Source organism: Octopus sinensis, linkage group LG14 (assembly GCF_006345805.1).
Source record: "Octopus sinensis linkage group LG14, ASM634580v1, whole genome shotgun sequence".
Lineage (NCBI taxonomy): Eukaryota > Metazoa > Mollusca > Cephalopoda > Octopoda > Octopodidae > Octopus > Octopus sinensis.
This window is the reverse complement of record NC_043010.1, coordinates 52,124,516-52,257,105: the sequence shown is the minus strand read 5'-3', so window position 1 is coordinate 52,257,105 and position 132,590 is coordinate 52,124,516. Positions and strand designations below refer to the sequence as shown.

Below are 132,590 nucleotides of genomic sequence, written 5' to 3'. Positions count from 1 at the left end.
GCTCAAGTATGTGCTGAAACTGGGGGGGGTGCATCTAATATAGCCATGTGTCTTAGCTGCTATTTCTAGAAGTTCGAGTAACCACATAGGGCTTCCACCACTACCACTACCACCACCTCGTTGGCATGACGTCACATGGTATATTGCTGATGTTGCTTCATTGATTGCTTGATGGTGACTGCTAGCATCTTTAATGCTGTGATGTTTCGTTGCTTTGTTATGCTCGATTGAGCAATGTTACTCATGGATCAATTCATATCAGTATTTTATGATTGAGAGTATTGGCTAAGATGCCAAGCAGTAGCAGTTCTGGCTGTCTGCAACCTAAAGTTCAAATTCTGCCCAAATCAACATTGTCTCACACACACACACACACAGTGGACGCATGGTCATAGGATCATGGTTTCAATTCCCAAACTGGGGGTTGTGAGTGTTTATTGAGCAAAAACACCTAAAGCTCCATGAGGCTCCAGCCTGTTGTACTCTACCACCACCACTTTCTCTCACTCTTTCTTCCACGACTACGATTTCATTTGGCTTGATGAGTCTTCTCATGCACAGTATATCGCCAAAGGTCTCAGTGACTTGTCATTGCCTCATATGTATATATATATATAAAACTTATAAAATAAGCCATTGGTATGAGTAAGTATTTCATTTATGTCTTACATATTTATCGCTGAGGAGGGGAAAATTCTTATGAATTAACCCCAAAATTGGGACCAATACGGTAATAACGGATTTTTTAGAAATTTCTATCGGCTTGTTTCGAGACGCATAAATTATAATGGTTATTGACAATTTTGTCATTTTTTCGGCATATTTGGCATTAGAATCTTTCTTTTGCCCTTATTTTATAAGTTATTTATAAATTTAACCTTTAAAGGTATTTTTTGATATGTTGATTAAATTTTTTTTCGAAAAAAAATTTTATCCTACATTAGTTATATATATATATATATATATATATATATATAAGGTGGGTGGGATTAAACTGGTATTTTTAACAGGACACATGACTGCATGGAAGCTTTCTTTGTTGGATCAGCTTTATCAGTCTTCTTTCTTAGTTACCTCCACAACCACCACCATCATCAATATAATTCATCCAAGTTAATATCATAAATTAAAGCCCAAAATTCAAACTCCATAAATGTTTTTCTACTCAACAGAAAAATAATGAAGAATAATGAATCTCTCTCTCTCTTTCTAACAAATGTGTGTATCTGTATTTGTGAACGCTTGCATGCAATGTTTGTGTAAAGACGTTCCTTTGTGTGTGATTTTTGGATGACTATAAGAATGCCTACCCTGAATAAAATAGATTGATAGTAACATTTTCCTTTTATGGCAAAATATGTACCTAATTCAATAAAATTATGATGGTTACTCTGATTACTATGCATAACAAGCAAAATATTTTCATTTTTTGTAGATTAGGTAGGTATAATTCGCCCCTGCCTTTAAATCTCAGTATTAAAGCTACGCATAGTACTGCTGTAGTACACATGCTGCGTACATTCCTACAACAACGTTTTCTTTACGTGCTATAAAGGCAGAAGTAATTCTGCCACCAACTCAGTCACACGCCTGTGTTTCGCTTATTTTTTTGCATGCTTTACTACATAAACGTTACCAACTGCCTACCCTGAGTAATTACTGACGGCATGTGCCTGGTATACATATGTTTTTTGTGTTAAATGTAGCATGCGTGTGCATTATTTGGTGCCCGTGTGTGTATATATAAATGTATTATTTTGATATCCTATTAATTTCTGTACTGCATCCAATGAAGATTGAAATGAAAAAAACAGCTAGAAAGTAGAGGTAGATAAGTTGAGGGGAGAAAGTAAGAAAAATAATAACAATAATAATAATAAACAAAGAAAACTTATAATTGTTCTTCAAATTCTGCTTGACATTTGACTCAACATGTTCATCTTTAAGGGGCCATTTCAAACTGACTAGATCTGGCCTCTCATACGTACCCTACAAAGTCACTCTAAAAATAAACAATAATATCATCGAAATCTCATATCTATGAGATAATGCATGATTAATTCAAAACAATGTCAACAAACAAGGATTACATTTAACAGAGTAATCTGAATGCAAACAATTCTACCAGCTCACCGCCCATATGCATATATTACACACATACATATACCTGTGTGCATGTGTGTGTCTTTGTTCCCACCACACTGTTTCACAACTGATGTTCATTTGTTTACATTACCATAACTTTGCAGTTCAGCAAAAGAGATTGATAGAATACCAGACTTAAAAAGAAAAAAAATAAGCACAAGGGTGAACTTGTTCAACTAAAACCCATCAAGACAGGGCCCCAGTTTGGTCACAGACCAATGACTGAAAAACTAGTAAAAGATAAAAGGCGGATGGGGTGACTAGTCAATTACATTGACCCCACCAATGCTCAACTGGTGGTTATTTTATCAACCCCAAAGGGATGAAAGGCAGAGTCAACCCCGGTGGGATCTGAACTCAAAATGGAAAGTAGAAAGAAATGCCACTAAGCATTTTGCCCTGCTCACCGCCTTTAATAATAATAATAATAATAATAATAATAATAAAGGTTTTCGGAAGGCAAAATTTAAAGATTTTTCTAGATACCAAAAAAAAAAAACAGATACACAAAACAAAAAATAATTTAAAACAAAATAAAACAAAACAAAATTACAAAAATGTCAAAATTTTAATTTAAAAACAAACAAATAAAGCAAAACATACAAATTTAAAAAGAAATAAAAATAAACAAGCTTTGGGTTTTTTTCTTTCATACACACAAATATACACATATATACATACATTAACATTGTGATTATATATATACATATATATATATATATGTATAATTTATATATACATACATAATTTATTTATATATATATGTATATACACACACACACACACCATTATGATCACAAGGAATACTGAATCGCTGTAAAATTGTTCATTCATTCATTCAACTAACAATCTAACCAACATAACTATATAAATGTGTGTATATACACACACGCTCTTCCCATCAAGCCAGTTCCCTTAAAACAGAGATTAATTCAATAATTGCCATCATTACTATCATCATCATGATAATCATAATTATCACCATATTTCTCTTCCCCACCTCCGTCCTTCATATAATTGACTAATAGAGACAACTTAGCAAAGTAAGTGGTTTGGCGTTGATTATTGTTGGCTTGAATAAAGAGAATCTATAAGGAAGAAAAGAGAAAGATCTAGACCATCCCGTTTTACATTGGCTGCTAAGATATCTAAAAGACAGCTGACAGGTTCTACAATAATCCCAGGCTAGCTAAGGACTTGTGAGTGAATTTGATAGACTGAAACTGAAAGAAGCCCATCAGTGTGTGTGATTTACTGCCTCCTTGCTTTGACAATGTGTTGTGTGATAGCTGTAAACAAATGTCACGGACACACAAGCAGTGTCCTTTGTTTCCTATCTTCCATGAAAACATGTCTGGCCACGGGGGAAATATTACCTTACTTGGAGACAAGTGAGGGTTGGTGACAGGAAGGGCATCCAGGTGTAGAAAATCTGTCTCAAGTAATTACTCTGACCCATACAACCATGGCAAAGTAGCTGTTAAATAATGATGATATCATCATCATCATCATCATTTAACGTCTGCTTTCCATGCTAGCATGGGTTGGACAATTTGATTGAGGATTGGCAAACCAGATGGCTGCACCAGGCTCCAATCTGATCTGGCAGAGTTTCTACAGCTGGATGCCCTTCCTAACGCCAACCACTCTGAGTGTAGTGAGTGCTTTTACGTTCCACCGGCATGAGGGACTATATATATATATATATATATATATATACACACACTCATACACATATTGAAAGAAATGTGTGAGTGTATTATATACATATAAATATTTCATTTTATGTCTGTTACTCCATGATAACATGATTAGGCAGAGAGCTATCTGAGGCAGGATTTTATGACTGGATGCTCTTCTTCTCACCAGACCTTATCTTTTTTACAAGTTATTATTCAAATGTGTGTGTGTGTGTGTGTTTTAAGGAAAGGCTTTGAACTCAGAATGTAATGATGGGTGAAATACCACTAATTCTGCTAGTTTACCGCTTTAATAATAATAATAATAATGGCTTCAAAATTTGCCACAAGGGCAGCCATCATAGGGGAGAGGGTAAGTCGATTGCATTGATCCCCAGTGTTTCACTGGTACTTCTTTTATTGACCCTGAAAGTGTAAATCAACCTTAGCGGAATTTGAACTCAGAACATAGAGATGGACGAAATGCCACTTAGCATTTTGTCCAATGTACTGAATCTGCCAGCTTGCCATCTTAATAATAATAATAATTTCTAACATCAGCCCAAAACTTGAAGTAATAATTTTAAGAAATCATGTGTGCCAGACTTCATAACAGGGGTGTGTGTGTATATATATAAACAGCAAAACAACCCCAATTACTAATACCAATATATCTTTTCTACTGTTGTTGTTAATGTGTTGGGGGCTGATTTTATATTGTTCTGTTGGGTCTTTTTTTATATATATATATATATATATATATATATATTAATGGTGAATTGAAGAAATTATCCGCACCAGCGCACGGTTGCAACACCATATGGTTGTACCTCCAACCGTGCTGTCTTCTGCTGTGATTTTTGCTACCAAGGTATCGGTTAAACTTTTGATTAATCTGCTACAAGATTATTCATCTTTCTATTTCACATAATATATATATATATATATATATATATATATATATAATATATATATATATACTGACGAAAGCAGAGCTTATTTGAAGCAAAGCTAGAAATCCAGGATCTTGAATTATGCAGTAATATCTTTTTGCTAGTTTATTTTGTCTCTCTGTCTTATCTCATGGTGCGATATGAACATTTTAGGTGGTTTTTAGACTGCTATTTCGGCATGGTGGTGTCTCTCAGACAGCCTTATTTATAGTTGTAAAAAATTATTACCTTTGTATATTTATTCCCATGCTGGCCACTTGATAATATCGATATTATCCTTATTTATAAATTTATATATATATAGTCTTTTCAAATTCTATTATTATTATCCTCATAACAGAGCTTCTCATATTGGCACAAGATCTCAAACATAGGATGAGGAAAAAAAATGGACTAAGTCAATCCAATCAACCCAGTACCTATTTTATATACTTTAGCAACCCCCCCTCCTTATACACACACACACAAAACCTCTCCCTGCCCAAGGATTAAATTGACAAATTTCAATTGTGGCAGGATTTGAACTCAAAACAAAGAGAGAAGAAACAAAGCCAAGTATGCCCAGGCATTTCAGTCAAACATACTTCTAGTTCGGCCTTCTTTCTATCTTAACCCTTTAGTGTTCAGAATACTTTGTTAAATGTAATACTTTTTCACTCAAATTGTTTTGAATTAATCCTGCATTATCTTATAGCTTTGAGGTTTCAATGATGTGATTGTTTATTTTTAGCATGACATTGTAGGTTAGGAGTGAGAGGCTAGATATCACCAGTTTGAATATAAAACATATAGAATATATTGGGCCGGATTTGGCCGGTTTAAACACTAAAGGGTTAATTACAGACTAACAACGACAAGGTTACATTTGTAGAGAAAAATTACAGTGACCACTTTACAAGACTGCCTTTCATCTTTCCAAGATCATTAACCTTTTTGTTCTCACATTTCTGTTGAAACATACAGCTTTTGCTTCAATTTTGAAAAGAATGGAGAATTTAGTAAAAGAGCCCATTTTTAAACTAGTATTTGAAAGGGCCGACCGAAGCCTTGTGAGTGGATTTGGTAGACGGAAACTGAAAGAAGCCAGTCGTATATATATATATATATATATATATATATATATGTGTGTGTGTGTGTGTGTGTGTGTGTATCTGTGTTTGTCCCCCTAGCATTGCTTGACAACCGATGCTGGTGTGTTTATGTCCCCGTTACTTAGCGGTTCGGCAAAAGAGACCGATAGAATAAGTACTGGGCTTACAAAAAATAAGTCCCGGGGTTGAGTTGCTCGATTAAAGGCTGTGCTCCGGCATGGCCGCAGTCAAATGACTGAAACAAGTAAAAGAGTAAAAGAGAGAGTAAAGAGTATGGAAATTTTGATGGAAGGTTTTTATATAAATTACTTTTAAACAGTAACTTTTTCACATAGAACCAGAGATGGTCTCGCGCAGGTTGCTATCAAAAGGGTTTTAAATACTGAAGTGAATCCTGACAAGACTTGAACCCACAATAACAGGAGCAAAACTGCATCCATTCAGCTGTTTTCCACGCATTGATGAATAAAGCTTCAGCATGCTGTTGCCAGCTTATCTCCACTGGTTGTAGGCCTACATGTCGATGATGATCAATTACAAGCTGACAGGATGTGTAGTCTCATGGTGTGGTGATAAGCTCTGGCCATTGACACCCATCAGCTTATCTACACTGGTTGTATGTCTACTTGTTCATGATAGCCAATTGCAGGTCAACAGGATGGATGTGCCCTCATAATTTAGCAATTAGCTCGGACCGCTGACATCTAAGTGAAATCTGAATTCAGAATGCAAAGTGCCAGAACAGATACTGTAATGCATCTTATTTGATGTTCTAACAACGCTACTAATCTATCACCCCTGGACTGACATTTTATAGACCCAGAAAGGAATGAAAAAGGAAACATGATCTCAGTAAAATTTGAACTCACAGCACCAAGAGCCAGAATGAATACCACAACATATTCCATTGAACATTCAAATGTCTCTGCCCAAACTATTTCTAACATTCTAGCACTTGGATTGACAATTCTTAAGAGAGAGGGTGTAAAGAGTGAGAGTTGAACTTTCATTGCCCTCCCCTTTAAAACTAATGCTATTCTTTATACTTTGGCTTTCGATATTCCATGTTGTGTGTGTTTTTCTTATTGCTGTATAATACTGAGTATATTTATGATCTAAAGAATTCAACCATGATCATTATGTCCATTATATGTACACACACACATTTAGATATGCAAATGAGATAAAAGAAAAAAGCACTTTATATAATAGAAACTCATAGCTGTCCCATTTTCTGTCTCATTTGAAACTCATAGGTGTCCCATTTTCTGTACATTTCCTCAGTAACAACAGACTGAGGTCTCAGCTTCCAGAATGAATATATAATATGCTAGTTAAGGCATGGAAACCTCCAATTTGGTGAACAATGAGATGTGTTTGCTCCTTACACTACCATTGCTGCTACTACTACTATTACTACAACAACTACCACCACCGGCCCTGACTACTCAATTATCTTGTGGAGACAACAAGAGAACCTCTACGCAGTTGGTTGAGTTATTTAGAAACCACAATAAAACATCTCACGATCACACTGTACTGTTTAAAAGAACACATTGAATAATGTAATCCTAGGTACACTATATCAGGAGGGTTTTAAAAAAAAAAGTGACAGAATGGCCAATACTTGAGCATGTTTGATCATATGTTCTCAGGATAAAAGATGATCTAGGCTTTGAGTTTCTCATAGATCTAGTGCTTCTTGTGAAAAGAAGTGGGGGAAAATTGCCGTTCGTGGTGAAATCAAGTGGTTGCCAGTGATTGAACCACTGACCTAGACAAATAAACAACAGCAACAACAACAATAATTGTATTTTCTTGTAATTATCATTGTTGCTTATTAAAATTTTTTTTTAAATCATGTCCCGAGTATAACTGAACTGAACTACGTCCAGTAGTGGAGGCTCTGGTTGGGGAGTTCCAGGGTCTCGAGGAGAGCAGAACCACATCTTAACCACTATAGCTCCCAAGTGTACTTTAATCCAGAGTACCAACACTTGTTGGGGTACCCTCTGTAGGTTAATTAGCATATTAGGGCTTGCCTGTCTATGCATGTGAAGACAGAATCTAGTGGACTCCACAATAGAAACCTTTGTGATTCAACAGAGTGAAAGGTGGCAGCAGCAATGCACTATGATGTGCAGAGAACAAGAAGAGGCAAGTAAGACATCTTGGTCAGCCACTGCATTTGTCTCCATCTCCAGCCATCTTGACCTGGTCTTACCACTGGATGGTCACAGAAGACAATGAGGGTGACAGTATACAAATCTTCTTCACTTTAAACTTTAGTCCTTACACTTCAAACTTTAATCCTTAAACTTCAAACTTTAGTCCTTAAACTTCAAACTTTAGTCCTTAAACTTCAAACTTTAGTCCTTAAACTTCAAACTTTAGTCCTTAAACTTCAAACTTTAGTCCTTAAACTTTAAACTTTAGTCCTTAAACTTTAAACTTTAGTCCTTAAAGATGACTAGCAGGTCCTTGTCACTCCAACAGACAAATACGGGGTTAAAATTTTCACTGGATTTTTTTTCCTTCCTCATCCCTATACTCATCTTTTATCTCTCCTACCTCTGCTAAAATATAAGTAGTTCAGAATGTTTGTTTTTCTTTTTTTTTTCTTTCAACAAAATCTAAGTTTCTTGTGCCTATATTTCCCTTCCTCTTAATTAAATTCATATCCAGCCTGACTTTCATTTGTATCTCTCTTATTAGTGTTGCTTGTATCTTCATCTTTAAAATTTCTTTTCTGTTCAGATTTCTTTGAGGTTTGCTTATTTCATAAATGGTAAAAAAAAAAGAAAAGAATTGCTTCTCTTACTTATTGGTTTTGCTGTATTTTGTTTGTAATAGAAAGAATATGAGCAATTATGAGTTTGTCTCACATAACACACACATATTAACTCCCTCCCAACTAAGACTACTAAGCCATCTTCTTTACCATCTCCAGCTTCTAAATTGATTATGGCCTACTCACACAACCAGATACATACTCACACATACAAGTATGAATGTGTATGTATGTATTTAAAAATGAAACTGAAACTTCGTTAATACAAACTACTCACTGATGAATTTTGCAACACACACATACACACACTTAAAATACTGCTGCCACATATAAAACACTTACAGAGATTTTAGCTTAGAATTTTTGGGGATTTTTTTTGCTGCTTTTAACACTTATATGCAATTATGTGTAGACAATACATACAAAACTTTCAAATATAGATTATTTATATAGATTTACTAAAACATACATACACATTAACACACACACACACACACACACAATCTACACAAATATACAAAATTCAATTTTCACACACAAAAAAAAAAACACCAAATGCTTTTAACTCTAATTTTGTCTCCTTTCAGACAGTTAAAAATTATGCTGGTGTTGTTTTTGCTATTGTTAAGTGAAGCACTGTGATGATGATGATAATGATGATGATGGTGGTGGTGGTGATTATGAAGATGATGATAATGATGATGGCAATGATGGTGATGATGATGAAGATAATGTTTTGTTTTTTTTTAATAATCAAAATCATTTTTGATTGTAATAACTGGAATGGCAAAATTCCAAAATCTGATCACTGATTTGTTTGCTTCACATCTGTGTTGTAATGTAGCATTGTTGCTATGGCAGCAGTAGAGCATTGTTGCTATGGCAACTGCAGAGCATTGTTGCTATGGCTGCAGCAGAGCATTGTTGCTATGGCAGCAACGGAGCATTGTTGCTATGGCAGCAACAGAGCATTGTTGCTATGGCAGCAACAGAGTATTGTTGCTATGGCAGCAACATAGCATTGTTGCTATGGCAGCAACAGAGCATTGTTGCTATGGCAGCAACAGAGTATTGTTGCTATGGCAGCAACAGAGTATTGTTGCTATGGCAGCTGTAGAGCTTTGTTGCTATGGCAGCTGCAGAGCATTGTTGCTATGGCACCAGCAGAGCATTGTTGCTATGGCACCAGCAGAGCATTGTTGCTATGGCACCAGCAGAGCATTGTTGCTATGGCAGCAGCAGAGCACTGTTGCTATGGCAGCAACAGAGCATTGTTGCTATGGCAGCAGTAGGTCATTGTTGCTATGGCAGCAGCAGAGCACTGTTGCTATGGCAGCAGCAGAGCATTGTTGCTATGGCAGCAGCAGAGCGCAGAGTACTGTTGCTATGGCAGCAACATATCTTTGTTACTATGGCAGCAGCAGAGCATTGTTGCTATAGCAGCGGCAGAGCACTGTTGCTATGGCAGCAGCAGAGCATCGTTGCTATGGCAGCAGTAAAGCATTGTTACTGGGGTAGTGGTTGTTGTAAGAATGGCATAGTGTTGCAGCTACTGTTGTGGCTATAATTGTGATGGTGCAATATTATTACAGACATTGTGGTCATAGTATCGTACACCCTGTTATGGGAGGCACTCCCAGCATTGCAGTGTTACTGATATTACAATTATGCACTTTCGTTACTGCATTGCTGCACTCCTGGTGCTACAATGCAGTGCTCCTAGTGTTGCATTTCAGTACTCTTGACGTTGCATTGCTGCACTCCTCATGATGCAATACTGTCCTGGATTGCTTTTATTATATTAAATTATTGTAATACTGTGATGTAACATTGGGTGGCCATGTGGTAGGAAGTTTGCTCCCCAACCACATAGTTTTGGGTTCAGTCCTACTGCACGGCACCTTGGACAAGTTTCTTCTATTATAGCTCCAGGCTAACCAAAGCCTTGCGAATGGATTTGGTAGAGAGAAACTGAAAGAAGCCTGTCATATATATGCATATAAATATATGTATGTATACTTGTGTAGTTGTGTGTGTGTAGTTTTGTGTATGTCTGCATGTGTAATTTTGTGTGTGCATGTGTAGTTTGTGTGTGTGTGCATGTGTAGTTTTGTGTGTGTATTACTGTTTCCTTGCCATGTCAATGTGTGATAACTGTTAGCATGTGTTTACCATTACACAAGCATGTCCTTTGTTTCCAATCTTCCGAGATATCTCGTCATTGGGATATATTACTTTACTTGGAAACACATGAAGACTGGTGAGAGAAAAGGGTGTCCAGCCATAGAAAATTCATCAAAGCAAATTCCATCCTACCCATGTCAGCAAGGAAAAGTAGATTCTAAGAAAAACAATGAACAATGGTCTTCTCAAAGCTGCAGTTGCTAATAATCTTGCTATTGCTGTTAGTGATGATCTTGTATTATTGTTGTTTAATTCCAGGTCAGCCTTTAATCCAGCAGACCTTAGATCAAAAGTAATCCAGCTGTGATCCTCTCGTTCCGTTTTTTAATTTTTTTTATTTTGGTTCCCCACCTTCAAACACAATGTAATCCAAAACAACATTATCCAATGTATCCTGCCATTTTTCAAAGATGACAAGCTGTGAAATGAGGGGTGGGTTCGGCTACTGTTTATAGCAGGTCGTACAACCACATACAGACTCCTTAATTAGCTCTGTTGCTGTTGTTGTTGTTGTGTGTAGCTGTGACGAAACTGACCATGACACCTGGGTAATAATAGATGAACTGACTAGGTACAACTCACTGTTCCAGTGCTGTTGATACACCATGTGATAATGCCTGCCTGAGGACCCACACTGCGCACTTTAGCACACAAAAGTTCCGTCGTATGCAGTACAAAGTGCATTCTGCATTCTTCTCCATTGTCCAGTCTGTGCCCATATGTCTTTGAGGTTAGCCACAGCAAAAGCAGGCAAATTCAACTGAACTCATTTAAAATTTAACGACCGGCGACCGGCTGCTACTTTTACACTTTATTACAGGTGGTATGCATCCCACCATAGTGTTTAACGGGTGTAGCTAATGAGGGTATCAATGCCGTGCTGCTGTTTTGTCTGTTCTGTAAATGTTGGGGCTTTGTCTTGATTGAGTGCTAAGGAGGGAATGACGTTCTCAGGATGGTGTCGTAACAGAATTCAGAGGAAGAGAAAAAAAAAGAGAGAGAGAGAGTGAGATTAAATGATGACTGTCTTGATGTTTGAACATGTAGAGGCAGTGATGATCGATGCAAGATTGGAGCTTACTGCAGTAGCAAAACAAACAAACAAGCCGCGTCCCTCACATGTCCAGGTAAGTTTTGCATTTTCAGCATTTGGTTCAGTGGATACAGGATGTGGTCTGCATACCGTCTGTGATACGCTATGAAGTGATTTGTTTTGAATTCTTTGCAGTCTGTTGTGGAGAAATCTGGCTGGGGGGTCGGGATGTTTTATAGAGTTTGGGCATTAACGATGTTACTATTGTGGCTCTGGCGGTAGTGTGGCTGCTGTAAGGGTTTTACTATCAATTGGATTGTTATTGTGGATGATCTTACAGTCAGTATTATTGCATCATTATTGCAGTTTACAGGAGATATGTAAACATGGGCAGGGCAATAGGTTATGATAGTAACAAGCCAGGGAGAGTGTGTACATGTGAGAGAGAGAAAGTGTGTACATGTGTACCTGTGTGTGAGAAAGCATGACCATGTATGCTTCTCTGTGTGTGTGTTGTAATGAGTGTGGCTGAGTATGTAATGGGCAAGAGAGGGTAACGATTGCGTGGGATGAGGTAACGGAATGCTTATGAAGAAATCAGGTGGTGCCTGAAAGGTGTAGTGTGATGTTATGTGGTGTGAAAGTTCAATCAACATCAGCAGTACTTTTAAACATCAGGATACTGTTGAAGATCTTCAGTGCCGGTCCCAATTTGCAGTTTAAGATCTTCACAATGTCAGTCTGGTTAAGCATGAGAAAAGCTTCACCATCAATGTGCTGCAAGGATAGAAAAAAGAATGAGAGGTTCGGTGAGTGAGTGGAAGTATGTGGGGAAGTGAGGGAAATGAAATGGAAAGAGATATAGAGGGATGGGGAAATGAGATAAGGAGTGAAATAAAGATGGACAGAATAAGCAAAGGGGGAGAGAAAGAGAGAAAGAGAGAGAGAGAGAGAGAGAGAGAACATGCAAAAGGAGGGTTAAAAAAGAGATGAAGACAGCAACAAAGAGGAAGAGAGAGAAAGTATATAAGAGAAAAAGGGTGATACATATAAACAGAGATGAGGGATGAGTAAAACAAGAGACAGACATGGAATGAAAGGGAGTGAGAGACACATAACACAGAAGTGGGAGAGAGAGAGACAAAGAGAATTAGACAGAAAGAGAGAAAAAGAGACAGAGACAAAGCAAGAGAGAGAGAGACAGAGAGACAAAGAGAATTAGACAGAAAGAGAGAAAAAGACAAAGGAAGAGAGAGAGAGAGAGAGAGAGAGACAGAGAGACAAAAAGGGAGAAATAAAAAAAACAAAGAACATTTTAAAGTCATGGAAACAGAAAGAGAAAATAAAGTAGAAAGAATAAAGTCAAAGTTGAAAGTGAAAGAAAGAGAAACAGAGAGAGGGGGAGGGTTGAGAGAGAAAAGTAGAGGAAGGCTGTCAGAGAAAGAAAAAAAGGATTCAAGACGAGGAACTCACTTCATCCCTGAATATTTTGGACAGGTCAATACAGCCAGGAAGAGTTTTGATAAAATTGGCAACATCATCGACCTTCCACTCAGCCACATGGTCACCTCGGATTTTGTCGACGCCAGGCAACAGCTTGGAGTGCTGCTCCCAACACAATGGAAGATCTTTGGAAGGGTTTGGCGCAAGGGCAGACATGAATACCGACCGGTGCACCCCGTGGTGAAGCTGACTATTCATACTGCCGTTGTTGTTGTGGCACTCATCTACATTGGTTTCAACTGAAAAATAAAATAATAATAATAATAATAATAATAATTTCTTTATTGCCCACAAGGGGCTAAACATAGAGGGGACAAACAGGACAGACAAAGGGATTAAGTCGATTTCATCGACCCCAGTGCGTAACCGGTATTTTATTTATCGACCCCGAAAGGACAAAAGGCAAAGTTGACCTCGGCGGAATTTGAACTCAGAACGTGACAGCAGACGAAATACCACTAAGCATTTCGCGCAGCGTGCTAACGATTCTGCCTATGGGACAGCCGGACAAGTTGTTTTGAGAAAATTTGGTTTAAATGTTTGACAACTCAGCACCAGCCGTTTTGCTCGCTCGTATATGTATGTATGTATGTATGTATATATATATATATATAATATATATATATATATATATAGTCAAAGGAGAGGCAGGCTCTTCCCCTACCTTGATACAGGGCTTTCATAATTAGTAAGATAAAGGGAGAAGAAGATCTTAATCTCAGGCACAGATAAGGGTCTGAATAGTTACAACAGAATGGGCTTCACTGATCACCTCCAATACCTGGATGGAGATGTTAAACATTCTAAAATAAAAGACTAACAGAATGAATATAGCGAGTAACAAGAAGATGAGAAAAGATGCAAATACTCACAACTTTTGTCTTCTTTTTCTTCTTTCACTTTATTCGGAAAAAGATATTTAAATCTGAAGAGGAAAAAACAAACTTCGATGAACAAGAAGTTACCATTTACACACACATTATATATATATATATATATATATATATACACACACACACACACAGATAGATATGGTGATGCAAACAGCAAAAATAAAACTCAAAAATTGAGTATTTTATTTTATCTAGTTTCAGCTCACAAGCTGTGGCCATGCTGGGGCACCGCCATTTAAATATAAAATCCCTGTGCATCGGCCAGGAATTTGTATATTTTTATTAATATTTAGCTCAAGTAACAGAATGACTCAAGGGCCAAGAGTTCTATACATTGGCACTTGTACCAACGCACCTTGAGTCAATCTGTTGCTTCTGCTAAATGTTAATAAAAATATTATTGTGAATAACAGAATGCATCTAATATTAATAATATTAGTAATAACTGAATATTATATATGCTTATAGATGTAGATATGTATGTATATTTCAGTATATATATAAGTATTTATGTATATCTATATACGTATGTATATTTATATTTATATATATAAATATTCAAATGTGTGTATTTCATTTATTTTATATTTATATTTATTATAACTTAACATTATGTACTTTATAATCTCTCACGAAGCCTAGAAACATATACAAGTACCTCATGTTCATCTACCGATTATTTCAATCCACTTGAGTAATGAAGGTAGAATGAGGTATTTTTATCTATTGGCTGAAACAGCTGTAAGTTATTTTCCCAATTTATATTCATGTTTTTTATAATAATTACTGGTATCCTTATATATTACTATGTTTTATATCTTAAAACATATATGTAAAGAATACTATGTTACATGTATGTATATTATTGTAATTATCAGTTTAGTAAATAAATAAATAAGTTAACATAATATAATGTCTAAAAGTTGATGAACCACCTATTCTCCTCCATTTTCTTATTGCCATATATATATATATATATATATATATATTATATATATATATATATATATTATACACACACATATATATATATATAGAGAGAGAGAGAGATACAAGATGAAGTAATATGATGACTATGTATGGCTACATGTTCTGTACTTTCAAGTATACCAGTCAAAATTGTTCAGACAAATTTTACAGACTGAAAATATAAGTCAACTTATACACCATGATGACATTGGAAGACCAAAAATTCCACGTGAAATACAGAAGGATTTGGAAAGATAGTGACAATGCTTAAATGCTTACATAGTATACATTAATTTCTCTGCCAGAAAATTAAAACCTCCATGGTTCCTAAAATTTGCCAACACAAAAGCTGATATCTACTCCCTCCATACGCATGCACACATATATGTCATGACTCATACACTGTTCACTTTTGCACATAATTCTATATACTGTACATGCAGCCTTGATGAGTTGTAGTGCAACTGAGCACTATTCACAATAATTTTATTATTATTATTATTATTTAAAATATGGTAAGTTTCAAATCATAGAGCATAGAAAAAAGTAATGGATGTACCGTCTTTCTATACAAATCGCTCAACAGAAAATTAAGTATATGAGGGGAGGAGATCACATGTGCACAACTATGAAAAGATGAAAAAATTGAAAATGTGGCAGACTCACACACACACACACACACACACACAATGGTTGCAAACAAGTTCACCTCCTCATTTGCAGTTGACCAAATATCATGATTTTGACATCACTAAGCTCAAATGGTTACATATACAAACTAAACACACAGGTGCTGAACTAGAAAGTAGGAGGAAAAATAGAAATCAACAAAGATATGGTATGGCTATGTGGTTAAGAAGTTCATTTCACAACCACATGGTCTTGGGTTCAATCCAACTGCATAAACCAAAAACAAGAATAAACTCCTGATAACATATACCTAACAGTAAAAAATACACACCAAAAGAGCTTCGACCCTAAGATAACACTATGAAGAACAAAAAATTGTGATGGATTTGGGAACTTTAATGTTCCAAACAGAATGTGTACTAAACTTAAACATTTGAAAACTATTTTGGGCAACCAATATCTTGTATTAAAAAAAATGTGGAAAATATAAAAGTAGAGCAGAAATATATTATTAATAACACAACTGATCCCTGGATAGACACCCTGATCTTGGGAGGAAGGAAGAGACAGATAGACAGAGACAGAATCAGAAAAAGACAGAGAATGGCAGGCAGACATAACAAGGTTAAGGGAAAGTAACCATTAAAAAAGAGACCGGACACAGAATGTGATACTCTTTCTCACTCCCTTCTAAGAAACAATTCTAGCTCTATGTAGAAGCTTCTGGGTAGTGACTTAATTACAAAAGCTGACATATAGCCTCACCTCCTGTCATCAGAAGACTGGAACTCTTGCTGTTCAGTACTCTGAGTAGTACCAGCAGATGCTTTGGCACTTCCGTCCTTAGCTGGTTGGAATTCTTGTGATTCAGTAGGTTCAGGGGAATGACTCTCATCCGTTAATACACAATTCTTTTCGCGTTGATTTCTCTCAGATTTTTTCCTAAATTGGAGAAATCCACAAAGTATGGGAAGAAAGTAAATATAAATTTTTTGCTTAAATATTAAAAGAAAATAAGAGCCTTACTAATTCAAACAATGTGTGTGTGTGTGTGTGTGTGTGTGTGTGTGTCGCTTACTGCTATTAATGTTACTGTTGCTATCAATTATTTAGATTTGTCACTGATAAGATCTTTATGACTATTCATTTGAATATTCACTCCATTATATATATATATATCATCATCATCATATATATATATATATATATATATATATATATATATATATATATATATACATATATATATGTATGTATGTATGTACACACACGCACACACACACATTACATATATTCATACATATCTATATACATATGCATATATGTGCACATATCATCATATTAATGTCTACCTCTCTAAGTTTGCAAGCCAGATGCCTTTCCTGTCACCAACCCTCACTGGTTTCAAAGTAAGGCACCGCTTGTATGATGGTGACACTTGTCTGCAATAATCACATGACAAGACAAGGACACACACACACACACACACACACACAGAGGCTTCTTTCAGTTTCAGTCTACCATAACAGCTCACAAAGTGTTGGTTAGCCCAGGGCTATAGTAGAAGACATATGCCCAAGGAGCTACACAGTAGGACTGAACCTGGAACCAAATCGTTGGAAAACAAGCTTCTTAACCACACAGCCACACCAATGCCTGTCCACACCTGCAACTTTATACACATGTGGTTCTTTATGGTTCAACATAGAAACAAATTTAATATTCACTAAGACACACACACACACTCGTGAATAGTTTCTGTCTATCAAATTCCACTTACAAAACATAGGCCAGGCAAAAGCTACAGCAGGAAACATTTACATGTGCACATATCATCATCATCATTCCAATGTCTACCTTTCTATGTTTGCCAGATGCCTTTCCTGTCCCCAACCCTCAGTTTCAAAGTTAGGCACCGCTTGTATGTGTGACATTGCAGTGGGATTGAACCCAGAACTGCGCAGTTGCAAAAGCAAACCTCTTCACCCCGCACAGCCATGCCTGCACCACCCACACATTTAATGTTTGGCTGACTTGATAACAGATTAGATATCCAATCTCTACTTCTTTCCAATCATATATCAGAGACACCCAATGAGGCAACCTACATGTGACCATTTGATCCCAGAATTCTATCTTACTCATGCATATCATATCTATCTGTAACATCAACTGTCAAGAAACATTAGTTTTAAGAAGTACAGGAGTAAATACTGCTTGTAATTAAATCACTCGAATTCACACCACCATCTCTTTCTCTCACTCACACAGTCCTAATAATAGCCATTTTGACATTCAGATTATTCAAATGTGATACTTATAAATTCACATTGTTTGCAGTTAATTAAGCATTATTTCGAAGCTTCAAAATTTCAATGTCAGAATGACATTGTAAGGTTGAATTGGGAAACCCACAATCTAGTCATTGTGAGTGCGACACCCTAACCTCTAGGCCATGCACCTTCACATAATGTGTGTGTGTGTGTGTATACAATCATCATCATTTAGTGTCTGTTTTTGATGCTAGCATGGGTTAAGTCTAACTAGAACAGGTAAGATGTACTAAGCTTCAGTTTGGTTTGGCTTAGCTTGGCTTCTTTGGCTGGATGCCTTTCCTAATACCAACCACTCCGAGAGTGCAGAGGGTGCCTTTTACTTGTCACCAGCGCTATATCCTACTTTATCTGTACATGGTGGAGGCACACACTTTGGAAGCTCTAAGAGAGATGTAGGACAAAAATGTGCTGAGAAACACTGCATTAAACTATTATTAATCTCAATGAGATTTTGAAACTGAAAAATTAAAAATTTTTAATTGTTTTTGTTTTTTCAAAAACCAATCAGAGAGAAACAAGCGCATATGCACGCACACACACACACGCACACACACACACACACACAAACACTATACATCATCATCATCGTCAAACATCCACTTTTTCATGCTTGCACGAGCGAGTGACAATTCATTGAGGCAGATTTTCTTTGAGCCAGATGCTCTTTAGGTCACCAACCTTCACCTGTTTCCAAGCAAGGTAATATTTCCTCATGGCCAGACATGTTTTTCCATGGAAGACTGGAAATGAACAACATCACTTGAGTGACAAAGTTGTTCATTTATAACCATTATATGATATCGAGCGCAGGGTACAAACACACACACACATACATAAATGTCAAATGTTCTTTTATAGGTGCAGATGTGACTATGTGGTTAGAAGCTTGCTTCCCAACCACATGGTTCTGGGTTCAGTCCCACTGTGTGGAATTGTGGGTAAAGTGGCTTCTACTATAACTTTAGACCAACCAAAAGCCTTGTGAGTGGATTTGGTAGATGGTAACTGAAAGAAGCCTGTTGTATGTGTGTGTGTGCGTGTGTGTGTGTGTGTATATATATATATATATATATATATATATAGACACACTCACACACACATGTATGTATGTGTATTTTTGTGTGTATGTACATGAGGGTGTGTTTACAACCCTGTAACTTAACGGTTTAGCAAAAAAGACTGATAGAATAAGCACCAAGCTTTAAAAAAAATATTTTTTTAAATATTACACTGGGGTTAATTCATTCAAGTAGAATTCTATAAGGCAGTGCTCCAGCATGGCTGCAGTCTAATAACTGAAACAAGTAAAAGAATAAAAGAACAAAAAAAAAATATGATGGGCTTCTTTCAGTTTCTGTCAACCAAATACACTCGCAGGGCTTTGGTCTGCCAATAGCTACAATACAAGAGAAATTTCTCAAAGTATTGTGCAACAGGACTCAATTGAAGGAGACTACATGGCTGGGGAACATGCTTTTTCACCACAAAACCATGTATGCATGCATGCAGTGAGACAGACAGGTACGTAGATATAATACATCAGATAAATTATCTTCAAATTCACATAGTTTTGTGTCAGTATGTTTATTTCGTATATACCATAAATCCTTACGTATAGTCCGCCCTTGAATATAATATGCAGGGCATTTTGGGGGGGCTGTACTTCTGAAAAACCTAAACCTTGTGTATAATACGCACCCCTTCTCTAACTTGAGTCATGTGTAATTAATCCAGCAGCACCTAGTCGAACAAACACTTCCACGTATGCATAATACAATAATGGTGATGTTCTTAACTGTTATATGGGAATGCAAATATGTTTGCAAATTGTTTTTGCTACATGTTATTCTGTGTTTTGAATATTTTTATTTTAATAAATGTTGCTTACTGCAAGTTATGGATGATTCTTTTATGACTTCATTGCTTTCAGGCTTAGCTTAAGGTATTTTCGCGCCCGACATCACAAAATGCGTCTGAATAAACATAGCCAGACAGCAAATAGAGACTTGGACATTGCTTAGAAGATATTTTTCATTTTTAACCTCGTATATAGTATGCACTAGGGATTTTGACCTTTAAATTTTGGGAATAAAATGCGGATTATACTCAAGGATTTATGGTATTCCATGTGTGTCTAGTTGTATTTATTTGTGTAAACAGGATGTCTGTATGCATATATACATATATTTGTGCAAGTGCATACATATATTTTTACATACACATACTGGTTTTAATACAAATACACATGCACATCTTAGTTCATTCATTATGATCCCATCGTCATCATCACCACCACACATACCAAACCTTCTTAGTTAAATTCAATATGTGTGTGTGTGTGTGTGCATCAAACACATGGTGTCCTCTAGTGAGTAGTTAACACAAGGGAGATAATCGTTTCTTCATACCACCAGGCAGGATTAGAAGTTTAAATTTGAAATTAACCCTTTTGATATCAACCCGCTTCAGACGGCCCCTGGTGTCATGATAGAAGCTTCCTGTTTTTAAGTGATTTAAACTTAAAACCTCTCTTCAAAATTTCGTATTAATTTGTGTCCTAAATACCAGTTTAATAAGGACAAAATTATTTCACTATCTTCTTTATTTTTAAAATCAATTGAAACAAAGCCAGGCTATTTCAAAAGAAATATGGTAACAAAAAGATTCAGTAATAAAGAAAAAGATGCATAAAAAACATTTGAGCCTTTAGCATTCAAATTATTCTGTTGAATGTAATACTTATTTAATCACATTGTTTTGAATTGCATTATCTTGTAGCTTCAAGATTTTTAATGATGCACTTATTATTTTGAACAACATTGTAGGGTAGGTGTGAGAGGCTGGATCTGGTCAGTTTGAACATCAAAGAAGTAGAATGTCTGGGCCAGAAATGGCTGGTTTAACCTTTTAGCATTCACACTGTTTATTCACGTAGTTTTGGATTAAGCATAAGTTATTTTGTAGCTTTGAGATTTTGATGAGGTTACTGCTAATTTTTAGAATGATATTGTAGGGTTAGTGTGAGAGGCCAGATCTGGTCAGTTTGAACATAAAACTTGTAAAATATTTTGACCAGATATGGGCGATTTAAATGCTAAAAAAAATTTTTTTTTTAAGGCTTGTATTTCCAATATCACAATTATTATCATCATAATCATCTTCAATGCCCTTAAGTACATATTCAGTCAGAGGGTGTAAGTTGATGAAAAGACTACACTGTATGAGAAGGAGAGGGGATATTGTTTATAGCAAACAATAAAACCAGCAACAAAAGTTCTCCATCAACATTTCTGACTCAACAGCATGTGTCAGGTCAGTTGTGAGGTCTCTCACGAATGCCACTGGTAACACGGATTCCAGTAAAACATGTTGGACAGTCAAGTTGACAGCAACTAAAATGCCCCCAAACATCCAAGCTTGCCCGGTGAAGAGGGTTGTTAGAAACCCAGCAGGACTAAAAACAAGACCTGTCAAAAGGATGGATGAAACTAGTGTAGGTTTGATGACTGTTTAGCAATAGCATGCATGGGCTCTCAGAAATTCCAGATTGGTGTCTGACATGCTGGCAGACCAGAGGGAGTGAGACACTCCTTAGCTTTTGTTAAAGCATGTCTCTAGAACCAACTTCAAACCCAGGTTATGTCTGCTCTGATAATCAGTAGTGACTTGGTCAGTAAATCCTCTCCAACAACCGACGGCAAGATGAGCTGCTATGGATTACACTATCCCAAAATGTGTATGCATGTGGTCAGGAACCACATGTGAACTTGTTTCCCCACTGAAAATTCCAAACATGACGCTGGCTTGAGTTGGCTCAACCCACCCTGGGTAAATGCCATTGCAAGTACAAATAAGTATAAATTAGGAGGTCCCTGAAATGTTGCTGCCATAAGAAAATGCACCAGGTTACACTTTGTAAAGTGGTTGTCAATAAGGAAGGGAACCCAACCATAGACATCAAGCCAAAGGAGCACCTAGACCTTATAAACAGTAGCAACTCAGAGAGTGATGGAAATTAGACACAAAAGGGTGAGTGTGATGATGATGATATGTGTGTCTGTGTTTGTGCATGTGGCCAGGGATCATATGTGAACTTGTTTCCCCACGAAACACCGAACACTCATTGGCTAGAGTCAGCTCAATCCACCCCAGGTGAATGCCACCACATATACAAGTAAGTAGAGGGGATATGGCACAAATTTACAAACCCATGCAACCCATACATAACACATGAAGTAAATATACATCACAGGTTCTGATAGTCAAAATGAAATTCTAAGTCTGGATCAATACAAGACTCCATACTTTCAACCCAACCAGTTCCAAAGTTCACTGGAGCAAAGAATACAATTAACAGAAGTCCAGAGAGGAAGAGGGGCAGGGGAGAGACGAAATAGGGTCAAAGAGTAAGTGGTTTGTTTGATGAACAAGTAAAATGGTCAGTAGTTTTAATATAATGATGATGATGGTGATAGTGGCAGTGTGGTGGTGGTGGTGATAATGATGATGATGGTGGTGATGACGATGACAGTAACTGTAATGATGACAATGACAATGTGGGTTACAGCAATCATAACAAACAACAATGAGAGCAATAATGATAACAATTAGTGGCCATGATCATGATGACGATGATGATGATGGTGGTGACAATAATGCCAGCAATAACAGCAATGGTACCTCAGCCATCCACAGCCTCAATAACGAACAGAATGTGAGAGTGGGAAAGAAGTTGTATCTTAATTTAAAATCTAAATTTTCTAGAGGACGACTAGTTTACTTCTAAAATAGGATTTTCCTGAAAATACCATAGCTAGTGACCAATGTAAAAGACTTTACATCAATGATCCTCAACTGGGATCCATACGACCCCTGAGAGTGCATATAAGATTTTTTAGTGGTCCGAGCAAGCAAAATAGTAAACTGGGGGCCCGTGGTAATATTTTAAGGATCCAAGAAAAATTTTTTGCTTTAGATGTATGTATTGCAAGAAACAGCTCAGGTTCTTTTTCAAATGTTTTACATAGTTTAAACGACACAGGTGAATGTGTGATAACAAACACAGGAACTTTTGAAAGAAGTGTCTATGATGATGATGATGATGATGATGATGATGATGATGATGATAAGAACAGCCGGCTGCCAACACTTATTTGTGCAAAATAGGGGTAGCTTATCCTGTTCGGGCTATATTATTAGCATTATCCTGCGATTGAGAATTTAAAATCACTTCTTTAACTTTCTAAGACATCTCAACGCTTCTAAAGCAAACTTCGTTTGTTTGTTTACATTCATCGTTATTTGAATTTAATGTACGATAGCGTCTCACAAAGCTATTGCAGGAAATAGAACCAAATCTCCCTCATATCACGCCCTACCATCTTAAAAAAAAACTACTAAGGATGATATTGCCCCAGGTTCTCTCAACATATGAAAAAGACTAGATGGTCAGAGTTGGAATGTCTCTCGTGATAGGTCTGCTCAATCAAAGCTGACTTAGAACCAAACAACAACAGAAAAACAACCACAACCAGCCACTAACTATTCTATGGAGTCAATGAAGAAGCTCACTATGTGGTCAGTTATTCTGCTAGAAATAGCAGTCAAGTCACACCCTACTATTTTTTAAAAAGGACACTTTGGATATGTACTACAAGATAGACTGTGCCTAAAACTAAATTATCGGATGAACATGGCTGGAATGCATTTGAGCAAAGGTTTGCTCATCGACCTGGAGCTAAACATCAGCAACAACCACAAATCCGACAACTAGCAATTCTGGTTCTAATCCGATTGCAGCTTAGCCACCTCATCCTCGTCGCCACTATTATTATCATCATCATCAACAACATCATTGGATAATGGAAGTTCTCCATCACTGCTGCAAAAACCATTACAAAATATCACTAAGATTAAGAAAGCTATCTAATTTTGGTTATCATGTGAACAAACCAACCAACAAACAAAACCAACAAACAAAACAGAAAGCATGCAAACATGCAAGCACATAAAAACACCATTCACACACATATTCTAAAACTAATAGGATATTAATATAAAATTCTATAAATATATTTTTTATTTAAATTTGTATTTCTAGGTTTAAAAAAAAAAAAAAAAAAAGCTTTAAAAAATTACACTTATGTATTTGTTGTTCAAGATTCTTGATGTGAAACCGTGTATTGAAGCAGATATTGCTACACTTGGGGATGGATATATTTTGCCAATTAAACACATGCTCTATATGTTTGGTATTCTCTTCAGCTTTAAAAGGAGAAAGGGGCTCTCTACCCCCACCTTTTGACCAGGCTCCTGTGGCTTTTATGTGTTTTTCCACGAGTAACCTTTCGAAGCATCTCCCCCTATTGGGAGTTCTATTTGTTACATATTTTCATAGTTATTGCACATTTTTTTACACGGGCTTTTTTCCAAACGGACAAAACCCTTTGTAACTTTCGTCCTGTGTTTTACACCTTTATGTTTTAATTAATTTTTGTCAGCCCTTGTGGCCAATAAAACGAATTAATTAATTATTATTATTATTATTATTATTGAATGAGAGAGCAGTGCATGCCGTCAAAGTGACACCGGGGTAAAATATACGAAGCCCAGTATACCCATCATGACTACCCGTCTGATAAGGGTACACCAGGCACATGCATCACAACCATATGTGCGCGACATGGTGATCTCATATCATGATAAACAGCACATGACCTTGCAGGTGGAGCCCAATTAGAATTTTCTTCTGATTGAGTAACCCATCCTGCTCAAAAGGTCCCTGAATAAAGGTTGTTTAAGGATGTTGAACGAAACACCCATATTTCCAGAGGTGAATTATTCAAACCCCAAAGATAAGAGATGCACATATCATCAGCCACTAAGGGACATGCTCGACTGGTTACAGTCAAACAACTGACAAGCAAATCTGTGGTATTGAGCAGAATATTTGCTGTAGCCCATTATTATTATTATTATTATTATTATTATTTTAGTGTCTTTGGCTAAGCTTTTTTATCACACATCCTGTGACTTCAACAGTGACTCTCTATCCCATGATAAGTCACAGGATACATGATGAAAGAGCTTAGACAAAAACACTAAAATAATAATAATAATAAAAATGAAGAGAGGCATGCAGTGCATGTGTTTAATTGGCAAAATATGACCATCCCCAAGAATAACAATACTTTTTAAAAAAAGCGTTTTAAGATAAACAAGAACAAGGTTAACCCCTCTACGTTCATAACCAGGTCATTACAACTATAACTGACAAAAGCTCAGGTAGATAGATAGATCTTTTATCTTTTACTTGTTTCAGTCATTGGATTGTGGCTTCTTGGGGTACCACCTTGAAGGGTTTAGTTAAACTAATCAACCCCAGTATTTATTTTTAAGTCGAGTGCTCAGTCTATCAGTCTCTTTTTGCAAAACTACTAAGTTTGCGGAACCAATACCAAATGTCAAGTAGTGATGGGAGATGTGTGAACATACATATGTACGTGGATATATATATAACGGGTTTCTTTCAGTTTCTGCCTACCAATTCCACCCACAAGGCACTGGTTGATCTGTGGCTATATAAGACAATTGTCCATGAAGCTATGCACAGAGGGACTGAACCTGAAACCATGCAGTTGGGAAACAAGCTTCTTAACCACACTGCCATATATATGATTGGATCATTGCAAGTGAAACTGACCAACTATTTATCTTGGTAAATAAACGACCAGGCCAACACAGCTGAAAATCTGGCCATCCATCCATCTTCTCCATGCAACTATTCCTCGGAAGGTTATGGATAGAGTCCTCAAGCACCTCCTCTACAGGGTTCTATCAGAAGCAACCATCATTAGACTTTCTAGCTGGATTTCCAAGAGTGACCAACCAAGACTATGGATATCATTTAAATACTTCATTTTCAGTCTATCCCTAGGTGGCATTTGGTCCTCAGCAGAAGAGAGGTTGATAAAAAAGCCAAACTTGCCATCTTCAATTCTGTTTCCATGCTTATCCTCATCTATGGTCTCAAATCTCGGGTAATGACCAAAAGAGTACAATTGCAAATAAAAAGGGTAAAGACCCTATTCGGTCATGGATGACCATGAGATTGCATCTAGAAAGTTACCCTTTGAGGTACAAGTCTGGGCAAGGTTGTTTATGGAAGACCAGCTGTTATCTAGCCCCCTCTCTCCACACCACCAATGTTGTCAAAGAGAAAAACAAAAGCTGATAGAGCTTGGCACCGATGGCATTGCAACTCATTCCTGCCATTGAGTGAACTGAAGCAACGTGAAATAAAGTGTCTTGCTCAAGAACACAACACACAACCCAGTCCACTAATTGAACTCACTACCTCATGATTGTGAGCCTGACACTAACTGCTGCAAAACCGGGATCTTCCAAAGGATTTCTGGAGTAATAATACTCAACAGGGGGCGTAGCTCAAAGCTCAGGAAGTCTCCCCAGGTTGAGTCACTACTCCTTCTCCACATTTAGAAATCACAGGTCCAGAACTAGGGTATGTGATTAGAATATCACAGGTCAGAATCACAAGACAGACTCTTCAAGCCAAGCTAACCAGCAGGAGTTCTGGGAATAAACCAGCTGGAAATGACCTGGTAGGTTCGGCTAAGTCAAATAAATGGCCAAGATGCCACAGCTGAGACTGTAACTGACCACAAGTCACAACCACAAACTGGTTTAACAATCAGCTGATCACTACAGAAAATGTAACTGCTGAGATATTCAGAGTAACTGGCTCTAGCTATAACATAAATATCGACTATAACATAATTATAAGTGACCAGGTCATCAGAATTGAAAGTAGCTACATAGATAATTTTCTGATTTTATAACAACTTAATGACCAGGCTATATATAATATAACATGCAAATGATCGAGTTACAACCAAAAAGAACCCACAGCCATGCTGAGTCAATGATTAGGTTGATGCATATGGAAGATGAATTTGTTATCAAAGCTACAAATGACCATAAATGTGATTACAATAATATCAAGTAAATAGACAGATTATTTACTGGACATCGACAGTGGTCAACTAGTTACATCAGATAAATAAATAAGGTGACCTTAGCTGACCATAACTGAAAATGACCTGGTCATTACAATTATGCTAAATATATTACCAGGCCTTCACAGCTTGAAATAGCTTGGTCATTACAGCTGAATCAAATATATGACTATCCTTTATTTAGAGTTATATCCCAACAACAGCCCTTCTACAGGGCCAGAAGATAATCCAGCCCTGAACATTTGATATTCTACAAATTTCAGGCAAGGCCCTACAATGGAGTTTTGCTCTCTGGGACAGTGCTGCTGCAACACACACTCACCCATGCCACTACTCAGACATTCCTCCACTTCACCCTTATAACCAATACCTCAGGCCCTGCACAAATGCCTATGCCTGGTCCTGTTTTCACAGACTGTCGGCCCTTGAGAATTCCTACCCTGCTTATGCCTTAGCTGCGGTGATTTGCAATGGACCAAGAAAATATTGATTTCACTGGTCTAGGAGAACCTATGACAACCATGCATAAAGCCCCTTCCTCCAAACCCAGCAAGTAATAAAAAAAAAAAAAAAAAAAAGGACCAAGCCAACAAGCTAATAATGATCTCAGCTACAATAACTGAAAAAGAACTAGTCACTAGAACTATGGCAGAGAAATGACAGTGCCACCAAAAGTGAAGAAAGATCTGATCACTACGGCTATGAGCAAATACTTAAACTATTGTAGCTGATATCAACTTGTTCACTACATCCATAAGCAAATAACTGCTACAGTTGATATTGACTTGGTCGTTATAGCGATACTGACCTCATCACTACAGCTTTGAGCAAATGCCTATACTACTACTACAGCTGATACTCTAACTGCCGCAAAACAGGGATCTTCCAAAGGATTTCTGGAGTAATAATACTCAACAGGTGCATAGCTCAAAGCTCAGGGAGTCTCTCAAGGTTGAGCCACTGCTTCTTCTCCACACTTAGAAATCACAGGTCCGGAACTAGGGTATGTGATTAGAATATCACAGGTCAGAATCACAAGACAGACTCTTCAAACCAAGCTAACCAGCAGGAATTCTGGTCATTACAGCTATGAACAAATAAATGACCAAACCACCATAGCTGAAAACTGGTTTCAAATTTTGGCACAAGGCCAGCAATTTCAAGGGCGGGACTAAGTCAATTAAATCAACCCCAGTGCTCAGCTGGTACTTACTTTATTGATCCCGGAAGGATGGAAGGTAAAGTTGACCCCAGTGGCATTTGAACTAAGATGGATGAAATGCTGCTAAGCATTTTGCCCAGAATGCTAATGAACCATAGCCGAAAATGACCATCTCAACAGATGGTTAATTTCAACAGCTAAATAAATGAGCAGGCCATCACAGCTGCAAATGACCTGGTCATTATAGCTATGACAAATAATGACCATACTAACACAGCTTAAAATGACTTCATCATGATAGCTAAGCTAAATAAATAAGGCTAATGAGGCTATCTCAGTTGAAGATTATCTGGTCATAGTTATGTCTAATAAATGACCAAACGAGCATAGCTCAAGAATGACCCAGTCATAGTAACAGCTAAGCCAAATAAAATGAGAAGCTATCTGGTCATCACAGCTAAAATAACAAATATGTAACTAGGCCACAACCACTATAACTTAGCATGTAAACAAGCAGGTTGATAATTAAAAGAAAAAAAAAAATCAATTAATTAAATTTAAATAAAAATTAAAAACTAAACAGAAACTAAGATATTATATATATACATATATTTATATACATATATACAAAGTGCATACTTCTTCCGTCCAGGGCCAGAGACAACAGCAGGCAACGATGACTTGGTATCTGAAGAATCTGTGCTGGCATCCGGTTCCTCTTTCACTTTGCTTGCCATCTTCAGAAAGTTCTTCTCAGCCAAGGGACAGCCAGACAGCTTGTGGTGGGCAGAGTATTTACCTGTCACATGACCAACCCCATCGCATCCAGGAGTTGGGCACTTCCTCCTGAAACACCAGCAGACCAAATTTATTTATGCTGCAGCTGGACGGTGACGTTTGATGTTTTTTTTTTGATGTTGTTGTTGTACAATCTGTTCTCTAATAAGTCAGCCTCTCTCTCTCTCTCTTTCATTATCATACGTCTTATTTTTTTATATCATTCATTTTCTCGGAAGCACACACACAAACAGGTATACACACATATGCATGCACACATACAGACACATACAAACAGGGATACACACATATGCATACACACACTCGCGCACAAACAGGTATACGCACATATACATGCACACACACACAAATAGGGATGCATGCATGCACACACACACACACACAAACAGGTATACACACATGCATGCACACACATACAAACAGGCATACACAAACACACACACAGAGGCACAGACACACAAACAGGCATACACACATGCATGCAAGTGCAAACACACACACACATAAACAGGTGTACACAAATATGCATGCACACACACACACATACAAACAAGCATACACACACACACAGGCACAGACACACAAACAGGCATACACACATGCATGCATGCACATACACACACACATGTGAATAGGGGTTTCAATGTGATAGCTTTTACACCGTCTATGCAGCAGCCGAATTTCTCTGAACGACAGGCACCGATACCTTGATATCTTGAGAATCTAATAAAGACCAATTTTATAACACTTCAAATAGCATATATCTACCCTCTTTCATTTGTTTTACTTGTTTGAGCTATTAGATTGTGGCCATGCTGGGGCACTGCCTCGAAGAATTTTTAGTCAAATGAATTGACCCAGGTACTAATTTTTTTTTTAAAGCCTGGTATTTGTCCCTATTGGTTCCCTTTGCTGAACCACTAACTGATGGGGATGTAAACACACCAACAATGGTTGTCAAGTAGTGATAGGGAACAAACACACACACAACTACATAACCAGTACCTGAAAACTTAAACTCAAAACATATAACCCCCTAACTTCAATAATATCTTGGCCATAACTATTGAACCTGAAATGTGTGTGTGTGTGTGTGTGTGTGTGTGAGTCAGTGAGTAAATGAGTGAGTGCACACACACACAACAGACTTCTTTCAGTTTTCATCTACCAAATCCGCTCGAGGATTTGGCAGGCCCAAGACTATAATAGAAGACACTTGCCCAAGGTGCCACGCAGTGGGACTGAACCTGGAACCATGTGGTCTTACCACACAGCTATGCCAGCGCCTGCACAGACAGGATGGAAATAGATGGTGATATAGAGGACTTCATTTGTCATGGATGATACATGAGGATTCTACAAATTCTTGCTGAAAACCCTGCATAGATGATTTGTTTGTAATAAGAACTAGGCTTTAAAAAAAAAATAAGTACTGAGGTTGATTTGTTCGACCAAACCCTTCAAAGTGGTACCCCAGTCCATCTATTTTCAACTATGCACCTTTATTCAAGTTCTGTCCACTGTGTTCATTGTAATAGTCATACACACATACTCACACACACATCATCATCATCATCATTTAACGTCCAGTGTCCATGCTGGCATGGGTTGGAAGATTTGACCAGAACTGACAAGCTGAGGAGCTGCACCAGACTCCAGCCTGATCTGGCATGGTTTCTACAGCTGGATGCCCTTCCTAATGCCAACCACATTACAGAGTGTGCTGGGTGCTTTTACATGACACTACATGGGTGCTTTCATGTGGTTCCACACAGGTGCTTTTACAAGCGCTGCACGCACACTTTTACATGGCGCTTTCACATGGGGTTACAAAGGTGCTTTTATGTGAGGTCACACAGCTGCTTTTACTTGTTGTACAAGCCAGCTTCTCTATTAAGAGCTTATATTCATTATAAGGTGGATGGATCAATGGATTAATGGATGAATATACACAAACGCACATACACACACACAGGTTGGACGGTTTGACCAGAACTGGCAAGCTGTAGTAGACTCCAGTCTGATCTGGCATGCTTTCTACAGCTGAATGTTCTTCCTAACACCAACCACTTTACAGAGCATGCTGGCTGCTTTTACGTGGCACTGCACGGGTGCTTTTACATGGTGCCACACAGACACCACTTTTACAGAATCTATATGCCCTAATTTAAGAATGACAAAGACAGACAGATAATACTAGCAAGCAAGCAAGCCCTGAAGAACAGGAGAAAAGACAGTTTGTAAACCAAGTGAGAGCAGCATAGTAGATCCATAAAGTTAAGGGCTGGAACATTCACTGAAGATTTTCTACTATTTACACTTGGTCACCTACCTATATTATTAGCGCACATTTAACTCCTTGTCAAAAGCATGTTAAATTGAACTGCAATTATAATCAAGATCAACTAATAATGGAGGGACAATAGTTCTAGGAAGAAGAGAAGGAGGTAGAAAGGGAACCGAGTTAATGAAGGAGTGGCTGTGGAGTTACTCAATTTGCTAGAAATAACAGTGAAATCTCCCTCAATTTACACCCTACCATCTTAAAGGACACATTGGATAATGAAATCCATAAGACACAAGAATATTGGTATGGTTGGTCATAGCTAAAACACCTATGAACACATCTGCTCTATCAAGACTGACCAGAAGATAAGAGAAAAAGACAGAAGGAAAAAAACACAAAAAACCAAGAGGAACAGACTAATATTGGTTCCAAATTTTGGCACAAGGCCAGCAATTTCAGGGGAGGGGATAAGTCAATTACATTGACTCCAGTGTTCAACTGGTGCTTATTTTATCAACCCTAAAAGGATAAAAGGCAAAGTTGACCTCGGCAGAATTTGAGTTCAGAACACAAAGACAGATGAAATACCGGTGTGCTAACAATTCTGCCAGCTTGCAACCTTTAACCCTTTCATTACCGTATTTTTTTCTTTTGAGATGCTGTGTTTCTTTCAATTATTTTAAATAAACAAAAATTCAGTAAAATAACTTAGTTATCATTAAGCTAGTGTTAGGAATTGTGACTAAGGTTTGGTGGAAGATTTTAATTCAAAACTTATGAAAACAAGCCATTTGTACTTAGAACCAGAGCAGGTTTCAGAAGGGTTGGTCACAAATGGGTTAACGGTAAAGAAAATTCCAGCAAGGTTTTGAACAATGAATCTGTCAAACTAATGTCTCAATGGTAAATAAATATTTAAAAGAAAAACATGAAATTAGGAAGGTGAAAAGTTCTGAGAATTGAAAACTTATGAAAACAGGACATTTGTACTCAGAGCCAGAGCCGGTTTCAGCCAGGTTGGTAACGAAAGGGTTAAGGAACAGACTAACATAAAGAACAGGTAAGGAACTTCAATAACCCTTCACAAACAGCGGGAAATCAAGAGAAAAGAGTAAAGAGCACCATTCTAGCAGTTAGAAATCAGAGATGAGGAAGGCTCAACAGTTTATTACAATATGAGGCTGATGATGATGGTGATGAAGGTGGTGATGCGGGTAATTGTGATATTAATGAGTGTGGTGACATTAACAGGGATGAAAGCAATAACGGTCAAAATGATGGCAATAAGACGATGGTATTTACTCATCTCTAGTGACTACCTAGCTGAAAAGAAAAAGTAGTGACCACCACCACAACTATCATTGCCATCACCATCACCACTCCAGAGCTGATTGGCTAGCCAGTTGGTTGGTTTGTTTACTGGTTTGATAGTGTGGTTGGGTGTTATTAGCTTAAGGTAGAGCAGGCCATCCAGCTGTAAAAAAAAAAAAGGTTTTCCAACATTCCATGCAAAAGGCTTGCTTTTTCATACCCATCCAACCCATACTGACAGAGAAGTAGATGTAAAATGTACAGTAAGAGATCGGAGAGACGAAGAGACTGAAGTTGAGTATGAAAGTCAGGAGGAGGAGGAGGGAGTGCGTGAAGGTAGAGGACAAGGTAGGAGTGGATGTACGAGACATGGGAGGCAGAGGCAAGACAGGAGGCAGATGCACTAGAAGAGGAAGACAGACAAGTGGCTGACGGCTGATATGAGGGAGCGTATGGAAGAGTCATATGGACAGAGAGAAGATAGAAGAGACTGATATGAGGAGAAAGAAGTAAAAATAGAATGGGAGACTTGACTGAAGCCTTCCTGGTAGAAGACATAATATTAGTAGGAAGAAGAAGAAAAAAAAATCGCTGTAAAGCATATCATACACATATAGACAAATATTCAGAACTAAACCCATCACACAACCATAAATATATCAGCACTTCCAGAAACACAGGAAAACATAAAACATCCACACTTGTAAATACGAATGCTCACACACATACACACAGAGTGTTCAGCTACATGGGATACCCTATTAACATATGAGATCCCCAGGCACTGATGACAACAGTTACATAAATAATTATATAATAAAAAAATGATTAACCCTTTCATTACTGAATTTATTTTGTGATGCTCTGTGTTTCTTTCAATTATTTTAAATATAATGAATAATTTAGTAAAATGACTTTATCATTAAGCTAGTTTTAGGAGCATAAATTGTGGCTAAGGTTTGGTGGAAGATTTTAATTCAAAACTTATGAAAACAAGACATGTATATTAAAGAGCCAGAGCTGGTTTCAGCTGGGTTTGTAATGAAAGGGTTAAAGCATAAAAAAATTATTAAGGCATAAAAAAAAATTAATTCAAAATGGGTGCAAGCATGACTGTGGTTAGGAAATTTGCTTTCCAACCACATGATTTCAGGTTCAGTCCCATTCTACAGCATGTTGGGCAAGTGTCTTCTACCTTAGTCAACCAAAGCTTTGAGTTGATTTGGTAGAATCTGGGAGATGGAAACTCAAAAAAGTCCATCATGTGTGTGTCATCATCATCATCATCATTTAACATCTGTTTTCCATGCTAGCATGGGTTGGACGGAGCATTTCTAAGCTTTACAGGCACATATTTTCACTCGCCTATATTCTTCATAGTATCTTGTCTACTTCTTTCCTATTTGTTTCAAATTTTACTAGTGTTATCTGAATTTTACTTGTATATATCTTTATGCTGACAGAATTATCTGCCACTATTTTGTGAATTCACTATAAAAACTATACACACACACACAGATACATACCACACACACAGATATGTGTGTGTATGTATATATATATATATATATATATATACACCACACATATATATACCACACATACACATAGACAGGCTAGGTGGTGGGTAGCGATTTTCTTTACTACTTCAGGAAGTGACAACCCTGCCTGACACGAGTCCCGGGCTCAGCTGGCTCCGGCTGACAGTACCCGGTATGGGCCCCTATCCAGGAGACAACCTTCAAAGAAATCCAGAGTGGAGCCAGGGGGGCAGTTTAGTGTTCGACTGGACACTCTTCTGGCAGCTCCTGCAGCCAAGCTGGTGCCAAAAGTAATGCTCTGCACTCCTTTGGACTATGTCAGCAAGGTCGAGAGAGGAATCCTGATGATTGGGCTACCCAGGATTTTCTTACATCTAGCCCAGGCCTGCGCAAAACTGGAGACGAAACTGGAGAGGACATGAAATGTAAAAACCAGACTGGATTAGTTTATGCGCAACTCCATTGTCTCCCGAGACAAAAGGATGCCAACAACACATAGACATACAGTACAATAAAATAACAGGTGGAGAGGAGTTGTTAATGGCATCGATGTATTTATAAAATAGTTATGCACGAACAAGTATAAAAATATACATATATTTTAGCAAAAAAAAAACCCAGGAAAATCAAGAAAGTGAGAATTCGTATGTAATCCTACATGGATAGGTATCTACCACTGGTTCCCAACATTTTCACTACCAAAGACCCCTTTAATTTAAATGAGTTTTCCCATGAACCCCAGGATATTATTGAAAGGTCTGTTAATTTAACATGCTCACGGACCTCCAGGGGTCCGCAGACCAAACGTTGGGAACAACTGATATATATCCTGAAAGTTCATGCTCTAATATCAGAGATATCAATTATATGCCTTTTCTGACATATTTTATCCACTACACACACACTTACATATACACACATATACATACATGAATACATACACAAATATATACATGTAAATATATATATATATATATATATATATATATATATATATATACACATACATACACATATATACAAATATGTATGTATATACAAGGTGATATCAAATAGTTCCTGGACTAGTTCTGTAGCACACCAACAGATGGCAGCACATGGTTGCATGTGCAGTGAGAGCTAGCAGTGACCTTCATGAGGCAGTGTGCTGAACAACACTGCTGTGTTTACTTTGCAAGTTGTGAAATTTGTGTTTTTGTGATGAATGTGTATGCTGTAGTCTATGATTTTTGTCATGGACAGGAACAAAGAACCAATGTGAAATTTTGCGTTAAACTTGGGAAGTCTACTACAGAGACATTGAGCATGCTTCAGCAAGATTACCACAACAAGGCAATGGGTCATACACAATGTTTCGAATGGCACGGGCACTCCAAAAATCAGAAGAACATCCCTAGAAGATGACAAGCAATCTGGAAAACCTGCCACAAGCATCACCCCCAGAAATGTGGTATTGTGCGTCCCCAGGGCCAGACCGTCAATCGAAAGTCTTACTGTTACATTTTGAAGCATTTGAGGAAGGAAACTTAGTGAAGCAACCGGATTTGTGGAGTGCAAAGAATTAGATTCTTCATGATGATGATGCCCCAACACCGAGTTCTCCTTACTTGTAAGTTCCTCACCAAAAACAAAATGGTATCATTGAACACCCACCCTACATGGACGTATCTACATATAGACCATTTAACATCCACTTTTCCATGTTTCATATAGTTAGAAGCAATCTTAACTTCACAAACATGCCTATAACCATGCTATGCATATATTTCGTATGTGTGTGTGTGTGTATAACAAAAATATGTAAAGAGAAAATTACATCATTAATTGCAGAATTCACCTTACAAAGCCGACAATTGTTTCTATTGTATTAACATGTTTAGATAAAGAAAATATCATTGAAATTAATATTCCTGAAAATACATGTTAACACAAGGTTTTCGAGGTGATCTAAAATTAGTTACATTGAAAGTGAACTAAGGAAATATTTCCAGTACATGAACGCCTTCAAAAAGAACACTACAAAGAAATATAATCTAAGAAATTTTTGTATTCTACTATTGGTGATGTGAGAAAGGGACAGACAGAGATGTGTGTGTGTAACCATATATATATATATATATTCATCTGGCTTCTTTCAATTTCTGTCTATCAAATTTATACACAAGGCTTTGTTTGTACCAAACCAATCATACAGTTGATGGTACTTGTCCATCTGAACCCAAAACACATGTGGTTGGAAAATAAACTTTTGAATCATACAGCCATGCCTGCACTACATGAGCATAATAATTCCATGACCAAGCTCTACTCCACTTACCAATTACTGTTCTCACATACCCTTATTTTCCCAAATGACATTCACGAACGACTACCATCATACATGACCACTATCACCTAAACTTACTCTAAATCTGGCCATTACCCATGATCAGATATTTTTACCACCATAGACTGCATAGTTTTCAATCAAATCACCACATTCAATTAACCAGCGTCCACTCTGGTTGTCATCCACTACGCTGGGTATCATTCACAACCTCACAGTAGGTTGCCCCAAGTCTAGATGCCTTCAATCGTCACATCAAACTGTTATCCCAAATTCACATCTCCACATCCTGAAATTCTCTTATTTCATGATTGCTGGTGACTGTAAAGAATTCTAACTCCTCTTCTAAAAGCTATTTCTCTCAAAAAATATAGTTCACTAATATTTCATAAACCGTGGAGGCACAATGGCCCAGTGGTTAGGGCAGCGGACTCGCGGTCGTAGGATCGCGGTTTCGATTCCCAGACCAGGCGTTGTGAGTGTTTATTGAGCGAAAACACCTAAAGCTCCACGAGGCTCCGGCAGGGATGGTGGTGATCCCTGCTGTACTCTTTCACCACAACTTTCTCTCACTCTTACTTCCTGTTTCTGTTGTACCTGTATTTCAAAGGGCCGGCCTTGTCACTCTCTGTGTCATGCTGAATATCCCCGAGAACTGCGTTAAGGGTACATGTGTCTGTGGAGTGCTCAGCCACTTACACGTTAATTTCACAAGCAGGCTGTTCCGTTGATCTGATCGGATCAACCGGAACCCTCGTCGTCGTAACCGACGGAGTGCTTGAAAAAAAAAAAAAAATTTCATAAACCACCTAAAACCCAACACACACACACATACAAGTCCACTAAACAAAACTGTATTCATAAAAAATTGCAAGCAATCGAAACAAGGACTCACATATTTCACAACAAACCACCATTGACTGACAGTGGTTGCTCCTCTCTAATGAACCTACAAACAGTCCTCACTCACATTCACTACAATTACTATACACCAAATTTACGAGAAAGGAAATGAGATGAATGACAAAGGAACATAGGTGAGGGAAAAGAACAAAGGCAGACGGAGAAAATAAAACCACAGGTTCAACTCACGACATTTCCAAAGTCACCGTTGATGGTTCTATAGCTCTGGCTGGTCGCTGTCCAATAGGGGTGCTAGTTCCTTCTTCAACTCGAGTTGAACCTAACCGGTCCTGTAACGTTGTCTCTTTGTTCATATTCAGATGGGAATAGGAACAACCAGATGCACTGAAGAGAGAGAGAGAAAAATAATCCATCTCAAAATCAAAGTCAGTATATATATATATATATTTCTTTACTACCCACAAGGGGCTAAACATAGAGGGGACAAACAAGGACAGACAAAGGGATTAAGTCGATTACATCGACCCCAGTGCGAAACTGGTACTTTATTTATCGACCCCGGAAGGATGAAAGGCAAAGTCGACCTCGGCGGAATTCGAACTCAGAACGTAACGACAGACGAAATACCGCTAAGCATTTCACCCTGCGCGCTAACGTTTCTGCCAGCTCGCCGCCTTATATATATAAGTCAGTATATATATAAGTTATCATCATCATTCATCATTTTTTAACATCTGTTTTCCATGCTGGTAGGGGTTGGACTGTTTGACGGGCTCTCAAGAGTCACAGGGTTGCATCATCCAACATGTCATCTCTGGCATGGTTTCTACAACTGGATGCCCTTCCTAATACCAACCACTCGACAAATGTGTAGTGTGTGCTCCTTTCATATCACAGGCACTAGTGGGGTTGCCAAGAACTTGCAAGACAGGAAAAGAACAAGTTGTATAACCCTTTATATACATATATATATTATTTTACTTGTTTCGGTCATTAGACTGTGGCCATGCTGAAGCACCATCTTGAATTTTTTTTTTTTTAAGTCAAACAAATAGACACCAGTACTTATTTTTTAAGCCAGGTACATATTCTATTGGTCTCTTTTACCAAACTGCTAAGTTATAGGGACATAAACACACCAACAGCAGTTGTCAAACAGTGGGAGTAGGGAACAAACACAGGCACAAAGACACACACACACACACACCGGGCTTCTTTCAGTTTCCATCTACTAAACCCACTCACAAGCTATAGTAGAAGACACTTGCCCAAAGTGCCATGTAGTGGAACTGAACCCAGAACCATTTGGTTGGGAAACAAGCTTCTTACACACAGCCACAGATGTGTGTGGGTGTGTGTGGGTGTGTGGGTGGGTGTGGGTGTGTGTATGGGTGTGTGAGTGTGTATACATACACACACGGTTTTTTTTCAGGCTATAAAAGAAGACACTTGCCCAAGGTGTTACACAGTGGGACTGAACTCAAGACCATATGGTTGGGAAGCAAACTTCTTAACCACACAACCACATTTGTGCCTGTATTTTATCAAATCCAGAATGATTTAACCCTTTCATTACTGTATTTCTTTTAAGATGCTGTGTTTCTTTCAGTTAATTTTAAATATAACAAAGAATTTAGTAAAATAACTTAGTTATCATTAAGCTAGTATTTGGAACATAAATTGTGACTAAGGTTTGGTGGAAGATTTTAATTCAAAACTTATGAAAACAGGACATTTGTACTTAGAACCAGAGCCGGTTTCAGCCGGGTTGGTCACACATGGGTTAAAGGTAAAGAAAATTTCAGCAAGGTTTTGAACAATGAATCTGTTAAACTAATGTCTCAATAGTAAATAAATATTTAAAGGAGAAACATGAAATTAGGAAGAGGAAAAGTGCCGAGAATTGAACCACACTTACCTATGATGTCCAGCATATTTAGCACCTTTAATGTGACCAATACCTTTGCACCCAGGTGTGGGACATCCACCTTGGCCTTGTACAGGAGTCAAGTCTCCGGGACCTAAACAACAGAGAGAAAGAAATCAGGAGTTCAGTTTTGATGTACACTAACTGTATGGGTTCAGGTGTGTGTGTGTGTGTGATTGTGTGTGTGTGTGTGTGTGTAGATGTGTTTGTTTGTGTGTATGTGTGGGTGTGAGTGTTTTGTGTGTTTGTGTGTCTGTGTGTGTGAGTGTGTGTTTTTGTGAGTGTGTGAGAGTGTGCTTGTGGGTGTGCTCGTGGGTGTGCTCGTGCGTGTGTCTGTGGGTGCATTTGCAAGTGCGTTTATGAGTGCATTTGCGAGTGTGTTTCCAGGTGTGTTTGCAAGTTTGTTTGTATGTTTGTGAGTATGTTTGTGAGTGTGTGTGTGTGGATATGTATATGTGTGTCAGTGTGTGTCAGTTTGTGTTTGTGTGTGTGTGCACACATATGTGAATGTGAAAATGTGTGTGTGCGCGTACATGTGGCCTAGTGGTTAGGGCAGTGTTTCTCAACACTTTTACCCTTGCGTAACACTTAAAATAAATTACGTGTCAAGGAACCCCTGCTTGAAAAACATTATATACCATATCTTTCTCATATTTTAACATTGTAGTTCACGTGATAAATATCACACACACACATATAAATATATATATATATATATAATGATCATGAAATTAACATTAGCTTATCTCATTCTTTCTCGCAGATCCCCTAGGACCCTTTTGCAGAACTCTAGTGTTCCAGGGAACCCCAGTTGAGAAACGCTCGGTTAGGGCGTTGCACTCAAAATCATAAGGTAGTAGTTTCAATTGTGTGTTGTGCTCGTGTAAAGCACTTCATTACACACTAATACATATACACGGACGCATTCAAATACACACACAAATACATACACACATCAAACACACACACACACACACACACACAGATACACACACAAATATATACTCATACACTCATACAAATACACACACACATCAAACACACACACACACAGATACACTTGCACAAATATACACACAAATATATACTCATACACTCATACAAATACACACACAAAGGAAGAGATAAAGCAACATCAGTCAAAGTGAAATAAAAAAATGCAACATTTACCAATAGGAGGCTGTAAAATATGTCCAGTTCTGTTACACCAGCCAGGTGGATGTATGTCTGGACTATCATCGTCCAACCAGTAGTCATAGATATCCAACCAGCCGTCAAAGTGAATCTTCACTCGATGCTTTGACATTGAGGCTATCGTAGCAACACGTATAAGAATAGGATTGCGCTTGTCGACCACTTCAATTTTCATACCTTCCTCAAAGCTTACAGGGGCACGCTGTATCAGGGTGGAAAATATATAAATATCAAAAAGGGATTTTAAAAATAGGGATACAAAAACAACATTGAATCAATTACCATATTTGATGACATGTAAGATGCAACATTTCCCCAAAAAATGTTTCAAAAATAAAAAAAAATAAAATATTACCCAGCATAGAAGTGGCTATGAGGTAAGTAGTAGCTTGCTTACGAACCACATGGTTCCGGGTTCATTCCTACTGCATGGCACCTTGGGCAAGTGTCTTCTACTATAGCCTCGGGCCAACCAAAGCCTTGTGAGTGGAATTGGTAGACGGAAACTGAAAGAAGCCAGTCACATATATGTATATATATGTGTGTCTATTTTTGTCCCCCCAACATCGCTTGACAACTGATGCTGGTGTGTTTACATCCCCGTAACTTAGTGGTTCTGCAAAAGAGACCAATAGAATAAATACTAGGCTTACAAAGAATAATTCCTGGGGTCGATTTGCTCGACTAAAGGCAGTACTCCAGCATGGCCACAGTCGAATGACTGAAACAAGTAAAATAGAGTAAAAGAGAATATCCTATATGTGAAGTTGAGCCTCCCATAAGTTAATTTTGTCCCTGACACCGACTATAGGCTGATTTCAATCCAGATGGTCTTTTCTACCAAGCCTGACTTCTTGCTTTCTGTTCAGCTGTACTGCTAACTCACTTTTTAGATAAAGTAATGTTTTCTGCTATAACTAAAGTGCTTTTGCAACCTTTAAATAATGTACTGCCAGATTGCTTTAAATAGTGCATTAACCCTTCAGTATTCAGATTACTCAGCCAAATGTAATAGTTATTTACAGTGGTTTGAAGTAATCATGTATTACCTCATAGCTTTGGGATTTCGATGATGCTGTAGCTTACTTTTCGAATGACATTGCAGGGTAGGTGTGAGAGGCTGGATCTGGCCATTTTCAACAGAAAACAAGTAGAATATTTGGGCTGGATATGACCGGTTTGAATGTTAAAGGGTTAATACACAAAAAAAAATGTCTTTTCCTGAATATGTGTTGCCGAAACTGAGGTACATCTGTGCATCTTTTATGCCATCAAATACAATAATTATGCCAAATTTTCATACAACTAATCAAATATCATGAATTAATAAAATTGTGGGTGTGTTTGTGAGTGTATTTCCAGGTGTGTTTGCAGGTGTGTTTGCAGGGTGTGCTTGCGGGTGTGCTTGCGGGTGTGCTTGCGGGTGTGCTTGTGAGTGTGCCATGGCTGTGTAGATAAGGTTGCTTTGCAACAACATGGTTCAGATTTTGTGTCACTGCATGGTACCTTGGGCAAGTGTCTAGTCCCAGGATGACCAAACCATGTGAGTGAATTTGATAGTGGGAAATTGTGTGGAAGTCCACCATATGTGTGTGTGTGTGGAGAGAGATAGACAGACAGACAGACAGATATGACTCTTCCCTCATTAGACAACATAGGGGGATTTGGCAATTTCTTGCCGAACAACCACACAGATGATTTGTTTATAGTGATCAAATGTTTGTATACAAATAAGCTCACTCCCTCCATCAAATTGACATTACCTGTACAGGTGCACCGTGTGCCACATGTCATATGACAAAATGATCACAAAGCAGTGTGAAATAAAGTGTTTTGCTCAAGAACACAACGCAATGCCCGGTCTGGGAATTGAAACCCTGATTTTGCAATCATGAGTGCAACACCCTAACCATTAAGCCATGCGCCTTCATATATATTATGTATGTGCGTGTGTCTTTGTTCCCCGCCACTACTTGACAACCAGCGTTGGTTTGTCTATGTTCCTGTAACTTAACACTTCAGCAAAAGAGACCTCTAGAATAAATACCAGACTTAAAAAATACATACTGGGGGTTGATTTGGTAGCAAAATAAATACAGATCAAAGTACTTACAGGTCGAAAGGCTCGAGCAGGTACAGCTGTCGCATTTTTCTCTGAAAGATAACGTTCCCAACTAAAGTTTAATGGATCTTTCCAATCTGGAAAATGAAAATGCAGAAAAAAAAAACCCATCAAGCGAAACAAAGATGTGTGTGTGTGTGTGTGTGAGATTAAGTGTTTTTGTGTGTGCACTTGAGTTGATATTATGCGATGATTGTAGGTAAGCATCACCATCATAACAAGCGATGGATGTTGCTGTTTCCGGTCTTTTGTGGAAAGCATAGCTGGTCATGGGGCTTGGAAATATGAGGGTTGCGGACAGGAAAAGCATCCAGCTACAGAAAATCTGTCCCAACAAATTTTATTTGATTCACACATGTATGAAAAAGTGAATGTTAAATGATGATTATATATATATATATATATAAACACACACACACAGCCAAAATTGCGAGTATGATCCGGTTCTTGACTGAAGATTAAAGGCTTCAAATGACCCGTGCATGTTTTTTTGTATCATCTATCTGGATGTTTTGCGTTCTTGTCCCATTTTGTATTTTTATATATATATATGTATGTATATCATCCCAAAACTAGCCTCACCTGTGCTGGTGTTACGTAAAAAGCACCAAGTCCACTCTGCAGAGTGGTTGGTGTTAGGAAGGGCATCAATTTGTAAAAACCCTGCCAAATCAGAGTAGCATAGGGTAGTTTTTCTACCTGGTCAGCTCCTGTGAGCCATCCTACACATGCATGCATGGAAGGTGGATGTTAAACGATGATGATTATATATATTACACACACACACATAGATATATATGTGTGTGTATACATACATACATACATGCACATTAAGTCCAGTCCTATAACTCTCCATTTACATTCACCTTGTACTTGAGAGTACACCCAGCACATTTCCACATCAGTCCCTCACTTTCTCTCTCTCCAGCTGGGTTAACCATGTATGTCCTCTACAGTAAGACATCTATTTATTTTTGTGTATCATGGTTTAACCTCTCATCACCATGTATAAAGCCACCTTGCTCAATTGCTCAACACCACTTTCCACCTCAGCTGAGGGATCTTTGTCTTCCAAGTTACTTGGTGACCTCAATGGTGCCAGTGCCACAAAAAAAAGCACTCAATACACTGTCAAGAGGTTGGTGTGAGGAAGGGCATCCAGCCATAGAAACCATGCTAAAACACTCAGTAGAGCTCTGGGGTCAATTAGTCCAACTAAAATTCCTCAAGGCAGTGCCCCAGCATGGCCGCAGTCTATTGACTGAAACAAGTAAGACATGAAAGATAGTCATGCATTTAATACACACACACACACTCATCTCGTATTTCAAAAAATACACTTGCATACATAAATGTAAAAACAAAGATCAAAAAAGCATTTTGAGAAAAAGAGGAATGGAAGAATACTTACCACATGGAGGGGAGAGTATTTCGTTGTTCTCCTTACACCAGCCAACTGCATGGATATAAGGTGAAGTGGGGTCGCACCAGTAGTCGTACGCATCCTCCCAGCCATCAAAGTGTATCAAGATGCGGTCGCCCAATACGTCAGCCACTGTTGCCACACATATCAAGCTTGTGTTTTTCTTGTCGACTGCCTCCAGTTTCATCCCTACACGGAAGAGGTTCGGCACAATGGGCTGGAAGGAATCAAATGGTAACAGTCAGGTTCAGGAACAATTACGGAATTATTACAGATGTATAAAGCAAGAAGAGTTGGATAGAAGTGTGTGTGTGTGTGTATGGATCACATCAATATAAAGTATGTGATACTTAATACGCTCATGTCTTGAGATGAAAATGTAGGTGTATGTGATTATATATGTCATATGTAACATTATTATCACATGTGTATTCTATGCATCATTTTCCTTATAATTCTTTAATTTCAAAATTCAGACTTCTCATCCCACCTAATATTATGAAGAAATGATTATCTCCCTTTTATTAACTGTTTACTACGTATAAGTCAGCAAAAACTGTTGCCCCAAGTTTGCCAGGCAAACTGCTAAGTGGCATTTCATCCATCCTTACGATCTGAGTTCAAATTCCACCAAGGTTGACTTTGCCTTTTGTCCTTTTGGGGTTGATGAAGTAAGTACCAGTAGAGCACAGGGGTCAATGCAATCAATTAACCCCTCCCCCTAAATTTCAGGCCTTGTGCCTATAGTAGAAAGGATTATTAGGAGATTGTAGGATAGGTGCGGAGAGATCAGATCAGGCCATTTTGAATATAAATCAGGTAGAAAACTGGTTTCAAATTTTGGCACAAGGCCCAGCAGTTTCATGGAAGATGATAAACTAATTACATCGACCCCAGTGCTCAGCTGGTACTTATTTTACAGACCACCACCACCTCCCACTCCACAAAAAAAAAAGAAGAATGAAAGGAAAAGTCAACCTTGGCAGTATCTGAACCCAGAATGTAAAAACGGACAAAATGCCGCTAAGCATTTTGCCTAGCATGCTCATGATTCTGTCAGCTTTAGGGTTAGGTTTCACCTAACCCTAACCCTCACTTGACAAGTCTTCTCAAGCACAGCATACCACCAAGGTCTCAATCACTTGTCATCGCCTCTGTGAATCTCAACATTCGAAGATCATGTTTCACAACCTCTTCCCTCACCTCCATGAGTCCCAACATTCGAAGATCATGTGTGTGTGTATGTGGGTGGGTGTGTTACTGTCACCTTGCCAGGGTTTCAGATGATAGTTGTAAATGAATGTCAGTCATGCACGCTGTGTCCTTTGTTTCCAATCTCCCATGAAAACATGGGTAAATATTCCCTTACTTGAGAACAAGGGCATCCAGCTGTAGAAAAAATCTGCCTCAACAGCTACGATTACAACAGCAACGGCCACAACTATGATTTCACTTGGTTTGACAAGTCTTCTCAAGCGGAGCACATTGTCAACAGTCTCTGTTACTACCATGACTATTGCTAATAATATCAGGACTGAAATAATTAAACCTTTCGTTACCAACCCGGCCAAAACCGGCTCTGGCTCGATAGTACAAATGTCTTGTTTTCATAAGTTCTGAATTAAAATCTTCCACCAAACCTTAGTCGCAATTTATGTTCCTAACACTAGCTGAATGATAATTAAGTTATTTTCCTAAATTCTTTGTTATATTTGAAGTAATTGAAAGAAACACAGAGCATCTCAAAATAAATACAGTCACAAAAGGGTTAATGCATACATACTCTCAAACACTATTTCGTTGAAGTGGTTTTTAACAAAGCCCTCCTCCTGCCTCAGCCCCACTTACCTGTGTATGAAGATTTACAAACAAGTGTTTTGGTGCCGCAAAGGCTTTGGCATGTTTCAGGTAACCGGACCAAACAAATGACTCAGAACTGAAACCTGAAATATAAAAGAAATGACGAGGAATATACACAAAAATCTATGCAGAGTGAAATTTGTTGTCGACTGAACACATACATTAATTAAGGTTTCCATTAATGAAAACTTCTGCTCTTCACTGCAGCCTGACAAACATAATTCTTAAATTTCTTTAATCATTACAGGTATGGCTTTGTGGTAAGAAACTTGCTTCCTAACTGCATGGTCTTGGGTTCAGTCCTACTGCATGGCACCTTGGTAGAGGTGTTCTACTATAGCCACAGGCTGATCAAAGCTTTGTGAGTAGATTTGGTAGACAGAATCTGAAAGAAGCCTCTTATGTGTGTGTGTGTGTGTGTGTGTGTGTGTGTGTGTGTGTGAGAGAGAGAGAGAGACAGTCTCCTTGGGTAAGTATCTTCTATATAGCTCTGGGTTGAACAAAACCTTGAGAGTGGATTTGATAGACAGAAACTGAAAGACACCTATTGTGTGTGTGTGTGAGCATGAGTGCATGGGTGTGTCTGTGTCTCTGCATGGGTGTGTGTGTGTGTGTGCCTGTGTGTCAGTCTGCTTGGGTGTGTGTGCACACATCCCAGTATATGTATGCATGTGCAAGTGTCTGTGTGTGTGAGTGTGAATGTGTAAGTGTTTGTGAGTGAGTGTGTGTGCGCATATGTGCATGTATGTGCATGCGTATGCCAGTGCGCATGAGTGTCTGTGTTTGTGCATGTGTTTGCATGTGTGTGTGCTTCACTTTGATACCATGTGATAGTTTTAAACGTGCATCACCATCACACAAACAGTGTCATTCCTTTCCAATCTTCTGACAAAAAAAATGATAGCCAGGTATAAAGGTGGTTGACAGGAAGTGCATCCAACCATAAAAAATATGCTGGAATAAATTGCATCTGACTTATGCAAGCATGGAAAAAGCGGATGTTGAAAACAATGATAATGGTTAACTGCAATTTGAAAGATTTGGCTGCTATTTTCAGCAGATCACTTGATCATATGGAAGCTCTCTTCATCGACTTAAAACAAAGAGTTAAAAAGACAAAGTGTATACAGAAAGATATCGCATGTAAGAGAAATGGATGCAAGTTAAAAATAATAAATATGGAATTACTTTGTAAGACAAACCTTTTGGGGGTTGCAAAACACGGCCATTCTTTTCACACCAACCAACGGGGAAGATGAACGATGAATCAGCGTTGACCCAGAAGTCATAACATTCTGAATAACCATCAAAGTGTAACCGAATTCGGAACCCTCTTACCTCAGCAACACTGAGAACACAATAAAGAGACTGATGTTTTGGATCTATGCCTTCTAACTTCATACCAATTTTGAAACCATTCTTCAATGCAGGGAAGGGCTGGAATGCAAACAAAAAGGAATTAATAGACAGTTAACGAATAATAAAACTGGAGCAAAATTAATTCTATAATCAATAGGTGCAAGTGTGGCTAAGCAGTTAAAAAGTTTGCTTCCCAACCACATGGTCTTGGGTTCAGTCACAACACGCAGCACCTTGGGTACAAATGTCTTATACTACAGTTACAAGGGCGAAATGCTTAGCGGTAATTCATCTGTCATTACGTTCTGAGTTCAAATTCCGCCGAGGTCCACTTTGCCTTTCATCCTTTCAGGGTCGATAAATAAAGTACCAGTTTTGCACTGGGGTCGATGTAATCTTTTCAATCCCTTTGTCTGTCCTTGTTTGTGCCCTCTATGTTTAGCCCCTTGTGGGTAGTAAAGAAATATATACTACAGTTCCAGGCAAACCAAAGGTTTGTGAGGGGATTGGTGGATGAAAATTCTAAGAAGCCAGTCGTGTGTGTGTGTATGCATGTATGTACAGGGTGGCCCAAAAGTAGGTTTACAGTTATCACGTAGGCACTTTAAATTTCTTTTAAGACATTTTGTTACATTTAAATTTCTATCGTCCCATCATATTGCTTATGTACATCAGAAACAGACAATGTTCAATCTCTCAGATGCTCAAAATGTCCTTCAACATTCTTCAAACCTCTTCAGAACACTGACACACAGTGCAGCACAAATTCCGATATCCATCTAGACAAGATAAAAATTTCTAAAAATCTTATCACCCTTCAGCAAGAAAGTCAACTCCTGTTATCATAAGGCCACTGATTTAGAAGCAAGAGGTTTACTTAATTGAATCAAATTTCAAGTACATGACTAGCATTTCTGTTAAGAAAGATCCACAGTTCAAACTTAACCAAATGATATGTAGCAGGTGAATAAAATTTGATAGTTGAAGACATTCAGAGAGAGACTAATGGAAACAGAATAGAGACAGAAATATAACAGGAGACGAAGTTAATAACCTAGATTGTCAAAAGAATTGCGTCTTGACATGGTGATAAGGTGGTTCCATAAATATGAAGAAGAGTATTAACACTTCAGCATTCTGATTATTCTATCAAATGTAATGCTTATTTATTCATATTGTTTCAAATTATTAATTATGCGTTATCTCATAGCTTCAAGATTTTGATATGACTGTTTATTTTTAAAATGACATTGTAGGGTAGATTTAACCCTTTCGTTACCGTATTTATTTTGAGATGCTCTGTGTTTCTTCTAATTATTTTAAATATAACAAAGAATTTAGTAAAATAACATCGTTATCATTAAGCTAGTGTTAGGAACATAAATTGTGACTCAGATTTGGTGGAAGATTTGAATTCAAAACTTATGAAAACAAAACATTTATACTAAAGAGCCAGAGCCAGTTTCAGCTAGGTTGGTAACAAAAGGGTTAAAAGGCTGGGTTTGGCTGGTTAGAACATAAAATAGGAAGTTATTTGAACTTGATATGGTTGGTTTAAATGCTACAGGATTGAAGTACATCAAAAGCTTACCTCTTTAAAAAGTTTGGTCGGTGCCCCTACAGCATTCTCTTGATCCAAATACTGAGCCCAGGTAAAAACTTTTGATTTCTTTCCAGCTAAAAACAAGAAGAAAAAAATGTAGATGAAATATTACACTTTCTCTCGTACTTTACACTTCTCTACTCCTCATTCCCCTAACATAAAGCTCTTACTCTTCACATGGGGATCACAGTCTTGCAAGCTGCATGGCAACTCTACTAGTGTTGGTGAAATGAAAAAAAGCACCCAGTATACTCTGTAAAGTGACTGGTATTAGAAAGGGCTTCTGAATGTATAAATCATATCAAATAAACAATGGAGCCTGGTGCAGTCCTTTAATCTATCAGATCCTGTCAAACCGTCCAACCCATGCCAGCATGGAACACAGATGTAAAATGATGAAGATACACACTCAATTATGATGACAGCCTGCTCATGAAATTAATGTGCAAGTTGCTGAGCACTCAACAGACACATGAACCCTTAACATAGTTCTGAGGGAGATTCATCATGACACAGAACGTGACAAGATTGGCGTTTGAAATACAGGTACTACTCATTTTTGCCAGCTGAGTGGAATGGAGCAATGTGAAATAAAGTGTCTTGCTCAAGGACACAACACACCACCGGGAATTAAACTCATGGTCGCAAGCCAAATAGCTATGTTTTTATCTTGCCACTATTGTGGTCACCATACATCTTACAAGATTGCAAAACCCGAAGGGAGGGGATATATAATTTATCATTCTATTATTAGTGGGATAAAGAAAAAAAAATGTACTCCATCCAGTGAGAGATAATAATCATTTGATACACATAGGATTTGAATATGAGCTACTATTAGTTTCATGCGGTAAAAAAATGAGATAAACTGGCTAGGCCTTATATATTAATGCATATATTTGAGTCTGCAAGATTGTGCATGGAGAGACCTATTGAGTCAAGTACATCAACATCAAAACAAAAATCAAATGGAAATTGTAGTTGTGATACCTGTGCCGGTGGCATGTAAAAAGCACCATCTAAACGTGGCCGATGCCAGCATTGCCTTGGAAACACAAAGTTTGATATATCAGATTGCCAGTTTATTAGGTTTCCACAGCATGAAACTAGTAATAGCTTGTATTTAAATACTGTAGATATTGGTTTCAAATTTTGAAATAAGGCCAGCAAGTTCAAGAGAGATTAAATCGCCCACATCAACCCAATTTTAAGGCGGCAAATGGGCAGAATCGTTAGCACGCTGGCCAAAATGCTTAGTGGTATTTTGTCTGCCGCTACGTTCTGAGTTCAAATTCTGCCGAGGTCGACTTTGCCTTTCATCCTTTTGGGGTTGATTAAATAAGTACTAGTTTACACACTGGGGTTGATATAATCGACTTAATCCGTTTGTCTGTCCTTGTTTGTCCTAGTAAAGAAATAGGTATTTCGTCTGCTGTTACATTCTGAGTTCAAATTCTGCTGAGGTCGACTTTGCCTTTCATCCTTTCGGGGTGGATTAAATAAGTACTAGTTACACACTGGGGTCAATGTAATCGACTTAATCCGTTTGTCTGTCCTTGTTTGTCCTCTCTGTGTTTAGCCCCTTGTGTGTAGTAAAGAAATAGGTACTTATTTTATCAACCCCAAAAGGATGAAAGGCAAAGTCAACCATGGCAGAATTTGAACTCAAAAGCAAAGATGGACAAAATACACCCAGCATGCTAACGATTCTACCAGCTCACGGCTTCAAATACTTTTATACCCAAAACCAAGTTGCTGTGAAGCAGACTTCTTACCACACAACCAAACCTATGTGTATTATTAATAAAATATATATAAAAATCAATATCAATGCTTTAAAACATACCAGCTATGGCAGTAATAGGCTTCTTCACCTCTTCCTCTACTTTCTCTTGTTTGACAACAACAGGCTGTTTGCAGTTACTGTCACACTTTATGACAGCTTGCTTATTATTATTATCGCATGCGTTGCCCTGACTTAGAACCAGCTTTCGTTTCTTCTTCCTCTCTAAACATTCATCCTTTTCTGATATGGAGCGTTTGAGTTTGCTGTTAAAAGAAAATAAAAAATAAAAACAAGCATTTAGAAAAACTTTTTTTTTTAATATTTTGAAAATACATATATGGTTTTGTTTTTGTTGCATATTTACTTAATTTTTCCAGTTTCATCATCGTTTGAATGTCCACTTTTTCTATGCTCGCATGGGCCAAACAACAGGCACACCACCACCAACATCATCATTTTAACATCCGTCTTCCATGCTGGCAAGCCAGGGAAACTGTATCAAGCACTACTGTCTGTTTTAGCTTGGCTTTTACAGATGGATGCCCTTCCGAACACCAACTATAAAACAACGGGATTTTTTCTTCCATCTATCAAATATACTCACGAAGCTTTGGTCAGTCCAGGGGTAAGTAGATATGTGCTCAAAGTTCCAGACAGTGGGACTGAACCCAAAACAATATAGTTGGGAACCAAAGTTCTTCATCACACAACCACGCCTACACCTCTGTGTGTATATGTATGTGTGTATGTGTGAGTGTGTATCTCCCATCACTGCTTGACAACCAGTGTTGGTTTGTTTATGTCCCATAACAGTGGTTCGGCAAAAGAGACTAAAAGAATAACTACCAGGTTTTAAAAAAATAAGTACTGGTGTCAATTCATTAAACTAAAATTCAAGGCGATGCCCCTACATGGCCACAGTCTCATGACTGAAACAAGGTATATGTGTGTGTGTGTGTAGGCCAATCACAGATGGGAAAAGGATACTATTTTGACTTGATTCAAATCCAAACTTTCCCGGACTACTTCTAACCATGGAGGATATATACTTTTTTTTTCCTCCATGGCATTTTGTAAGAAAGCACAAAATGGTCATAAGGTTTGTTTTATGTAATACTTACTATTTACAATTTGAACACTGGCAATTCTCACTGCCATCTTTCCTTGAGCATTTACTCAAATCTGGAGAGAATAAAGAGAACAGTCTTAAAACTTAATACAATTTGTGATTAATAACATGGATGTGCCAAAACTACTACTACCAAAATTACTACAGGACCAAAAATCATCATAAATTATCATAAAACTGTATCACTGTACTCAGTTTAAGTCCAGTTTTCAAATACATAATATATTAAGCTCATGGTTTTATTACCCAAATATAAGCCTTATCATAGCAGTTGGACTGACCCCAAAGTTACATAACAGAAGACTAAAAGAAACTCATAGAATGAACTTCAAAATGTTACAGATTTGTTTGGTCAACCACCTCTGCTGCTGATACAAATATGTTACTTAACCATTGTAGACTTCATTATACTTCACTAAAATACTACATGACTACTAAATTATTCTCTACTATATGTAATAGGAAAAAAGGCATGAGTGGTTAAGAAGTAAGCTTTATAACCACATGGTTTTGAGTTCAGTTCCATAGGACAGTATCTTGGGCAAGTGTCTTTTGTTATAGTCCTGAGTCAACCAATGCCTTGTGAATGAATTCAGTAGATAGAAACTGTATGGAAGCTTGTCATGTGTGTGTGTGCTTACATGTCTGTATGTTTACATGTGTTTACGCATGTGTATGTCTTCAAGCATGTGTGTGTGCGTTTATGTGTATGCGTGCTTTTGCGTGCATTGTGTGCATTTATGTGCATGTTTGTGTTTATGTGCATGTATGTGTATATGCATTGCATGTTCATTCATGTGTGCATTCATGCTTATGTGCATGTGTTTGTGTCCGTGTGTGTCTGAGTGCGTGTTTGTTTATGTGTGTGTGCTTGTGAGTGTTTATATGTGCACGTGCACTTGTGTGTGCATGCACTTGTGTGTGGGCACTTGTGTGCGCAGACACTTGTGGGTGTGTGTGTGTGTGTACATGTGCTTGTGTGTGTGTGTGTTTGTGTGTGTGTTCGTGTTTATATGTGTGTGTGTACGTGTGTCCGCCAAGGTTTGACAACCAGTGTTGGCATGTTTTCATCACCTGTAATTTAGTGGTCAATAAGAAACTGATAAAATAAATACCAAATTTTAAGATAAATGCTAGAGTTAATTTGTTCCACTAAATCTTTTGAGGTAGTTCCATGACATAACTGCAGTCCAATAACAAGACAGATAAAAAATTTTTAAATTCAAGATATGGAACATTACATACCGTTACATTCAGGGTTCGTTGTACTGGAATCTGGTTTGCTGCTAGTGTCTGTATAGGCACTGTCAGCACTACCTGGGTCACTGCTAGTCTCCATCGTCTCAACACACTCGAGATCACTGTCTTTTACAATTTCCATTATGCCGAATTCATTCCATTGAAACTATTACATACAAAAAAAAAAGAGACATTTAATATATGTATATATATATCATCCTCATAATTTAACATGTGTTTTCCATGCTGGCATGGGTTGGACGGTTTGACAGGAGCTGACCAGCTGAAGGGCAGTTCAGGTTCCTTGTATGTTTTGGCACGGTCTCTACGGCTGGATGCCCTTCCTAACACCAACCACTTTACAGAGTGTATTGGGTGCCTTTTACACAGCACCGGTACAGGTGCTTTTGACATGGCACCAGCACTTACGAGCCTGCAAGATTAGGGACACTCAGCTGGAGAGGGTTGCAAGGGATAAGCCTGTATACCAGGTCAACCACATTTTTACTTAGCATTGTGATGTGTCTTTTCCACCACAGCAAACCACTAGGCATCTCAGTCCCCTGACATCCTGTAGAATTCGATGAGGATGTCCTGCAAACCGTGGTGGAACAAAATTCCATCATAACTGTTGAGGAACTAGAAGAGAAGCTTGGATTTGGTCATTCAACCACTCATCAACACCTGCATGACATTGGAAAAATCAGCACATTGGATCAATGGGTTCCTCACAAACTTTCCGAGTCTAATCACTTGCAGAGAGTGAATGTGTGTTCTTTGCTGTTACGTCTCACAAATGAGCCATTTTTGGACCAAATAGTGACTGGTGATGAGAAATGGGTTCTCAAAAAACATTAAGCACTGAAGACAGTGGATAGGGAAAGGAGAAACACTGGCAACCCAGGCTAAAGGAGGTCTTCACCCACGTAAGGTATGTTATCTGTTTCGTGGAATATGAACGGTTTAGTCCATTTGAACTTTTAAGCCCAAACCAAACGATAACAAAGGAGATCTACTGCGAGCAAATTGAGGAACTTCAGAAAAACAATCACCTTTGGTTTCAAGACAAAAGGTGTTTTTCTATCAGGATAGTTTTCGGCCACATACAGCAAGGATGAAATTCCGAAGACTGGAGCTGTTTGAATGGGAAACGCTGCCCCACCCACAATATTCACCAGTCATTGGTCTATCTGATTTTCATTTATTCCACAGTCTTCAAAATGATTTGGACAGGAAAAATAAGAATTCTATAGATGAGGTCAGAAAAGTACTGGAGAAGTATTTTTCGTCACAGACAAGTGAATTTTGGAAGAGAGGCCTTGCAAGTCAACCAGATAGATGGAAGAGCAGTGCAGAAAGTAAAGGGGAGTATATTTCAGATTAAGAAAAGAACTTTGTTTATCTTCATTTTGAAAACTAAAAGAAGTATAAAAAAACCACATTATTTATGGGAAAAACAATATATATACTCTTTTACTCTTTTTTACTCTTTTACTTGTTTCAGTCATTTGACTGCGGCCATGCTGGAGCACCACCTTTTAGTACTTATTCTATCGGTCTCTTTTTGCCGAACCGCTAAGTGACGGGGACGTAAACACACCATATATTGTCATAATCATCATTAAATCTCCACATACGGATGAAATACTGCTAAGCATTTTGCCCAGCATGATAACGATTCTGTCAGTTCACCCCCTTAATAACAACAACAACAACAATAACCATAACAACAAATATAATAATAATAATCATAACAACAATAATAATCATAATAACAGCAAGTGATAATCAAAGGTTTCTGATTTGCCTCACCTTTATATTGCTACCTGGAAGCGTGGCTATACCATTTTCCCAGTCAAGGCTGTTGACTGGGTCATTGTCAGGTTCAATCTTTATTTTGGGACCAGGAGTGAGCTCTTCCACTTTGTCAGCTACACTCCCGCCAGTGTCAGCAGCTTTGGGTGGTATGTCCGTCGTGGTATCTGGCTGGGCCTGAGTCTGAGATTGAGGAGGCTGGACTTGGACTGGGTTCTGGGATTGGACCTGAACAGAAGTTTGGATTTGGGTTTGGGCCTGTGGATGTAGCTGGACTTGAGCTGGTGGTGGAGGTGGTGGTGGTGGTGGCGGGGGCGGCTGGAGTTGGAGTTGGGGCTGTTGGGGCTGGGACTGAGGTTGAGCCTGCAGCTGAGGCTGTGGTTGTGGCTGTTGTTGTTGTTGCTGCTGCTGCTGTTGCTGTTGTTGTTGCTGTTGGGACGGCTGGGACATTGTTGCAATGATGGGGTTGGAGAGCGAGGTAACTATTTGCATAGGAACAGAAGCAGATCCTGGATGAACCATTTGAAGTGGGGTGGCAGCAGAGCTGCTGTTGACTGCTCCCTGCAGCGACGGAATGGTGGACAACTTCTTGGTGTTGGCAGAAGTGGAAGCGATCGAAGAAGCCACCCTCATTACAGGGGCCGTCGTTGTTAGCGTGGTCACAACGTGAATGGGTGTCGTAGCAGCCGGGCCAATCATTCTTATGGAGGGGGCAGTTGAATTGTTCAGCGCAAAAGTAGTGGTACTACTTACAGGAACCATATGGATGGATGGGTGGTTTGTGGTGGGGACATTAGGAAGCATGTGAACATGAGTTGCCGTCGTGGAGGGCTTTTTGTGTCCGGTTGCCAAAGTGCAACTGGGAACCATATGAGCAGTAGCTGTGTTTGCATTGGCCAGCTTATGGACAGGTAAACTGTTGCTACTGGTGACAAGATGCTTGGAGGTCATCTGTATCGGAACAGACGTAACTGTGATCGGAAGCGTGTGTGCAGTTACAGACGACGATATCGAGACCTTTGACATTTCCTGCAGTTTGTCCTTACTCTCGTTGTTGGCCTGTTTCATAGTAGCCGGCACAGCTTGAACAAGGTTGGCGGTCATCGTTGACTGAGAAGTGGAATTCACGGTCTGCATGATGGCGGGAACCAGTGTGTGACTAACATGGGTCACTCCAGACATGTCTGGCTGAATCCGAATCGGCTGTGGTCCATGCTGGGCTGCAGCAACAGCGTGACGGTTTGGTGCCATGCCAACTGTCACAGCCTGCCCCTGCTTCACAGTAAGCGAGTTTTGCATAGCAGCATTGGATGACATAATGCTAGGAGCACGGAACTGAAGAGCTTGCGCATTGGATATCTTCAGTGGCAGAGTGACACCTGGTGGCAAGGTGGCAACTTGGGACGTTCCAACTGGACTGATTAGATTTCCTATGTTACCAATATGACCTGCCGAGAAGAAAAATAAAGAAAAGAAAAATTAGGCTTCAGTTTTATTACATAAGAGGGAATTTTTTGTTTCTTCAGTTCTCATATAGTATTATTAGAATTTTGTAAATATTCAATTTTGGTGCCGGCAAGGAAGTGTAGTTAAGAAGGTGGTCTTGGGTTCAGTCCCACTATGCAACACTTAGGATATGTATCTTCTACTATATCCCTGAGTCGACCAAAGCCTTAACCCTTTCGTTACCAACCCAGCTGAAACAGGCTCTGGTTCTGAGTACAAATGTTTTGTTTTCATAAGTTTTGAATTAGAATCTTCCACAAAATCTTAGTCACAATTTATGTTCCTAACACTAGCTTAATGATAACGATGTTAATTTACTTACTTAATTCGATGTTATATTTAAAGTGATTGAAAGAAACACAGAGCATCTCAAAATAAATACAGTAACGAAAGGGTTAAGGGGCAGAAACTGAAAGAAGTGTGTTATACATGCACACATGTGTGTGTGTGTGTGTGTGTGTGTGTGTGTGTGTGTGTGTGTGTGTGTGTGTGTGTGTCCTTGTCTAGGCATCACACATGTGATGGTTGTAAATAAACATCATTCATCATCATCATAATACAGCAAGGTTGTTTGTTTCCAGTCTTCCATGAAAAATCCATCTGGCAATTGGGAAATATTACCTTGCTTAGAAACAAGTCAGAGTTGATGACAGGTAAGGCATCTGGCCATAGAAAATCTGGTTCAACACATTCTAACTGACCCATGCAAGCATAGAAAATTAGATGCTAAATGATGATGATGATAAGAATGGCTGCTTTTCAATTGTTTCTTTCTACTCCTATACCCTCAAACCAACAAGGAAGGCTCAGCTAGAGCTAGCTGTTATTTCTAGTAAGCCTGATACCTATTCCATCAGTCTTCTTTTGCCAAATCGCTGAGTCACAGGGATGTAAACAAACCAACACCAGTTGTCAAGCAGTGGTGGAGGACACACACACACAAACTGAGGCTTCTTTCAGTTTCTTATTTCTTTATTGCCCTCAAGGGGCTAAACACAGAGAGGACAAACAAGGACAGACAAACGGATTAAGTCAATTATATCAACCCCAGTGCATAACTGGTACTTATTTAATCGACCCTGAAAGGATGAAAGGCAAAGTCGACCTCAGCGGAATTTGAACTCAGAACGTAACGGCAGACGAAATACCACTAAGCATTTCGCCCGACTTGCTAACGTTTCTGCCAGCTCACCGCCTTCTTTCAGTTTCTGTCTACCAAAATCCACTCACAAGGCTTTGATCAGATCAGGGCTATAATAAAAGACACTTGCCCAATGTGCCAAGCAGTGGGACTGAAACCCAGAACCACATGGGTGGCTGGGAAGCAAACTTCCTACCATATATATATATACATATATCGGCAAGAAATTTTGAGGAAATTTCTAAATTAATTCCTTTGCTGTTGAATTTTACAGAAAAATGGCCAAAATTGAAATCTTATGAAGTGTCGATTACGAAGGGAAATAAGTGATGCAACCTTCTTAAAAGAAAGGGGAAATAAGCGTTGCAGCATGAAAGTGGAAGGGAAATAAATAATGCTGGCTTTAAAAAGTTTTCTATCTTTAAAAAAAAAACACACACACACACATTCAAAACACGTTTCTTCATAATATGCTGCTATCCACCCAACCTCACTCTAATATGGTTTTACAGAGTTTTATGAGCCGTCAAGAATATCTAGGCGGTCAGTAGGCGTGCGAGAAGAAGCTGCCAAATCGCCCTCATATTTCACTCTACTGTAAGCTTCATGTATATCTTAACGTGGATATAACAAAAAAAAAAAAATCACAAAACTGCGAGTTTTCTACATACAGTATGACCACGTTTAGTAAGATATACAGAATGCTATCTTGCACTAAAACAGTTTCTGTCGCTAATAATGAATTTTTACTCTATTGTCTTAGAAAAAGAAGAACATATTTGATAATGCAGTCCTAGAAATGACAGTGATTAAATAAAAGTCAACAAGTCTGCTCAATCCGGCTGACATGTATCTAAAACAAGATATATATATATATATATATATATATATATATATATATAATATATATATATATAGAGAGAGAGAGAGAGAGAGAGAGAAGAGAGAGAGAGAAGGAAAGTGAGACGAAAGAAGGAAAGTGAGACGAAAGAAGGAAAGTGAGGCGAAAGGAGAGTGAGGCAAAAGAAAGCGAGACGAAAGAAGGAAAGCGAGACGAAAGAAGGAAAGCGAGGCGAAAGAAGGAAAGCGAGGCGAAAGAAGGAAAGCGAGGCGAAAGAAGGAAAGCGAGGCGAAAGAAGGAAAGCGAGGCGAAAAAAAGAAAGCGAGGCGAAAAAAGAAAGCGAGGCGAAAGAAGGAAAGCGAGGCGAAAGAAGGAAAGTGAGGCGAAAAAAAGAAAGCAAGGCGAAAAAAAGAAAGCGAGGCGAAAGAAGGAAAGCGAGGCGAAAGAAGGAAAGCGAGGCGAAAGAAGGAAAGCGAGGCGAAAGAAGGAAAGCGAGGCGAAAGAAGGAAAGCGAGGCGAAAGAAGGAAAGCGAGGCGAAAGAAGGAAAGCGAGGCGAAAGAAGGAAAGCGAGGCGAAAGAAGGAAAGCGAGGCGAAAGAAGGAAAGCGAGGCGAAAGAAGGAAAGCGAGGCGAAAGAAGGAAAGTGAGGCGAAAAAATGAAAGCGAGGCGAAAGAAGGAAAGCGAGGCGAAAGAAGGAAAGCGAGGCGAAAAAAAGAAAGCGAGGCGAAAGAAGGAAAGCGAGGCGAAAGAAGGAAAGCGAGGCAAAAGAAGGAAAGCGAGGCAAAAGAAGGAAAGCGAGGCGAAAGAAGGAAAGCGAGGCGAAAGAAGGAAAGCGAGGCGAAAGAAGGAAAGCGAGGCCAAAGAAGGAAAGCGAGGCAAAAGAAGGAAAGCGAGGCGAAAGAAGGAGAGTAGATGAAAAAATGAAAGTGAGATGAAAAAGAGGAGGTGAGAGAGAATAATAAAAGATAAGGATGAGAAGCAGAAAATGAAGAGACCGACAAGTGAGAAAGAGAGGCAAAAGTATTAGACACTGATAATTACCCTTCACCATGGTGACAGTGGCTGGTAGTGCACTGGTTGCAGCAGGTCTGATCCCTAGTGCTGCAGCAGCTGCAGCTGCTGCTGCTGCCTGGTTGTCACCTTGCATCCCTGCAGTTTTCACATTGATCACACCTGAAAAAAAACAACAAGGATGAAACTTGAAATATAACAATTGGCAAGAAGAAAGTAGATGGGAATGAATCAGATTTATTATGAGAGCCAAGAAGATGCAAGCAATGCAGAGAGAATATGGGTACAGAGCTGTAAGTGTTTGGTAAATAACTACAACTTAAGGAGTGGCTGTGTGGTAAGTAGCTTTCTAACCAACCACATGGTTCCGGGGTTCAGTCCCACTGCGTGGCATCTTGGGCAGGTGTCTTCTGCTATAGCCCCGGGCCGACCAATGCCTTGTGAGTGGATTTGGTAGACGGAAACTGAAAGAAGCCCGTCGTATATATATATATATATATATATGTGTGTGTTTGTGTGTCTGTGTTTGTCCCCCTAGCATTGCTTGACAACCGATGCTGGTGTGTTTACGTCCCCGTCACTTAGCGGTTCGGCAAAAGAGGCCGATAGAATAAGTACTGGGCTTACAAAGAATAAGTCCCGGGGTCGATTTGCTCAACTAAAGGCGGTGCTCCAGCATGGCCGCGGTCAAATGACTGAAACAAGTAAAAGAGTAAATAGTTAATCTGCTAAAAATAACAGCCAAATCTCCCAACAAATATAGATGTGAGACTCAGAATTTTTGGAAAAATCACATAAGCATTCTGCAACAAAATAAGTTTGCGGTATCACTGATATAAACAAATATAGGCAAAGGCATAGATGCATTGTTAAGAAGTTGGCCAAAAGTCAGCCGACAGTAAATCAAAATTTTATAAATACTATTTGTAATTCTGTATTGACTCGAATGGAAAAATGTGTTGCTCAAGAAGGACTTCAGTTTGAACAATTTTCATGATGTTTCATATTTAGCCAAACCTGTGTGTATATATATATAATAATAAATGCGCCCTTTTAAAGCCTAGCCAGGCTCATGGGCCCAGTTTCCTGGTGTCAATGGCATATGTGCTCCCCAGATGGACAGGATGCCAGTCCATTGCAGCGTTACTCGTTTTTGGCAGCTGAGTGGACTGGAGCAACATGAAATGAAGTGTTTTGCTCAAGAACACAACATGTCGCCCGGTCCAGGAATTGAAACCACAATCTTATGATCATAATACTGATACTCTAACCACTAAGTGATGCACCGCCACTGTGTGTGTGTGTGTGTATGTATATATATATATATATATATAATATATATATATATATATATATATATATATATATATTATATATATATATAATATATATATATATATAGTTAATCCAAACATGAAAGCACAAAAAACACAACACGAGGACGTGGAACATGTACTGTGTTACTGGACGCTCAGAAAGGAAGGGAAGAAGGAGGGTTCAACATTTCGAGCGGAGCTCTTCGTCGAAAACATAGGAGAAGGAAAGATCCAGAGAAGGGAAGACAGAGGAAAAAAAATCACCAACGGTACACACACAGGTATGCATACGTTAGTCCACCACCAACACCACTTAAACTAGTGGTGTTGGTTTGTTTATACTCCTGTAATTTCAAACCTAAGCAAAAGAAACTAGTAGCAATTTTTCAAAACGTATTCTTTCACTGGTCCACAGCCTGGTGCGGAGCATGACATTTCATTAACTTGTAAAAGCAACAAAACCTTACAGCTGACCAGATATGAAGAGCAAAAGAAACTGACCTTTAACAGAAATGTTTATCAATGAAATGAAGCAAAATGCTAAAGGCTTTAAGCATAATATACCACAATTGATCGTTTTTATTTGCTCAAATACATCTGGTCAATACAGGATGAGATATTCAATGAATAATAAGTTCTATCGTTCTTAGAACCTTGAAGGGAATTATACGTTTGACTATCTCTAAACTTTTTCAATATTAGTTTTATTCCTGAATTTATACCTGTAGCTTGACTTTCATCATCATCATCATCATCGTTTAGCATCTGCTTTCCATGCTGGCATGGGTTGGACGGTTCAACTGGGGTCTGGGAAGCCAGAAGGCTGCACCAGGCCCAGTCTGATCTGGCAATGTTTCTACGGCTGGATGCCCTTCCTAACGCCAACCACTCCGTGAGTGCAGTGGGTGCTTTTTACGTGCCACCGGCACAGGTGCCAAACGAGGCTGGCAAACGGCCACGATCGGATGGTGCTTTTTACATTCCACCGGCACGGAGGCCAGGCCAGGCTGGCAACAGCCACGATCGGATGGTGCTTTTTACGTGCCACCGGCACAGAAGCCAGTCGGAGCGGCGATATCGATACACACATACACACAAATACAAGGTGCATGGGTTAGTGGTTAGGGTATTCAGTTAACAGTCATATGGTCGAGAATTCCTGGAGGGGTGTTGTGTCCTTGAGCAAGACACTTTATTTCACAAAGCTCCAATCCACTCAGCTGGCTAAAATGAGTAATACCTGTAATTCAAAGGGCCAACCTTGTCACATTCTGTGTCACACTGAATCTCCCTGTGAACCACATTAAGGGTACGCATGTCCATGGAGTGCTCAGCCACTTGTATATTAATCTCGTGAGCAGGCTGTTCCACTAATCAAATCAACTAGAACTCTCATCATCATAACCAATGGAGTGGCATGCATATATACTATTTTATTCTTTTACTTGTTTCAGTCATTTGACTGCAGCCATACTGGAGCACCGCCTTTAGTCGAATCAAATCGACCCCAGGACTTATTCTTTGTAAGCCTAGTACTTATTCTATCGGTCTCTTTTGCCGAACCGCTAAGTTACGGGGATGTAAACACACCAGCATCGGCTGTCAAGCAATGTTGGGGTGACAAACACAGACACACATACATATATACGACGGGCTTCTTTCAGTTTCCCACTCACAAGCAGAAGACACTTGCCCAAGGTGCCACGCAGTGGGACTGAACCCAGAATCATGTGGTTCGTAAGCAAGCTACTTACCACACAGCCACTCCTACACCTATATATTATATTATATATATATATATATGAAAGTCTATGAAGATTACTTAATACAGTTTTTGAAGTGCAAAGGTGAATGTTTGTAAAAGATTATTTTTTACAACAATGTTATAAAATCTTTAATGATGATGTTACTAAACTTTTTGGGTAAGAATTTTTTTCTAGTGTCTGATGATTGCCAAACACATGAAAGTACTAGTATATTTCAGTATTGTAAATAATAAAACATGAAATCAGGCTAAGTTGGAATTTCATTGATTAATATAGTCATCTATACAGAATCATACAAACTCAAATATATATGTATATATGTGTATGTATGTATGCCTCCTCGTTCGATTTGTTTTGCTGCGCCTCTGTTCTGTTTTTTTTCTGCCAACGGAATTCCTATTTCTTCCTGAAGAGAAAGACACAATATGGTCTCCTTATTCAATCGGAATTTGGTAAATTGTGGCTTTCGAAACACGTGTAGAATGCAATAAAAGGATTTCTGTTCAATCTTCGTTCAACTCCATTTCTTCAATTCACTAATAATATATATATATATATATATATATATATATATTACAGTTCTGTTTGTCGTAAATAGGTGCCAGGTCTTCTAGCCATGTCATATACAGCTCTATCAAAAACATTACCATTCACTCCTCACGGCACACAAACATATTCAATTATAAACCAATATTAAAGCAAGTGCAAACACTTCTGTTCACTTTGCAACTATGCATGACTGAGTTCAATCCTACTACACAGCACCTTGAAGAAATTTCTGCTATAGTTTTGAGTTGACTAGCAGCTTGGGGGTGAAATTTGGAATATAGAAACTGCATAGAAGTCCATGGTGTGTGTAAAACAGGTGCATGCATGTTTGTCTCCGTGTGTCATTACATTGACACCACTATGGCACTAGAGACACTTGTCTTACATAAACAATATATTCCAGTTTCAGTGACTTGACATGCAAAAACCAACAGAAAACCTTGTAAAAAAACAAAAATAAAAACAGGAGGGGCATCTAACCATAGAATATGGGTTATAGAGTCCTGTGTCAAGAAGTTTTGTCCAACCCATGCCAGCATGGAAAAAGCAGACATAAAAATTCTAAAAGACAATCACTATTTTTCTTAGTGATTTCTTTTAAATGTTACTAAAGATAAGCTACTTTTCTATCCAGAAGAAGGAATAGGCATGGTTGCATGGTAAAAAAAACTCACTTTACAATCACATGGTTCCAGGTTCAATCCTACTGTGTGGAACCTTGGGCAAATGTCCACTATAGGCCCAGGTTAACCAAAGCTTTGTGATTGGATTTGGCAGACGGAAACTGAAAAGAAGCCCAATGTGTGTATTTTTGTGTGCATGTCTCCTTATCGTGTGATAGCTGTAAATGAGTGCCATTGTCATACAAGTGGTGTTGTTCATTTCCAGTATTCTGCAAGAACATATTTAGCCACGGGGAAATATTACTTTGCTTGGAAACAAGTGAGGGCTAGCAACAGGAAGAACATCTTGCCATAGAAAATCTGCCTCAATAAACTCCATCCGACCCATGCCAGTATGGAAAAGTGGATGTTAAAATGATGAGGAAGAGGAAGATTTCAGATCATGAAGCTAAGTATTGGCTCTGACAAGAATCCTCCATCTATTAAGGCGGCGAATTGGAAGAAACGTTAGCACACCGGGCGAAATGCTTAGCGGTATTTCGTCTGCCGTTACGTTCTGAGTTCAAATTCCGCCAAGGTCAACTTTGCCTTCCATCCTTTCGGGGTCGATAAATTAAGTACCAGTTACGCACTGGGGTCGATGTAATTGACTTAATCTCTTTGTCTGTCCTTGTTTGTCCCCTCTATGTTTAGCCCCTTGTGGGTAATAAAGAAATAGGTATTTCGTCTGCTATTATGCTCCAAGTTCAAATTCCGCCGAGGTCGACTTTGCCTTTCAACCTTTCGGGGTCAATAAATTAAATACCAGTTACGCACTGGAGTTGATAAATTAAGTACCAGATACACACTAGGGTCGATGTAATCGACTTAATCCCTTTGTCTGTCCTTGTTTGTCCCCTCTATGTTTAGCCCCTTGTGGGCAATAAAGAAATAAGACTCCTCCATTTATTAGCAGAATGACACTGAAGGCCCACATACTTTGTGTCGAAAGATAAATAACAAAAACCAATAGAGGAATACCATGCAATATTTACAACAATAAGATTTTAAAACAAAACTCACCATTGGAAATGGTCAGACTGATTCCTCCTGGGAAACCTTGTGAAGTGGCAATGGGTACAGTCCCTGGTGCCAGAGGTAACACCGTCTTGGTGTTGTCAGCAACATCTGTAGCTTTGAACTTCTTCACTACAGTGGCAGGAGACACAACAGCAGGAGCTAGAGTGGCATTAGCTGGTTGGCTAACAGGAACACTCATCATGAGGGTCTATCTGTCAGACAAGTTCTGCAAGAGAAATGGAAAATATTAACACTAGAATCAGGAGAGAAAAGAAACAGTGCATTCATTTTTAATTTAACACTATAGCATTCACATTACTCTGTCAAATGTAATGTTTATTTATTCAAATTGTTTTAAATTAATTAAGCATTATCTCATAGCTTTGAGATTTCAATGCCGTGATTATTTTTAAAATGACATTGTAGGGTAAGTGTGAGAGGCTGGATCTGGCCAGTTTGAACATAAAACAAGTAGAATATTTGGGCCCAAAATGGCCAATCTATCCCTCTAGCATTCACATTACTCTGTCAAATGTAATGCTTATTTATTCATATTGCTTTGAATTAATCGTGCATTATCTCATAGCTTAAAGACTTTGATGATGTGATTGGTTAATTTACACTACATTTCAGTTAGTTTGAACTATTCTCATCATCAGATGTTTTATTTCTGTTCCTGGATATGTAAATGTCTAAAATGAAGTATTGTTAAAAAAGACTAGGGTTATGGCTCCTACTAGATTATCGGCCTCAACTTTAGCCCTTCATTATTCATGTTACTCTGTCAAATGTAATGCTTATTTATTCATATTGCCATAGAATTAAGCATGCATTATCTCATAGCTTCAAGCATCCGATGATGCATCTGGTCCAAATATTCAACTTTTGTTTTATGTTCGAATCAACCAGCATCGGCACCTCACACCTACTCTACAATGTCATTTCAAAACTAACAATCACATCACTGAAATCTCAAAGCTATGAGATAGCACGATTAATTCAAAACAACCCGTGCTAGCGCAGAAAACGGACGTTAAACGATGATGATGATGATGATGATGATGAATGTGAATAAATAAGCATTACATTTGACAGAGTAATCTGAATGCTAAAGGGTTAAGAGTCTCAAACCAGCTGAAGTAATCAGTTATGTTGCTTAAAGACAGAATAAAATGAATGTAATAAGTTTTTTTGTACAGACACAGCATATCCAATATCCTTTCTTTAACGCTTTCGTTACCAACCCAGCCGAAAACAGCTCTGGCTCTAAATACAAATGTCTTGTTTTCATAAGTTTTGAATTAAAATTTTCCACCAAACCTTTATCACAATTTGTTCCTAACACTAGCTTAATTATCATTAAATGATTGTCATTGTCATACAAGTGGTGTTGTTCATTTCCAGTATTCTGCAAGTTATTTTACTAAATTCTTTGTTATATTTAAAATAATTGAAAGAAACACAGAGCATCTCAAAATAAATACAGTAACGAAAGGGTTAAGAAGATTTGGCTGTTATTTGTAGCAGACTCTCTTGTTGGCATGTATCTCACAGGCATTTTGTACCTAAATATTTGGTACGACTGACTGGACATTCAACCTGTTTTTGTGACAGTACTTTATGAAACTTGGAGGAATGCGAAGATGCATGCATACAGAAATATACACTTACAGATAGATAGAGAAGGAGGGAGAGCAAGAGAGACATTAAGCATACAAACTTAACCAGATGTTGACACAGAGAGGGAGAGAGCAGTTCAGAGGGCGGAATGCCTGATGTAAAATAAGTCAGTATGGAATTGTTTTGTTTTCTTTGTTCCTTCTCAAGCCATGCCTGGCTCATAGGGCCGGTTTCCCGGTTTCCTTGGTGTATAGGCTCTCCACCAGGACGGGACACCAGTCCGTCGCAGGTGAGCTGCAAGATGCAGGAGGAAAGAACGAGAGAAAGTTGTGGCAAAAGAGTCAGCAGAAGTTCGCTATTACCTTCTGCCGGAGTCGTGTGGAGCTTAGGTGTTTCGCTCATAAACACACACATTGCCAGGTCTGAGATTCAAACCCGCGATCCCTCGACTGTGAGTCCACTGCTCTAACCACTAAGCCATGTGCCTCCACCTGTATGGAATTAGTGATGCCAAATAGACATCACCAAAACGGTAATGCCAAAATGTCTCATACTCCATTTGGAAGAGTACTACAACAGCTGCATTCAGACATTTTGGACTTCATGCAGAAATGGGCCATCTAACATGGTATAAACTCACTGGAAAGCTGCCAGAATCATTAGCATGCCGAAAGAAATGCTTAGTGGCATTTTGTCCATCTTTACATTCTGAGTTCAAATTCTGCTAGGATCAGCTTTGCCTTTCATCCTTTCTCGGTCGATGAAATGCTCCAGCTTCTGACCTTCAGCTGTGCTGTCTCTGCCTCTGCTACTGCAACTATGATGGTCTCTTGCCAATTCCACTCAGAAATTCCTGTCCCGCACACCTTTCTTCCTCCCATCACCTTGGTTGTGCTCACCACCACTCAAGGTTCCTTACTAATCATTATGCCCAGTCCTTCCTGTCCTCTGTAATTTCACCACCACCTCAGTTGCTCATATCTTTCCCCATAGGTATTGACTTGCAACAGTTCAATAGGAAAATCAATGGCATCAATCTCACCAGTCTAAAAAGCTTATGAATGAACACCCAGGGGCGCTGCCCTTTCCTACAGAATCGGCAAGGAAAAGCAAAACGAAAAATAAAAAAAAGAGACAGACACAATCTCAGATATTTAGACATTTACCAATTTTATAGAGTTTGTAATTTTATACAAGAATCTTTTGCTAAAGCTATCTACCAGACATCAACTTTGGAATAAGGCCACCAAGTTCAGAGGAGAGGATAAGTCAATTACATCGACCCTAGTCATCAACTCCAAAAGGATGAAAGGTAAAGTTGACCTCAGCAGAATTTAAACTCAAAACATAAAAACAAATGAAATAACACTAAGCATTTTGCTCGGCATGCTAACAATTCTGCCAGCTCACCACATTAATATCAACTTAATATAATGACAACAATAAGGTGGTGAGCTGGTGGAATCATTAGTACACCAGGAGAAATGCTCAGCAGCATTTTGTCCATCTTTAAGTTCTGAGTTCAAATTCCACTGAGGTCAGCTTTGCTTTTCGTCCTTTTGTGGTTGATGAAGTAAGTACCAGTTAAAGAATGGTGGGGTAATCAATTTGGTCCCTCACCCCATAAAACTGCCGGCCTAGTGCCAAAAACTGAAATCAATATAATGACAACAATAGTTTTTTTTACTAAATTCATAAAATTTTTAATTATTTTCAAAATTAATTGAAACCCATAGGTAATGTATTTCTGAAATTGTCTCTAGAGAGACAAGCCATTTTATATTAATCAGTACAGAGCTGCCGCCTCTGATCCTAAAATACATATTTGCTTGTCTTAAAGTGCAAATATTTATATTTAAATTGAAAAGCTTCCAGCACAATTTTATGTAAAAACCTTTTAAGTTCTAAATACCAACTTGGTTATTTCACAAAATGCTTCAAATTTCTTGGATTATATTCAAAATTGATTTAAATATACAAGCCTATTTATTCCACCTCTACACAACACGTTTTCAATTCTCCCATCCCAGGTCACCATCAAGCATATATGCATACATATGCACTATTCAAACATACATAATCGTGCATACACAAATATATGCATAAATATACACATATACACACAACATATGCACATACAGACACAAACAAACGTGTGTGTGTATTGCTGAAAGTCCACATAAAATTTATACAGGCAACCATAGGCACTCAGTAAGAGAAACCTTGGAGTAAACTGCAAAATGGACATGCAACCACAAGGAGTAAACTAGTAGCAGCAAATGCACATCACATTGTGCAAACAGCTAATGATATGAGGCTTTGCTTTGACAGTGCACCACTAACCACACAAAACAAAAAAAACAATCCAATGTGTACAGAGTTGCACATGCAAATACATTCAGAACTGCAATCTTACTGAGGGAGATTTTTGAGAGCCAATAATGGATATGACTTGCTCGTTAATGAAACACAAACTGACATCTCTTTTAACAAGTTCCACTCAAGCAATGGTAAGAGCTAAGCATAGGCTTGGGAACAGGGAGTTTCAGGGGGTGCAAGCACACCCTCTAAAATTTTAGGGGTGCAATGAAAATGCTTTGAACATCCTCCAAAACAAACAAGCAGAGAAACATTTCTAGGTTTATTTAAAACACCGCTTTTCTATTATTGGATTTATGATTTGATTGATACACAAATATAGCAGTAATTATCACTCATCATCATCATTTAACGTCCGTTGTCCATACTGGCATGTGTTGGACAGTTTGACCAGGGCTGATAAGCTGTACAAGACTCCAATCTGATTTGGCATGGTCTCTATGGCTGGATGCCCTTCCTAACACCAACCACTCCAAAAGTGTAATGGCTGCTTTTACATGCCAGTTGCAGGACACCAGTATCTGCCACAACTATTATTATCGTGCGTGTGTGTTCTGATATTCTTTCTTTTACACTTTTACTTGTTTCAGTCATTTGACTGCGGCCATGCTGGAGCACCGTCTTTAGTCAAGCAAATCAACCCAAGGACTTGTTCTTTGTAAGCCTAGTACTTATTCTATCAGTCTCTTTTGCCGAACCGCAAAGTTACAGGGACATAAACACACCATCATTGGTTGTCAAATGATGTTGGGGAGACAAACACAAACACACACACATATATATATACACACACACACACCACACATATATATATATATATATATACATGACGGGCTTCTTTCAGTTTCCACCTACCAAATCCACTCATAAGGCTTTGGTTGGCCTGAGGCTATAGTAGAAGACACTTGCCAAAGGTGCCGATGAAACAAACAAAATAAAAATCGACCTTGTTTGTAAAAAATTCTGGACCTAAGCAAATTATGGAGTTAAGATATGGCTTACTTACATACATACTACTTACTTACATACATACTACTTCCCTAATACTCTCTGGTGAATACTAAAGTAATGTTAGCAGAACTAGTGTTATACAAGTCATTATTTTAATAAATATATTGGGTAATGGTTTTCAAACTCATTTCGTTTTAAAAGGGAAAATTGTAAAAGCCACTGCTAATTGAAGCACCACAAGCTAGATGAGTATATCTTTGAGATCTTTCAAATTCAGATTAACTAGAAAATTATATATTGAAATGATTTTCAAATTAATATGAAAACCATTTGTGGAAAAACATTAAGTGGAGAAAATGCTTTTTAGGATGTTTTTCAACATCCGTTCTTTTGTTCAAATTCTTTCACTTAAGAGGGAAAAATTCAAGACATCTCTTATTATAAAAGGCAGATTTTATCTGCCTCCCTTTGGGAGTTATAGAAATCTACAATATAGGATTTCTTCAATTACAATTTACCTAGCATTTTTAAGAGTAGAATGCATCGGGTCATGCCAGGTCCAGTTTTTAAAATTTAAACTCCAATTAAGCAAAATTTACAGAAAACTCACATTCTGGTGTGTATGTCAAATGCTTTTCTTAGTCTGGTTTACAGCACATGCAAACGCACACACACAATGTGCAACGAATAAAATGAAAGTAAATAGCGACAGAGTGATTTGAGGAAGACTAAACTGAAAGTATTTAAACCACTACTCAAAAAATAAAAAAACACAGCAAACAGAAACAAATAAATACATAACCATTTACTCCTCACACAATTTCTTCAATTAGAATTTACCTAAGATTTTTCAAAGTACTCCATTCACTCATGCCATAATATATTTCTTTCAATTTCACCCCCAATTAAGACAAAATTCGAGAAAACTCAATATTTTAACATTTCACTCCGAAAGCATTGATGTACATGTGTGCGTGCGTGAGTGTGTGTGTGTGTGTGTGTGTGTGTGTTTGATGGGTTGTGCGACACAGAAAGTGTGGTGTGTAAGTGAAGTGCTTTTGTTAGTGTGTGTAAAGAGACAGACAGAGTGAAAGACAGAAATAACTGAAGTTTTCACTATGATATCATCACGTGCGAAAAAATTCGAAGGGTTTTGAACAATTGAGATACAGATGTCACGCCTGTATTGAAACCATTGCTAAGCTGCCGTAATTGCTTAATTAAGACTTTGTTTAAATTGAAAGGGGCAAATATGTGATGAGGTTGAAAAAAAATACCCCAGAAAAAAAAATGTACTGCTGGTATTTATATAATTCACTACTATTTTGCTACAATGTCATGAAAAAGAAAAAATTTAGGTATGTAAATCGAATTCGCCACCCAAATTTTCCCCGTTCGCGTTTGTGTAAAAAAAATTATTATATAAGTTTTTAAAATTATTTACTTTGTTCAAAAAATATTAATATTAATTAATTTTCAAGAATTATTTAATTTTATTCTGTAAAATAGTAATTAATTCATTTATCTGTAAATCCGCGAGGTTGTTACTCAGGCACCTAGAATGGTAACCTTCAACTAACACTATCTCCTCCGAGACCCTGCGGCGCAAGTTGACCAAAATTGAGAGTATGGTAGAAGAAGGGTTGCTCTTCCTTCCGTAGAACATAAAATTCAAATCGGACCATGTTAACACCAAAAATATTTACATCAAAAAGATGCTTTTTTTCTATGAAAATCCCTATTTTTTACGATTTTTTCACTGCTGTGTCGCCACTTTTCGGTGTATTTCGACCAGAAAAATGTTCACAAAATTTTTACTTTTCAAAATTACAATTCCAGCGGGTCGAAACAAACCCGAGCAACGCCGGGCGATACTGCTAGTTGACAATAAAATGGACACCCTTTGGACTTTCACATACCTATTTTCCCTTGAGTGTTTCACAAAAATGAGTTGAAATCATTGCAAGTAATATAGTTTTTATCTCTCTCTCATTTTTCATTAAAATTTGAAACTGAAGAGGTTTCAACTATTTTTTCCTTGTGAAAGCACTTCATTCCTACATTTGCCTTTATAAAACTTTTCAGCACCTTTACAAGTATAATTTTTAATTGTAATTGAAAAGGTGCTGAAATTTAGCAAAATTAAGGATTGTTTTGAGTGTAAGAGGAAATTATTTATTTAGCTTATTTGTTGTGAAAGTATACATGTGCATGTGAACGTGTAAGCAAGAGAGAGAAGGTTGTGTGTGAGCCACATCATCTTTAGTGTGTATGTGATAGAAAGAAAGGGAGAGGGATGGAGAGATGTGTGTATCTATGCATGTAACAGGTCTCAGGGATTTTGTGTTTAAAAATGAACACTGACCAGCAATCTTTCGTTTTGACCCTCAGAAACATAAAACTTGATCATATAATATGATATGATTGTTAATTTCCATATAGAAATTTTATTTATTCACTTTTGCTTTCATGATGTGTGCAAAGATGACATTTGCTTTGAAGTGAGAGGAGAAAGTAAAAGATGTATGTGCGTGTATATGAAAGATAGTGGGTGTACATGTGTGTAACTGTATGCATGTATGCACGTGCACTGTGTTCAGCTCTATGTATTTGTAGTCAGTCACACACGAACATACATAAATACATATGCATACATTGTTTTCATATGTGTGTGTGTGAGAGAGTGTGAAGATGCATGTTGTTATTTATGTATTTTTTGCATGTATGTGTACATGGCTAGGGTTCCTTCTTATCTGCTTCATTTATTTCACAAAAGACCAGAAGTTTAAGCAAAATAAATTTCCCACACACACTAGTAGATCAGCAAGCTGAGAATGGATATGGGCCAAAGGTGGATTCACAAGGAATATGAAATAGAACCTGTAATGGCAATAGCTCTGGTAAAAAGGAAACCAAACCAGTCTGCAAGTTCTATGTAAAGAGTACCTGCTGGCAGGGTAACATTGGGATAGGTTGCAGATTTGCTCATCCCAAATCCCATGTGAACAATACTCATTCCACTTCCCCAAAGACCAGGAAGAACAACCTCCAACGACACACAGTCAGGTCACAAGATACAATGCCACCACCCAGGAGGAAACAGACTGTGAATGCAGTGGAAACAAACTGTAGATGCAGTGTAGACAGTAGCTGCTGAACAACAGGCTGTTTTGGAGGTTGCACAGAAGATTGTAAAGCAGCTGACCTGGCTTCACCAGACATCCAGTGAGGAACACATATCAGTATTCACGACCACCTCTGACACCTCTGCACATGTCAAACCAGTGGCCACTACCGACACTACATTTCACACCAGTATTCTTGCTGAACATCAGGGGCCTCGTAACGACCCAACAACACAAAACACAGTACCTGAGAGACTTGGTGACATCTAATATACTAATATGCATGTCACTAACCAGAAACTATGCTGGTCCTATGGAGGACATTTGTCCTCAGCCATCTGGATTACTGCTCTCAACTGTGGTCCCCCTACAGTTTCAGATTAATAGTGGAACTCGAGGTGGTTCAGCGATATTACACAAGTAAGATTTCATCAGTGGAACAGCTGAGCCACTGGGAGAGACTAAAAGAGCTACAACTACTCTCTGGAACAAAGATGGGAGAAGTATGCTGTGATATATGTGGAAGTTACTGGAGGGACTGGCACCAAACTTTGGAATCATGAGTTATACGAGACCCCAAATTGAATGTCTCTACACTGTTCCAAAGGTCCCAGCTATCCCAGCTAAGGTGAGGACCATAGCTTGGGATTCGAGGATCCACAGCTATTTAATGCCTTGCCAAAACATCTCAGGGCTATCCATGAAGTGGGTGTAGATGTTTTCAGGAAACAACTTGACTTCTTGCTATCCAAGACCCCAGATCTTGCTTCACCAAAAGCCAATCACCTAGGATTAGCCATTTGAAAGGTGATTACACTGGCGGTGCCCCAGCATGGCCACAGCCTTAGGGCTGAAACATAAGAGAATACATACATACACAAAATTGTGTAAGTATATATGTTTGTGCGTGTACTTATGCGTATGTGAATTCTACGCTCTAGATTAAGCAAGTACAGATAAAGTGTCGGACAGTTTTATTTAGCTCAGGGAAATTTATGATGCTGAAGAGTTTAAACTTCTGCCCTTGTTTCGTGAAGGAAATGAAGCGGGTAAGAACGAACCCTAGCCATTTAGACATACATGAGAACACACACCTTCATTTTGTCTCTCTCTCTCTCACACACACACACACACACAAAAGATGCATGTATATGTATATATGTATGTACGTGTATATGAAAGATAATGGGTGTACGTGTGTGTTTATGACTGACTACAAACACACAGCGAGCGAGCGCGTACACACCCACTATCTTTCATATACACGTACATACATCTTTCCCCTTTCTGCTCTCACTTCAAAGCAAATGTCACCTTCCACACGTCATGAAAACAAAAGTAAATAAATAAAATTTCTCTACGGAGATTAACGAACAATCCTATGATCAAGTTTTACGTTTCTGCGCGTTAATACGAAAGACTGATACACTGATCTGGGTATAATTTATTTGTTATCAATGAAAAGCATGAAATTGTACAATAGAGAAAAGCAAACGAAATGCGACAGGGGTTCCCAAACGGTGTAACCGCAAGATGTCCCCAGACGCTTTAATTGTATTTAAAATGAGTGGAAACAAAATATTAAATTCGAAATATAAAACCATGATAACTATATTTCATTTACAGACTAAGCAAATAATTTTCTGCTGTTTAAATTACATTTATTAGCTTACATATATTAATTATCTAAAATGTATGAATTGCCGCGCGACCAACGGTGTCAGTTTGTTTATGTCCCCAAAATTTACCATTTACAAAAAAACTTAAAATTTTATCGGTTAAACCCTTCAAGATGTCCAAGCACTAGAACCAATAAAAGACAAAACACCTTTGTTTTCTTATTATTCCAGTATACGCAAAATGTGTCAAAATATTTTGTCTTTATATCGCAAGTAAAAAAAATTGAGAATCCTTGAAATTCAACACGAAAACAGTTTCAGAGTTTTGGGAATAGCTATCACTCTCTCATGGAGAAGGGAAAGGTGGAGGGCAAAAATGTAAAAAAAGAAAAAAATTCTTTCAAAATATTAATTCCTGTTATATGAAAAGAAACCGAAATGCTGGAAAATGAGGGGGGATTAACACCCATTTTTTTGCTTTTCCTTCCTCCCACAATGAAGTGAGAACGATTCCAAAACTCAGCAAGAAACTGGGGTGGGGGAGAAAGCTGAGCTTAGAAAATTTAATGCTATCACAGTTTGAAAACTTATTACACCTCACAGAAGTACAATACGTACAAGTAGCAAATAAAGTCCCCAAACAACGCCCTACGTCTTAGAAAGAGAAGAACACGAAGAATTATGCAGTCTTACACTATCTCTGACATTAAAACGGGATGTTCAAGGTTGCAACCTTTGCTCATTCAGGGCTAATCTGGACTTTATAATATAAGGAAGCCTCTAGTGTGATTACTCGACCTGTTAGAAAAAGCAGATAAATTTCGCTCGAAATTTACCTATCTTAACTAAGAGGACGTATCGGACAATACGGTACAGGATATATAAAAGGCGAGATAATCCTAACTGAAATGCTTTTGACCATAACAGCTGTCTCATCAGGGCCGACTTGGGACGAAACAGCATTTGTAAAATGCAAGCAAACACGGGGAGGGGTAACCTGTTCGTGATTACGCAACCTGTTAGAAATAGCAACCAAATTTCTCTCGAAACAGATCATACAGGTCTTAAAAACAGAAGAAACCACCGTCCGGAGAAAAGACAAGATAGTGACAATTCGAATGTCAGTTATAAGATCTGCCTGGTCAAAACTGACCCAGATTTTCTTTTAATCTTTAAAAAAAAATGAATAAATCTAATATTAAACCCTATTTTCAAATAATGTATTCAAATAATTTCGTTATCTTCTTTCGCCAAAACAGCTGAGAGAAAACAGAGAAGAAAAAAAACTACATCAGGAGACAGAGACAGACCAAATAGACAAAACAAAAGAACTTAACTAATCTTAACAGTTATATATTCATTATACTGCTGTCTTTTCCTAAACTAAAAGCTACTCACAGCAGCTACAACTTATTTGTTACTGGACATTTTTATTGATTTTTTCCCCAAGGTTCGTCAAAATAAAATCACCACGCACAGACTATCCATGTCAAATGCATACATACATTACACGCGTGTAAATAGAGTGATGCAAGTCCCCAGGCGCAGGAGTGGCTGTGTGGTAAGTAGCTTGCTAACCAACCACATGGTTCCGGGTTCAGTCCAACTGCGTGGCATCTTGGGCAAGTGTCTTCTGCTATAGCCCCGGGCCGACCAATGCCTTGTGAGTGGATTTGGTAGACGGAAACTGAAAGAAGCCTGTCGTATATATGTTTATATATATATATATATATATATGTATGTATGTGTGTGTGTGTCTGTCCCCCTAGCATTGCTTGACAACCGATGCTGGTGTGTTTACGTCCCCGTCACTTAGCGGTTCGGCAAAAGAGACCGATAGAATAAGTACTGGGCTTACAAAAGAATAAGTCCCGGGGTTCAGTTGCTCGACTAAAGGCGGTGCTCCAGCATGGCCGCAGTCAAATGACTGATGCAAGTAAAAGAGAGAAAAGAGAGAAAGTACACATTGTGCGCGTATGGTATTGGAGTTACATAGTGTAACGCAGATTCTCAAGTTATACATGATACCATGTATACTAAGTGCAATATATATTGTCGGACCAGAGGGAAATCACAGGCATGTTTCCGGTAAAACGCAGGCATGGTTATGCATTTCAGTAGAATCGAACCAGGAACAATGTACTCTGGGTTCGATCCGGCTGCGCAGCGCTTTCGAGTGTCAGCTCGTGTTGACCAATTATCTCGTCAGTGGAATTTGAGAGATGGAAAACGTCATATTATCTTTTATCTTTTACTTCTTTCAGCAACCTTGGAGGGTTTTAGTCAAACAAATCGACCTGAGTACTTATTTTTTAAGCCTGATACGTATTCAATCGGTCACTTGTTTCCGAACCGTTATGTTACGGGGACGTAAACAAACTAATAAACAGACACCGGTTGTCAAACGGTGAAGGAGGAAAATATTACTTTCTTTCAATTTCTATCTTCCAAACCAACTCACAAGGCTTTGGTCGGCTCAGGGCTATAGCAGAAAATGCTTGCCCGTGGGGTTACGCAGTAGGGCTGAACCGAAGACTCACATAGTTGGGAAGCAAGCTTCTTTAAGCACACAACCACGCCTACATATAAAAAAATTTTTCTTGAGTATCCATCGATCTTTATCACCTTTTAATTGAAATACCGACGAGAAAACCGAAAAAGAACGTAATATAATAACGACCAGTATGATACGAATGAAGCTCCTTGTTGTGTCTTACTGTCAGAAGTGCAATGGCTCATTGGCATTAAATATATATAAAACACAAAATTACATTGTGTAAACTGTTTCAATACGAGTTATGAATTTAGGAATATATTTGGAATTCCTAGATGGTTGTGGGGTTAAGAAGCTCGAATTTCAATCACATAGTTCCGGGTTCAGTCTCACTACGAGGCACCTTGGTTGCGCAAGTGTCCTTTAATAAAGTCTCAGACCGAATAATGCATTGTGAATTTGGTAGATAGAGTCGTTCGTACGTAGGTATCTACGTATGCATTTGTCCCCACCACTACTTGATAACTAATGTTGGTTTGTTTGCGGTTCCGTAACGTAGTGGCTCGACAAAAAGAGTCCGACAGAATTGATACCAGGCTTTAAAATAAGTACTAGGGTCGATTTGTCATTCACAGTGGTGCATAGCTGCAGTTCAATGACTGGAATAAGAGACAGAGAAGTCATCTCAACTAATTAAAAAAAAAAAAAAAATCAAGATTTAAAAACTAAACTCTCGACAGACTATCTGCGAATCTTCTCTATTATTTTCCCTAATACTGCAACTTTTAAAGGTTGATTACGGGGAGAACGTCGAAGGTTTTGCTTCTATGCACAGTATTTGTTTCACTGGTTCCAATCATTGGACTGCGGTCAATACAGAGGGCAACACATTCAAGTGATTTTAATTCATCATATCGACCCTATTATTTGCCTTGATATCTGTTATCGAAAGACCAAATTAGGCTTCTGGACAACGCTTTTGTTTTTTTTCACACCGGTAAACATATATAGACGGACAGCGGACTTTCGGAATAAAAATCTGAATTTTTCCACGCTTTTTCTCTTTCTTAATGTTTTCAAAAATGGAAAACTATCAAATATGGGAAAATCCCGAAAGAAACGGATTTATTTTAGATAGATAGATGGATGGATGGATGGATAAGAAACAAGTTTAAAATAATAGTCATTACATATTTTCCCTTACTGGAACAAATTTAGCTTACAGATGTTTTCAGTAGCCACTATAGATTTGTTACTGATAAGTTTACTCTATTGATCAATTGAGGAGAATTGAACGACCTAAGATAATTAATGCTACTCTCATCTTCCCACTTCGATTTTTATAATCAATTTCCGTAATTTTATTATTATTTTTTTTTAACCTTTTTTCCTTCGATATTTGTGTAAAACCTCGACATTTCATAATATACACTGCCGAAAACTAATCTCGACAAAAATTTCGTTAAAATTCATTTTTAGACATTTACGGGAAAAAAAAAAAAAACTAACAGGGATGGGTGAGGACCAATCAACAGTCTACCAAAACATATTGCCTGCGGTACCATACAACGTGATCGAACCCGTGACTACGAAGTTGCCAAGCGAACTCCCAAAACTGTTCAGCCTTATCTGCATCTCAACCAAGAATCGAACCTGCCTTGCAGATTTGGTTAACCTATGAATCTTAACCACCTTTTACGATAACTCTAAATTTGTTTACAATACATTTAAAGCACAGATTGTTTTTTTCTTTCTTTTCTTTGTACAAGTATTAAAGTTTCAAAAATGTTCAGAAGAAGAAAAAAAGTAAATTCAGTGATGTTGATGATGCCTTTCCCGAAAACACTGCAACAATAGTTAGGGACTATCATAACACAAAAGTTAATAAAAAAAATTAGAAATAAAATTAAGAAATGTGTAGCGTTCCTAAACGTTAAATAATAATAATAATGTTCGCAACGTTATTGTTAGTATTTGTAGTGATAGTAGCAGCAGCGGTAGGGAAAAAACCTGCATTTTATCAGTCTGTGTGTGTTCCGTTTGTAACCCCAACGGTACACTTCCATCACCATCATCCAATAATCAGGACTAATTTCTATTCTAAATAATACACAGTGAACAGCCATTCAATTAACAAGATCCTTCCGCCCTCACAGTTCAATCTCTGCAATCCCTACCTGGTAACGAAACAGATGCGGGCCGGATCGATTTGACAAAACAAAAGAGATCAACGTTAGTTGTGTGGTAAGAAATCTGCGTCCCAATCACATGGTTCCGGGTTCACTTCCACTGCGTGGCGGCACCTTGTGCAAGAGTCCCGGGCCGACTGACTAATGCTTTGTCTATGGATTTGCTAGACGGAAACTAGAAGCCCCCGTGTGTTTCTCTCCCCCCCCCCTGCCCCGGTCACTGCTTTACAAACTGGTGTTGCTTTGTTTTCGTCCGAGTAACTTTGCAGTTCGGCAAAAGAACAAAAGAATAAGTAACCCGGATGTTTTAAGAAAAATTACTGGGATCGATTGATTTGTTCGATTAAACTTTTACAATGCGCTGCCCCCGGCAAGACCGCTGTCCAATGACTGAAACAAGATTTAAAAAATATATACAGGCATTCACAGCTCTTTCCATCTTTCTCGAGAAAACAAAAACAGAAAACAAAAGAAATAATCACGCGTGCTTTTCCCAACTTTTGAAACTACCGCCTTTTTAAAACAAATTCCAGCGTTTTCTTCAAATTAACTTCCTTTTTTCTTTTTCCTAAAGAACATTGCTTTACAAGAAAGCAGGTTTTTTAAAAAATAACGTACGTTGAGAACCTATCGAGGGCTACTTACTGATGAAGAGATCCATCGGGGCTCCGTGTCTTTTTGTTTTTACAATGAAATCTAATCTCAGGCGATTCTCTAACACAGCTTTTCTTCGCTTCACGCACTATTAAAACTATGGATGGACAAAACTGACAAAAAAATTTTATTGCGTGCTTTGATGAACGACAGAAACGCTATACGGAACTAAGTATTGGCATACTTACACAAGTGTGCCCCCACCCGAATTTATTTTCGCATGACTTTCAGAAAATCGTGTTTTTTGTTGTTGTTGTTTTAATGAAATTTTCTACAAATACCATTCAGATGGTATAGATTCCGATTATATGGAGGGGGAGAATCCCACAAAGATGGTAGGGCGCGCACACACATCAATTTTTTTTTTTTTCTTTAAGTATGTATGTGTGCGCGACCACTAGATTTTCCGGATTTTCCTCCCCCGCATTAAATTTAGGGCGATCCTTCGGTATAGGTACCGGAAGTGGCTTTGTTTCTGAAGATAACAGAAACCCTTTTCTCTTACCCCTAACCCCCCCCCCCCCCGTATATATATATATATATATATGTATATATATATAATAAAAAAACACTTTCTTGAAATGCATCCGGTACTTCCGGTACCTATACCGAAGTTACGCCAAATTTAGATATAATCGAAATCTGCACGACCTGAAAAAATGTTTGTAGAAATTTTCATTTAAAAAAGATACCAAATTTTCTGAAAGTTATGAGGAACACTTGTATAGATATACATTTTAATTGCGTCTCAATGTTACCGGTTCAAATCCTGCCGGGGTTGGCTGTCTACGAGTTTCAACAAAGCATGCACCAAAGTTGATTCAATTCCTGATATTTTAGTAAAGTAAAAAAAAAAACCGGTCGGCGATCTTTCGTCTCTAGTAGACCTTTCCGTCGATTTCCGTAAAATTTTTTTTTTTTTTTACATATGGGGCTTGCGGGAACTTTTGAAGTAATATACATACATATACACATACACCGAGTAAAAAATTTCAGTTATCTCTTTTTTTCACACATTACTCTGTCTCTTCACACATACTAACAGAAGCACTTCACTTACACAACATACTGTCTGTCTCCCACACCCCATCAAACACACATGTACATCAATGCTTGCCATGCACGGTAACTTCAAAAGAACTTCCCTCGTCATACAATCGCTTTCTCTTAGTCTCTTTCGCTCTCATTACTTGAAAAGTTCCCGCAAGCCCATATGTAAAAAAAAAAAAAAATTTTTTACGGAAATCGACGGAAAGGTCTACTAGAGACGAAAGATTGCCAACCGGTCAAACAATATAGTTTGACGAGTTGTAAGCAGTGTGAGCTTTGAGTTGTCAAAATCAGTTTTATAAAGATTTCTTTCTTTTTATAATGTGGCAAAAAATGTTAGCTTGTCATGAAGTGATTTCTAACTTTGGGAAACAAGCAGTGCTATTAGATAATATTTAGAGCAGATTACCACACGCCTTCTCATTCACCAAAGAGCCCTGTCCGGAATGTTAGAATTAGCATTTCAGAACACACTAGTGTGTTCTGAAATGCCAATTCTAACATTCCGGACAAGGGTTCTATCCTTTTCTAATAATTTCAATGTGTTCGTTTTTATACTCTGGGAAGGAGTATTCGTTGTTATATTCCTTATTTTTATTTTGTTCGAATGTACTGAAATATTATACTCTTTTTTTTTTACTCTTTTACTTGTTTCAGTCATTTGACTGCGGCCATGCTGGAGCACCGCCTTCAATCGAGCAACTCGACGCCGGGACTTATTTTTTTGTAAGCCCAGTACTTATTCTATCGGTCTCTTTTTGCCGAACCGCTAAGTAACGGGGACATAAACACATCAGCATCGGTTGTCAAGCAATGCTAGGGGGACAAACACAGACACACAAACACACATATATATACATATATACGACGGGCTTCTTTCAGTTTCCGTCTACCAAATCCACTCACAAGGCTTTGGTCGGCCCGAGGCTATAGTAGAAGACACTTGCCCAAGTGGGACAGAACCCGGAACCATGTGGTTGGTAAACAAGCTACTTACCACACAGCCACTCCTGCGCCTATATATTATATTATATTATATTCCATTTCATTGGCAACGGTATAGACTGAGCAGTGATCGAATAAGATCAACATCTGACTACGATTTCCTATCTCCGATTAAAGACGCGTCACAATTTTTTTTTTTTCTTTTTTCATTCTAAAATTTGCTCTATAATATACATAAAACCAAGATTTAGAAAAGACGGCATAGTCAATAGTCGAACTTGTAAATCTCACTGTAAACCTCGTTTTTTTTTTTTTTTTTTTTTTTTTATTTTTCTGAAGACTACGAGTATAAATCAATAATACTTCAGAGACCAATTTGGGCGATCTTTCGTCTCTAGTAGACCTTTCCGTCGATTTCCGTAAATTTTTTTTTTTTTTTTACATATGGGCTTGCAGGAACTTTTGAAGTAATATATACATACATTATACACATACACCGAGTAAAAAATTTCAGTTATCTCTTTTTTTCACACATTACTGTCTCTTCACACACACTAACAGAAGCACTTCACTTACACAACATACTGTCTGTCTCCCACACCCCATCAAACACACACACATGTACATCAATGCTTCCCATGCACGGTAACTTCAAAAGAACTTCCCTCGTCATACAATCGCTTTTTCTTAGTCTCTTTCGCTCTCATTACTTCAAAAGTTCCCGCAAGCCCATATGTAAAAAAAAAAAATTTTTTTACGGAAATCGACGGAAAGGTCTACTAGAGACGAAAGATTGCCCCAATTTGATTATCCTCTTTACAATTTAAATTGTTTCTGTTTCCGTACTTAGCAGAATTCACTTCACTCGACAGACGGGGAAAGCTTACTATAGTTAAGGTAAATTGCGGTGATAAAAAAAAACGGTAAAAATACACTCACTGAAATCGAATGCATTTCATTTACATCGCAAAAACCCACCTGCTGAAAAATTCCAGGAATATCAGAACGTCATAGAATCCAATTTTTTTTTTCTTTTCCTTTAATAAATGTGAGCCCAATATGGGAAATCGATACTCTTTAAAATGTCGTCTAATACTGTACACACTTTAAACACACACACACACACACACACAAGAACATCACGACAAAACCTACTATTTACTGAAACCTAGAACAAAATACCTTTTAAAATTTCGCTGATTTTTTTTTTTTTTTGTGAATTTAAAAAACACATCTTGGAAAAAAAAACCAAAAAGAAAAGGCTTTTTTGTTCGTTAATAAATTTCCGAGAGACGAAGTTCTTCAAAATTTATAACATTGACTTCAACAAGTTTATTTCTTCGCAAATAGAAAGTGTGGTGGAGGGGGGAGAAAGAGAACAAGAGGAAAACGTATAATTAGTGAGTGGGGGTGTAAGAGAGAGAAAGAAAGTGTGCAAATGCGCGCACGCAAAGATAACAGATTATATATATAACACTAATTTCAGATACAAAAACACACACACACACACACACGCTCTCTCTCTCTCTCTCTCTCTCCCCCCATTCATCACCCTCTTGTACTATCTTATATCCCTCCCCACCACTACACACTCAATAACACTATAAAATGGTCAAAATTTTTCCACAGGAACTTGGTTCAATTTGAAAAATCCACCAGAATGGACGCAATTTGAAAAATTCACAAGAATGGACGAAAGCGCTAATATGATATAAGTTATATGAATGTCGTATATATGTATGTACATATATATATATAAGTGTGTGTGTATATGTTTGTGTGTCTGTGTTTGTCCCCCTAGCATTGCTTGACAACCGATGCTGGTGTGTTTCCGTCCCCGTCACTTAGCGGTTCGGCAAAAGAGACCGATAAAATAAGTACTGGGCTTACAAAGAATAAGTCCCGGGGTCGATTTGCTCGACTAAAGGCGGTGCTCCAGCATGGCCGCAGTCAAATGACTGAAACAAGTAAAAGAGAGTATAAAAACATGTAATATACCAATATATATCTGTAAATATAAAACCATCCGAATTTCTGAGGACCTCATTTCTTCTAATATAAAATACCTGTACATCATCTCCAAACCTTCTTTTATATATAAGTACACACAATATTTGCAGATGTCCTACGCATAATGTAATTCACTGCACAAAAGAAAACCCATTATTACAATGCATAATGCATAAGAAAAACTAAGAAGAATTAGATAAACAAAAACGATAACTTCAGTACATTTCACAAATGAAGCAAGATTTTTTAAAACAAACATTTTTAAAACCATCAAAAACTATCTCAAGCTTTAATTCTCCACAGGGCAGCGGATTAGCAGAAACGGTATAGTGACGAGAAAGTGCTCTACAATATTTTACTAGGGGCCCTGGGAACCTATTGTGCCTGTTCTTTAAGACAAACTAATTTTGCATCCAAATTCGGTCGGGTTTGACTTTGTCATTCACGATGCTTCTAGGCCAATAAAATAAAGAAACTAGTCAAGTACTAAGGTCGATTACACGACTATAGCCTACCCCCGGTTTTACGCATATGCTAGATCAATATTAATTGCATTGAGCATGAATTCATGTATTATTAACCAATGAGATTTCCCCGTGAAATTTTCACCAACCACGAGTGAGAGTAAAAGTAAAAGTGAGGCCGAGATGAGAGAGAGAGAGGACTAAAGAATAAATGTGACGAAAAGGACTGAGTATAAGACAGAAAGAGGGAGGTTGAGATAGACGGAGAGAGGGAGAGACAGATAGAGAAAGAAAGAGGGAGGTGGAGATAGACGGAGAGAGAGACAGATAGAGAAAGAAAGAGGGAGGTGGAGATAGACGGAGAGAGAGACAGATAGAGAAAGAAAGACGGATGTTAAGATAGACGGAGAGAGAAAGAAAGATGGAGGTGGAGATAGACGGAAAGAGAGACAGATAAAGAAAGAAAGACGAAGGTGGAGATAGACGGAGAGAGAGACAGATAGAAAAAGAAAGAAAGAAAGAGGGAGGTGGAGATAGACGGAGGGAGAGACAGACAGAGAAAGAGACCCAGAGTGAGAATGAGACAGATAGAGAAAAACGCAGAATGACGGTTAATGAGGACTTCAATAAATAAACATAAATACAATGATATAGAGATATTTGTAACATTTATTTCTTGGTTATTGTTTAGCTCCATGTCTGTCAATATCGAACAGACATTTAATGAACCAAGTATGACAACGGCGAACATCCAGTCTTTTTTTTTTCTTTTTTTTTCAAACAATGGACTACATTCTCTAACTGTGCCCTTCCATTTTTTTTTAAAAAAAGATATCTTATATAATTCGAGGGAGATTTAGCTGCTTTTTCTCCAAAATAAAACGACGACTTCCAGGAAACCCCTCTTTAACTTTTCTAACATGAGTTATTTCTCTTTATTTGCGCCGCTGATATTTGTAAAAATGTTTTGTTTTTTGTTTTTCGAGATACGCAACACTACATGCGAAAAAAAAAAACATTCCACATACGTTTATAAATATATATAAAAGTTTGAAACAAGTAAATTCATCAATCGTCAATGAATTAGGAGATAGCAGTCTGACATAAAAGCAAATGTTTGTTCCTTCAATAAAATAACCTACAAACTTTGAATTTTGATCATTTCATTATTATATATATATATATATATATATATATATATATATATATATATATATATATATTTACATTTAGAATGTCATAGAGTGATGTCCAACTATAAATATAACAAAGTTTATTTCGTTTCTATTCCACTGATAAACTTTCTATGAAAATCGAAACGCCAGCTGTAGCGAAAGTAAGCCAAACCAATTTTGGCATGTTCAGGCTTCCGTAGTTCTTGACATCGACAAATAAAATTAAAAAGCCAGCTTTTTTATTTTTATAGAATTTTTATTTTCCTGACAGATGGAAACATTCGGGAACCGTCTTTCCGGTTGTTTTTATTTTACTTCAGCAACAACATATTTGTTGGTGTATTTTGAAAGAGTAAAATAATAATTATTTACTTTCTCTTTTATTTGAAATAAATTTTTTTTTTCTACTCGCGCCTATGACCTGTTCCCCCTAATCTCCGCCAAATTTTCAAACGATTGATTAGTTCAATTATCTTTTAATGCCTTAATAAGTGTTTAATGCCTTAATAAGTGTTTAATGCCTTAGTAAGTGTTTTATATTTGTATATCAACAATGATGCACATAATTATATACAGTTTTAAACATCGTAAGTCTCAAGCGTGCATTAAATCACGTTACTTTGCTGGTTTAATTAGGGTGGGGAGTTAAGCCCCCCCCCCTTCCAGTAAGCTCAAATCGAAAAGACGTATGATCAAAGCCGTTCCAATTTAGCCCATCCTGTAGGTTTGTGTAACAAATTACTTCTTTATCCAATGTACCCGTCCCTTAAGACAACAGAGTATGAACTGGGAGGAAGATTCGGCTACTATTTCTAAAGAGTGGCGAAACTGCGTAGAGGCTTTAAGCTGTGGTGTTTCATAAAATATGGATTATTCGACGAGATAAATATAGTGGTTAGCAAAACACTGTCTTCTTACCAATATTGTAATGCTCTGAGGAGGAAAAAAAAACGCGTTCCAAAACTGTGCCGAGTATTATTTTAAACATTAACATTTTGGAGGGAATTATGTGGTGCATGCATCGATGTAGTTGTGAAATTAACAAACACTTTATGCGAAAGATTTATATTATAATACAGTTCCTAAAACAATCGTGGAAAGATATTAAAAGAATTTGCCTGAGTGGTTATCAATAAAGTTTATAAAGTTTATTTGGTTACAAACAACAATAAAACGGTGTATGGCGGTAAAAGAGAGGGGAAAAGACAGTAAGATTAGTAGAAGAGCGGAAGATAATTAATGAAAATGAAACAGAAATGTAGTATGAAATAGACACGATATAGTAATGGGGAAATGTGATGGTAGAATAAAAGGTTGAAAGTTGGAGAAAAGTTATAATTTTGAATAAATTTAACAGCTGGAATTTTCAGCGTAAAGATAAACAATCGTCGTTTTCTAAAAAAAAATAAAAGTTCGTATATTTTCGTCACCAAAAACAGAAGTTGAAAGAAAGAAAAAAAAGGCAAAATGAGTGAGGATGGAGAATAGAATGACAAAATGAAAAGACATAGAGAATTGCAAAAGAAGGAATATAGATAGATAAAAGTAAATTGCATTAGGACATAGCAGAGTGTGTGAGGAAGAAAGGATAAAGTACATTAAGCCAGAAAAAAAAAAAAACGAAAAAAGATAAGTAAAAAATAATATAAAATACAAAACAGAAAATTATAGAGAGATGGCGGGGACATAGCAAAAGAGAAGGAACGGAGTAACAGAAAAAGACGAATTTAAAAGAGAAAAAGGGAAATAGAATGAAAGAAAAACAAAGGGGACACAAAGTAAAATATTAAGGTTAAAAGAGGGAGAATGCGAGAGCGGTGTATCATCTGTCCGCTTAAGATAACCGCTTTTCTGACAGATTAAATAAGGCAAAACATATTTTGTATGTTATTGCGACATTTACTAAAAGCTTTATATATTTCAATACTATAGAATGTATGCATAGATTCCAGCCATCAGAATAACACATACAGATGCCAACATCATCTTTGTGGACAGAAAAGGGGAAAAGTTCGGAGTTCGTAACTGGGAAGGTATTTTTTTTCTCCTATTTTAACATAATACTGCAACTGTCCACAAAAATATTTTATTACAAAGACCAGGTGTTTGTTAATCAGCTTATGGCACAGTAGTTGGTTAAAGTATTCTGTGGAAGAATATAATGATGTTAAAACTCTTATCAAGCCAGTAATTTAACTAAAATAGTTGGGGTTTTTTTAATGAGAAATATCTTTAAACATAATCTTATGCTGATCGCATCAATGTATGTGTGTGATAGAGAGGGGGAGGGGGAGAGAGAGGGGGCTTTCCCTTCTATTACCTACCCGTCCAATTAATAATTTCAAGAATAAAATAGCACCTATACATGCTAAAACCGTAGACTAAATCAAAAACTTTTAGATCTTTAGTTCATATGCAAATGAGTTATTTCAGCTGTTTCTCCAATGTTAGCCATAGTGTCTTCAATCTTTAAACTTTTCTAAAAGATTTTGTCATGGTAGCTTCTGCTATAACATGTCACAACTAAATTTTGATTTCAACTATCAAATATTCCATATTCCCCAACCTATCCACCCAAAACAAAAGATCCGGGAATAGGCCTGACAAAATTATCTGGTTTGCACCTCCTTTCTCAAATGTTAAAGCTAATGTAAGTAGAATACTTTTAGCACTTCTATATAAACATTTCCTAGAACTATGCTATCATAGAAAGATCGACCACTGTAACATGAAAATCAGTTATTCCTGCCTTCTCAATATCAAATTTATAACATCTAAGCCAGTGCTTTTCAAACTTTTTGCTGGAGCGGAACCCCAAGGAAACATTCCACTGGCTCGAGGAACCCCTGTGCAATAATTTAATAGTCTTATGCACAAATATCTGCACAGGAGACTTAAAAATTACTGCCGACTTTAGCAGTTTTGTAACTTCTTGTGGAACCCCTAAACTGTACTGATAGAACCCTGGTTGAAAACCACTGATCTAAGCCCACACAAAATGGATGTTCTTGTACAAAGATGAATGCTCCTTGGACTCAGCATACAATATCAAGACAAGTGAAAATGAAGCAGAGGTTACATACATCAATACATCAGCCATGCTATATCAAACTGTGGAAAGAAAAACATTATATAAGTATGGTTGAGGGCTGACTGAAGTCAAGATTTTACAACCAAATATCATCTTTCAAAGATGCAGAAAAGCAGATAACCAACCACAAGAATGGCAAGCCATTTATGGTCTTTGGAAGACAAGAAGATTGACTAGGACATCAAACAGAGAATGCTCAAGAAATCAAGTTTATACAAATGGATCCAATCAGTACAACCTAACAGAGAGGACAGAAATTGTACATGGTATTAAAAGCCTTAAATTATTATCTCAGCCCCAAAAATGAAAATATAAAATATCCTCGTGCAAATAGATACATATTGAGCAACTGAGAAGCCCAACATCAGGATCACACCCCATCTTAGGGAACCACTTTATTATGAATGAGACGCCATATTTTCCTTTTTCCTCTCTTTCTGCTTCTTAAATTCAACCCCTTTTTTTTTTTGCTGTTGTCCTTCCTATCTAACCTTTATGATGCTGTCTTTACTCATCCACTATCACTAACTTTATATGGATTTGTGAGTTTCAGTAGAAAGACTAGATATCACCGCGACCGACCAGGCTATCAAAGTTGGTACACATCCCTGGTCACAATGCACTTCACATTGTTTTAGCCTTCAAATGATGCCACCCCACTGGCTAAGCGAGCAAGCCAACAGAAGAAAGAGTGAGAGAAAGTTGTGGCGAAAGAGTACAGCAGGGACCACCACCACCCCCTGCTGGAGCCTCGTGGAGCTTTAGGTGTTTTCGCTCAATAAACACTCACAACGCCCGGTCTGGGAATCGAAACTGCAATCCTATGACTGCGAGTCCGCTGCCTTAACCACTGGGCCATTGAGCCTCCACAGAAAGACTAGATATAGGGTTATTAAATTGCATCCACAGACAATAACCTCATCTACACTTACTTTATTAACTCCACTCTTTGTGGCTTTTAATGTCTGATCTCACAATACCTTACTGTACAATAAGGAGGCAGAAACTGGCCAAATGATTTCTGCAATTATTGCTCCTAGCACTTTGCATTTCTTCATTTAGGTTTCCCCATTTTCTGTAACATTACATGGAGTAGCCATCTTGAATATTTTTGTTTTGATATTCAGTAAAGCCAAATCGTTGTCAAAAGTAATAGACTTCTATGAAGCACCTATTTCTTACATGCATATTTGATTGCATGTTACACACACTTATAAAAGCACACATACACACACACATATGTATGCACAGAAACATATGCAGACATTTACACAATATTATATATTTCATTATCAAAAATGTTTAAATGTTACAATGTTGTCTCAGAAAATGTAACAAAAGTAAACTAACTACCTTTTCTCTTATTTATCAATTTATCTTACGTTTTACTTGTTTCAGCCACTTGGACTGCAGCCAATGCTGGGGCACCACCTTCAAGGATTTAGCCAAATCAACCTCAATACTGATTCTCAAGTTTGATACCTATTCCATTCAGTCTCTACAAGGATGTAAACAAACCAATACTAATTGTCAAAGTTTCGAAGTTGGGGGAACAACAAAAAAGAACCTCTGTGTGTGTGTGTGTGTGTGTGTGTGTGTGTGTGTGTGTGTGTGTCATCATCCTTTAACATCTGTTTTCCATGCTGGCATGGGCTGGACAGTTTGACCAGAGCTGGCAAGCTAGAGAGCTGCACCAGGTTCTAGTCTAATTTGGTTCGGTTTCTACAGCTGGATGCCCTTCCTAATGCCAACAATTCTACATTATGTGCTGGGTGCTTTTAATGCAGCACTAGCATGAGCGCTTTTTACATGGCACAAGACTCCTGCAGACCAATCCCCTTCTCTCTCTCTCATATATATATATATATATATATATATATATATATCACCGTGATCATCGTGACCGACCAGGCTCTCAGATGTTGCTACACATCACTGGTCACAATGCGCTTCGCATTGTTTTAGCCTTCAAATGACACTACCCCGAGACTAAGCGAGCAGGCCAACAGAAGAAAGAGTGAGAGAAAGTTGTGGCGGAAGAGTACAGCAGAGATCGCCACCCCAGATTTTTCTATATGCTAGGCTACTGGTTTTAAATTGATGTTAATTAAATTAATATTCAATTTATCACTCTCATTATTTAAATTTATATATATATTCTTTTATCTGTTTCAGTCATTTGACTGTGGCCATGCTGGAGCACCACCTTTAGTCGAGCAAATCAACCCCAGGACTTATTCTTTGTAAGCCTAGTACTTATTCTATCGGTCTCTTTTTGCCGAACTGCAAGTTTATGGGAACATAAACACACCAGCATCGGTTGTCAAGCGATGTTGGGGGGACAAACACACACAAACATATACACGCACACATACATATATATATATACACACACACACACACACACATATATGACGGGCTTCTTTCAGTTTCCATCTATCAAATCCACTCACAAGGCTACAATAGAAGACACTTGCCCGAGATGCCAGGCAGTGGGACTCAACTGGAACCATGTGGTTCATACCCAAGCTACTTACCACACAGCTACTCTCACACCTATATATATATATATAAGGCAAGCTGGCAGAAACATTAGAACGCCGGGCGAAATGCTTAACGGTATTTCGTCTGTCTTTATGTTCTGACTTCAAATTCCGCAGAGGTTGACTTTGCCTTTCGTCCTTTCAGAGTCGATGAATTAAGTACCAGTTGCGTACTAGTGTCAATCTAATTGACTGCCCCCACTTCCCCAAAAAGTTCGGACCTTGTGCCTAGAGTAGAAAAGAATATATATATATAAAGCTTCTATGCAGTTTCTAGCTACAAAATTCACTTACAAGGCCTTGGTCACTTAAGGACTCCAGTGGAAGACGCTTGTCCAAGGTGTCACAAACTGGGATTGAATCCAGAACCAATTGATTGCAAAGTACGCTTCTTAACCACATGAAAAAGTTTTTTTTTAAAAGAGTGGGGATGAAGGGGGCTGCAGACAGACATAAAATGGAAGCATGCAAAATCAAAGTAACATGCAGCTGACAAGCTACAAGTTTTTTTATGAATAATAAGCAATTGTGTGTGGGGGGGGGTGAAAAACGGAATATTCATAAATTGAAACATTGTGCTAAACTGGACTAGCATCCAACTTTTATAAACTACCTTCACTAGATTTGTATAAGCTGTATTATGAAATATAAGTGTTTAGAATTAGAAGCATGACTTCTGTAAATCCTCGAGTATAGTCCACCTTTGAGTATAATATGCAGGGGTTTTTTAGGAGGCTGTACCTCTGAAAAACCTAAACCTTGTGTATAATACGCACCCCTTCTCTAACTTGAGTCGTGTATAATTAAGCCAGCAGCAGCTAGTCGAACAAACACTTCCGCACATGCGTAATACAATAGTGGTAATGTTCTTAACTGTTATATGGGAATGTAAATATGTTTGCAAATTGTTTTTGTTACATGTTATTCTGTGTTCTGAATACTTTTATTTTAATAAATGTTGCTTACTGCAAGTTATGAGTGATTCTTTTATGACTTCATTGCTTTCAGGCTTAGCTTAAGGTATTTTTGCGCCCAACATCACAAAATGCGTCTGAATAAACATCGCCGGACAGCAAATAGAGACTCGGACATTGCTTAGAAAATATTTTTCAAGTGATGTTGGGGGCACAAACATATACACACATACATACATATATGAAAGATGCAAGTGACCTTTAAATTTTGGGGGGAAAATGCGGATTATACTAGAGGATTTACGGTATGTAGTAAGAATTTGCTTCCCAAACATGTTTTCCAGTTCAGTCCCACAAGTGTCTTCTACTATAGCCCCAGGCTAACCAAAGCCTTGTGAGTAAATTTGGCTGACAGAAACCTGTTGTATATATGTATATAAGTGCATGTGTTTATGTTACTTCCTCCTTGGCTTGATACTACTTGATAGTTGTAAGCAAGTGTCATCATCAGGGAAGCAGTATCTTAAGTTTCCAGTCTTCCAAGATATGTCTCATTATGGAGAAACATTACCTTACTTAGAAAGAGATGAAGGTTGGCAACAGGAAAAGCATCCAACCATAGAAAAATCTGCCTCAACAAATTCTGTCCAACTGAGAAGAGCATGGAAAAGTGGATGTTGAATGATGAAGAAACATACATTCATCCAAATGTCTGAAAATAATCTGCAGCAATTCCCTTCTCGACTATTTTGGATAAAAGAATATTCCAACAGGAAAGAGAAAAATACATATTCCTCGTGATTTTCTAATTTTACAGCACATTCACAAAGAGAAAACTGGGTACACAGCGACATCAACAGAGCAGCATTTTCAACAAAATCAGATTCATCTTAATCTCTCTTACCAATGGAATCATTTGCTACTCTTCACTGCAGAAGCAATCTGCAATGACTGTACATGTTCCTCGTTATTTTCTAATTTTACAGCACATTCACAAAAACAAAACTGGGTACAGAGGGGCTTTCTCCATCCGGGTTGCGGATCCGTGGAATAAGCTGCCGGACAAGATAGTGAAGATGCCGACGACCGCTCGGTTCAAAGCCTCTCTTGACCAGAAATGGCCTGAACTCTTTGCATGAACACCCCTGTACATAACTCCATGTCCCCCTACATGGCCTTGCTTTTTGAGCCAAAAAATTAACTTAACTATCAACAGAGCAGCATTTTCAACAAAATCAGATTCATCTTAATCTTTCTTACCAATGAAATCACTCGCTACTCTTCACTGCAGAAGCAATCTGCAATGAGATGCACATATACAAACAGCTAGATAAAACTTAATATAAAGCACACATTGAAAAAATTACAAGAACAATAATGATGATTTCAGTTTGCAAGTAGATAATAATAACAGTTTTCCTATATTATATTCCATAGTAAGAATGGTTTGTGTACTTCATACAAGATAAATCAGCTCAAGGGAATTCTTTTCTGTGCAAAAGGTTTTGAACTTTATTTATATTAACCAGGAAAATAATTAAAAATATTAGCATTTGTCATCATCATCATCATTCAGTTCCTATGTTTCATACTGTCATGGGTTTGGACAGTTTGACAAGATTGCATTGTGCTCCAGTGTCTACTTTGGTACAGTTTCTACAGCTGGATGCTCTTTCTAATACTAACTACTTTACAATGTATACTGGGTACATTTTTTTCATATCACTGGCAGTAATGAGGTGGCCATGCTGCTCGCAAGACTACAATGGAGGAGGGAACAGCATTTGAGATGAGAGCACAAAGTACGAGAGGAGAGAAGGGAGTAGGTTCTTGTAAAGGAGCAGCATGGCTACTCACCTTTAGGAGAGAGAATGAGAACAGTCAGTAGGAACTGCAAGTACCAGGTGTCTCCTCAAGGTAGGAGGTGAATAGAAGAGTACTGGGACTGTGGAACTAGGGGTCCAAGTGGGGTTAGGGTTAGCAGGGCTGTATGGGGAAGGAGATTTTGCACTCAAAATATAATAGATGAGAAATATTTCTACTCCATTTCTTTCTTGTGATTGTTACGTCAAAGCAGGTGAAATATTCTTTTCACTCAAAATTCAGCAAATGTGACCACTTGACTGCTATTATTAAACATGCTGAAGAATATTTTGATAGATGACGTTAGGAAGGGCATCCAGCTGTAGAAACTCTGCTAGATCAGATTGGAGCCTGGTGCGGCCATTTGGTTCGCCAGTCCTCGGTCAAATCGTCCAACCCATGCTAGCATGGAAAGCGGACGTTGAATATGATGATGATGATGGTGGAAAGTGTGTGGAATCACATACGTGTGTGTGTGTGTTATGCATCTTTTTTGCATTTGTCTCCCACCACTATGCCCCCTGTAACTTAGCAGTTTGGCAAAAGAGAGAAAACAAGTACCAGACTTTGAAAACAAAAAGTATTGGGGTTGATTTGTTCAACTAAAACCCCTCAAGGTAGGGCCCCAGCTTGACCGTAATCCAATGATTGAAAAAGATAAAAGATGGCATTCTAATAATTCTTCCTATAATCCTTTCAGGATGTACCATTTTAAATCTTACATTTAAGATTTCCTGCAAAGCCACAGCCCAATAAAGGAGCTTCAATGCAGTCGCTCACAATACTAGAAATAACAACCAAATCTCCCAGAAATCAAATATGTCCCCTACCGCCAAAGGACACACTGACCAATGCAGTTCCTGATGTGGAAAGAAGAAAAAAAACAGAATGGTCACAGCTAAAACGCCTTTCATTATAGGTGTACGAGAACAAGGTTAGGTAAGGGTTACAAAGACAACTGGTGTAATAAACTAGTGACAACATGCTGTTTTAGGAATTATGTAACTGCTAAAACACTATCTTTAACGTTTGGACAATATTGTGTGTGTAAGTGCGCGTGCGCGCGTGTAAACGCACCAATAGAAATACAAAGGAAAACATTTTGAGACGTATACTACCATAAACCTACAACCAAGCAACGTAGATACCCAAAAGTAGAGCGCGCGTGTACGCATGCGCATGCACAGACGAATCCAATGGAATTAAATCGCACAGACACGCACAATAAATGGAGTCAACGAGCAGGGTCGTAAGTGATTGCACGAGTTACTAGAAATAGCAGCAAAATTACTCAAGCCCCCATCCTACCACTTTTAAAAAAAGTAAGAGGTAGACATTGGACGACTGAAAAAGCATTAATTAGACCACAAGGCCAGCCCCATCAGGGCTAACCTCGCGCTAAAACAAAACAAATTACTCTGATTTAATCAAAACAAGCATACGTACACATTCAACACACATTTTTGAGTAAACGCATACATTAAATCATTTCGTTGTTTTTAAAAGCTGTACAAATATACATAACATTTTTTAAATGAAAGTATATTACACGTTTAAAAATGATATAATTTAATTTCACATGAATTTATTAGTCCGGTATACCTTACAGGAACTTGAATTTAAAATTAAAAAAATCGATATGGTGATCATTATCATCGCAATGATTAAATCACGACCTGCTAATAATAGCAGCCGAATACCCTTTAATTATAGTTTTAAGTAAAGGATTCATTGCATTTCTCAAGCACTGGCCAGGAGCTAGTAGTAACACTGTCTTAAAATAGAGCTCATGGATGGAGCGCTTTTGGGTTTATTAATTTGTTATTTTCGTTAATTATGTTATCATTATAAAATGTATTCGAAATCTTTTTTAAAAAATTATATTTAATTTCAGAGAAAGGAAAATAATTTCTAACGTACATAGAAAATACAACCTTATATGAAAGTCAAAAGGGGTGAGAGCGGCAAGAATTAAAAAGGACAGGGAAAGAAGAAGCAGAATAAGAGGGAGATGAAGGAAAACAACGAGGAAAGAAAGAGGAAAATAGTGAGAAAAGCAGAAGAAATCATCGTAAAGAAAGGGAGACGAAGGAAAAAGGAAGAGAAAATAAGAGACTGGGGAGAAATGCAAGAACTGAAGAGAACATGCGATGGGGGTGGAATAGAAATGGAAAAATGAATTAAGAGAAAGAACACAGAAAGAAATTATTTATGAGTGTTGTTATAATAACGTTAGCATATCGATGTTATACAGACGTCTCTCTTGTTCTTGCAGTCAATGAAAGAAATATTGATTACTATCAATAATAATATTTCCAGATAAAGAAAAAAAAGAGAAATTGGAAGAATGAAGAAAGTGAAAAGGAAAAGAACAGAAAGAAAGAGAAAAGTTGCGAATTTCTAACTTAACCCTTTTGATACCAACTCGCCCAAGACGACACCCTGGATTTATGATGCGAAATTCTTTGTTTTAATATGGTTTTAAATTAAAACCTTCTATCAAAATTGCGTGTTAATTTTTGTTCCAAACACCGCATAACAAAGACAAAGTTATTTTATTAAATCTATTGTTTTTTAAAAAAATAATTGAAATATGGTAACAAAAGGCTTAACAAAATCATATTACAGGTTTTCCGGTTTCTTTTTTTTTTTTTCTTCGTTAGAACTGTTGTAAAGAATTGTTTTTGTTTAACAAAAATCCATACAGTAACAGAAGGCTAGAATTTCCTTTTTTTTTTCTTAGTAAAGTACCCCATTCTCACATCATTCAAGACCTGAATGGAAGATGGAGAGAGAAAGCCAAAGGCAACTTTAAAATGCAACAGGAGGTGGAGTCGGTGGTATCGCCTAAACCAGCAGCAGTGGTAATTGCATTAGTTAATAGTAATAATAATACTGCTACTAAAAGTAGAAATAAATAGTAGTGGTTAGTAACGGAAGTAGTTAGAACTAATCGAAAAATTTATATTAGCAGGTTGTTTTTTGTTTTGATTGTTTTTTTTTTCTTGGTGGTTCTAATAGTAGCAAGTATATTTGTTTTCTTTCTAAATAGGCGTGAAGTCTCGCATTCTTAGATGAGAGGAAAATGGCAAAATTGTAGCATTCGGCGATTTGCCAAAAGGCTTCTCTGACTGAAGACAGGTTTTGACTAGGATTAGCAAAAGCTGGATCGCAGAGTCGTCAAGTTTACTGCTGCACAACCAACACGCAAAATAAGGATTTCTTCTCAATGTTGCATTAAAGCCTTTTATTTTATTGGCTTTTGCTTCATATATATATAGATATATACATATATTAGGTGATGTGGTGCAGCAGGGCTTATCGAGACTTAATACATTGCTGACGGTAAATTTAAACAGTTAAAATGAAATTTAACAGGAGAAAAAAAATGACACCTTAACCTTAGTCACGGGTTTCTAAAAACCATAAAATCAGTGATACATGTAACCCTAGTTTCAAAAATGCATATTCTACAATGTAGAATCGTAATTATTAAGCATTAATTTCAAACATTAAAAAAAATATATCAGAATAAATACTAATCTGTAATGTTGGGCGATCTTTTACTAATAAGCGGTTTATTATGATTTTTTAAAAAGTCTTCATACGTTTTCCGAAACACTTTAAGGAGGTATGTATACGCCGATTCAAGCAAACTTCAGTGTTCTGTTGTCATTTACACAAGAAAACAAATAAAATGACACCTTAGAATATCTAAGGTGACTCGGATGAAAATATTAAAAGCTCGGGCCTAATGAGGCGTGAATAAATCGTTCATGCAAGAAAAGCGCAATTATTTCTCTTGAGCATACAAGCACAATGCAGCGATCCAGAAATAATTCCTGTTATCGTTATCATCATTAATTATTTCGATATAACAAACTTTAAAAATATAAACAATTACAGCTAATATTAACATGTAGAGATTCCTAAATTATTATAAAGGATTTTGTGCATATTTATTTGGTTAATTATAACAATAAACAACTATTGTGAAGGATCTGTTAATTGATACCGAAACCCTTAATTCCATATAACGAAATTTTAAAAAAAAAAAAGCAAACATCTTAATGACAAATAACTGCTAATCAGACCACAACAATAACAACGATAAAATGAAATGATAAAAATAAGAATAATAATAAAATGTCTGTGAACCTCGGCAGCGTGGCAGACGACTTCGAATCGCGACATAGACAATCCAGGCAAGCAAACCATTCTTATCTACCTAAATCGGCTGCTTTTTGCAATGCTGGTTCTGATTTGTAAAATGGGCGAAAAAGCAGTGGCAAGTGATGCAACAGTTAAAAGGAGACTGCATAGTAGTTTTATAATATTCAGTGATGAAACCTCCAGCATCACCATCACCCATCCACCTTCTCTGTCTGTCTCTGTCTCTCTCTCTCTCTCTCTCTCTCGTCACGTCGCCTGAGAGAAAGGATGAAGAAATGCACAGGCACGCGCACAGAAGCGCGCGCACACATACAAACACACGCTTACAAAGAAACAGACTGATATCCATCCGCCCTTCCATCATCACAATCACAACCAGCAGCTTCAAACAAACACTCCGTCGCCAAAGAGAAAGAAGGCACGTATGTGCGCGTGCGTGCGTGTGCGCGCTCTCACACACACACACACACACAACCATATTACATACACATGCACATTACACATAGATGCAAACGTGCACACATATCCTTACACACGCTTAAACACATAACTAAACCCAAAGCTTAATTGTGAGCGTTAAATCTTAAACACACGCACTTACACTATATATTTATCTACTATCAAAGTGTAAAAGCTTTATTTAAGTCCCCAATGCCTGTTGCAAGGAAATGCATGACCAACATAACTTCCCACTGTGCATTTACCAATAAATAGCTCAAATAGTTTCAAGTATATCATCATACGAAGGATTATTATCGAATTTACATTATTACTATTAGTCGTAGTATTGAAATTATTTTTATTATGTATGCGTTTCGTGCACTCATATATACACACACATGCACAGTTATTTGTATAGTATTGTTTTTAAAATAAACCGCGTTTTTTTTTCAGAGGTGGGGGGGAGTTTGTGAGTATGTCTTCGTTTGTCCTTGTGGCAGCTAAAGGATTTATTAGCATCATCATTATTGCCAACATCATGATCATTATTGTATAGTGCGAACTACTTAACGTGCAGCCATCACCTCTTGCACCACACAACCGCCTACTCTTCTCTCTCTATCTCTCTCCATGTAATAGTTTTTTTGCTTTTTTTTTTTAAACCTATTGAAATCTCATCGATCACATAAATATCGACAGAAAGTAAAAAGACTGAAAGAGAGAGAGAGGAGAAGAAATGTTAGTTGCAAACCGTTTTCCTCTAAAAAGGTGGAAGAAATACAGACGGAAGAAGATAAAGGAAAGAGAAAAAAAATCCTTAATATCTACATCAGCTGAAGCAGTACATTCGTACGAACAGATATCAGATATATGCTATGAATGAGTGAATGAAAAACTACACCTAAAGCGGCAATGGGTTAATTTGGAATATATATTTTTCCTCCTTCTTCTTTCCTTCAGATTCTTCAAATCATTGAAAATAAAAACGAGTAATCTTTAATAATTTATCCTAATGATTTAAAGAGAGAAACAAGGATAGAAAGAGAGGAGTAGAGAAATGAGGAGAAAGATAATGAAAGGAAAGACAGGCAAAAAGGGAGGACGAAGTAAAATGAAAAAAGAAAAGAAAATGAAAAGAGAGAAGGCGAAAAAGATGATGCGAACAACAGAGAAATTAGCAAAGGGAAAAAATGAAAGAGAAAAGGGAGGAAGAAAGCCAAACAGGAACAAGGGAAAATAAGTTATTGTTTAACCCCCAAATCAGCTTTGATCGACGAGGAGACAGATCTATGCTCAAAGGTTTCCAATCGTGGCAATCCCATTTTCTTTTCAGACAATATATTTAAGATTACATTTTTCCAATGTAACTTCCCCCTCTTTCAAAGATGACAGAATGTGTTTTGGGGAATATTCAGCTGCTGTTTCTGGCAGGTCGAGCGATCACACTTTGGAAAATGAAAAGACAGAAGGTGTGAAATGTAGAGAAAAGAATTAAAAGGTGAAGGGAATGTGATGAAGAGAAGAAAGAAATTGAGAGGAGAGTGGAGTCGGAAAAGGAGATAAAAAGAGAGAAATAGAGGAGTGAAATATGGAGAAAAAGCAAAGAGAAGTTGAAGAAAAAGAATGCAGGGGAAAAGTACAAAAAGGGGGTCTGTAAAAAGATGAAAATCTAAGGGAAAAGGAAATGAGAAATAGAAAGAAGGAATAAAAAGGACAATTGACAAAGGAAGAATAAAGAGAGTAGAGATCGAAGGACGATGGATAGGAAAGCGGAGGAGAGGACACAAGAGAGGAGGAGGGGTGAAAGAGACAGAAGAAGGAGGAGGTAGGAGGCGGCGGAGGAGGAGGGAAAGAGACAGAAGGATGAGGAGGAGGAGGTAAGAGGCACAAGAGGAGGAGGGGAGAAAGGAGATGGAACAAGAAGAGATAGTTGAAACAGACAGAAAAGTGGGTAGAAGAAAAGCGAAAGAATAAAATAAAAAAACATTTAGAGAAAGTGGCTGAAAAGGCAGAACGAAGACTAAAAGAGACATTTATATATTATATAGGAGTGAGAAAGAAAAATTAGAAAATTAGAACAGAAACGAATATGAAAAACCTGCAAGAAGAAAAAACAAAAGAAAGAAGGGGAGGTAGTCGTAGTCGCCTGTCTGCTAGAGTCTTTTGGAAGGAGGGAAACAAGTTTACTTTAGATGGGGAAATTGGTGTGCGACGATCTGTGCAGGTCAATGACTTATCGACATAGTTTTCAAACTGATGCACTATGCCAGGCATTAGTAATAGTATTATGCTGGTGATGTTTAGCCATAAGTCAGTCCTGATCGAGCAAAGGCATTTCCAAACATGACCATCTTGCCATTTTTGTATATCCCTGGCTGACGTTTGGTTTATCTTTTGCTGTTTTTTTAAGCGATTAGGGTTGCAATTTGAAATAAATTTGTCTGCTATTTTTAGCAAGTGAGCGCGCCACGGGTCAGCCCTGATTAGCATTCCAAACATGACCATCTCATTCTAATGTGTATATCATTGTCTAACGTGTTTTCTATTTAAACGGTTAGGGTTGCTATTTGAAATAGATTTGTCTGCTATTTTTAGCAAGTGAGCGCCACGGGTCAACCCTGATTAGCATTCCAAACATGACCATCTCGTTCTAATGTGTATATCATTGTCTAACGTGTTGTCTATTTAAACGGTTAGGGTTGCTATTTGAAATAATTTTGTCTGCTATTTCCAGCTGATCGAGCGACCGCATAGAAATTTCCCTCGTCGGCTCGAGTAATTAGCATTATTAATTAGTGTCAGCGGAATGCAGAATCGGTAAAGCTCCGGAGAAACCGTCTCGTTGTTTTGCGTTCAGAACTTAACAAGAGTCGGTTTCTTTCGTCCAACTGGACTCGTTTAGAATATGTTACCAGTCAAGTACTTGATTTAGCTATAAATGCCATTGTTATTTTTCCATATTAACAGCCGGAAATTAATAGTGAGATTAAAACCAACTGCTACACACGTCTAACGCATTATTGACACTGAACTCTTTCTATGAAAGGAACAAAGCCTGAAATTTCGGGAGAGGGGGTTAGTTGATTGCATCGATCAGAGTGATCAACTAGTACTTATTTCATCGACCTCGAAAGGATGAAAAGCAAAGTTGACGTCGGCAGAACTTGAACTCGAAACATAAAGCCGGAATAAATGTTGCTAAACATCTGGTCCGGCGCACTATAAAAATAATGATTTCAAATATTGGCACAAGGCCAGCAATTTCGAAAGAGGGTGTAAATCGATTACATCGACCCCAGTGCTCAGCTAGTACTTATTTTATCGATCCCCAAAGGATGAAAGGCAAAGTTGGCTTCAGCAGGATTTGAACTCAGAACATAAAATGCTAAGCATTCTGTCTGGCTTGCAAACGATTCTGCCAGCTTGCCACCTTAACAACAACACCACCGCCACCACTACCAAATCAATTTATCTGATTTATTTAAGCCTTTAGTAATAGTGTCTTTGGAGAGTTAAGGAAGGCAGTCAATCACTGATGAAGTCCTAACAGTATGGAAACTGGCTGGTTTCATTTTCCTGTCCGCGTTGATATTGTATATAGATATAAGGAAAGGTGGTTCCACACAATGTTAACCAAAATCTTTAGATATGCTCCATCCATCCATTTTTGCCACCCACCATTCCTAAGTGGCTCAATTGGAAAGAGTCTTCAGACACCATCATTACCGTTTCTTACTGGATTCCCAAATATGACCAAACTAAGACTATGGATATTATCCAGCCATCTTGCTCACGGTCTCCTGCCAGTCGGCTCAGCTTGAGAAATCTATTTTGCAATCCTTTCTTGTGGCATTCTAACCACCCAGCCCCATATTTTTTTTTTCACCACCCATATTCCAGGAGGGGAATGGCGGGTAGAGTCCTCAGTTATCTCCTCCAAAGAACAACCATCATTATACTTTCCTGTCAGATACCCAAGCATGACCCAACTGAAACCATAGATATTATACTCTACACAAGACAGCATTCAAGCAAACACATACCCTGATAATGTTTACAATTACCAAAAAGAAAATCCAGTACGAGTGTGCTCACTGTCATGCAAATTAGACAAATTAATCTCATGGGATACAACTTTGTACACACTATAAATAGATATAAAAATTAAATTGCTCTATAGACATGGCAAACCTAGAAACTACAGATTAACTCATTTTGTGCATAAAGTGATACAAAATACTGTAGTGTATCTACTTAGTTTACTTTCTGAAGGTAGTTGTATGCATATCAACACAAAATAATGGTATTCCTTACATTTCAGATATTATATAAATATATCAACATATATACACTCTTACATACGCAAATAAAACTATCAGAAATATAATGTCACAATAGGCAATATTTCTTTGTGCAAAGGATTTTTAGTAAAGAACTTAATGAATATAAAAACAGATAACGGACAGAGTCAATGACTATTGAAAAGGTAGCAAGACGCAACGAAAATTTTAGGAAAAATAAATAAGTAAATGAGTGGAAACTTTACTGGTGAGTGTGTTAGATAATAAGGCACTAAAAGAGAATGACTCTCTCCAGACACAACAGAATACAAAAAACTTTTCCAATTCAGAATATACATAATTAGTTTCAAAGATCTAAAAGCAACTGAAAAACACTGCAAAACAGAAGCATTGAAAAACACACACAACACACACACATATATATATATATATATATATATATCATCATCGTTTAGCGTCCGTTTTCCATGCTAGCATGGGTTGGACGGTTCTACTGGGGTCTGTGAAGCCAGAAGGCTTCATCAGGCCCAGTCAAATCTGGCAGTGTTTCTACGGCTGGATGCCCTTCCTAACGCCTATATATATATATATATATATATATATATATATATATATATATATATATATATATATATATATATAATATATATATATATATATATATATATATATATATATATAATATATATATATATAGAGAGAGAGAGAGAGAGAGAGAGAAGAGAGAGAGAGAGAGAGAGAGAGAGAGAGAGAGAGAAAACAAAACATGAGAGATTATTTACAAGATTTTCATCATTGTTTAGTGTCCATTTTTCCATGTTGGCATGGGTTGGACAGTCTGGCAACGGCCAGGATACACACCAGGTTCCATTGTCTGTTTTGGCAGGGTTTCCACAGATGGATGCCCTTGGGTGATTATCAATTACATATTTGTAACAAGTTACAGGCACAGGCATGACTGTGTGGTTAATAAGCTCGCTTTGCAACCCTGAGGTTTCAGGTTCGGTCCCACTGAGCAGTACCTTGGGCGGACCAACGCCTTGTGATTGATTTTGATAGATGGAGAGTGAGGAAGCTCATCATATATATACATGGCATGTGTGCTTTTGTGTTTGTTTCCCTAACCATTTGACAACCTGGTGATTTATTTACATCCCCATGTCTTACCAGTTCAGCAAAACAGACCAATAAAATACCTTTTGTTACTATACCTCTCTTTTACTTGTTTCAGTCATTGACAGTGGCCATGCTGGAGCACCGCCTTTAGTCGAGCAAATTGGCCCCAGGACTTATTCTTTGTAAGCCTAGTACTTATTCTGTCGGCCTCTTTTGTCAAACCGCTAAGTTACAGGGACGTAAACAAACCAGCATCGGTTGCCAAGCGATGTTGGGGGCAAACACAGACACATAAACATATACACACACACATACATATATACGACAGGCTTCTTTCAGTTTCCGTCGACCAAATCCACTCACAAGGCATTGGTCGGCCTGAGACTATATAGTAGAAGACACTTGCCCAAGGTGCCACACAGTCACACAGTGGGACTGAACCCGGAATCATGTGGTTGGTAAGCAAGCTACTTACCACACAGCCACTCCTGTGCCTATATCAATGCTGATATTTCTAATGAAAATCATGAGTATTCAGTTGTTTAATCAGCCAAACTATCAGCCCAACTAATGACTAACAATTATATTCAGGTTACACTGCAACACACCTAACATCATCTCATGGAAGACCAGTGTGCCACAACATACCGGCTGCAGCGCACTGCTTAAGAACAAGAAGCTTCTGTCATAAACTAGGCGTGGTCTCATATCCTACAGACCTGCACACTCTTAATGTAATTCTCCGGCAGAATAAGCATGAGACAGTGTACATGACAAGGCTGTAGCTTAAGTATTACAGGTACAATCCATCCAATAAGCCCCCAATCAGTTTCCATCAAACCAATTTCACTCACAAGGCATAGCATGACGATAAGCTACGGTAATGCTGCACAATGGGAATAAACCGGAGATCTCATGAGTACAAAACAAGCTTCTCAACGGCTGATTTCCAGAAGTTTTTTTTCCTTCACAACCTCTTCTATTATTTCCGCTGACAACAGTCAGACATCAGCAAGCTGTACTGTGCAGTGTTCTGGTTAGAAAGAGGCATAAGGCTACATGTCAGTATAGCAATATTCCTTATCTGAATCCTTAACTCCTGACAGAGTTGTAGGGTTGCAATCATGACAACATGTCTTGGACATTTTAAACTTGGTAGACTTCATCCCTCTCCAAGTTGACTACCGTTGATTTTCTCCAGAGAGAAAGCAAATGAAGGAGTGACATGCAGAAGGAAAAGAATCAACCGTATATAGGACTGCTATTTTATTGACCCTGAAATGGTAAAAAGCAAAGCCGGTCTGGAAAGAATGAAAGTCAGAGCTGACCTTGAAAGCATGAAAGGTAAAGCCGACCAAAGTATGATCTGAAAAAGTGCAGAGAGCTTGAACAAATACCACAAGGCAATCAACACTATCAAGTTTGCCAATTTGTAAGAAATGCTAACTAGATCACACCCAGCTCCCCCTTTAAGAAATTAGATTACACCTAGCTTTCTTCTTAAACAAACAAGATCACAGACCCAGCTTCCAATTTATAAACAAATACGAGTAAGTGTATTAAGCTGTATAAATTGTATATATAAGTGTGGGTGTTCAAATTGTATACCTAACATGTTTGTGTTCACGTTCTAAACTTATGTTAGTGTTGTTATTTAGTCCTAGATCAAGCTCTAATGGAGCAGACATTCCAAGACTGACCATCCCATAATGTAGTCTAGGACTACATCATATAAGGTCTCCTTCCAACTGTTTTACACTTTTGATACCAACCCACCCAAGACCCATCCTTAGTTTATAGCAGAAACTTCTTGTTCATACATCTGCTTAATAATGACAAAATTATTTTATTAAATACTTCATTATTTCCAAAACATTTGAGCAGAAACATGCTAATAAAAAGGTCAAGATATGAGATATAGTTCAATACAAGAGAAAATTTAACTTGCTATTTCTAGCAGATCAAGTAAACACCTAGAGACCCCTTAGTTGGCTTCGTTTACATTTCAGCTGTTCACAAAGACAAGATGACTCCAATAAGTAAGTAGCACTAACCACAAAAATTCCAGTATTATTTTGAAAACTCCTCCACATCGTTTGCATTTTTTTTTTCAACAAATTTGTTCTGATTTCTGAGTATTTTTGCTTGTTTGTTTTGTTTATTTCATTAAATTTTTTTTTTACCCCTTTCCATCGAAAAATTTGTCACCGTAATAATGGTTTCTAATTTAAGCAGTAAGGCCCAGCAATTTTAAGAGAAGTGGGTTAACCCACTACCACCCACCCACCACCTCAGTACATTGTGTATTACTTTTATGTTGTCAACCCCCGAAAGGATGAGAAGCAAAGTGGACTTCAGTGGAATTTTAACCTACAACGTAAAGAAACGAGAATGTTAACCACGTTAATAAAAAACGGAGAAGCAGCGCGGGGTGTGTGAAGGAGAAACAAGTGGAACAAGTGGGCGGAAACAAATTCGCAATCTGATGTTTCAAACATCCGGGGATGAAAAAAAAAATCAAAGCAGGTTAAAAGTGGAAAAATTACAAAAAGGGATAGGAGTAAAAATTGAAATTTTGGAAGACCTTTTTCTTTTCTTTTCTTTTTTTTTTTCTAAGAAATCTTCCGACTTTTTGGGGTGGGGGAGAAAAGGTAAAAGTTGTTTCGAACTCCAGAAACATGTTAAATTACTTCCAGTGATACAAAATCAATGGCAAATTTTTCTATAATATTTTCCGGCTATTGTACAACTATGCTGGTAACGTTTTAATGATTCTTAACACTGTATCAACAGCCTTATTTTTTTTATATCGAAAAAAAAGTGCATGTAGCTAGACTTGAACCCACAGTTCACCTGGTGAACGCAGTTACAATAGCTGCACCACAGCGCACTGAGCGCACTGTGAATTCTAAACGAAGCGGGGGGGGGAATCCTATAGGGCGGAATTTGGATCTTGTTAAATTTCTTTCAACTATTTCAAATATTCACCAGATTATTTTCAAAAAAAAATGTACTTTTTGCATGCTGATGCCGAAAATCGCATTCATTATTTCTAGAAATTAACAATAAAGAATGTTACACCAGTGAAGAAAATTTGGAAAACTTCAAATGGCTTGGAAGAAATTTTTCACAAGATCCTAATATTTATTTAAAGTCTTACATACGCGTAGACTGTAACTAAATAATATAGATTTTAACCAACTCCAGCGAATTATCTTAGTTCTTGTGCACTGGGTTAACATATACATGCGCGCGCATGTCTAAGAATGCGCGGGTTTTCTCAGCCGATTAAGGAACCAAACAATCGAAAGGAGAGAAGTCGGTGCTTCGTTTTCACAGCAACAACACTTAAAAGCTGCCGTTGTTGTTGATTAGTGCCAGGTCAACCATAACTGAAGCAAATCTATGATCAAAGACATTCCAGCAGTAACAAAATCACCTATCCACCCCCCCACCCCCCCTTTTTTTTTTTTGCAATATCTCTAATGTCCTTTCGTTAAGACTGTATAGAGATTTTGTTAAATTTCTATCAACCACTTGTATTTCAAATTTTTACCAGATCATTTTTTTTTAAACTCAGTTTTTGAAAATAAACTGAACTCGTAAGTTCTTTGACAATTTCAAAAGAAAAAAAAAACTGAACCCCATTTTCGGCAACAGCATGCAAAAACTACATCAGAATTACATTTTTTGAAAAACAACCTGGTGAAAATTTGAAAAATCCCAAATGGTTAAAAGAAATATAACAAGATACCAGTAGAGTGATTTGAAGGCGATTTAGCTGCTATTTTAAAAGATCAAAAGCCCTCCATAGAAATTCCACTGGTGGCTAAGAGAAGAAAAACCCTGAATTTTTATCAGAGGCAACAACAATACGCTGAAATACATCTATCGAACCAACAAGGGAACTTGTACGCGGTTTTCTTGGCTAGCGAGAAATAGCTAAATCCCCTTCAGGTCACACTCTTCCTTACATAAGCACAGGACACATTAGATATGTATGTAGTCTGATATAGTCCTAAAGTGAAGGGTTGGCCTAGTTCGATAACTAGCAGTTGGGAAATCAACTCCTCATTGATAAATAAGTTCTGATTAAAAGTGACTCGATGGAAAACACTATAACACCCAATATAAAAAAAAAAAAATTTAATGGACTTTAAAACATAACCTAGACAAAAAGTAAACACCACGAGCGCGTAGTTAAATCCACTTTGCTATCATTTGTTTCTGGTACTGACCCCCACAGCCTGGCAATTTTATACCGAAGCTTTATGGGTGATATTTTAAACAAATGAAAATCGTGTTAGATAGACAAAGTGCGCGCGGATTGCAGAATCGGGGAATGCCAATATATCCCAAGTTCAAATCCAGTTCAGGTCAGCTTTGCTTTTCCTTCTTCCGAGGTCGATGAAATAATTACCAGAGAAAAAGGCTGGAGTCGATATAATCGATAAAAAAAACTCTTACAGCAAGAGTGCAACCAATGATTGAAAATTTAATCTAAAATTATCGAACAAATAATCTGGAAAAATCTACAAGTCTAACAACAATCTAGAATATAGGAAGCAATATATAATTTACGGCGGAGGTAAAAAAAAAATACGTACATCAGCCGTTTTCGGCGTAACAAAATCCCTAACCCTAAACACCGGGTGTACGTATTCGTTACTTTCGCCTAATTTACATATTAATTACATATACTGTATAAGCTTGGCAAACGAGTCAATGAGGAAGTCTACGTGGCCGCTAGATTGTTAGAAATAGCAGCCAAATCTATACCGTCATAAGGGAGAACAGCGGACAATGTAGTCCTAGATATTATGCCTGAAAATAAAGACGAGATGGACACGGATGGAAAACCTTTTGATCATAACCAGTGATCGAAGCTGAACTAGGACTAAATGCAAACGAATTTAAAAAGCATATATATCTATATATGTGCAACAATTATTAATAGGATAGTTTTTCCTTTCTCTTGTCGAACGTAACTGAAGAAATACACTTTTTCAGATATCTTCACAGTTCCACAAGACAGAGTTGAACACTATTCCAAGCATACATAACTAACAATGTTACAAGTATTTCCTCATGTATGTACGTGTTTATGTTTTGCAAAGTGCGCACAAATCCACGACTGTGTAAAGTGACTAGTCGGTAAAGACAAAACACGAAAGGATTGCGATCGTATTTACTACGTATTGAAATAACCTGAAGTTTCTCTGTTTTTATACTTATCCTATAGTCGTAGATGCAAGCAGGCTAGCACACACACCCTGCAACAACAACCACAAAGCGGCTCTGGATCCAACCCTATAGCAAAACTGTTGTGCTTGAAGAGAGAAATCGTAACTTTCATATAGGGAAAGGGGAAATTTCATCCAACAAAATTTGGAGTTTAAAATCAGATGATGAGGATCAAAATCAACTTTGGCCTTAACTGAAATGAAAGATCGACAAATATCTTCATAGCAATATCTCTCTCTCTCCCTCTCTTTCTCTCTGTGCTATTGTTATTTTTTCAAAGAAAAATGTCTTTTTTGAAATTCACTGTTACATCTATTTGTGCTTGCTAAAATCATTGGTCTCTTTAACAAACACTTAACAAAAATTACTTTCGGTTACCCCACCCGTTCCTTATAACGTCTCAACAGTTGCCTGGAATTTCTTACTTCAAAGCACGTCAAAGATTCCTTTACACCAAAACTGTGGGACGGCAAGCATAACTGCAGTTAAAAAGTTCACTTTCTCCCTCGCGAGTTTCCAGATGTACAAAGCCCTAAACAACTGTCTTCTATAGCTTCGTGTTGATCAATAATCACGAGCGAATTTGGAAAGACAGTAGAGAAGCCTGTCATATGTGTGTGTGTATGCGTGTGTGAGAGAGAGAGAGAGGAGGGGGAGAGTAGCTTGAGTGTAACTGACATGACACGCCCACTGAACAAAAAATGAAAGTGTCAAAAATAAAAAATCTAACTTAGCAACTAAATAAAATAGGTACCCGATTGAAATAACCTTCAAGACCGAATCAATCACAAAATAACTATGCTCCAATGACAGAAATCAGTCCAAAAGTAAAAGATAAAGAAAAAAAAGCAGCAATAATACACAAATACAAGTTTGTTTCTCTACTATAGGCACAATGCCTACAACATTGCAGGAGGAGGCTAGTCTATTAGATTGACCAAAGTACTCAACTAGTTCTTATTTTATCGACCCTGAAACGATGAAAGGCAAAGTCAACCTCAGCGGATTCTGAACTCAGAATGTAAAGACAGAGTAAATGCCACTAAGCATTTTGTCCAATATGCAAACAATTCTGCCAACTCACTGACTTCACATTAAAACTTAATTGGTGAATTATATCTCTGTCCATTGTAATTATAAACAATATATTGTGAAGTGGGTCATGAGTTCAGTGTTCTTGACCATAATGGTGAATTAAGATACCTAAAACTTCATTGTCATCATTTAATGTCCACACTGTTTCAACCCTGTGCTTGAGGAGACCTATTGAGTCAAGTACATCAACATCAAAAATCAATGGAAATTGTAGTTGTGATACCTGTGCTAGTGGCATGTAAAAAGCACCATCTGAACATGGCCGATGCCAGTGCCACCTTGAGTAGCTTCCGTGCCAGTGGCACGTAAAAAGCACCAACCGATCATGGCCATTGCACCCACTTCACTCATGGAGTGGTTGGCATTAGGAAGGGCATCCAGCTGTAGAAACACTGCCAGATCAGACTGGGCCTGGTGCAGCCTCCTGGCTTCCCAGACCCCAGTCGAACCATCCAACCCATGCTAGCATGGAAAGCGGACATTAAACGATGATGATGATGAATGATGAATTAAGATTCCTAACACGTCATTGACATCATTTAATGTCCACATTTCCATGCTTGCATGATTCAAGCAGAATTTGCTGAGGGAAATTTTCTTCGGCCAGATACCTCGCCCGTTTACAAGCAAGGTGTGTTTTCCAGATGATCTCCACAGAGGACTGGAAGCATTCAGCTTCACTTATATGTCACTGATGCTCATCTACAACTATCGTGTGATGTCCAGACAAAAATAAACACACACACACACACACACATCATCATTTAATGTCTATTTTCCATGGGGGCATAGGTTCAATGGTTTGACAGGAGCTGCCTAACCAGGGGCCTGTGCCAAACTGTTGTCTGCTTTGGCATGGTTTCTATGGCTGGACACCCTTCCTAATGCCAACCACTTTAGCCAGACATGACCAGCTTCTTTCAGTTTCCATCTACCAAATCCACAAGTTTTGGTTAACTGGGTTATAATAGAAGACACTTGCCCAAGATGACATGCAGTGGGACCAAACCCATGAGTTTGTGGTTGGGAAGAAAGCTTCTTAACCACACAACCACATCTGCCCCAAACAGTTATTCTTTGAATAATGGCAGCTGATGATAACATAAATAGGAGGAAGTCTTATGTAGTCACCAATGGGCTCTACCAAGCTTCAGTATCAAGTGGCACTCCGTCAGTTACGACAAGAGTTTCAGTTGAACTGATCAATGGAACAACCGGTTCATGAAATTAATGTGCAAGTGGCTGAATACTCCACAGACACGCACACCTTAATATAGTCCTCAAGAAGATTCAGCATGACACAGAATGTGACAAAGCTGGCCTTTGAATTACAGGTGCAACTTATTTTTGTCAGCTGAGTGGACTGGAGCAACATGAAATAAGGTGCCTTGCTCAAGGACATAATTCACCACCAGAAATCAATCTTACAGTCATGAACTGATTACCCTAACCACTAAGACATGCACCTTCACTCAGTATCAAGTATTTGACAGGGATTCCCAATCTTCCTATCCAAAATTTCCTTTGTTACACAGATCAAAATCCATTATCCTTTCCATCCTTTGGTATTACCCACAAGAATGGGCAATATTAAATGGAATATTGAAGGGTATACTAAACATCAAAGCATGGACAATCTTTCTCAAGAAGCAAGCCACATCAGAAAAGACTAACCATCAGTATTTTGTCCATAACTACTATAAATGAAGTAAAGCCCCTTAATGTTTATGATTTCAGTCAAGAGAAAAGGACTGTGTCTATGACATTACAAGATTCTTCAAGACTGGCCAAATTGATACAGCTGATGTTTGGCTTGAGCAATTGCCCAGTGAGCAGAGCCCACTTTGAGAACCATCAGTGTAGAAGACGACCCAAATGCTTTATGTCCAAGAACTGCATATAAGCTATCTTGAAGCTGTTCGAGTACCTTATTTTCCAGCATACAAGTCAATACAGCAGAAACATGAAGTGTAAACATTCAAACACTGTCCCTATCTTTCCTAATCCTGCTACATTACACATGGGATTTTTGGTCCTAAAAACTCATCTTGATAAATAAGTTGACATACATTTTTATTTTTGCTATTAGTTTTGGTTAGGAAAATAATATGTATGCTAGAGAATTTAATAACTTATTTCTTTATTGCCCACAAGAGGCTAAACACAGAGGGGACAAACAAGAACAGATAAAGGGATTAAGTCAATTATATCGACCCCAGTGCGTAACTGGTAGTTAATTTATCGACCCCCAAAAGAATGGAAGGCAAAGTCGACGACCTTGGTGGAATTTGAACTCAGAACGTAAAGACAGACGAAATACCTATTTCTTTACTACCCACAAGGGGCTAAACACAGCGAGGACAAACAAGGACAGACAAAGGCATTAAGTCAATTATATCGACCCCAGTGCGTAACTGGTACTTATTTAATCGACCCCGAAAGGATGAAAGGCAAAGTCGACCTCGGCGGAATTTGAACTCAGAACGTAAAGACAGACGAAATACTGCTAGGCATTTCACCTGGCATGCTAACGTTTCTGCTGCCAGCTCTTAGTTAAAGAGATTCACAAAATGAGCTGAACAAGCTCAAAAGGATCAATTCAGACCACAGTCAAAGAAGTAGAGATGTGTAACTTTCAAACCCTCTTGATCAGCCTGTGGTTAAGTAGCAGTCTAATGCCTTCATCTTTCATGTAGGATTGAATAGAGAGATATAAACTTCACAGCAATCCAATTTCAGATTTGCTGTTCTCATGCTGGAATAAAAAATCTTCAGCAAAATGATAGTTCCCAAGAAAGTTGACTGAAATAGTAGTTAAGGATTGAACTGAACCTTTGTAGGCAGTTATCTTAGTTTATTATTTCTTTACTGCCCACAAGGGGCTACACACAGAGGGGACAAACAAGGACAAACGGACTAAGCTGATTATATCGACCCCAGTGCATAACTGGTACTTATTTAATCTACTATAGGCACAAGGCCTAAATCTATTAGATTGATCAAAGTGCTCAACTGGTTCTTATTTAATCGACACTGAAAGGCAAAGTCAACCTCAGCAGAATTTGAACTCAGAACGTAACCGCAGACGAAATACCACTAAGCATTTCGCCCGGGCGTGCTAACGTTTCTGCCAGCTCACTTTTTTTTTTACAATAGGACAAATTTATATTATTTGCTTTCAACCGAAGCAGTTATCTTAGTTTCTGTAGAGTTTTTATTTCACAGTTTGTAAAATTGTCCACGGGAATGATCACATAAAAACCTCAAAGAGTAGAATACTGTAAAGAAGCAGCCAAACCCTGCTGTGGCAGGGTTCAGTCTTTGGTTTCCTTTGTTATAAACATCTCTTTCATCCTACCATATGTTTTATGATGCTTTCTTTTTCAAGTATGATGATACCCCTTGTTTCGTCTGTTTGGGTTGGGGGGGGGGTCTTTCCTTTCCATCATAAACTCAATAGGACTCAAATATTACAAAACAGATTATCAATAACTTAATATATTTCATGCACAAAGCATTAAAAAGTAACTTGAACGACAAATAAATGAAGTTAATAGCAATGGCTTAATATTTTCATTTCCAGCAAATAAAGGAGACAATATATGTGTTTCAGTATTATTCTGACATCATCAACAAAGCATAGTCTTTGCTCTACTTGTAGTGATTGAAGAAACACTAACTAAAATGTACAAGTTTGTATATTAGTTGGTGTAGGGAAAATAGCACTGTTTATAAGCTAAACAATTCAGAGACACCATCTATATTAGTGTTCCATTTATTGCCAAACTGAAAAATTACAGATCACCTACATCCTAGTATTTTAAACATATATACTAGTATAATGATGAAGATGATTATGATTAATGGTGTCAGCAAATTAAATTATCTTCCAGGATATTTAAACGCAATAGTGATTAGTTAGTGAACTGAGACTACAGCTATCTTTAAGATTTCTGTTTCGATAACCAAATGTTAAAAAAAAAAAATATTCAACGAAACCTTGCAAACAAATAATAACCTTCAAAACTTGGATATTCACAAACAGCAATTTTATGAACCTGGAAAAGAGATATTACACTCAAATATTAATAGGGAAAACTGAACTTATAAACCATTATAAGTCAGAGCCGAGCACTTTATACTCGAAGCAGCTATGTTCTCATTCAATATAATTGAAGCAAGCGCTATTATTAGCTATTATGCAAGTGTTGGTATATTCCCGATTTAAAGACCGGTATATCCTTAAGATCTGCCTACAAAGCCTAAAAGCAGCTGCAGTTAACATTTATGATTATTAAATGGCATACTATTTCAGATGAAAATTGTTTTCAACAATTCTTTCTAATAAAAGCTGTTACTTTTACATTTTGTACATAAAAATTTAACGATTATTCAACAATTGTTGATTTAATAAAGAAAATTTTTTTCACTCGTATGCGTAAAATATGTGTATAGTTTTTTGCTGTTTATTTTTGTTAATTTCACATTTGGTCGGCAAAACTAGTCTTATCCATTATACATCTAATTTTGTACTATTTCATACAAAAAAGAAAAGTATTTTATGATGCAAAAACAATTTCTACTGCGCACCCGTATCGCTCCCTGAGAGCTGTGCATGTCAAATCGAGTAGCAAAGCATCTTTTTTTAACGCAGATAAGCTAATTTTTCTTTACACGAAACATTTTAATACATAGATACACACACACACACACACACAGACAGACGAGGAAAGATACTTTATACCAGAGAGAGAGACAGACAGAGACAGAGAGGGGGGGAGAAAGAGGCGGACAAATATACTTTAGGAAATTTCGTTTTAGAATTTCTGCCATGAAACACACATACACACACAATCCTATAAAAAAAAAAAAAAAAAGTGGGTGAGTTAACCAATTTCCTTAACTCAAAACCCATGTTAGACACACAGCCAGCCGAGCTAGCTAAGCTATAGCCACAACAGAAGAGAAAAAAACGACACAGTGTGAAGACGGGGGTGGGGTGGGGTGGGGGAGTAGTGGTGAAATAACAATAGAAGGGAAGTGAAGAGAAGGAGAAAAAAAATTGATGGAATATGTAATAGACACTGGGGGGGGGGAGAGAAGAGAAAAAAAAAAAACGAGGAAGGTAGAGAACGAGAGAAAGGAGATGGGGGAACAATAACCTTTATTTCTTATTTCCTTCCTTCCTACTGTCTTTCCGTGACACTGTGAGGTCAAATTCATTTTTGTTTTTTTTTTTTGCTCTCTGCTTTTTTATGCATCTCAAACCACCCATGATAAATACCATTAGCTACCTCCCTATACACACACATGTATATATATATATATATATATATATATATATATATATATATATATACACATGTGTGTGTAGGGAGGTAGCTATATAATTATATAATTAAACTGTTTTGGAAAAGTGTTAATATATATTTCCAAAACATGGTTCAGTACGTTCTATACACTTTCTTTCGCAAACCTCCCCCATAAACCAAAGCTCTCGTTTTATTACATAATTATTTTCCTTATCCGACCTGATTGGTTGACAAGTCTCATTTGCAAATGTCTTTTTCACATATCTAAAAGAAGAAAACAAGTGTTTATTTATACTCGACGAAACCAAACTGTAGTAAGTAAATGCTCAGCTTGGGAAGAAATTAAATTAACTTAAGAGATGTTATTATTGCAAAAGAATGTGGCAATGTGACGCGAAAAAATTCATTCAAAGACTCAGTCTTCGGTGAAATACGTAAGTGCTGAAAATAACTTACCCAAAATTAATAATAATAATAAACAAATCACATTGCTTTATACTTACAACGCATGTCTTAACTCTCCACACCCTTTTACACGTCTAACACCAGACTGCACCACTTTCTCTCTCTCTCTCTCTCACTCACACTCTCACAAACAAACACACATACATACACACACAAGAAAATACTTTCAAATATACGCGAGATACATTCCTAAATGTTTGTCTTTTACGTCATTAGACGCCAGCGGAACCAGGCGGAGTGAAAGAGAAAGTAAAAGCGCGCGCACACAACAAACAATATACTCACACACACGTATGCATACATACATATATATATATATATATAAACAATAACACGCACATACAAGAACAATGTAAAAGCCATACACACACGCGACACGGACACAATGTATATCGAATACGGTAAAAAAGTACAGACACTAAACACATGTGTGACTCGAAGAAGCAAACACACAATCGCAACAATCATAAAAAGGGCGGTGAGCGGTGATAGGAGAAGGGAATTGTTTCGTAAACAATTTTTCATCGCTGATACTAATATCCATCCACTACGGGTAACTACCAAAGCTATCGATAATATCGACGATAAAGTATTATTTTTATTGCTGCTAGAGTGTGGAAGGTAGCAGAAACGGTGTGAGTGTAAGACTTGTGTTTAGTTTTTACGCCCCGTTACATTTAAAATACCATCGGGATTGACCGACTGTCTTAATTTCTTCTGCGATCGATGAAGTAAAAAAATACCAGTCATGTACTGGTCGATTCAATCTTGTAATGTTCGCTGCATCAGTCACCCTGGTGGCAAATGAACATTTTTTTTTCTACTATCATGATCGTTAATATTATCGTGACGAAATGATAACGCCCGCAGTCTTAAAGTACTTTCTGTAGAGGTAGGCTAAAAGTGTCACGTGAATAATATGGTATTTTAAATGGTCCCAAAGCTGCTATGACAGCCCAAAAGTGCCAGTCCTTATTTCTGGTTTCATCGTGTTAAACAGAAGGCATTGCTTTAGCCACCTTGGATAAAGCGCCAATCATTCGAAGACAAATTTTGTTAGCACTTCGTTAAACTTACATACACTGCTTTGATACACAATGAAATGCCTGGAACAAAGTTGAACCCAAGACTTTTAAGAACTAGTAATGCAACACTTTATTCACTTGGCTATTTCTTATAACATCTCCTTGGGTAAAATGGGAACCTGTCCTTTTTCTGTTACATTTAGAACCATACGGACGAAATAGTGAATTCTTGCTTAAGTATAAGGCTGGGTTAAGAAAAAAAAATTTAATGGATAGGGTCATATGCAACTAAACTGACACCTTCGTTCATTTCACTGACATTGGAGAGATAAAAGGCAACTTCAAAACTACGAGATTCGAAGTCGGAACGTAGAGACGCGAAACTAAATGTTGCAAAGTATTTAGTCTGGCGCTATGCCGTTTCCGTCAACTTTATAATCCATATAAATAATTTACTGATGTTCTCGACGCACTGATACCGTGTTGCCTGAGCAGACTTTGATTCAAAATATCTAAAAAGTTTGGAGCCGCAAATGTTATTCACCTAAATACCTCTAGCGCCGACTCGAGTTTTTTTGGGGTTTTTTTTTTAACTCATCCAGGAGTGGATGCAATAAAATCGCGATAGTAACAGATTAGGGGTTGATTAAAATTATATTGCTTCCTCTGCAGTAATTAGTACAATACTAAAGTAAATTAATAATTTCTTACACTAGAGTGAATTCGTAGATTTTTAGAAGAAAAAATAAGAAACTGTTACATTTCTCACGGGCATTAGTGTCGTAAATTGAGTAAAAGTACAATGTGGAATCGAAACTGGATTGCGGACTCGACTTGTCTAGAACTACTACGCTCAAATGATAATTAAAAGTACTAAGTCTTCAGCAAATAAATATAACTGATTAATTCTACCTCTATATACTTGCCCGTCTATCTTCGATCTTAGAAAGATGAATGACAGTCGATTTCAAGTAAGATTTGAACTCTGAACCCCTAACTAACGCAACTTTTACTAACATTCCGTATGAGGATTGGATGAGCAGCCCCGACCTTTGTTGACTGAAGTAATAATGTCACCACCAGTCATTGCTAATATCAACAAATATAAATGACCCTCTTAATATCAACAGCAGCCTCATCAATATTATCCTAATTCGAAACTAGAGCATCGAATGGAAATAAATAAGGAGAAAATGAAGCAGAATGCAAGTTATAAATTGGAAAACACACGCATGCGTGTGTACGTAAAATTGAAAAGAAAGACCAAAATTTTGCCGCACGCAAGATGAGAGAAATCCCTGACACCAAAACCGCCCTCAACTCGGAGCAAATGCTCTTTTTTTTGTTCTCTCCCTACTCTCTCTTCGCCTTAATAAATAAATAACACGAAACTAAAGAGTTGAAGTATTCACCCACGCTATATTAATATACCTGCCACTCAACATCGGGATTTGGCCTCTCCTCCACTCTCTTTGACACTTTTGCTATTAGTTAGCTATTGCCAACTACAATAACAACAATAGCAAGAAGAAAAACAGTTCCAAACAACCAAAACACTACTATTGTAGCAATTACTATTGTTTCTCCTGCTGCTGCAGTAGCGACTGTCAGACAGACAGTGATTCTAATCTTCCCACCCTGTGGCCTTCCGACCCAAGTCCGAATTTATGGTTGAGACCAAAGTTGATAGAATTCTCCTTAGCAATCAACAATACTCCTCTATGAAATGTCGAAAAGAAAGAATGAAAGAAAGAAAAAAATCCTCCTTTTTCGCCTTTTTTATTTTAATATTTTCCTCCCCTCTTTTTTATTTTATTATCTTTTCAACCATTCGAACTAGATTTCGTTATTTATTTAGATAAGTCTGCACGTCATTATAGTTTTATATATCTTTCGGAATGTGACTTGCACGCGTTAAAACGCTAAATGCGTTTTAAAGAGTAAGACTCGAGCTAATGAAATATTAGCTGTTGGCAGTCTCAGAATAGCTGTGTGTGCGGATATAACGCCAAAATGTATGCGTGTATATGTAAGCATTCATAAAGACATGCATTTGTGCATGTATAGCTATGCAAATGCAGGAACAAGTGCCTATAATATGTGCAGGCATTCTCTTGTATGTGTGTGTGTGTGAGCGATATACCAATGCCTCGACTTCGAATACGAAAAAATAGAGGGAGGAGAAACAGTATTTGTAATTTTCGCTAATTACTTGGCTTATAAAACTATATAGAAAGTAAGAATAGAAAAAGCAAATACACACAATTACAACACAATTTTATTATAAACAGAGTTTTTTTTTTTACTGTCACATGCGCACATTGTATAAATATATATATATATATAAATATATCGTTTATACACACATACATACGCATGCATATGCATATATATACTCACACCATCCCTAAACACGCAATTGAAATATGGATCAAAGGGGAGGGGGGAGAGGAGTCTGTGTGTGTGTATGAGCGCGCGTGCGGTTCTATGTATGTGCATGATACGTGTGGATGCGCGCGCGTCTGCGCCCGACTCGTTTCTCTACATCTTTTTTTTTTCCTTTTATTAAAAGCTTTTTTTTCTTTTCTTTTTTTTTTTTAATTCTGCAGCAGTAACAGTAGTAGTAGTAGTAGTAGCAGCATGGCAGCGCGAACCAGTGGCACTGAGGGGGGGAAAAGGGGATGGTAGGTTGAAAGTGAGGAGGGGAAAGTCGTTTAAAATATATTTTCTTGGCTGCAGCTTTAGTAGACAAATAGCAAGCACACGCACACAAACATCGATGACAGTTGACACACACACACACACACTGGTTAAGGCGAAGAGAGTTAGGGGGTACGATAGAGATGCAGTGAGAGAGAAAGAAAAAAATGGGAAGCTAACTCCATGATCGATATAAAATTTCACCGTAATCAAAAACTAATGAATAAATTGGAATATATATATATATATATATACATACATACATATATACACACACACACAACGGCAAAAGAGAAATGGTATAAAAAAAAACATTCCCTCACCACTGCGCGAATGAAAACCTCATCACACTAAAATAATGATGATGGAATTACCGTGTTCTTAACCTGGCTTTAATATTATTTATATAATAATAGTATTGGTTAAATAGGCGATGATAGTTCATTATAGTAATGATGATGATGATGATGTAGTAGTAGTGGTGATGGTAGTAGTAGTAGTAGTAGTAGTATGAGATGGCTGATATAAAATGATTTAATTCGATATTCTCCTTAGTTCCTCAACAATTTATTATAATTTGTGTCCACTTTTAAATTCACCGCCTCCCCCACTGCTCGCAAAAAGGAGAAATTCTTAGCGAGAGTACAAACGTCTGTATATATATATATATATATATATATATTACCGTGTGTATAAAACTATACGTTCTTTCGTCCTTTTTTTGTTTTTATATATATAGTATCCTCACCCTTTTTCCTGTTTCACTTTTTTTTTTTTTTCGTGGCATAAACAGCTTTAAAAGACAGAAATTCTGGTTAGCTTTCATGCATATAATATATATCAACAAAGAAGTATCTTTTTGCTTGGCGTTGCGTTCAAAATATTTTGTTTCTTCTTCTTAAAATATAAAAGAAAGATTAGAATTTGAAAACTAAAAGCGAGAGAAAAGAAAAACACTTAAAAAGAACGAAACTCTATAATCAAATGTGATAAATTCGCGAACACGCACAATATATATTTATATATACATATATATATATATATGCATGACACTTCACTATGCGTATTAATAATGAATTTGAAGTCCAAACAAGAAGAAAAAAAACGGATATGTAAAATATAGCTGACAGCTGACATCCTGACTTAAACTTCTGTAGTGGTCTTGTAGTTTCTTTTTACAAAGAATAAACTGAACTGTATATATGTACGCTTTAATTATTATGCATGGTACTACTAGAATACTATGATCTATCTATGTTTATAATAGTACTCGCTCGCTCTCTCTCTCCTTCATTCTGCAAATCTTATATCATTTGTCTCTTTTTTTTTTCTTTTCGTTCTCCCACCACCACCACCACCTTTCTGTCTCTTGTGATGCAGGATTTTTTTTTCTTTCTCTCTCCTCCCTATTTCCATTCTTCATCCAACTCACTTTCCTTCTGCTTCCCTTTCACTTCGCCTCGTTCTCGAAATCCTTGTAACATCTTGGATGTTACGCACAAGAGACATTAACAATTCTAACATTCTCCCCCCCCACCTCACCCACCGACTTTCTCTTTTAAATAATAATATATACATATATATACATACATATACGTATACGAAAAGTTAATGAAAACCTCACCAAACACTCATATGTGTATATACAGATAAGCGTAGTTCTCTAATTTATGAAAGTGCCCTGAATAAATGTTTTCTTTACCAAAATAGGGAATTTTTTTAAAATTTCATATATAAAAAAAAATCAGATTTCATTTATAAAAAAATGAAAATTTAATTTTAAAATTTTAAATTCCATTTATAAAAAATAACCTAATATAAATTTTAATTGCAAGATAAAAGTATACACATAGATCCTAATTTTAAAATATTCAATATTCAAAATTGTCACATACCTATATTATAAATTGAATTAAACTGAACAATTATTTTCGTAAGCTTTCCTTGCAGAAGTAAAAGTTTATTATTATTAGTATCATCATAATCATTATTATTATTATTGGTAGTAGTAAACGGAAAACAATAAAAATTAAAAGAACCCATCTATATCCTCATAAAAAAAAAATAATAAAAGCAAGTAATGAAAAGACATAAAAGATGACAATCGGGAAAAGGATTTCTAAAAAAAAACACAAAAAACAGAATATGTTGAAATGAAAAGTAAGCGAGCGAAAAAAAATTATTTTTCTTCAATTCAACCCGCACCTTTCTATTCGAAGGAATAATAATAAAAATATAAAAAAAGCTTTCCCTGACTGAAAGTAAAAATGTGACCGGCGATAAAAAGCAAAGGTCGATTACTGCCAAAAGAAAGATTTTTTTTTTAACTTCAACAATTATCAGGTGTGAACCTAATTTACATTCATTATTTTTTTTATATAGTCTATCCCTCTTTGTCTCTCAATATCATTAAAAAATAGCTCATCTTTTCATAACCGCTAAGAAAAAGTGATAACAATAAAAGCGACAAAAGACGAGAAAAAAAAAGAAAATTTCTTTTTTGAGAGATTTTAACTTTTTTTTCCCTTTGCTTTTAATTTCTTCCTAGTGCGTTACTTCTTCCTGAGAAATAATCAACCTTAAATACTTTTACTTTTTCTACGATTAGCTATATTAACATATGATCGGATTTACCTGATCGAAAAGAACAAAAAAAAACAACAACCTTTCTTCACTTTCTGTTTCTCCGAATAGTTTTATTTTATTATAATTTTAATTATTTATAAGAAACGTTTCTCTACTTTGAAATAAAGCTCAGCGTTTTGCCTCGCTTTTAACTTATTTCTTGTTAAATACATTTTTAGTAGTCTCTTTATTTATGAAATAAAACAAAGTAAAAAGTGTTTTGCTATTTTTCTTTTCCATCTTTCTAGAAAGTAGAAAACGGTTGTGGTTTTCAATGTTTTAGCTATCGGAAAGTGCTTTTTCTTTCTTTTCTTTTCTGCCGTTTTCTTGTAAAATAAAATAAAGCAAATAGTGGGTAGTGTATCTAAACTAGACCGCTTTTACAATCCAGCTTTCTTTCTAACTATTTCTTTCTTCTAATAATCACTAGTGAAACGATTTTCGAAGAAAACTAGAATTCTACCTACCAAATAAGAGGGTATCATTTTTTTATACTTTTTTTCTATTTGGTACTTTTTTTTTTAAGGTTTTCTTTTCATTTTATTTAGTTGCTTTTTCAAAGCTGAAAACGGAAAAAATTCGATACGAAACAAGTCTAAAAAAAACTCGCAGTTTATTAAAAAGTAGATAACAAACATTGATATTTGCACATGTTATAAAATAAAATTAATGTTGGAAATTTAATCGTGCTAAAATAACTATAAAAACGTGCTTACCTATGCTTTCTGCTTACTAAAACGCCATTGAACTTGAATACACAGCAACCAACAGAAAACAAACAACGGGGGGAACCTTGTAATGGCCCATGCGTTGGCTTTTACTATTCTCTTTAATGAGCACCCTCCCACTTTTCGCTGAAACGTGTTGAATCACGGAACGAAAGAAAAAGCGCAATACACACTTCATATATATATATATATATAAACATATATAAACGATGAAACAGTACGTTCACGAAATAGTGACTAGTTTGGTTTTTTAGTTAAATTTCTTCATTTCATTATCTATCATTCATTTAACGAATTAAACTAAAAAAAATTGTTAATATGTATGTATGTGTGTGTCTGTGTGTGTGTGTTTAAAGAATTTTGCCAAAAAAAAAAATCACTCTTCAAAGAAAATATAATTTGGAATAACATACACAAGAAAAAACAAGCCTGAAGTTTTCATACAACGTAACTTTTTCCCATTTATTTCTTTAGTTATAATTTTATTTCAATTTTCTGTAAGACAAAGGGGGAAAATATAAATAATACATCGTAAAAAAATTGGTGATATAAATGTATGCGCACGCTTATACATACACTTATATAAAATAAATTCATACGCACGCCTGTTTAAATGGCTAGAAATATTGAGCGAAAATTTTCACATTCTTGTTTTTAATTCTCAAACAACACTTCGAAATTTCTGAAATCCTTTTTTATTTTACTTAGATTCTATTATAATTTTTTTTTTTAATAGTCCATGAAAATTAATGAGTTTTCCATTTATTGTTTGGCTATTTTCGTTTTTTTTTTATAATTAAAACGGAAAAGTGGGGAGTGACGTATATAAATAGAACAGCAGCTGTTCAATTTATTTGACGTACATTGTCGTAAAACTTAATACAAGAGATCGAATAAAATTGTTTTGCAATACGGCAACATCCGGAAACTTAGTATCGCTTTTTTTCTGTGCGCGTATATATATAAATATACATACATACAAATATATTTTTATAGATTTGCCTTTATTTATGTATATATATATATATATGTGTGTGTGTGTATATATATATATATATATATATATATATATATATATACATATGTTTTATATATATATATATATATGTGTGTATGTTTATACATACATATATGTATGCATATATATTTATATACTAAATGTGTGTATATATATATATACATATATGTGTTTGTGTATTTATAATTAATAAGCATTTAATCCATTGTTATTCCAACAAAATATATTTTGTTAGACATAATGTGCACACACACACACACATATATATATATGTGTGTGTGTATATTTAATGAATAAATTAATTTATAATAGTTACTCCCACAAAATATGTGTGTTTGTATGGATGCATGTATGTATGTGTATTGTAAATGCATACAGCTGTGTAGTAAGAAGTTTGCTTCTCCACTACATTGTTCTGGGTAAGCCTTGTGTCTGGGTTTTGGTAGATGGAAACTGAAAGAATCCCCTTGTGTATATTTGCATATATGTATGTATGTGTGTGTGTGTGTGTGTCTTTGTGTCTGTGGTTTGTCCCCCACCACAGCTTGACAACTGGTATTAGTTTGTTTACATCCCATGACATTGCTGTTCAGCAAAAGAGATTGATACAAGAAGTACCAGGGGATCTTTTCCGTTTGACCGGCAGTTTTTTAAAATAATTTCTATGTAACTAAACACTTTTAAACTTCGTATACTGGTAGAATGTGTTTATAAAACATCTTTTCTCTTGGCTTTATTGAGAAAATTCTATAGTTTGTAAGATATTTGTTTTTTTCTTTTCTTCAATTTCTGCAATTTCAACCAATCAATGACGTCTATTGAAGGGAAAACATTCTGTGCCGTACAAATATGTCCCTTGTTTAAGAAACAGATTGGGTTTATTTACATTTCTGAAGAAAAAAAGATACCCTTCCCCCCACCCTTAACCCTAACCCTAACCCTAAAACAGATTGAAATGCAATAGATCAATACTAGGGTCATAATTATGGGTAACAATTTCATATGACACCGCTAGAAAAAAACTGCCGTTCAAACCAAAATTATCCGTACCAGGATTTTAAAAAATAAATACTGGGGTTGATTCGCTTAATCAAAATTCTTCAAGACAGTGCCCCAGCATGGCCACAGTCTAAAGACTGAAATAAATAAAAGAAAGAAATACAATATTATACAAGGATTGGACAAAATAATGAAAATACCAAATTTTATTTAGTTATCTTTTCTATTGACTAAATAGCAAATTAAAAACTACTTTTAGTCTGTGTGTGTGTGTGTGTGTTCATATGCATTGTGTATGACTTATACTTCATGATAAAGTTTTCTCTTTTCTTCTTTTCTTTTTGTTGTTGCAAATAGATTTAAATAACTTAAAAAGTGTGACCTCTCCAACTTCCAATGGGAACAAATTGTTGGAACATAGATGGCTGGAACTTCATTCACTAAAACTGGTGAATTGTTTAAAGTATCAAGAAATATGGCCTCTAAAATCATGTTGTTTGCTTGTTCCTTCTCGAGCCACACCTGGTTCACAAGGGCCGGTTTCCCGGTTTCCTTGATGTATAGGTTCCCCACCTGGATGGAACACCGGTCCATCGCAGGTGAGCTGCAAGATGCAGGAAGAAAGAGTGAGAGAAAGTTGTGGCGAAAGAGTCAGCAGAAGTTTGCCATTACCTTCTGCCGGAGTCGCGTGGAGCTTAGGTGTTTCGCTCATAAACTCACACACATCACCCGGCCTGAGATTCGAACCCACGACCGCGAGTCTGCTGCTCTAACCACTAGACCATGTGCCTCCACTAAAATCATGTTGGCATTCCAAAACCAATGTAAAACTAGCACTAGCAAGCATAATTCTAGCAGAAGGCAAAACTCACAGAGAGCCTAGGTGTATTGTGCCTTAAAAACCATTGTACTATGGTAGCAAAAGTGTTAAATGTTCATTGTGAGCTTTATAAACCATTCCTATCACTCATCAAGTTTGTTAAGCTCAAAATATGGTGTCTAGACTATCAGGAGTGGTCAATGGCTCAATGGAACAACGTCATCTTCTCTGATGAATCAGCATTTCCTTTTGTTTCCACTTTAGGATGAATTTATGTCTGGAGACAGCCCAAAGTAGTCTTCAACCCTAACTATTTGATTGCTACCATGAAGCAAAGAGATGACTCTTGATGATTTGGATAGCCATTTCACAGAATTTTTTTGGTCTTTTATTTCTACATAATGGTGTTAATGCCAAAGAGCACTTTGGCTGATCATGTCCATCCTCCATCCTCAAGTATAATACTGTTTTCCTCATAGTAGCGCTTTCTTCCAAGATGATAATGCACCAATTCCCCCAACTAAGGTAATTCAAAATTTATATGAAGAGAAATTTATAAGAGTCATAGGCACAGGAGTGGCTGTGCAGTAAGTAGCTTGCTTACCAACCACATGGTTCCCGGGTTCAGTCCCGCTGTGTGGTACCTTGGGTAATTGTCTTCTACGATAGCTTCAAGCTGACCAAAGCCTTGTGAATGGATGTGGTAGATGGAAACTGAAAGAAGCTTGTCATATATATGTATATGTATATGTATATGTATATATATATATATATATATATATATGTGTGTTTGTGAGTCTGTGTTTGTCCCCCCAACATCGCTTGACAACTGATGTTGGTGTGTTTACATCCCCGTAACTTAGTGGTTCGGCAAAAGAGACCGATAGAATAAGTACTAGGTTTACAAAGAATAAGTCCTGGGGGCAATTTGCTCGAGTAAAGGCGGTGCTCCAGCATGGCCGCAGTCAAATGACTGAAGCAAGTAAAAGAGTAAAAGAGCTCAAAAGTGAAATAGACAACTTCGATTGCCCCCCCCCACCCACACACACACACACATACACACAATCTTGGAATCTCAATATAATCAAACAGAGTCAATTCCCTCCACCATTGTTACTGAAAAAGCTAAAGCAGGTTTTACTTGGAAAATAGCTCAAAATTCCCCTAACAACCATTCAGAATCTGTATGAGTCAATTCGTCAACATGTTAATTGTAATTGATGCCAAATTTGAACTAACTCTTATTCAAATATGGAAGTGATATATCCCAACTTTGTCAAGGCTTTCAACAAAGTTGATCACGTCAATGTCACAAATTACATAACCCTGGTATCAAAGGAAAAGTAAGGAAGTGGCTGCAGACTTTTTATAAAAGATAAGAGTCAGATGGTTGCAGCCAATGGTGCTCTCTCTAAAGAGACATCAACACTAAGTGAAATCCTTCAAGGAACTGTACTAACACCATTAGTGTTTGTGGTGGCTCTCTAAGGCACACACTCAGTCACACTGTCAGCCACTCTCACCAGCTATGCTGCCGTCCAAGAATTTGGACCTGGAGATCTCCGTTTCCAGCGACTTCCAGGGCCACCTCCCAGTGGTGTCGGGCATCAACGAAGAGCCCTCGACTACAACAAGACGACCAAAGTTTTTTTTTTTTCCCAAGGTCTGGGGTCTCCCATCACCTAATCACCCTTACCCGTCTTGTTGTTTAACAACAGCAACAACCGGCTATGCTGATGATATAAAAGTATCACAAGCAATGAAGAACCTTGATGATAACTCACAACTATCAAAAGATCTCAGCACAACATACAAGTGGGCTGAAGAAAACATGTAGTTCAATGCTGAGAATTTTCAAGCACTCTACTAGTGATTCACTAATAATCTTTTACTTGTTTCAGTCATTTGACTGTGGCCATGCTGGGGCACCGCCTTTAGTTGAGCAAATATTGTAAATATTGGGATGTAAATATTTGTTACTTATGGGCTGAAAACTAATCCTAATACCCCTATGTGTACTGGAGTGAGATCAAAGTTAATCCTACAACCTAATGTATATATATATATATATATGTATATATATATATATATATATATATATATATTATATATATATATATATATATATATGTATATATATATGTATATATATATATATACTCTTTACTCTTTTACTTGTTTCAGTAATTTGACTGTGGCCATGCTGGAGCACTGCCTTTAGTCGAGCAAATCGCCCCCAGGACTTATTCTTTGTAAGCCTAGTACTTATTTTGTCGGCCTCTTTTGCCGAACCGCTAAGTTACAGGGACGTAAACATACCAGCATAGGTTGTCAAGCGATGTTGGGGGAACAAACACACACACACAAACACATACACACACATACATATACATATATACGATGGGCTTCTTTCAGTTTCCGTCTACCAAATCCACTCACAAGGCTTTGGTCAGCCCAAGGCTACAGTAGAAGACACTTGCAAAGATGCCACACAGTGGGACTGAATCCGGAACCATGTGGTTGGTAAGCAAGCTACTTTCCACACAGCCACTCCTGTGCCTATGGCAAGTAAATAAAATAGATTGCAATCAGAATACATAGGACCAAGGTGTTTTGCAATCTCAGAATTAGAATCAGTGTATGACCTGGAAATCCACATGAGTAATGACACATTATTCCATGTGCATATTACTAACATAGTAATAACATATAGCTTGTTGGATTCTGAAATCATTTGAAACAAGGAACATATATTTTTCTTTACTGCCCACAAGGGGCTAAACATAGAGGGAACAAACACGGACAGACGAAGGGATTGAATCGATTATATCACCCCCAGTGTGAAACTGGTACTTAATTTATTGACCCCGAAAGGATGAAAGGCAAAGTTGACCTCGGCGGAATTTGAACTCAGAACGTAACGACAGACGAAATACCGCTAAGCATTTCGCCCAGCGCGCTAACGTGTCTGCCAGCTCGCCGCCTTTTACTTGGAAAATAGAAAACATGTTGCTCCTATGGTAAACATTCATTCTCAATCGCTTGGATTACTGCTCCCAACTATCATCATCACAAAACGTTAAACTAACAGTGGAACTCAAGACAATTCAATGTCACTACACCAAGAAGACTGCCTCAATGCAAAAGGTGAGTTATTGGGAAAGGCTAAAATGACTGATGCTCCAGTTGCTAAAGAGAAGATGCAAAAGATATGCAGTGATATATATGTGGAAGATCCTAGAAGATCTGGCACCTGAAATTGGGGTTGAAACCTATACTAACTTCACCAAAGAACCTGCCCTCTTATCTTGGGTAAGGACCCAAAATTGTAACAGCTTAAGTGTCAAGGTCCCACAGCATTTCAATACCTTGCCAAAAAAAAACAAAAAAAAACCTTAGAGATCTACAAGGCATAGATGTTAATGAGTTAAAGAACATTTAGACAAATTTTTATCTGTGATACTGAATGAACCTACATTGCACCAAGAAACACAAAGAAGGGAAACATTATCCAACTCATTGCTTCACCAGAATCAGAAGGTGGCGAGCTGGCAGAAACGTTAGCACGCCGGGCAAAATGCTTAGCGGTATTTCGTCTGCCGTTACGTTCTGAGTTCAAATTCCGGCAAGATTGACTTTGCTTTTCATTCTTTCGGGGTCAATAAATTAAGTACCAGTTACGCACTAGTGTCAATGCAATCGACTTAATCCCTTTGTCTATTTTTGTTTGTCCCCTCTATGTTTAGCCCCTTGTAGGCAAAAATGAAATAAAAATCAATTCAGGAGGAAGGCTCAGGAAGTGACTTTGAATTGCACTAATGGTGATGCTCCAACATGGCAGCTTCGGCCTGAAACAATGATAATTAAAAAATAATTTTAAAAATGTGTGCATATATATATATGTATGTATATATATATATATATATATATATATATATATATATATACAAGATAAGAAAATGGAGAAATACATCTAAATCAAATATCAATTACCAGATAATACTCAATCACATACTTTATCAAACCACCAGATAGGATACTGTAGGGTTAAATATAAAAAGCAGAACAAATCAGTATACATAAAGGAATGTACATAAAAAAAGTGTACATAAACGAGTAATGTTGTATAATAAGTAGAATATATATAAAAGAGAATATAAATATAAGTAAATATAAATATAAGTATAGATTACATCTTACAGCTGTTTCGGCCATGTAGATAAGTATGTCTCATTCTACCAATATTAGCCCTTTATGGTTGGTCAATATATAGATATAAATGAGACATTTACAAAAATATCATAAGGCCTCTTAGGTTGTAGGATTGATTTTGACCTCACCCCGCTACACATAAGAGTATTGCGATGAGTTTTCAGCAAATAAGTGACAAATATTTACATCACACTATGGTTTTATCCAATTTCTCTTTCATTAACGTACTTATGTATTAATTTTTCCCTAACAGGTTCAATCTAAGTTATTTCTGCCAACTCCTTTCATAATGCTATATCTATTAAATAGCATTTTTAACCCCTATAGCATGGACCATACCATTAAATATATACTAGATTCACTATTTCCCTCAGTATAATGGAAACACGATGTAAACTGCAGCCTACGGATATATCTCCTGAGAATGACTTTATTTATTTGCCATGGGATGGAATACCATGGATTATAATAAAACCTTAAAATTAAGTTCTTCCTTTTCCTTACCATGTCTCTTACATTACATGACAATATTTTTTATTTTTACTTATTTTACTCTTTTATTTTTACCTATTTTATCTTTATACCCTACTCTATTATTCTAACTGAAATTCCCATATGTTAGTTTTCTAAAATTTGTACTCTCTGAAGAAGCCTTGAGGCTCAACCATTACCCAATCTCTGTCCAATATTTGTTCATCCTGCAAGAGTGGCTGTGTGGTAAGTAGCTTGCTAACCAACCACATGGTTCCGGGTTCAGTCCCACTGCATGGCATCTTGGGCAAGTGTCCCTTCTGCTACAGCCCCGCGCCGACCAATGCCTTGTGAGTGGATTTGGTAGACGGAAACTGAAAGAAGCCTGTTGTACATATGTATATATACATATATATATATATATGTATGTGTGTGTATGTGTTTGTCTCCCTAGCATTGCTTGACAACCGATGCTGGTGTGTTTACGTCCCCGTCACTTTGCGGTTCGGCAAAAGAGGCCGATAGAATAAGTACTGGGCTTACAAAGAATAAGTCCCGGTGTCGATTTGCTCGACTAAAGGCGGTGCTCCAGCATGGCCGCAGTCAAATGACTGAAACAAGTAAAAGAGTATATCACTGACGTGATGAGGGTGACTTGCAAGATTCTGAGGTCTTGTGGTAGAAACAGCTGTAAAGGATTTGTATCTGTACACTCATCTATTATTATTCATTCATCTCTCTCTCTATATATATCTGTTTATGTATTTATTGGCTGATCTCATTCGTTTACTTGTACCACTTAACACATGTTTGTTGTCATTTAATAAATAGATATAATGGAATGTTTACTGGCTGATGTTTGTCGATTTTATATCCTCTCCATTTTCTTATCTGTCTATATACATACACACACACACACACATATATATATATATATATGTATGTATATGTATATATATATATATATCTGTATATATATAAGACAAGATGTGTGTGTGTATGTGATTGTAGTTTATGCACATCCACAAATTAGCATGCATGTCACTCAAATTTTAGGAGGACATTTGTCAACTTATTTTTTTCCCAAGGCACCCGCGAATAGTGGTAAAAATCTATTTTCAGCCTATTATTTTTTAGTATAAAGAGACTGATAGAATAAGTACTAGGCTTACAAAGAATAAGACCTGGGATCGATTTGCTTGACTAAAGGTGGTGCTCTAGCATGGCCACAGTCAAATGACTGAAACAAGTAAAAGAGTAAGGAGTTTAACACTGATATCCAACAAGTAGGTTCACCCTTATGGGAACCTTCAACAAGTATATAACTATTTAACTCACAGGGATCATAAATGATTAAAAAAACACCAAAACTAGCTCACTGACTGACATTACTGACTGTGTCAGTCCACTATTTATTAGTAGTGGACCAGTCCACTTCTCACCTGGGAGTGCCCACCACAATATATAAATACATACATATAAATATATATGTATAAGTAGCGTCCCAACATAGTTACAGTTTATTGGCTGAAACAAGTAAAAGGTAAAAAATACAAGATAAAATTCAACTGGAAAATGTAGTGTTTATTAGACAGGTGTGTAAAAGTGAACAAGAAAGAATAAGTTTTATATAAACAACAGGCTGAATGTAGATAGAGAGGAACAGGAAGAGGATTGGTGTGAATGAATTCTAGAAGTAGGTGATTTCAGGGGCTAATTACTTAAGGGGAATGATGAATGCTAGAAAGAATGAGTATGTTTCTTTGAGAGGAGCATATTGGTGAAATGTTGCTTGCTTTTCATCCTTATTCATGTTACTCTTCTCTTATTCCACTGTCCAACCAAAATATGTCATGATATAACTAGTTGAAAAGTGTGCAGCACTTAACTAGCATGCCTATAATATATCAACAGAAGAGTCCAGAGTAATCCATAAGCAGGAGAGGCGCAGCCGGAGA

At 37.4% G+C, this 132,590-nt stretch overlaps 1 protein-coding gene across 8 annotated transcripts; it reads right to left on the bottom strand.

Moving 5' to 3' along the window:
• Nucleotides 1-11,101: 11,101 nt before the first annotated feature.
• LOC115219031 (lethal(3)malignant brain tumor-like protein 3) lies at nucleotides 11,102-123,203 on the bottom strand. 8 transcript variants are annotated; one of them, XM_036509035.1, is made up of 21 exons: nucleotides 98,046-98,504; nucleotides 64,805-65,027; nucleotides 59,519-59,650; nucleotides 55,424-56,436; nucleotides 54,986-55,381; nucleotides 53,180-53,339; nucleotides 51,927-51,987; nucleotides 50,866-51,068; nucleotides 49,008-49,093; nucleotides 47,260-47,494; nucleotides 46,046-46,140; nucleotides 44,186-44,414; nucleotides 42,766-42,851; nucleotides 40,629-40,854; nucleotides 39,450-39,552; nucleotides 37,760-37,915; nucleotides 29,044-29,250; nucleotides 16,637-16,813; nucleotides 14,252-14,304; nucleotides 13,350-13,618; nucleotides 11,102-12,653 (listed from the first exon to the last, which is right to left on the bottom strand). In XM_036509035.1, the coding sequence occupies exons 2-21, from the start codon at nucleotides 65,001-65,003 to the stop codon at nucleotides 12,522-12,524; spliced, it is 4,218 nt and encodes a 1,405-aa protein (XP_036364928.1). In that variant the 5' UTR covers nucleotides 65,004-65,027; nucleotides 98,046-98,504; the 3' UTR covers nucleotides 11,102-12,521. The 8 variants fall into 8 exon arrangements, with proteins under 8 accessions (XP_036364928.1, XP_029644935.1, XP_036364927.1 ...); XM_029789075.2 differs by lacking the exon at nucleotides 98,046-98,504 and adding an exon at nucleotides 123,101-123,203 and having other exon boundaries at nucleotides 54,986-56,436; XM_036509034.1 differs by lacking the exon at nucleotides 98,046-98,504 and adding an exon at nucleotides 116,073-116,125 and having other exon boundaries at nucleotides 54,986-56,436.
• Nucleotides 123,204-132,590: the final 9,387 nt, after the last annotated feature.

Bases quoted from the DNA above. Each gene is read 5' to 3' on its own strand.
- LOC115219031 (XM_029789075.2), bottom strand. From the start codon at position 65,003: ATGATGAGTGTTCCTGTTAGCCAACCAGCTAATGCCACTCTAGCTCCT. The intron at 56,437-59,518 runs GTAATTATCAGT...TCTTCTCGGCAG, and splicing joins CACTGTCACCATGGTGAAGG to GTCATATTGGTAACATAGGA. The intron at 44,415-46,045 runs GTAAGTGGGGCT...GATTCCTTCCAG, and splicing joins TTGTAAATCTTCATACACAG to CCCATTGTGCCGAACCTCTT.